The sequence below is a fragment of the Hevea brasiliensis genome, chromosome 17, assembly GCF_030052815.1.
Source record: "Hevea brasiliensis isolate MT/VB/25A 57/8 chromosome 17, ASM3005281v1, whole genome shotgun sequence".
Lineage (NCBI taxonomy): Eukaryota > Viridiplantae > Streptophyta > Magnoliopsida > Malpighiales > Euphorbiaceae > Hevea > Hevea brasiliensis.
The window spans coordinates 2082794-2201781 of record NC_079509.1 but is presented as its reverse complement, the minus strand read 5'-3'; the positions used below and the strand labels follow the sequence as shown (position 1 = coordinate 2201781).

The 118988-nt window shown below is 34.4% G+C and overlaps 10 protein-coding genes, 1 non-coding gene and 2 pseudogenes across 14 annotated transcripts; 8 read left to right on the top strand and 5 right to left on the bottom strand.

Annotated features, from left to right (window-relative positions):
- Positions 1-7937: 7937 nt before the first annotated feature.
- On the top strand, positions 7938-9979 carry LOC110639794 (uncharacterized). Its single transcript, XM_021790880.2, has one exon. It carries the CDS (start codon positions 8064-8066, stop codon positions 9879-9881), a length of 1818 nt encoding a protein of 605 aa, XP_021646572.2. The 5' UTR covers positions 7938-8063; the 3' UTR covers positions 9882-9979.
- A 2632-nt stretch (positions 9980-12611) lies between these two features.
- Positions 12612-15681, top strand: LOC110639329 (ETHYLENE INSENSITIVE 3-like 3 protein). 4 transcript variants are annotated; one of them, XR_009145475.1, is made up of 4 exons: positions 12618-12953; positions 13329-15260; positions 15356-15432; positions 15551-15681. XR_009145475.1 is itself a non-coding variant. In XM_021790243.2 (3 exons), exons 1-2 carry the CDS (start codon positions 12919-12921, stop codon positions 15228-15230), a joined length of 1770 nt encoding a protein of 589 aa, XP_021645935.2. In that variant the 5' UTR covers positions 12612-12918; the 3' UTR covers positions 15231-15260; positions 15356-15449. The 4 variants fall into 4 exon arrangements, 3 of the variants coding, with proteins under 3 accessions (XP_021645935.2, XP_021645930.2, XP_021645925.2); XM_021790243.2 differs by lacking the exon at positions 15551-15681 and having other exon boundaries at positions 12612-12953; positions 13496-15260; positions 15356-15449; XM_021790238.2 differs by lacking the exon at positions 15551-15681 and having other exon boundaries at positions 15356-15449.
- Positions 15682-21284: 5603 nt separating this feature from the next.
- LOC110639322 (lysine-specific demethylase JMJ30) lies at positions 21285-25460 on the top strand. The gene is made up of 6 exons (XM_021790220.2): positions 21285-22119; positions 22405-22614; positions 23253-23387; positions 23503-23646; positions 24590-24682; positions 24930-25460. The coding sequence occupies exons 1-6, from the start codon at positions 21643-21645 to the stop codon at positions 25104-25106; spliced, it is 1236 nt and encodes a 411-aa protein (XP_021645912.2). The 5' UTR covers positions 21285-21642; the 3' UTR covers positions 25107-25460.
- Positions 25461-44710: 19250 nt separating this feature from the next.
- Positions 44711-46604, bottom strand: LOC110639316 (UDP-glycosyltransferase 92A1-like; annotated as a pseudogene).
- Positions 46605-48439: 1835 nt separating this feature from the next.
- Positions 48440-51366, bottom strand: LOC110639306 (IRK-interacting protein). Its single transcript, XM_021790200.2, has 2 exons — positions 50781-51366; positions 48440-50082 (listed from the first exon to the last, which is right to left on the bottom strand). Exons 1-2 carry the CDS (start codon positions 51021-51023, stop codon positions 48550-48552), a joined length of 1776 nt encoding a protein of 591 aa, XP_021645892.2. The 5' UTR covers positions 51024-51366; the 3' UTR covers positions 48440-48549.
- Positions 51367-55960: 4594 nt separating this feature from the next.
- On the top strand, positions 55961-56548 carry LOC110639296 (histone H3.2). The gene has a single exon (XM_021790189.2). The coding sequence runs from the start codon at positions 56045-56047 to the stop codon at positions 56453-56455; it is 411 nt and encodes a 136-aa protein (XP_021645881.2). The 5' UTR covers positions 55961-56044; the 3' UTR covers positions 56456-56548.
- A 1168-nt stretch (positions 56549-57716) lies between these two features.
- LOC110639289 (histone H3.2) lies at positions 57717-58610 on the bottom strand. The gene has a single exon (XM_021790177.2). The coding sequence runs from the start codon at positions 58283-58285 to the stop codon at positions 57875-57877; it is 411 nt and encodes a 136-aa protein (XP_021645869.2). The 5' UTR covers positions 58286-58610; the 3' UTR covers positions 57717-57874.
- A 286-nt stretch (positions 58611-58896) lies between these two features.
- Positions 58897-62600, bottom strand: LOC110639279 (uncharacterized). Its single transcript, XM_021790159.2, has 4 exons — positions 61934-62600; positions 60439-60722; positions 59800-60027; positions 58897-59698 (listed from the first exon to the last, which is right to left on the bottom strand). Exons 1-4 carry the CDS (start codon positions 62370-62372, stop codon positions 59183-59185), a joined length of 1467 nt encoding a protein of 488 aa, XP_021645851.2. The 5' UTR covers positions 62373-62600; the 3' UTR covers positions 58897-59182.
- A 9200-nt stretch (positions 62601-71800) lies between these two features.
- On the bottom strand, positions 71801-74973 carry LOC110639272 (transcription factor bHLH122). The gene is made up of 6 exons (XM_021790149.2): positions 73761-74973; positions 73031-73347; positions 72780-72950; positions 72522-72587; positions 72350-72418; positions 71801-72210 (listed from the first exon to the last, which is right to left on the bottom strand). The coding sequence occupies exons 1-6, from the start codon at positions 74350-74352 to the stop codon at positions 72154-72156; spliced, it is 1272 nt and encodes a 423-aa protein (XP_021645841.1). The 5' UTR covers positions 74353-74973; the 3' UTR covers positions 71801-72153.
- A 10771-nt stretch (positions 74974-85744) lies between these two features.
- On the top strand, positions 85745-87302 carry LOC110639263 (DNA damage-repair/toleration protein DRT100-like). The gene has a single exon (XM_058139980.1). The coding sequence runs from the start codon at positions 86029-86031 to the stop codon at positions 87121-87123; it is 1095 nt and encodes a 364-aa protein (XP_057995963.1). The 5' UTR covers positions 85745-86028; the 3' UTR covers positions 87124-87302.
- A 2594-nt stretch (positions 87303-89896) lies between these two features.
- Positions 89897-91339, top strand: LOC110639755 (UPF0481 protein At3g47200-like; annotated as a pseudogene).
- A 2739-nt stretch (positions 91340-94078) lies between these two features.
- LOC110639748 (putative UPF0481 protein At3g02645) lies at positions 94079-95155 on the top strand. The gene is made up of 2 exons (XM_058139881.1): positions 94079-94342; positions 94430-95155. The coding sequence occupies exons 1-2, from the start codon at positions 94079-94081 to the stop codon at positions 95153-95155; spliced, it is 990 nt and encodes a 329-aa protein (XP_057995864.1).
- Positions 95156-106003: 10848 nt separating this feature from the next.
- LOC131175641 (small nucleolar RNA R71) lies at positions 106004-106110 on the top strand. The gene has a single exon (XR_009145834.1). It is a non-coding gene; the product is annotated as a small nucleolar RNA R71 (small nucleolar RNA).
- The last annotated feature ends 12878 nt before the right edge of the window (positions 106111-118988 follow it).

Here is a 118988-nt window from a genome sequence, read left to right as displayed (position 1 = left end):
ATTCGTGGCTTGAAATTAACCGGTTACATCATTTAAGTAAATGTAATTAGTAAAATATGCTAAAATGTGCCCAAAAGATTACACTTTCTCTTAGTTTGTGTCACCAAACAATAGAGTGATTCCAATATTTCTGATATGTTCTAGACAATTACTACTCCTTTCACTCATCTAATTATTATTATTATTATTATTATTATTATTATTATTATTATTATTATTATTATTATTATTCTGTGTTTTGTCAAATTTGTGGCTAATTTTTGTTCACGAATTGCTAAAATATCATCCAATTAACCTACCGGAAGGTTAGATTTCTAGACAGTAGTAGATAATTCCTTAGATATTGGATATTCCATCTTCCAAATTAATGTAGCTTTTTGGCTGCTAATCTCTAGGTTGCACCTTTTTACACTGATTGGGACTCGTGATATTTTAATATTCTTTTCGTCATTTTCCTGGTAACCAACCAAACAATGTGCCACTGTGAAGCACATTGTATCAGTGCTTCTCTAGTTTGTAAAATCATCAATTTCCATTTCCCTTACTAATGGCTTTAACCGGTGATCATCTATTTTCATAACTCAATTATCTTTAGTAAAATGTTTTCAATTTTTACCTTTTTCTTATGCCAATAAAATTATCATTACTCTGGGATTTAAGAAAAAAATATTTAATGGACATTGTGATTAGACTCTGCCATGTCTAGATTAGTTCTGAAATCAAATTGAAATCGATCTAATCAAATTTTAACCAGGACATAATCGTATTGATTACCGGATAATTATGTTATGTACCCCAATATCCAACTTAATATTCATTGGCGACGTCGCGGCTTCAAATCCTAAATCCTGAGATTCCAACATATCCTTCAGCTTCAAAGCATCAAAGATTGTTTATTTATTTTATTTATTATGCCTTTTATTGACTTGATGTGCCTTCCATATTTTTTATAATTATATGCACTGTTCCTACCGGGCGCGTAAGCTTTGATGACGGAGTTACCAGCAGGAAATCCCGGCATAATCCTGGAATATTTCACAATCTTTAATTGAAAATTCTCGGAGAAACCGAGAGAACTCAACAGTGGAATTTTGTCTTCTACTTACTAATGTTTTAAGAATCTCCTGTTATAAATTCGGACATGAGATCAGCACTTTTTCTAATGTGGTGAATCGGCTTCTTTCTTGTGACACATGTTCCTTGCCATTTGGCATTCAATTAACTTCATACTTTATACCCCTTTTGCTCTTTTCATTTCCAAGGTTTGTTACTGTGTTTTAACTTCTTACTTTCGCTCTCTTTTTTAATTTCCCCGTGTTCAGTGACTGTCTATTTGTCCTGCTAAGTTCAATTATTTCATCAGAAAGAGAAGAGAATGTGTGAGAAATGTTGGTATTCTGTTATGGCTATGTTTGTTTTCTTAACTTATGGAGACAATGCCATCACAGGGTGTGCATCGTATTTCTCGAGCTGCCTTAGGACGTAGGAGAGGTTTTCTGCATTGATTTTCTCTAAGGTTTGTCTTTTTTAGCATTTGTTTAATTTGTCTAAGCCCAAATGAAAACAAACTTGCATTAGAAATTGGCTAAATTGCTGTGAAAAGAAATTCTCTTCTATGTAGCCTCTAGCATTATTTGAATCGTCCTTAATATTCTCTCTCTCTCTCCCTCTCTCTGTTTTGTTCTTCTTTCTTCTTAAGTGGATAGTTGCTGAGGCTTGAGCTTTTACAGTTCACCAGAGCATAAAAGAAGATACGAAGTAGTTCTATATTCTGCTCTAGGAACTCATTCTGCTTTGGCCTTCTGAATTCAGAATTTAGATTATTCAAATATACCATTGTTTGGCGTCTTGTGTGGTATATTCTTATATTTCAGAATTAAAAAGTAACTCAATTTGTTGCCTGTTTTCAATAGTTAGGGTCAATCAAAGGCCTTTCTGCAAAAGATGGATCCAACAGTCCCAATTGAAGATCAATTTTCCAAGCTACATCCAAGTCTGCCTGTGAACACTAGAATTGGGATAGTAGGAGCTGGTCCAAGTGGCATATCAGCTGCTTATGCACTGGCTAGGCTTGGTTACGATGATGTGACAATATTAGAGAAGCATCACACTGTAGGTGGCATGTGTGAATCAGTCGAAATCGAAGGTACAAAGTGAAAAATAATGTTCTCTATGTCAACTCAAAGACATCGGATGTTTGACTATATGTTTCTTCTATCTGCACTCTGCAGGAAAGATTTATGATCTGGGTGGTCAAGTTCTTGCTAAAAATAGTGCACCAGTCATCTTTCATCTTGCAAAAGAGTCCGACTCAGAATTAGAAGAAATGGATTCTCACAAACTTGCTCTAATTGATAGCTCTACAGGAAAATGTGAGGACAACAAAGTTGCGGATGATTATGTATCTGTGATCTCACTAACCTTAGAACTCCAGGTCAGTTTCAGTTGTCCTGTCCTGAGCAGTCATGGGTATTTGTTTTCTTTTTTGCTTGATGTTAGTGCCTTGGCTGTCAATTTTACTTCACATTTTGTTATTTTCAGGATAAGGCAAAAGGTTCAGGTCGAATTGGAGTCCATGCTGTGAGTGAATTTGCATCAGATTTAACTCCTGAATATCTCGAGTGTCGTGGACTGAAATCTATTCCTAAATCTGTAGCTTATGGATACACTGCTTCTGGTTACGGATATCCTCAAGACATGCCTTACGCCTACATTCATGAGTTCACTCGGACTTCCATGGCTGGAAAGATAAGACGTTTCAGAGGTGGATACACTAGTCTCTGGCAGAAGGTCATTAAATCACTTCCAATTGAAGTTCATTGCAACACTGAAGTACTGGCAATCAAACGGAATTCTGATGGTGTTAGTGTTGATATAAAAAATAGCAATGGAGAATTCAAAGTGATGGAGTTTGATAAGATTATCATTTCCGGTGCATTTCCTTTTAAAAATGGAAAAACTTACAGATCACCTCCTTCCAATGTTACAGGTTTTTTAAGTGCTTTACCTCTTGATTTCTATTTTTTCCCCTTCTGTCAATTTCCAATAATTTTAGTGAGGGATTTTGTTGCAGAATCTGAGACTGAAGTGATGGATCTAAATGAGCTTGAAAGAGAGTTGTTCAGCAAAGTTCAGACAATCGACTACTACACCACTCTTTTAAAGATTAAAGGACTAGAAGATATGCCAGTCGGCTTTTATTACTTCGGTGAATATATGGATGATCCTGCGACAATTGGACATCCAGTTGCAATGCAGAAATTTTATTCTGACACTGACATTTTCCTGTTGTGGTCTTATGGAAACTCTGCCGATATAAAGGGACCAACCGTCACGGACCTTGCCATCAAAGTATTTAAAAACATGGGGAAAGAAGTTGAAAAGGTTGTTCTGCAGCGAAGATTTATGTACTTTCCTCATGTTAGTAGCCAAGGTATTGCTTGCCGAACTACTTCTATCACATTAAATTCTACCCGAGTCCTCACGAGGGATACTAACGTATTTTTCCTTTCTAAAATAATTTAACAGACATGAAGGATGGGTTCTATGAGAGACTGGAATCCGAACTTCAAGGTTTGAGGAACACTTACTATGTTGGTGGGCTCATGGCATTTGAACTTACTGAGAGAAATTCATCTTATGCCATGGCTTTAGTCTGCCAGCAGTTTGCAAATAACAATTCTTTGCCAATGTGTCCATATGTCAAGGTAATTGACCTTCTAAAATTTTGAAGCAATAAACGGATGTTTGAATATTGATGGTTTAGAACTCAACATAACTGTTGCATGTGATGTCGCAGACTTTGCTTCCATTAAAATCAGATTGCTGGGACGGAAAACCAAAGGAACTAGGAGAACTACCAGGAGTAGAGTTCCCTGATCTATCTACCCTTCCTGATTACTTGAAACACTGGGGAATGCACAGTACTACAAAAAATAAAACACTCTATACTTGGATTAAAGAAGAAGGGGCAGTGGTTTGCCAGAGGACTTATGGAGAACTGCTTGCTAATGCTTCTTGCATTGCTCATAACCTTTTGAGCAGCCGAAAACCAGTTATTAAGCCTGGCGATAGGGTCCTCCTAGTATATGTTCCAGGCCTCGACTTTGTTGACGCCTTCTTTGGGTGCTTAATAGCTAAAGTCTTGCCAGTCCCAGTTCTTCCACCGGATCCAATGCAAAGAGGTGGACAAGCACTTTTGAAGATTGAAAACATTGCTAAATCTTGTAATGCAGTGGCAATTCTGTCAACTCTTTTTTATCACTCAGCAGTACGAGCAGGTTTTGTGAAGAATCTGATCTCATTGACAGCAAAAAATGGGAAATCTTCTGCTCGCTGGCCTAATCTTCCATGGTTGCACACAGATTCCTGGATAAAGAACTCCAAAGACTTGCTTCCAGAAAATATGGATAATCAATCTGAATGTCAGCCAGATGATTTGTGTTTTCTGCAATTTACATCAGGGTCCACTGGTGATGCTAAAGGTGTCATGATAACTCATGGTGCTCTCGTTCACAATGTGAAGTTGATGCGAAGAAGGTATAGGAGCACCTCAAAGACGGTATTAGTAAGCTGGCTTCCACAATATCATGACATGGGGCTGATTGGTGGGCTTTTTACAGCTCTAGTTAGTGGTGGAACAGCAATTCTGTTTTCGCCGTTGACCTTTATCAAGAATCCACTCTTATGGCTTCAAACAATGAGCAAATACAAGGCTACTCATAGTGCAGGCCCCAACTTTGCTTTCGATCTAGTGATTCGAAGATTGGAGTCTGACAAGGAAAAGGTTCAGAACTATGAGCTCTCTTCCATGATTTTCCTCATGATTGCTGCTGAACCAGTGAGGCAGAAAACTCTAAAAAAATTCATTGAGCTTACTCGTCCTTTTGGCCTTTCTCAAGAAGTGATGGCTCCTGGTTATGGATTGGCTGAAAATTGTGTCTTTGTCAGTTGTGCATATGGGGAAGGTAAGCCCATCTTGATTGATTGGCAGGGAAGAGTCTGTTGTGGGTATGCTAATCCCAATGATGCAGATGTTGACATCAGAATAGTCGATCCAGAGAACGGTGAAGAGTTCGAAGAAGATGGAAAGGAAGGAGAGATATGGATCAGTAGTCCAAGTGCTGGAATTGGGTACTGGGGCAGGGAAGAACAAAGCCAAAACACTTTCAGAAATGTCCTTAAGAATCGTCCTGGAGAAAAATACACAAGAACTGGAGACTTAGGAAGAATAATTGACGGGAAATTATTCATCACAGGAAGAATCAAGGATCTAATCATCGTTGCAGGACGAAACATTTATTCAGCAGATGTAGAAAAGACAGTTGAGAGTGTATCCGAGATTTTACGCCCAGGTTGTTGTGCGGTGGTTGGTGCTCCAGAGGAAGTCTTATCAGCAAAAGGGATTTCGGTTCCAGATGGTTCTGACCAGGTTGGGTTGGTTGTAATTGCAGAGGTTAGAGATGGTAAGCCGGTTGCAAAGGATCTGGTTGAACGGATTAAAAACCGTGTTACAGAAGAACATGGTGTTCTTGTGGCTTGTGTGAAGCTGGTCAAGCCAAGAACCATTAGTAAAACAACATCAGGTAAAATCAAGAGGTTTGAATGCCTCAAGAATTTTACTGATGGAACTCTGAACGTTGTGCCAGACCCAATTTTGTCCAAAAAAACACTGTTTCGGTCATTCACCACAGGGACATGTAAGGAGGGAAGAACCCCACGACCCCAGCTGGCGAGCTCTCCCATACAAACTTCTAAATTTGGCAACAAAGAAATTGTAGAGTTTCTAAAAGGGCTTGTTTCTGAGCAGACAGGAATTTCTGTCAAGAATATTTCTGCAACAGAGAATCTTGCATCTTATGGAGTCGACTCAATTGGTGTAGTCAGAGCAGCTCAAAAGCTTTCAGATTTCCTTGGAGTGCCAGTTGGAGCAGTAGATATCTTCACTGCCACCTGCATTTCAGACTTGGCAAGCTTCTCAGAGAATCTTGTGATGAAGTCTCAACCTCATCTTGCGAACTCTCCATCCCATCTTCCAGAACCTGATATTGATTCTTCTGAGCTGATGACAGAAATTTCCAAGACTCACCAAATCTACATCGGGTTCTTACAACTTCTTGCTCTCATTTATGTTTCCATCATGCTAAGCTTTCCTGCTTATTTATCAATTTCTGCTTTTACAAGCTTCATCTCAGCCAGCCATGCATCGATAGATCAAATTCACTGGTCAGGTTATTTAATTTCTCTGGCCTCAGCTCCTTTTGCTTGGATCTTTTGCATGGTTTCTACCTGTATTTGTATTGCTTTCCTTGGAAATTCTTTCTTGAGACCAAACTATGCCCTCAACCCTGAAGTCTCCATCTGGTCAATAGATTTTGTTAAGTGGTGGGCACTATATAAAGTCCAAGAAATTTCTTCAAAAGTTTTTGCAGAGCATTTGAGAGGAACACTATTCCTAAACTATTGGTTTGAGATGCTCGGAGCCAGGATTGGATCATCAGTTTTGCTTGATACTACTGACATAACAGACCCATCTCTAGTTTCAATTGGAGATGGAGCTGTGATTGCAGAAGGGGCATTGATTCAAGCCCATGAAGTGAAGAATGGAACATTAAGCTTCCTTCCCATTAGAATCGGCTGCAATTCCTCTGTGGGTCCATATGCTGTAGTCCAGAAGGGAAGCGTATTGGAAGAAGAAACTCATGTACCGGCCCTGCAAAAGTGTGAAGGAGGCAAGGTGATGTTTAAATCTAGCAAGGTTCACAATATTCAAAAGGTATATTGTACATTCCCAACTACTAATTTTTTTATGAAGTTGAAAATCTATTTCGAAGTAAATCATTTGTTTAAGAAACTTTTTTGTATTGTAAACTTAGTATAATAATGAGATGTATGCTATATATAGATAATATTTACACTTTCTTAATATGATCATATGGTTGATAAGAATGAAATTATTAAATATTTCATCTTAAATTTTAAAAGATAATATAAAATATCTAATTAATATCATTTTAATTAATTATATATTTATACTAAAAAGATATAAACAAACTTACATCAAGTACTTTTCTAATAATATTACTAGAATCTCAAAATAAATGTCATCAAACTAAATTAATCAAAATGAAATACACTTGAGGAAAAGGAGAAAGAGGGGGAATTTTTTTTTTTAAATATTATAAGCAGAGTTAAAAATTGACATCAATTTTGGTGTGAAAAATCCCAACTAGAAAAAGTTTGGATTTTTTCACCGTCAAGCCTTTTTTTAATTGTAATATTTCATTCCACGTTTTCAGGTTGCAATGCAGCAAAATCCTAGCATGTCTGACTCCATTTACCACTTGATGGGCATCTATATGGTTGGTTTCCTGAGCACTCTCTCAGCAGCCATTATCTACCTCCTTTTCATCTGGCTATCTCAAAAGTCCGCATCCCTTCAACAATTCTCGTTTCTTTGCATCTGTGGAGCCTTTCACTGGGTTCCATTCACTGTTATTGCTTATGCCACAATGTTTGCTGGTGTCACAACAAACCCGGTTAACTTTGCAATCTCAATCGCTATTCCGTACTTCGCTCATGGCTTGATACTTGGCTTCTTTACATGCACTTTGACCCATTGTCTTTCTGGAAGGAAAGAGAAAGAGCAATCCCACCTCAAGACTTGGCTTCGCCATCGAATTACTATTGCCTACCACCTTAGATTCGCCAAGCTCCTGTCTGGAACAGAAGCCTTTTGCATGTACTTGCGCCTTCTTGGTGCTAAGGTTGGGAAACATTGTTCTATCAGAGCCATCAACCCTGTTTCAGACCCTGAACTGATTACAATTGGTTCTGGTGTCCATCTTGGTGACTTTAGTAGGATGATTGCCGGGTTCTATTCATCCGATGGGTTCACTAGAAGGAAAATTGAGGTTCAGGATAATTCTGTAGTTGGAAGTCAAAGTCTTGTGCTACCTGGTTCTGTTGTTCAGAAAGATGTAATTCTTGGTGCTCTTTCAGTTGCTCCAGTGAATTCAGTTCTTCAAAGGGGCGGTGTTTATATTGGGTCTCAAACTCCAGTTATGATCAAGAACACTATGCATTCTTTGGATGACAGGATAGAAGAGATGGACATTAAATATAAGAAGATAGTTGGTAATTTGGCTGCAAATTTGGCTGCTACAACTTTGAAGGTGAAATCAAGGTACTTCCATCGCATTGGTGTTAGTGGAAAGGGATACTTGCAGATTTATGACAGCATCAAAGGATTGCCTGAACACAAAATTTTCTGCCCTGGTAAGAGGTACCCTATTGTAATCCGCCACAGCAATAGCTTAAGTGCTGATGATGATGCAAGGATAGATGCACGTGGTGCAGCAATAAGAATACTCTCAGATGAAAATGAACTTGGTAGTAACTCTTCCCTTCTTGACCTGACACTAAAAACAGGCAAGGCATTTTATGCCCGGACAATTGCTGATTTTGCAACATGGCTAGTGTGTGGGCTTCCAGCCAGGGAGGAGTTTGTGAGGCGAGTTCCTCACGTCCGTGATGCAGTGTGGATGTCTCTTCGCAATGCTAATTCGTATGCTGAGCTACATTACTATTCCAATATTTGCAGGCTATTCAGGTTCACAGATGGACAGGAGATGTATGTGAAATTCAAACTGCGGCCTTTTGATGAAGGCATCAATGAGGATTCAGGTAAAGTGGAGCCTATTGGAATTCTTCCCCCAGAAACAGGCGCAATTCCAAGGGATGATAAAGATACCCGCCCCTTGCTTTTCCTTGCTGAAGATTTCCAGCGCCGTGTAGGTTCAGCAGGTGGGGTTCGCTACATTTTCCAGCTGCAAGTCCGGGCAGTTTCAAATGATGAAGCCAGCCGTGATATTGCACTTGATTGCACCAAACCATGGGATGAGACTGAATTCCCATATATTGATGTTGGAGAAATTATTATAGATCAAAATCTCACCAGTGAAGAGTCAGAAAGGCTGGAGTTTAATCCTTATCTTCGATGCCATGAGCTGGATGTTATTGGTGCTACATCATGCTCCCAGAGTGCTTCAATTGATCATGGTCGTTCATTGATCTATGAAATTTGTCAACATTTGCGAAACGGGGAACCACTTCCAGAAGCCTGGAGAATCTTTATAGAACAATCTGATGTTAAAGTAGACCTCTCAGGCTGTCCAATGGCTGCAATGTTGGAGAAAAAAGACTTGGGAAAAGTGACTCTAGCAAGGACTTGGTATCAGACCTCATGGGCCACTTTTGGTCAACCATTGCTACAAACAGTATTTCCATACTTCGTAATGGGGTTGGTAATCTTTGCTCCTCTGAATTGGGTCCTTTGCTTGAAGGAAAGCAAGAAGCTATCACTGCATTGGCTGCTTCCATTGGTTTGGGTTTCTTCAGGGATTGTAGCAGCATTAGCTTGTGTTGTGGGCAAATGGATTCTTGTGGGAAAGAAGAGAGAAGGTGAAACAGTGATGATTTGGAGTAAAGGAGTCTTCATGGACACTGTATGGCAGGCTATTAGAACAATAGTTGGGGACTATTTCATGGAAATGACAAGTGGATCTATCTTTTTTAATCTGTGGTTAAAGCTGATGGGTTCAAATATTGAATTGGAGCAGGGGGCATATGTAGATAGCATGGGAGCTGCATTGAATCCAGAAATGGTGGAGATAGAAAGAGGTGGATGTGTAGGAAAAGAAGCACTTTTGTTTGGACACGTATATGAAGGTGAAGGAGGGAAGGTTAAATTTGGTAAGATAAGAATTGGAGAAGGTGGGATTATTGGGAGCAGAGCTATTGCAATGCCTGGAGTAACAGTGGAAAGTGGAGGCAATCTTAGTGCTCTGTCCCTTGCCATGAAAGAAGAAATAGTTAGGTGAATTACTTTTTTGTATCCATCTGGCTGGTCTTCCCTGTAAATTACCATTATGTGCCCATCTCAGCGTTTTAAAAAACAAAAAGAAATTTTTTATTGAAACCGTCTCTGTCTGTGTCTGATGTACTGATATGCTAATTTGATACTTCTACTTCCCAATTGCCATCCACCACCTATACGCTACACGAGATATATTGTACGACGAGGATCAATCAAACGTCAATTTATTAAGAGGCTGGTTTCAATTTTGCTCTTTTTTTTTTTTTAATAATAATCTGTATTATATATTAACTTTGTTAAAAATTCTTTATTTTTTTATTTAATTATAATTATATTTTTATTATTTAAATTAATTTTAATATTTATATAAATTTAAATAATTTTAAAATTTATATAAATTTAAAATTTTTAAACTTTAAAATTATTTAATCTACTTATACTTAATTTTAATTAAATGTAAAATTTTATAATAAATAATTAACTACAATAAAAATTAATAATTAAAATAAAAAATATTTTTAATCTATAATAATAACATGGAAATTTAACACGGTAATGAATTATAGTTGAAATAGAATTGTAATGGAATAAACTAGTTTTTCTCTCTTATATTGGTAGATTTTTAATAAAATATCAATTAATAAATTAATTTGCTATATCAATAAATTAATAAAAAATCAACTAATAAATTAATTTGCATGAAGGGAGACATTTGCATTGTTCAAAATGAATGCGCTTTAAGATTTATATTATATATAATTATTTTATTTTTTATTATTTAAATTAATTTTAATTTTTATATAAATTTTAAATTTTTAGTCTTAATTGTGATTAACTTCTATTTAATTAAGATTTTTATTTGTATAAAAAAAATTATTGCAATCAAAATAAAATTTTCTAAAAAAATTAACTAAAATAAAAATCATGTTTTTAAAGCAAAATCCATGACTTTCTTTAAAAAAAAAAAAGGAATTGATAATTTTTGTAAAAAAAATTCCTATACAATCATTATTCTAAATTATTGAAAATTTAGAATTTAATATTATACATTGATAATTAAAAACTAAATAAATTATGCATATTTTATGAAATTAAATTGGCATAAAATTGTGTTAATATTAGAATTTTTATTTCAATTTGACAATTTCTCTATGGTGAGATTGCATTATTATTATTAATATTTTTATTTATTTATTGAAATTAAAATGTTGACATAGAAAGATAATTTGTATTTGGTTGTTTTTATTGTTGGTAGTGGTTATTCTTAATTAACTAAGTAGTTATTCTTAATTTTTTATTTAAAAATTTTATTTAAAATAATTAAATTTTTATATTTATTATAAAATTTAAGTAATAATAAAATTATATATTACTTAATTTTTAGTAAATTACAATGAATAAACTAATTTTTATAATTTAAATAAGTAAATAATTATATTATTATTGCAATAGAGGTTATTAATATTAAATTATTTAAATTAATTATATTAAAATTTTGTTTTAATAGATAACAATAATGGAAACTGCAAGAAGTATAATAAGATTCATGCAAATTATGGAAACTGAAGTACCAAATTAAAAATATATTAAAGTTCATGAACATATAGTTAATATATTTCCCTTTATATAATTTTTAATATATACGTAGACTATGCAATATGCATTTATTTTAAATTATATACATTATAATGACAATTTTTTTTTCATCTATGAATATTTTGAAAATTAATAAATTTATCAATTTGAATAAATAAATATATATATATATATATATATATATATATTATTTAATTTATTCAAAGATAAAAATATGCATTATATATATGTGTGTGTGGAGTTGAATGCGTGAATAAACAAAATTATTTTTAATTATTTATATTAATTATAATATTATAATTTATTGCTATAAAAATACAATTAAATTAAAAAAATTGAAAATTAAATAAATATTTCAACCGTTAAAATAAGAAATAGCTAAAATTATATTTTAACTCGATAAGATGAAAATATATTTTAAAAGAAAAATAATATTTTTACAATAATTAATAATTATTTAATATATATGTATAATTTATTTATAATCTATTTTTATATTTTTAATGATAAATTATTATGCCTTAAATAATTTATAATATTTTAATTTTTATTGTGTTTATTATATAAAATATACGTAATAGGTAAATAATTAATGCAGATTGATACAGCATATATATAGTTAAAATCTGAGGTGATTGCATTTATATATACTTTGGAGTCTTAATTTAAGATTGATAGTGTATATATGTATATATTTTATAACCTTCATTAATTTTAAAATATTTTAATTTTTTATATAATATATTAATTCTTAAAAAAGTAAAAAAAAATTTCAAAATATTTTAAAATATATTAATTAACTAACATTGAAATTTTTTTAAAATTATGCATATAAAAAATTAAAATACGACTATAAACAAACATGCAACGCATCTTAAAAATAAATAAAATATTAAAAAAGTATTTTTTTTATAATATTAAAAATAAATTTTACATAAATATAAAAGGTGGTGGAAATAAATTAAATTTATTTAATAATTTAATTTTTACGGGTCAAAACGGTGATGAGCAGCCGCGTGAATAGTGAAGAGAATGTCATCATGGCTGACGTGTATGGCAGTATACCTTTTATGTAGACGTGATCGCAGGTGATTTCTCCTTCTAAATTGGCAAGCTTTGAGGTGTTTTCGCCCACTTTGGACTCTTTTTGGCCGCCACCCTCATCCTCATCCGCCACTTTCCTCCCCTTCTCTCTCTCTCTCTCTCTCTCTCTCTCTCTCTCGACTCTTATTAAATTTTTGTTCATTGAATTTGGCAAAAGTGTTTGTTTTTTAATTTCTCTGGCACAAAATACATATTGGGTCCATTTCTTCTCTTATCTCTCTGTTGAAATTGAGGAGCATCGATACTTATGGTCGTCTTCTACCATAACGCAGCAATTTCATTTCCCAAATTGTAGGGTTTCGTATTTTTCACATTTAGTTTCCATTCTTTTGCAATATTTGATGGGTGAGTTGGAAGAGATTGGAGCTGATATCAGGTACCGATTTCTATTTTTCTTAAATCATTTCATTATTTGCCCAAAAAGATCTATTTTTTTATCTGTTCCATCAATAGCAATTTCATTCGCAAATGATTTATTTCTATGTAAATTTACAAATTTTGTGCTGCTTTTATTTATTTTGGACATTCTTTTAAGAAGCGGGTTGTTTTGCGATGGAAAATAGCAGTGGCTATTGTGTATAAGTTTTGTTTGCCTCGATGCAAACCCTTTGGAGGAAATTGTTGGTATTATTATTATTATCTAATTTGGGACTATGACTAAGATGGATTCTGATTTAGTATATTGATGGCTTTTATTCAGCAGAATGTTTGCAATTATTTGGTTTGCTGAGAAAATTTAGGAAATATACAGGAGTCCTAAATTTTCCGTGCTTGGTCAGTGAGAATATTAGATGAATACTGCCCTTCCCCATCTCCTTCTCATATAGAGACGGATTATACGTTCTTGGTAACAAGGTGGACTATTGTTTATTGAATGCTAGAGCCCTGTCTGATGTTTGCTGATTCATTGGTTGACAGTTCCGATATTGAAGTCGACGACATCAGGTGTGACAACATTGCAGAGAAAGATGTTAGTGATGAAGAAATTGAAGCTGAAGAGTTGGAGAAGAGAATGTGGAAGGATCGAATCAAGCTCCAAAGGATTAAGGAAAGACAGAAGTTTGCAGCCCAACAAGCTGCAGAGAAGCAAAAGCCCAAGCAGACCTCTGATCAGGCACGGAGGAAGAAAATGTCAAGAGCCCAAGATGGAATTCTCAAGTATATGTTGAAACTAATGGAAGTGTGCAAAGCACGTGGATTTGTGTATGGGATCATTCCTGAGAAGGGTAAGCCGGTAAGTGGTTCATCTGATAATATAAGAGCTTGGTGGAAAGAAAAGGTAAAGTTTGATAAGAATGGGCCAGCAGCCATAGCAAAATATGAAGCTGAGTGTTTGGCCATGGTTGAGGCAGATAAAAATCGAAATGGAAACTCCCAAAGTATTCTTCAAGACCTGCAAGATGCAACTTTGGGATCTCTCTTGTCTTCTTTAATGCAGCATTGTGATCCCCCTCAAAGGAAGTATCCTTTAGAGAAAGGAGTTCCACCACCTTGGTGGCCAACTGGGAACGAAGAATGGTGGTTAAAGTTAGGACTACCCCAAGGTCAGAGTCCTCCTTATAAGAAACCTCATGATTTAAAGAAGATGTGGAAAGTTGGGGTATTATCAGCTGTAATAAAGCACATGTCACCTGATATTGCAAAAATCCGGAGGCATGTCCGCCAGTCAAAATGCTTACAGGATAAAATGACCGCAAAGGAGAGTGCAATTTGGTTGAGTGTCTTGAGTCGAGAGGAATCCCTCATTCAACAGCCTAGCAGTGATAATGGCACTTCTGGTATAACTGAAACGCCTCAAGGTGGACATGGTGAAAAGAAGCGACCTGCCATTAGCAGTGACAGTGATTATGATGTTGATGCTACTGATGATGGTATTGGTTCTGTTTCATCAAAAGATAACAGGAGAAATACAGCAATGGAAGTGGAGCCACCAAGCAGTGTTCAAAATGACAATCTCCAAGCTGTCGAAGATAAGGATCAAGGGGAAAAGCAACCAAGGCGAAAGAGGCTTCGTGGGAAATCTAGCCATGCTGATCAACAGTCTGGACCATCTCTTAGTAAGCGTTCATTTGCTGAGGAGCCTATAAATACTGTGCCTGATATAAACACTACTGATTTATCAGCTGTGAAATATCAGATTAATGGCACTGAACAGGAAAATGATACAACTACTGGTTTGAGGCCTTGGAAGAAAGGCCTTGAAAGTGGATCCAGTCTACCACCATCTGAATTTAACTACTTTCCTGCCGTTCCCCCTGCCAATGTTGATTCTATGGGGAGCATGCATGCAGATGGAAGCTCCATGTTTTTCTCAGACTTACAAAATTCAGGGTTGCATCATGGATCTGCTTACGATATCTATAATCCATCTGTTGACTATGGGCCTACTCATGATGCACAGCGGTCTCATGTCACAATGGATGCACCACAGATCAGATCACAAGATTATGGAGGCCACGTATCAGCTTTACATAAGGATGGAAATGAGATCACTGTAGGAGAGTTGCATCATTTGATTAAGGATAGACCTTTTGGGTCTCCGCCTCCACTACATAGCTTGTCGTTAGAATTCGGAGGACTCCCCAGTCCATATAATTTTGAAATTGATGAATTCTTACTTGATGATGAGTTGATCCAATGCTTTGGTGCATAGTTTTCACTATTGATATTTCAGATTTATAGTGTAAGTGATACTTCACTCTAATCTCTGATCCAAATTTTATGTCCATTTTTAATTTTTGATCATCCAAGTCTGATATTTATCTTTTTATGGTTCAGGGACTGCTGAAAATGCAGCAACTGGATATGCTGACATTGTGGTTGTCAATATATAAGTACATGTGCATTTCTAGACTGAAAGTTCCTGTCTCTTCTTCTTCCCAAAAAAAAAAAAAAAACCTTTTTCTTTCCCATAACTCATTCACATTATCAGGGAAATGAAAAGATTTATAAATATTTTTATTTTTTTCGTAGTTGCCTGGAGTTATCCTCAGAGAAGGACAATTGAGGAATTGATGTAAATGAAATGATCTGTTGGACTGGATAAATGACAAAATTATGATATTTCTCATTAGCTTTGGTCAAGATGAGTTTTTTAGTTGGTATCCTGATTGTGTCTTGCCTTTTTGTTCCAATGTACATTTAATTTCTGCCATATATGTTTCTTCTTCATTTAACTGCATTGATTGATTGTTGAATGAGCAAAATTTTTATACTGGTTTTGTTCATAAGGCTGAACTGGGCTTGCTGCAGGAGAGTGAATAGTTTGTCAGCATAGGTTGATGCTATGCTTTTGCTGATATTGAGCAAAAGTATAATCATCAGAAATTCAGAATATTACAAATTTGTGGTATCCTTGAGTGTAAGGGTGCTCATGGTTCAGTTACCCAGTCCCAGACTGAGCAAGCTTTCAAACTGATGTTGTGTTAACTGAATTTGCTAGCTGGTTTAACTTTGTCTAACCAAAACATCTCATCCATCATCTCTCCGCTGATGACCAGTCCTTACTATGTCAATTTACAATACCAAACACACTTTAAGAGAAAAGAAGTGCTTGAAAAATCTGGTTTGCATTTAGTTTGATAGAAATGCGATGGGAAGGGGGATATGGAAACTGTTACTTTGTACTCGTGAGAAGGCCTTCTGAGCAGGACTACGTCAGGGAAGTTGATATTATGAGATTTATGCTGGTAGACTTTTTTTATCATTTAGATTTATGCTGATATTATGAGATTTAGTTTACACATTGTTGTTTCCTACTTTCACATGCAGATTTGGCACCTCTGTTCTTCATACTTGGTCTGCACTGCATTAGCTTAGTTGTTCATTTTGACAAACTATTTTAGCCTTTTTGTCTCCTTTTTTATCCATGCGATGTGCTTTGGTATGCTTAAGTTTTCTAAAGATCAATTAAAAATTTCCATTCCAGTATGGAGAAAACGTTGTTAACTTGTGATTGAAAGTTTTTGAAGCATGGAGTGACACTGCAGGCTTTAGGAGATGTGGGATCTCAAGTATTGAATTTTCTTGTAAAAGCAATCTGTTGTTGGGGAATACTGGAAGTGGAAACCAATTGTTAGTATTGTTGAAAGCCAACGCTTGGCCTAAGGCTTATACTTTTTGTCTGGGACTTTCACAATTCATCGAAAAAAATATAATAAAACTATTCTAGAATTTCCACTAAAAATGTACAAACTTCCATTTGGCGGTCTCATCGAACTTTAGGAGCTATTAATTATGTAAGTTTTATTAATATTTAATACACATAAAATTTATATGAATGCTAATTAAATAAGTCAACTATGTCAAAGGAAGGTCATGATAACCTAGTTGTCCCATAGCAGATAAAGATCAACGGAAATAATTTGTCAGTTAAAGAGAGTTTTTTAAAATTATAAGTTCGAAATTTAAAATTTCATTTGAATTAAATAAATTAAAAAAATTAGTTAAGGCAAATTTGGCACTCCAGATTAAAATTAACTTAATTAAAATTAGATTAAAATTAAATTAATTTGCATCAGTTTAATTTTAACTTAATTTGATTTGATTTGAGTTAAAATTAAATTTTTAATTTTTTAAAAAATTTTTAAAAAATTAACAATTAATTTTAAATAAATTAGATGAATTGAATTAAAATCAAACTAAAATTAAATTAAAAATAAAAGCGAGAGAAATTCCTCAATGTGGTCTCAGATTTCCAACCCTTCGAACAAAAACCATCGATCCTAATTTGATTCATCATATTTCATATCGAATGCCATATCAAATAATCAATTGTATTATATAAATTATCGGTTAGACGGCACTTCCTACGCCGCCACTGGCCGTACGAGGATGTCCGTCGCCGCATGTGCCAACTGTAAACAATGAAATGGTCCTTATTCTCCTCAAGACAACTATATCCCTGCTCAGCATCACTATTTTCCACGGTTCAACTGATAATATTATCAGTTTTAAAAGGTCATATATGTCTTTTTGGGAAGAAACCCAAAATATGAAGCTTGGAATTTACCTTCTTGAACAGGGGTGATATGTCGATATATTTAGGAAGAAAAAAGAAATCGTCCACTCGCCAGCCGCATTTGCGTCAGCATCACCGTGCTTATCAAAATAGCATATAGCATTCAAAAGGGGTTTCATTTCATGTTTGTATATTTTGCCTGTTCTCTCTCTTTTTCAAAACGATCTCTTTCTGTGTTGCTTGCAGCTTCCGGCGGCCAGTATCATAAAAATGGCGTCTGGAAAACCTCTATCAAGATTTTCAATCTCCGTGGTCATTTTCATGGTGGTTTTTATATCCTTTGTCCATTCTTCTCGTACCCGTAAGCTCCTTCTCTCTCTCTCTCTCTCTCTCTCTCTCTCTCTCTATATATATATATATATATATATCCATCGTTTGGAGTTTTGCTTAACTTGCCTTAACCACGGCGTGCTCAGGTTTACAGGGTGGTGTAGCAGAACATGATACAGTTACAGTTACAGCTACAGCCACAGCCACACAGGTATTGACGAAAGACTATAGCTTTTAAAACCTCATGCCATAAATAATGAAAATGAACAACAGAGAAAAGAAAAAGATAGACATTTTGCGCCTTTTTCTATTAGAGATTCATTATTGAAATGGATATACTTTTCTCTTTCTTTTGATCTCTCTTATTAACTTTTTAACTCTCTTTTCAAGCTTATTCCTTTAAATGGTTTCTTTGTTTCGTTTTCTTTGAATATAGGATATTGAAAGCCATCTAGTTAAGAGTTTGGGGAAGGGAGCTTCAACTATAGTTGCAAAGGACTCGGCGAGGGAAGTGCCAACTGGACCAGACCCTCTTCACCACAATGACAACCCCATAAGACCATAAGCTTTGTAAAAACCCTCTTTTGATGGATCTTCGCACTTATTAGTACTGGGTTTCTCATGAGTTTTATCTCTTTATCACCTCTACTGATACATTGGCACATTGTGTATAACTCATAGGTTGATTTAGGATAGCGTTCTCTGTGGTCTCTTTCTTTCCCTTTTTTTTTCTTTTTTTTTTTTTCCTTTTTATTTAAAAAAAAAATTATGGATACCAGAAAGGGCCAGGCTTAAATGAGTTAAGTTATTTTTTTTGTTGATTTCAGTTTATCATGTGAAGTTTTCTTCTTATACATGCATTCTTCGAGCCCACTTTTGCTTTTCTATTGAGTTTTTATTAGATGATTGTGGAGTTCATGCTGAGCCTAGAATAAAAGAGGAAGAACATTTTTTATCAAAATTTCCCCCTATGATTATTTTTTAGCAGGGGAATTGGGGAGTGGGATTCAGAAACTATGTTTTAGACCAGTCTATAATCTCTTTGATTAGTTCATTATTAAATATATTAAATTGGCCCAATTATAACCAAACTGTTCCAATGAAAATGAAAATGGATTACAAGTTCAATTTTTCCCTTACCACTTTTTTTCAAATGCAAAAAAATGGTACTATCTATGTGTTAGTTATTGTCTTTGGAGTCACTGATCGACTGCTGATATTCTGGTTTATATATATATATATAAGTTGTGATATATAAGGCTTTGCTTAATTTGATCGGGTGACTGAATATGTATAATTTATTTTACAGACTCAGGTTCAAATTCCTCCCCCTAAATTCCTACTAAAAAAATTAATCTACCCAAAAGTCAAAGTTAAATTTACATACTAAAATAATTGTACATGATGAATTAAACAGGCGGATGAACACGTTTGAACCAATTAGGCCACTGTCTTAGTGGTTATCTCGCCTCATTCCCACAAACACGACATATAGTGAGATTATGAATAATAAAAGCAGTCCCAAATTTCTAGGCATTTATCTGAATTTTGCTCATATATGCATATACGTAATTATAAGGCCATTTTGATTGTGTGAATATGCACAAGGAACACCAGCCATAAAATGAATTCGATTATATTAAAAAATAAAAATCATTCTATATAAATATATTTTTTTTCAAATATAATAAAGCTATGTTTGGTATAATGTAATCAAAGTTGTAATATAATCGTAATTATATTATATAATTGATTAGTTATACAAAAAAATTTTATGTAATAAAATTACGTAATATAATTAATTTTATTTAAAATAACGTAATGATCATTACATATAAAAATAGATGTAATCATTATTATTATTTTTTATTTATTGTTGATACATTATAATTAGAATAGGACTCTGGATGAAGAGCGCGTATACAACATCTACAGTGAAACGTATACATGGCTCTAAATACCAAAGTGTAAAGAGTGCTTGTCTAATGTGAGATAGAGAGAGAGCCCCTTGAACTCATATACAATAGCCTTGGATTCTTAACATTTTACCAAGATGCATAAGCAGTCGACTTCATTCATCTAGGCCTAACTGTATCGTTACCGAGTTGTCTTGGGGTAATTTAGTCTTAATACCCGGATCGAATAAGACACCTACTCCATCATGCCCCACTGAAACCAGTTGGATTGCCTAGCAGAATGTTGAAAGAGTCACCGGTGTGGTCATTAAGAGGTTAGTATTGCCATGATCCATCAATTAAGAAAGCCATGGAGACAGGTAGCCGAAAAAACCACTCAATCGATTGAATAACAAAATAACAATTAGAATAAACTAGGAAAATAGCTATTACAACTTAAGGAAACATGAGCATGGAGTCTAGGCAAGAGTCCGAGCACTTCATGCTCCCGCCGACTAGTTTGAGTGGGGACGTTTCTGTGAGAAGGAGTTGGAAGTTCCTTCCCCAAAGGAAAACCAGTTTTATGAACCACTCGTAAGTCTTAACCAACTAACTAACCCTTCCTATCATAGCCGAAGATTGTCAGAATAATCATGATTTATTAAACAACTTGATTCAACTATGACATAGTCGTCAGTGATTGGGACAACCCACTTGCGCACACTTTATACGTATCAAGTAAATATTGGTTCCCTAGTTCTATAAATACAAGTCTTCCTCTCACAGGGAGATCAGACCTTTCCTTAGCCCATATTATGTCTCAGCAAAACCATCCCCAAAGAAACTCCACTTAGATCAAACAACAGTAAGGTAGCCAAGTTAAGTCTAAGTTAATCTGACTATACTCATAGATCAAAACACGTTTCTGCATCTTGTAAGCCTACCTAACCTTGAGTTATTAATTATCAATACTATTACCATCACTATTCGGTCATTACTATTATTATCACCACTACTTGTATATTGTCATCACTGCGACTATCACCACAACCATCAATAAGCACAAATCAAGAACTTAACACTGCTTACACCCAAATCACTGGTGGGGAGGAAAACCCACTAATTGAGTTGGGGAGGAATAGCCTTCTTTTGTCTAGAGAATAGAAGAAGCTCTAGACAGAAGCTCACAATTTAACAATTGAAAATTAGAACTGAATATAGAGGAAAAGAAACCAGCAAAGAGAGAGTCTCTCTTTAAAGTACACCTCCGAAGAAAGATTTTTCATTTTATATTTTCTTCGAAACTTTACTCATTGAATACTTTTTCTAGAAAAATATCATTAAATGACCATAAACAAGTGGACAGAAATCCTGTCCCCAAACATTTTTTTTTTTGGCTGTCTATTCCAAACCTTCTAACTAATGATATGAAGAGATATTTAGGAAGCAATTTAAGAGATATTTAGGAAGCACTTAGTTTTAAGAGATATTTAGGAAGCACTTAGTTGCTTCCTAAATATCTCTTCATATCATTAGTTTCTAACATCACCATGGTGAGGCTAATGAGGGACAAAACGCAGCAAGCAGTTAGTGCCTTGTTTGGTCCCATTGCTTCATTTCATGTCTTTGTTTCTTCCATGAATTGAAAATCAAATTCGTGAAGTTGAAGATGGGACGACGCGGAGAACACTGAAACCAGAAAAACATGACATGAAAATTGAATAATACCAATAAACGAAATATCCCATATTAAATATCTCCTCTCTTACACTTTATTAATATCCCAACCTCCCAATCATTAAACACGCCCATCTAATCATTCGCCCAAAATATCCCTCACACTTGCTCTGTAACAACTGCCCTCACCGTCACCGGTACCCATGTCCGCTGCTGCTGCTGCTGCTGTCGTTGCCTTGGCGGATCAGCTCGCCACTCCTATCCTAGACGCCGAATCCCCCAATCTCCTCCAATCCATTTCTTCTCACGGAGGCTACGCTTACGTTAGCATGGCCACCCTCGCTGCCTCCGGTGACTTCCGAGCGGCGGAAGCCGCTCGTGAGATGGCTTGGGAGCAGCTTCATTCTGGTCCATGGCATTCTGTTCTCCCCGTCTGGCGGGACGCCTACGCAATGGCGTGTCTCTACGTGGCCAAGTTCCATTATCGAAACGGTGAGTTCAAGGATGCGCTTAGGGTTTTGGATATGGGGTTGATCATGGGAGGAATGTTGTTGAGGAAGGATTTGGATTCAGCTATTGAAATCATATCGGTAAAAGCGAGAGAAAATAATGGTCAAAGCGAGGGTTGTGAGAAATCGGAGCTTATATTGATTCGGGAAGCCGAGCTTGAGAAGTCGGAGGTGAGGTTTGTCTCCAATACTTTCTGTATAGAATGCCGTTTTTCTTTTCTTTTTTTTTTTTTAATTTCTTTGGAATGTTAATGGTTTATAAATGATGATTATGGAATATCTAATATTCGTGAAAATGATCTTAGAATTCTGAAATTCGAACATTTATAACTCTTATGATTATTTTAATTGGTAACCTATTGAATAACTTCAATTGTTTTTTCAAATAGATAAAGAGTACTTTGAATTCCATTTCTATCTGAATGTAATGTATTTGTATTCTATTTCTATCTGCAGGTGCTTCATTTTTTACCTGCCAAGTCCTTATCTAGCAAGATTGTGGGGAAGAGATCTGCTCTATCTTTGGAGGCTTTTCTACGTGAACATTTCTTATGTGGTTGTCCTGTTATAATTAGTGATTGTATGGCTCATTGGCCTGCCAGGACAAAGTGGAATGACATGGATTACCTCAAAAAGGTTGCTGGTGAACGCACGGTTCCAGTTGAGGTGATTTTTCTTCCATTTCTTGGAATGAATTTTTTTAAGAGTTTACATTTTAGTTTACTCTTTTTTACATTTGGATAGATACTCACTTGAATGAAGGGTTTGAATTTGATATACAAGTTTTGGCATTTATAATATATAAATTATATTTGGTTGTTTAGATTCATTGAATTTAAACAAGATTTATGAATACAAATTATTGCTTTGTTTGATCGTGAATTTAAAGTACATTCTATAAAGATGTAATTTCAAATGCCCTTTTTTATTTTTCAAAATTTTTTTAAGCAAGATTTTCCCTTTTTCTTTTACAAGTTCAAATTGTACAATTCGAGCTAAAAACTCAAAACTTAAATATGACAAACCATGCACCCATACACTCATGAGTGTTCTGGATATAACACGATCAACCTATAAGTTACCACAAAGCTAAACAGCAGAACATTAATATCAATAGATTTACCTTGATTCCTCTGGCAAGCCATGCATTTGCATATTGAGATGTTGATTATATGATGCTTGATTATGCATATATAAATTTATTTGTGAGTGCATATAAGAGGGATGGTGGTGGTGGTGGTGGTGGTGGTGGTGGCTGTGTTATTCTACAAGAAGTGATTTGGGGAATTTATAATTATTTGCAGGTTGGGAAAAACTATTTATGCCAAGAGTGGAAACAAGAACTTATAACGTTTTCCCAGTTTCTTGAGAGGATTCAGTCCAGTGGTTCTTCTTCTGATGTGCCCACCTATCTTGCACAGCATCCATTGTTTGATCAGGTGTGTTTTTGTTTCTTTTATTGATATCTAGAATGTTTTTAAAGAGTTCAGTATTGTAGATTAATGCATGAAAATCTGTCCGGTATTAATGTTGTATGTTATGTTTAAATGGCAGATAAATGAGCTGAGGAATGACATTTGCATTCCTGACTACTGTTTTGTTGGTGGTGGGGAGCTTAGATCTCTTAATGCTTGGTTTGGTCCAGCTGGGACAGTTACACCATTGCACCATGATCCACACCATAATATACTTGCGCAGGTATTTAATATGTGAATAATGATAGTGCATTTCAGGATCTGTATTTGACCATGGATCTTTGGCTTTGATTTTGTTTCTACTCTTTTGTTAGTAATTCTGCTCATGGAATTTTATTTTTTTCCTCTCCAAGCTCTTGGGGCACTGTTTTGTCTCCTTGTTTGTACATATGTGGTGTTGTGCTTTTTATAATACTTTCTTCTGCGTATCTTTTTACTATATTATTTGTTGCAGAAATGTGTAATTTGGATCATTGAAGTACCAACTGTTTAGGAGTTCCTTAATGATGAATTTATGCAAGAGCGGTTATTAGTAGTCCTATCAGACAGACGCCCTAATTTATGTAGTAGTTCCAAAGAATATTACTAAGCTTGCCCCTCCTTTTAGTTGCAATTATATTCTCCTTTGAAATATTCTTGCTGGAAGCGAGATCATCTTCACCAAAAAGTTTGTGCCCTTCTCAAGCAACCATGCCAGGCTTGCTCTTAGTCGCACAAATTTGCATTAGAGCAATCATCATTTCAATATTTTCACAGGGAAGGATGAATTAAGATAGCTATGGTGACACTTGTATTTTTGGAATGCGGTTGTAGACAATGCCTCTAGAAAATCTGAAATCTCAATCCATGATGGAGACAGTTGATACTTGATAGAGACAGTTAATCTGCTTGTTTGACAGATGCTGATGATGGTTTTTACCCCCTGTTCTCCCAATCCCTTTCTCACTTTTCAGTTTGAAGAGTATTGTTATGAATAGCTTATCTATCTCCGTAATCATTTTTGGGGTTTGAATATTTCACTATACCATGTTTCTTTCTGTTTTGCTACTTTAGTACGTTGGCGTTTGCATGCGTAGATAATAGATAGTATCAACATAATTAATAGTATACTATAGATTTATGAGCATATTGTTTGCTTAGACAATTATCACTTTTGTTATTTTCAGGTTGTTGGCAGAAAGTATATTAGGCTTTACCCTGCTTCGTTGTCTGCAGAACTTTATCCATATAGTGAAACCATGCTTTGCAATTCCAGCCGGGTAACTGCTTTTTTGAGATGTTCTTTCATTTTCTAGAACTATCAGCATGAATTTGCATTTTTCTTATCCTTGTCATGAATTTCATGCTATAGATGCATGGTGGAATAAATCTCTAGCAATTTATGCATGTGAAATCTTTTGCTACTCTATCTAAATAGAGATGACCATTATATAAATGATTTTTCTCTTCAATGTTTTAGAATGTTTTTCCATATTCACATTCCATATTCACAAATTCTTTTTGAAGGTTGATCTGGACAATGTAGACGAGAGAGAATTTCCAAATATGCGTGACTTAGAATTTCTGGACTGCATTTTAGAAGAAGGGGAAATGATTTACGTCCCACCAAAATGGTGGCACTATGTCCGATCTCTGACAACGAGTTTCTCGGTTAGCTTTTGGTGGAGCGACTCAGGAAGTTGAGGCGTGTCATGATGTTAGTGTTTTCATGCTATGATTTTACCTAGCATAGTGCTAAGATATCAACTGGGTGTACTGCAAAAATATCGGAGGTACATTTTTGTACTGAGAGACCAAAAGCGGGTTAATCGACAATTATAGAAAATGCATATGACTGTTGTTAAGCCAAGGGATTGGTGATGATTTAATCATAGGAAGTTTGGTGATAGAAACTATTAACATAGTCTGCAATATTTTAAGTTAGCAAAAGTGGGAGTCCACCTTTCTATTGTGATCTCGTACTCATGTCTCCTATGGAAGAGATTCTGTTTCCATTGTGATACTGGAGTAATGGAGGTTGATCTGATTTTATTATTAGTTCTGAGCGTCTTGTCTTTATTGTTATTTTTTTCCCCCTTTTTTTTAACTGCTTTTTTGTGCTATTTAGACCAGGAGGAATGAAGCAATCGACGCATATAACAATTAATGGGTAATAAAGAGAATTTACCTTGCACCAAAAAATTAATTAGTAATTGTGGCGTTTCTTTTGGTGGGCTCTGGGATGTACGCCATGTAAAATGTGTATGCAATGAACATAATTATGGTGGGGAAGGAGGTTCCTCACCATAAGGCCTTGGATGATCAAGTTAGTTGTCTGAAGTCGGAGAATTCCCCTCTTAACTCGTTGGTTTGAACCTTGGTGGATGGTGGTATTTGTAGCTGAAAATCTCAATTGTAATTGGTTCAGCTGTCGTTTTCTCAAGAGGTGGAGCGAATATTAAAAATTATCTTAAATATTGTTAAATATTATTAAAATTAATTTTATTAAATTTTAATTATAAGAATTTTAAAATAATTAAATAATTTTATCAAGCTGTAAAAGGTGGGTAGAATCGCAATCTCAAATACCTCTAAAGAAGGCATTTATAAAATTTGAAATAATTAATAAAAAATTTAAAACATTATATTATTTTTATATATTAAAATTAAAAAATTTAAAATTATTAATAATCACGTGTATTAGCACGAATAATTTCTTAATTCAATACTATGTGAAACATCTTTCCCCTGTTACCCTAGGCATTAAAAATTGATTGCATTAACTTATATAAGTTTACCAAGAGAGATTAATGAGGAAAGTCTCTCCCTTATCCATTCACTTGCCCTTTTACACTATATTTTGGGTGGAGATAGGAGAGATAAATAACTTATATACTTTTGTATAAAAAGAAGTGAATGAGTTGATAGATGGTAAGAGTAAATAAGAGTAAATTTTATTCTCTTTTACCTCTTAAATCTCAATTTGTTATACACCTCAATTTAAGGTGTAAGAAAGAAAGATGAGAGTGGTAAATTATTTTATTTTTTACACACTTAAAGCTATCATTCTTGCACATTTTTGAAACTTTACATTTAATAATTTTTAGAGGTTAGGAAAGTGTTTTTATTAGAGTTGAAAAATGATATCACTATTTTTACATCTAACTGCTAATCCAACAACTATTTTTACTAAACAGTTCTGCTTTAAATTATCATATAAAACAACTATTATAACATTTAATATTGATAAATAAGCCCAAAGAATACTCATTCTATTTGCTTTTATGAGTACTTTTCAAAAGTTGATTTCTCCGATATTATCTATTATCTTGAAAAGATTAAGCAGTATTAATCAATTTTTTCAATTTTACCATTATCTTTACTAAACACAATAATTATTTTCATAATTTTCTAAAACTCATGTTATTACCTTCATTTCTCTCTTAATTAGATGAGATAAAGGGTATTTTAATTAAATTAAGAAGTATTTTTTATATATAATTTAAATAATTTAATTGATTTTTTCATTATTATACAAAAATTTTAAATCACTAATAAAAATAAATAGATGAAATATATATTAATTTCTTTGCTTTATCCTCCCTTGCCCTTTCTTTCACCCATCTAAACAAGTGTTTATGCTGCCATTTTTTTTAACATGCAGTGACATTTCCCTTTTTTTCATTCTATTAAAGAGCACGAAGAAATAAAAAATTTTAGATTACAAAATCACTAGAGACAGAAGATTCATGAGTCTTCATCAAAATTAAATCTTTGAAGAAGGACGATCTACAAGGATGTCGTATAGAGGGAGTCCATCCCATCCTAAGGGAGCACTAAATAATTGTGTCTTTAATCTTTCTTTGTTGGGCAAAATCGACCACTCAATTTTATGTTTTAGCCGTCCAACATACTCCACCTAAACCTCTTCCATCACGGCGTATTCAACACTAACTATTCTAATAATTGATTTTACTAATTATCAATATTAACTGTTTATGTCACGATTCAACCTATGGGTCGGATCGGCACTAGAACTTAGCTAACATAAAGCCCTCGAGGCCCGTAGTAAGCCTAACTATTCATTAACCAAATCCTAAGGTCCATTTTAGGCCCAATTTCAAGAATTCAACCAGACAGAATTTGGCCATAACATGGACCATACAACGAGAAGTTTTTTACTCGCCCGACCTATAAACACAATATATAATCATTTGGGGAGCTCAGCTCACCCTCCACATACTCATCATGTCATAAATCAAATGGGAGTTCAGCTCCCTCATCCAATCTAATTACACGCACACATACATGCATTTAATATTCTTACAATTTCAACATAATATTCTATTACAATATCAAATTGATTAAAATACTCCTAACACATGCGAGTCTAAAATTTGGCTAAATTGTACAAAATACATTAGATATTACTAATTGACCTGCGAAGAAGAGGAGCTGGTTAATCACAATAAGTAAACTTCCTGTAACCTGAAAAAATAAGTTGAACAGGAGTGAGCGTTCGACTCAGAGAGTAAAATACCAATTTTAACTACAATTCCTATAGCTACCTAAAACTAATGCACCCTAAAGAGTAGAATGCAACACCATCAAAATTTTCATACACATCACATCATAACAGCAAAGAAGCAATTTGGAGCACTCACATACCCAATAATGTTAAAACAGTAAATATATGGGAGCTAATCCCCTGTACAGCTCTCTTAATCCAATCTCTGCCAGCAAGTGTCTCTCAAGCCGGACTTTCACTTGATAAACCAAATACGAGGGCTAGGGAATCATCTCGAGCCCTGCCTACCTCAACTTATCCAAAAAAGATCGGGTCCCGGCGAGTGTCTCTCAAGCCGTGTCTACTCATCCTAACCATATCCAATATCACACACCACACCCAGGCCAACGCACGCACACCGGTCCAAATTACCATAAATAACATATATGGCACTTCATCAATTAAGAATGTAATATAAAATGTGCCTAGTATTTAACTAAATAGATACATATTTACAAGTGATGCATAGGTATGCTTGAACATATAATAATATTAAAATTATAATTAAAATTAATATTTTATTCACAGACTTGAACCGAGGTCACTTCGGCGGCTGGATGGAGGAAGAAGGCTGTCCCGACTCACCTGAAAATTTTATTATAATTATTTAATACTATTAACTCAATACAAGCTTAAAAAGGATCAAAGACACCCTAAGTCGTGCCAAAAATCCGGCAAATGCTCCCTTATACTTAGGACCTATCCAACTTGAAAAAGGATTCAAAGTACACTTCTATATCTACAAGCTACACAACCACAACTCAATCACATTACATGGCCCCTACTGGGCCCATCCAAACAGTAAACCACTAATATTTGAAAAATTACTATTTAGTCCCTACAACTAACCCTTTTGCAAAAACTACTCAATTGACCTCTAAAAATTCTAAAATTTTGCCGCGCGATCCTTAGCAATATTATTAAGCTAATGCAAAAGGAATTATAATTTTCTAACCTACCACGAATATTTTATAGATTTTTAATCGTAATCAAGCACTAGATAATTAAGAAAAAGTAAGGTTCGGGTTTACCTATGCCAATTCCGACCTTGGAGACGCGTTCGAAACGTCTGAAAATGATGGGGTAGCCTATAATTTTGATCCCATTCTGAAACTTTTTTGGTAGCCTGTCTGTCCGGCCCTAAATTGCACACCTAAGCAACTATTGAATTTCCACGAATTGAAGGCACCTATGCGAAGCCCACAACATGGGGATTAGTACATAATTTTTATGGAATTTATTAAGCTCATTTAGTACTCGAAAAAATACTGCGAAGTTCAGTGGAACCCACCAAAAAACAGTATCGGAAAAATTCAAAATGGGTATTACCGCGAAGCTTTCGTCGAGGAGAGCACTCTGGTACTCTCGAATTTTTGGTAGGGTTCACGGTTTACAAGAAATCTAGCTCAAAATTCGAAATGGGCTAAAACTTCTAAAGCTTGATTCGCACAAACCAGAAAACGATACTATGCAAAATTAGTATCTACACGATGCCTATGAAGAAAGGAGCGTTTTGATATCAAGAATGTCAAAAATGATCATCGGAGAAGAAAGTTATGGCAAAGAAAATAAAGAAAAGAAAATAAAGAAAAGGAAAAGAAGAGAGAGAGAGAGAGAGAGAGAGAGAGAGAGAGAGAAAGTGAGGGGGGGGGAGATGCACGACACAGACAGCTTAAAGTTGTCCTTTTATTATTATTATTATTATTATTATTATTATTATTATTAAATTAAACTTTCAAAATACTTAATATTATACTTAATATTCATTTTCATTTTTGTTTATTTTAATTATCCTCATTTATTTTAAAACAAATTCAAATGAACCCCATAATATTAATAACATAATATTTTATTTTTATTTTATTTATAATTTAAAATTTTGGATTGTTACATTCTTCCCCCCTTACAGAAAATTCGTCCTCGAATTTTTTACACAAGGCAGAATAAAAGAACAGAATTACACATTGAACAAATAAGGATACTTGCTACGCATGTCCCGTTCTGACTCCCAGGTGCATTCTTCCACTGACTAGCTCCTCTACAAAACTTTAACCATAGGGATCTGTTTCGATCTTAGTTGCCTCACTTGGTAGTCCACTATGGCTACTGGTTGCTTCTCAAACGTCAAGTCTTCTTTTAGCTCTACTATATCCGGATGTAGCACATGAGAAGGATCAAGTATGTATTTTCTGAGCATGAAGATGTGAAATATAGGATGAACATAAGAAAGGTTGGGTGGTAACTCCAACCGATAGGCAACTGCTCCAACTCTGTCAGTAACCTCAAAAGGTCCAATATACCTAGGTGCCAACTTGCCATTCTTTCCAAATCTCATAACTCCCTTCATCGGAGAAACCTTCTAGAATACGTAATCGCCTACTGGAAACTCTACATCCCTCCATCTGGGATCTGCATTACTCTTTTGCCTACTGAAAGCCGTTTTCAATCATCCCTTGATTAAAGTAATCATCTCAGAAGTGTATTGCACTAAGTCTACATCATGCACCTTCGCTTCTCCCATTTCCATCCAGCACAATGGAGATCTACACTTTCTGCTATACAGTGCCTCATAGGGTGTCATCTCGATGCTGGAATGATAACTGTTGTTATAAGCAAACTCCACCAAGGGTAGCTGATCATCCCATTGACCTCCAAAATCTAGGACACACATACGAAGCATATCTTCCAATGTCTGAATTATCCTTTCAAACTGCCCATCTATCTGAGGGTGAAAGGCGGTATTGAAGTTTAACTGTGGGCCAAGTGCCTCCTGCAACTTCCTCCAAAACCGAGAAGTGAACTGGGGCCCTCTGTCAGATATAATGGAAGCAGGAACTCCATACAATCTGACTATTTCTCGAATATAGAGCCTGGCATATTGTGCAACATAATATGTGGTTCGCACAGACAAGAAATGAGCTGATTTAGTTAGATGATCTACAATTACCATATCGAATCATATCCCAGCGTGGTATGAGGCAACCCAGTTACAAAATCTATCGTGATCATTTTCCACTTCCATTCGGGGATAAGGAGCTCTTGCAGCTTCCCTGATGGCCTTTGGTTTTCAAACTTCACCTTCTGACAAGTCAAGCACTTGGACGCAAAGTCTGCTATATTTCTCTTCATGTCATTCCACTAGTAGCTATCCTTCACATCATGGTACATCTTAGTGGAGCCTGGGTGGACACTGTAGGGTGTATAGTGTGCCTCTTGCATGATCTCATTCCTGAGGTTGTCCACGTCGGGCACACATATCCTGGAACCTTGCATAAGAGCGTCATCACTAGCAAATCCAAATTCACAACCTTCACTCTGCTGTACTCTTTCTATAATCTTTGTCCTCTCTAATTCTTGTACTTTTTTCCTTTAAGGACGTTCATCCCATCATCAATTTTAATCTACTTTTTATTTCTTAGTCTTATCTTGATTACTAGTTTCATCACTTCTGAAATTCTAACCTTACGATTAGTTCTTACTAGCATATCCTTCACATTATGTAACACCTGTGATTGACCATAAAAAATTCTTTTTGTATCTTCTTTTCCAACTTGACCATCAGAAGTTATCATTCCCTATCACCCTTTGTAGGAAATCGCTCATCATGGTTAGATAGGAGCCCTTAAAACTATAAGTTCTATTTGAACTAACATGGCTATAGGAAAGGTGTGCTATGCCTTAATTCTAAACAAAATACTTCACGTGTCCAGTCTCCCTAATATTACCACATATACTGCCCACAGCTTTCCAAACTTCACCTCAAATTTAGCCATCAGCTATAATTTCATCCACTAAAACTCATCTACCCATAGTATTTCCTCCAGTTTATGGTTTAGAAGGGTTGCAAGCCCTGATAAACTAACTCAACTTAATTTCTATCACTACTCTATTCGTCCTTTCATACTTAACATCAGGTTCTTAAATACTAGGTCATCTTAACATTTTTTTCCCTTGCTTATGTAGACTTTCGGAGCTAAAAGTACGATCTAAACTTAAAGAGAAAGAGAAATCTTCTCCTACTGACCTCAGCACACTATTTATATCTCATGGTCCTCTCCCTGAAATTTCATCATCTCTTTCTATAAGATATCAATTACAACAATCCTTATGTTATACCATCAATTTGCCTGACATATCATCTTAAGATTTTCTATCTCTATTTGTACTCCATTTTTACCTTTTTATGCCTACCTTAACTCTTTTGCCGCCCTATATTTTACTGTATTCAATAAGATGCCTCTCACTAATAGACTCTTTCAAAATGGATTCCAATCATGCTTACTGTCATAACTCTCATCCTTGTACTTTTCAGTGACTTATGACTATCACTCATACATACTCTTCCCACTCTATCTCTTACTATCATTCTGTCACTTATTTTCATTCGACCCTATTAGTCATACTAAAAATGCTAATCTAACCCTTGATCAAAGACCCCATAACTGCTATCTCACAATCTCTACTCATGACCTAAGCCTATGTACCATTTTCCACCTTCGCTTTTGCTTGTCATGCCTAGTTATACTATTAGATTTACTTTTATCTAACTTATTACTTATTAATTTGCTCCTCTGCCTGATAGGACAATTCAAGACATCATTGAACATCCTATAACTTTTACTTGCTCTAGTTGCATTCCTTAACTAACTTTCCTTCTACTGTTAGAAGTTTAAATGGTTCTTATCCCATTGCTATCTACTCCACTTTAGGGATAGGGAATAGATAGAGTATGATCCAATCATGCAACTCCAAGCTCTATATTCTAGCCCCTGGCACTACCTCAACTACATCATGCTATGAGTATCACATTACTAGATTTCATACCTCTAATGTGGTCCCATTTTGGGTTATCCATCCTTGTCTTTCACCTTGCCAAGAATAACACTTAGCCTATCCTATATCTTAACTATGTTTCTTTTATTTTGCCCCCTTTAAGTTGTCCTTTCATTTATTTCTTTTATCTGACCCAAAATAGAACTTGACTATTCTATCCCTGGTTCCATTCCTCTTCCTAACATGACAATTGTACTTGCTAACTATATCTTTCAGAGTCTCTACTAGGTAATCACATATCTGTGCATCTGCAATCAATTATCCAAATTTTCATTCTGCACTTTTTCTATCCACTGGCCTTCTTTGATTTATCTTTGCTAATTTATTACTCTTAACACTATTATAATTAGATAATACTATTATTTTGAACAATATGAAGTTAGGAAGGAACTCAGGAAATTGCAGTCATACATTTATTGTGTGATCTCTATTCTTATCTTTTAGCTTCCATAATACCCTTACTACCTCGAGAACTGATTCTGCAGCAATTTTATTTTATTTTATTTTTATTTATTATTTATTATTTATTATTATTATTATTATTATTATTATTATTATTATTATTATTATTATTATTATTATTATTATTATTATTATTTTCCATGTTTACTTAATTAGCCAAATCTTAAGATACCAAGCACCCAAACCTATCATTCAATTCAAAGGCTTTACATCCATCATGATCTGATCATTTATGGTTCATATAATGGAACTTGTATCCTCTCCAGGATACCCGAGCTAACTACTCTCTACCACACTCTACAGTCCCATCTGGGGCACTATTTTGTTGGTCACCATCATTAGTAATAAACCCCTATCTCTCTTGAAAGAATAAGACCGCTTTACATCATAACTGATTGCGAAAAAGGTACTACATCTACCACCTTGCCACAATCACGTTTGGTTCCCGAAATGAATAAACTTTGAAATCGATCCCCATCACCAAGTCTCCATTCGCTTCCGATCTCTCTTCATAGGGATCTAAACCGACACCAAGTCTCATTGCCAGACGATCACATTTCCGATCTCTCTCCAAAGAAACCGAACCAATACCAAGTTTCCGTATCGCTCAAATCCCTACCGATCTCTTGAATCAATTATTAAGTCTCTTGGCCTGTTAATCACATTTCCGATCTCTCGTCAAACGAAATCAAACCAACATTAGGTCTTCGTGCCATCCAGTTTTATTTCCGATCTCCCTTTTAAAATTTTATGGATAATCGTTTAATAAAGTTAAGGTTTTAATCCGGTTTAATGATGCTTCCAATCTTAAGTGTTCAAATCAGGTTTCCAATTTTAATAATCTTAAGTTTCGTTCGGTGTTTGTTCTCAGCCGATCTCATGCTTACAATGTTTTTCCGACCTCTTATACTTGGATTAATAATTACTTTTAAGTTTGATGTTCTAATTGGTTCAGACAGTCAGACGCTTGTACAATTTAGATTCTTTCCGATCTCATCAAGTCATTAAACAAAAGAAAGAACTTCATTTCATTTTAAAATAAAAAATACAAGTCATTAGGCTGGAGGATCACCCCCAGCCTGTTCTACATTTTGTTCACCCTCTCTATCACCCTCAGCCTCCTCCTCGCTATCCTCTTCGTCTTGGGGAGCCCAGTCCACCATCCAGGAAAAGTCCTCCTCGGGATAACGCTTTTTGAGCTCGGCCAAAAGGTCCCCGTGGGCGTTCACATAAGCACCGGCCTCCCTCGTCACTGCCTCTTCTTCTTTCGCTCTAAGTTCTGCAATGAGGCGAGCGACATCAGTAGCTCGGAGCGCCCGAGCTTCTTTGAGAACATGAGTCTGCTCGGCTAATTTATCTTCATGGAATTTCATCCGCCCCTCAATTTCAGCTATATATTCTCGAGCGGATGAAAGTTGAGCTCGGGCGGAAGCCGCTTCCTAACCCACGTTTTGGATCTCCTGCTTTAAATGATGAGCCTTTTCCAGGACGATATGTTGGTTCACCAAACTCTCCACGCTCAGGCTCATAGTCTAGGTCAGGATATCGTCGAGACTGTTCGGGGTCAGCCTATTCCAAACCTCCTGAAGGCAGATGGAGGCCCCCAAAAACTTAGCCAAACCCGGATTCTCTCGAACAGTTCGGTTCTTCTCTAAGGAGTGAATCAAGACCTGAGCACCACGGGTGAGTGTCCTCGAAGTGGGTTGGGAAGGACCCCCTTCCGCACTCAAAGCAACTGGAGGAGGTGGTGGCGGCTCTTCTTGTCGAGGAGGAGACCAAACCACTTCTACTTCAGGGATCGGCGGTCCCGAGGGTCGGGATAAACCTCCCTGCATCTCCCCTGGATCGTGCCTTGGCGTCTGAGAGGCCTCGGTGTACTTCATCTCCCGCACTTTTCTGGAAACCTCTCTCTTCCGCTTTCTGCTCTCCTTGGAAGCCTCGCCGCTCGCTATGCCTGCACAAAGAAAAAGTCAGTGAGTTTGCTAAGGCCCAAAGATCAGAGATATAGAAAGTACCAAGGCTAAGGTCAGAGAGCTGAAGCTCACGTTCTTCGCCAGTAATCAGCTGCATTGTCCAATGATGCAGTTCGGCCGTCACCGCATCTAAACAGGAGAACTTCTGAGTGGCCGCCTGATCTTTCAGCTCCATCACCATTATGCCCTCTTCCCTATTCAGGGTGATGCGCTTCGGAAGTAAGGGGCCTAGATGCAGCCAGCTACGTGGGAAACCCTCAAAACCGTTCGGAATCTTGCTCCTCAGAATAAAGAAGCGATTCTTCTAATTCTTCAGTGAGGAAGGCAGATCGGTAAAAAGCCCGCAATGCGGCTTCGCCTGGAAAAACCAATACTCGTCATCCTTTTGACGAGTTAGCCTATGTAGCTCGGCGAACACCTTCGCTGTTGGACTGAGTCCCTTAGCTCGGCAGAGGCCTCTAAAGGCTACTAGGATCCGCCATGAGTTCAGATGTACTTGGGTTATACATACTTGGTGGAATTTCAGAACTTCCTTGAAGAAGTCATCAAGGGGAAAACGTAGCCCGGCTTTTAATTGCTCTTTGTATACCATGATCATATCATTTTCTTCGAAGAAGTGATCGGCTCGGAGGTCGCCATGACACCTGATAAGTTCGTATGAATCAGGCCAAAGGTTATATTCTTGGCTAAACGTTTGCAGATCGGTTTCTTGAAGGATTGACGGTAGCTCATCCATGGGAAGGTTTTCTCTCCCTGAGGGATGCGTTCGTCTTGAGGATCCCGTTTGACCACGAGCTGAAACGGAGGTCATGGGAGGATCAGATCGCCCGCTTGGCCCGACCACCTCAACTTCATCTGACGACCACGAGACGTGAATGGAAGGGGGACTCGCCACTCTCTGACCCTTGGTGCCTCTCATTTTCAAAAAAAAAGAGAAAATTTAACTAAAAGAAAGATCAAAACCCTTACCGGAATATGATCGGTGTCGGAAGAACTTGAAGAAGCAAGAGAATTTTGGAATCACTCGCGAGATGCTGAAAATGACATAAGGGAGCAACTGGCTGACCCATCCCCTATTTATACCCGTCTGAGCATTTAATGCTCACAGTGTCCCAAGCGGCACATCGTTTAGCGGGATTCGCTAGCTTTTCTGACACGTCGCAAGAACATTCCAGAAACTCCATAAATAAATAAGGGGAGATCGGCTAGTTAAAGATCGACCAATTAAGGTAGATGTTTAGAATTACAGATCGGCTAAGGGCTATTCAGTTAGGAATCAGATCGGATAAACACACTTAGAGATCGAAAATTAATCAATGCAATAATAATAAAATGATAATTGGCAAAATGAAATCTCATTTCCAAAAGGTCAGATTACATCATTTGAGCGATCTCAAGAGATCGGATTACATTAAAGGTCAGATTACATCATTTGGGCGATCTCTAGAGATCGAATTACATTAAAGGTCAGATTACATTATTTGGGCGATCTCTAGAGATCGACGGTACATCCTACCTAATAAATACCTATGTCAAAGCCTAGTCTCGTGGCTGAATCAAAAGATATATTTGATCAGGAAACCAGCCATCGACATCGGATAGATGTACAGTTCAGATGGGGTAACTATGACTCTCATGAAGATAAGAGAGGTCATCGTCAATGTTATCGCTCGGAACCGAGCCGCGGTCGGGACACCCGATGTGGTGAGGAGCCAAGTAAACTTTGAAGGGCAGTCACCAATGATAAGAGGGAAATTAGCAGTCTTCTCGCCCGAAATCGGTTCGCAGATTAGATCGGTCGACCGACTCGAGATCAACATGATCGACGTTCTCGATCTGGATCGGTAAATTAGTCTGGTTCTCTCACTGTCATCAGAGGTAGCCATCGTTATTTTCTGATCATCGGGCTCGTAAATTTTCAGTCGATAAACAAAGGAAACAGTCGGAAAAAGATCAAAAACAGCTACCATGGCCGGATTGTGGCCGGAGTGGCTAGAACAGGAAAAGTGAGAAAGAAAGAGGAGAAAATGAAATGCGGAAGGATTTCCCGTTAAAGGTATATATAGAGAAGGTCTGAGCATTTATTGCTAGCAGAAAACGAAGCGGATGCCTCGGAAACTGAAGGAATAAATGCTTTGACTGAATCGGCCCGGATAAAGGAGAAGACTCAGGAATGGGATAGATCGGGAGAGGGGCCCGACATGAGAGATCGGAAAAAGATCGTATTAGGAAGATCGGAAGGGATGGGAGATCGGAAAGCAAAGAGAGAATAACACAACTTCTAATAACTGTCATCATAATCAAAGCCGAGGTAGTTAAAGCATTGCAGACGAGATCAAATCTCCACCGCACGCCTCATTTGTAGAATTGCCCACATTACTGACAGGTGCCAAGATGTGTCATGGCAGTCTTGTACATCTCGATCTCCACTGTTGATCTTACTTGTAAGGACAAGTCCGGAGCCCTTGGATCAAAGAAGAAGATGACAAGACCGGCGCTTTTTATTCCCAGCCCTCGGATCGCTCTTGACAAGAAAATTTTGAGCCGTCAAATTAGAAAAGAGAAAGGACAAATATTCTAAAAAGGATCTCAGCCGTTCATTTTGATTCTCTTTAATTCCCAAGCATCAGATCATGTCCTTTAAAATCCAAACCTTCCATCTCCCTCAAAGAAAATCCTGACCCTTCATTGGGAGCACCCAGTCCCTATAAATACCTGCATGAAAACTGTTGAGGGGACGGAAGAAAAAGGGTGGTGATTATAGTGGAAAGACTCTGAAAATCGATTCAGTTTTGCTACTCTGCTATTTTTAATCTTTCAACATAGAAAAGAACTTCAAAAACCAGTTTTCAAAAGTATTTTCTCTGAAGGAGTATTGGACACTGGAACTCTTTATTTTCAGTTTGTTCATTGCTCTGCGATACCCCCCCTCTTAGTTTCAGTTCCGTTGTCATCACTTTTATATCCACTTTTATTTTCTAAGCTCAATCTCATTCGAACCTGGTTATTGTTATTCTGGCTCGACTACACTCTAACTTGGTATTCTTCATTTCAAAGCAAGCATTAGTCCCCAGACTATTAGCACGCAACTCTACAACATTCGTGACTCCATCGTTAGTTCAATAGGTTCAACTCCCTACAGGTGAGTGTCCGAACTGTTGTCCTATCCAGTGTTTGTTTTTATTTTCTTTATTTTCATGCTCGTAATTTTCGTCAAGTTTATCTTATGTTAAAAGGCCCCTACGTAGGTGTTTATTCTCTTGTGTTTATCTTTTGATACATCAGTTCATGTTATTTATTTGTTCTTAGTCTTTATTATCTCCTAATATAGGCGTTCTGGTTACGGGTAACGTGTAGGTAGTTTGATAAAACGTTGGTAGCTATATCTTAACATGAGAGTTTCCTTAAAATAATTAAAGTTTGGATAATAAATCGGAGGAAAAATTATGAAGTCGAACCACTAAACACGTTCTGGAGATAGCCTGGTATAGTGGGGGACCGAGATAAGATCGGATCCTAGACTAGTAAGCGGAAGAGATCGAATGTTGCCTGTCAAAAGGTATTGGTAAGGCGATCACATAGGAGATCGGTAAAAATTCAGTCCGCATCCCCTACCTAGTTATAAGGTACCAACGGGTTAAGAGAAGCCTTATTCGGGTTCTCAGCATCTGCGGATGCCAGAACCTTTAGTCTAAGGTCTTTACGATATACGATCACAATTAAATCTCAAGAGATCGGAGGAGAGTTCTTATCCGATGCTCAATCAAAATTATAACAAATTATTTAAAGAGATCGGAGGAGAGTTCTTATCCGATTCTCAATCAAAAATTTTAATAAACATTTAAAGAGATCGGAGGAGAGTTCTTATCCGATTCTCAATCAAAATTTTAATAAACATTTAAAGAAATCGGAGGATAGTTCTTATCCGATTCTCAATCAAAAATTTTAATAAACATTTAAAGAGATCGGAGGAGAGTTCTTATCCAATCTTCAATCAAAATTTTTAATAATTATTTAAAGAAATCGGAGGAGAGTTCTTATCCGACCTTCAATCAAAACTTTTAATAAATATTAAAAGAGATCGGAGGAGAGTTCTTATCCGATTCTCAACCAAAATTTTAATAAATATTAAAAGAGATCGAAGGAGAGTTCTTATCCGATTCTCAATCAAAATTTTAAGGAATATTAAAAAGAGATCGGAGGAGAGTTCTTATCCGATTCTCAACCAAAATTTTAATAAATATGTGGAGATCGGAGGAGAGTTATTATCCGAGATCCTTCATTCAAACTTTAAATAAATTATCCCCAGAGATCGGGAAAAGCCTTTACCCGGATTTTCTCAAATCCAAACTAAAATAGCACAATACGCAAAGTAACCCCCTAAACAAAAACTGATACGCAACACTAACTCACTAAGGGTAATCTCATTTATTTATGTATCTGGGTAACCCGAACCAGTGAAAAATTAAATATTCTCTTTTATCAAAGGGATTAACATCTTCATTCTAACTCCCCTAACTACCGATTTTAATTTATAAAGGGCATAATGTCAAATCTGTTTGCCCTCATAGAGGGACGAGGCGGGGTGCTTAACACCTTCCCCGCTCGTATACGGACCCCGAACCTAGAATCTTTATTTTCGAAGTGGTTTCATTTTAATTTATTTTCACAAATGGTTTTCTTTAATTTCCCTCAAAATTAAAGTGGCAACTCCTCACTCTTTCCCACTTCGGTGAGTGTTCGTCCAGGCGACCGCAAAATACCTTGCGACACTCTTATCATACTGCAAACCTCTTAAGGTGTCGTTTCACAGGCTATGGACATCATCCATAGCATCCTATCTCCTTTAGGGGAGAAAAATCGCACCTTGCGCCTTGCTGCTACACAACGAAGATATTATTTTTCACTAAACTTTAGGCAAAAGGCCCATTGCAGTGCCAAAACTATCTAAGACCCCATATCAAAGACCAAATGGCCTCACCCTATAGGTGTTACCTTTAGTTTATGACTATACTGAAACCTTTAGTCTTTCAGCAATTTCTGATGTAACTGTAGCTCATGCTAGGGTAACTAAGTCACTGACTCTAACTACCTTACAACTGTGACCCTTCGATATTCTAGCTCTAGTATTTTAAATCTCTATTTAGGATTTCCAAACTCTTTTACAGTAATAGAGCCCTATTCTGGCATAACTATACCAGAATAGAGACTATCTGCAAACATCCTCGTCCTGGTACACCACGGGGAAGTACGTAACTCGACACAATAATCCTATGTTAGTACTGTAATCTGCAACTTACAATACAAATATCAAGAACATTGCATAGTTATTACGGTACGTCCCAATAGACTAGATTTTCCACTTTTTTTTTTTTTTTATCTATCCTGACTCCACTGATATCATGAACTTACTTTGACTAGTTATTCACTGATGACTGCCTGCAACGATATCCTTACTCCCATTTAGGGTAGTTATACTGCTAAAAAAAATATCACTTTTAGGTCCTCGTGCCTTGTACTAGATAGGCACACCACTTGGACCCATACTGATAGAAATATAGTGTTTCTTGGAGTATGTATTTCCATGGCAGACCTTAATACATCTGCTAAATCTATTTCACAGTACCATGTACTTCACAAAACTGAGGTGCTAAACTGAAGCACTCTTATACTACCTGAGGAATAACGCAGAATTTAGATGCAAGGAATTACAGAAGAAGACGAAACAGAATTCTATACTCCGCATGTGACAACTCTAGGTACAAACTTTCCCATTAACCTAAAGCCTAAGCTCTGATACCACATTTGTCATGACTCAACCTATGGGCTGGACCGACACTAGGACCTGGGCCAGCCTAAAGCCCTGAGGCCCGTAGTAAGCCTAACTATTTATTAACCTAATCCTAAGGCCCATTTTAAGCCCAATTTCAAGAATTAAAGCGGATAGAGTCCGGCCATAACATGGACCATATAATAGAGAGTTTTTGACTCGTTCGACCTGTAAGCACAATATATAATCATTTGGTGAGCTCAGCTCACCCTCCACATACTCATCATGTCATAAATCAAATAAGAGCTCAGCTCCCTCATCCAATCCAATCACACGCACACATACATGCATTTAATGTTCTTACAATTTCAATATAATATTATATTACAGTCTCAAATTGATTAAAATACTCCTAACATATGCGGAGTCTAAAATTTGGCTAAATTGTACAAAATACATTAGGTATTACTAATTGACCTGCGAAGAAGAGGAGTAGGTTAATCACAATAAGTAATCCTCCTGTAGCCTGGAAAAATAAGTTGAACAGGAGTGAGTGTTCGACTCAGAGAGTAAAATACCAATTTTAACTATAATTCCTATAGGTACCTAAAGCTAATGCACCATAAAAAGTGGAATGCAACACCATCAAAATTTTCATACACATCACATCATAACAGCAAAGAGGCGATTTGGAGCACTCACACACCTAATAATATTCAAACAGTACATATATGAGAGTTGATTCCCTATACAGCTCTCTTAATCCAATCTCTGCCAGCGAGTGTCTCTCAAGCTGGACTTTCGCTTGATAAACCAAATGCGGAGGCCAGCGAGATCATCTCGAGCTGTGCCTACCCCGACTTATCCAAAAAGGATCGGGTCCCAATGAGTGTCTCTCAAGCCTCGTCTACTTGTCCTAATCATATCCAATACCACACACCACACGCTTGCCAACGCACGCACATTGCTCCAAATTACCATAAATAACATCCATGGCACTTCATCAATTAAGAATGCAATATAAAACGTGCTTATTATTTAACTACATAGATACATATTTATAAGTGATGCATGGGTATGCTTGAACATATAATAATATTGAAATAATTAAAATTAATATTTTATTCATAGACTAGAACCGAGGTCACTGCGGCGGCTGGGTGAAGGAGGAAGGCTGTTTTGGCTCACTTAAAAATTTCATTACAATTATTTAATACCATTGACTCAATACAAGCTTAAAAAGGATCAAAGACACCCTAAGTCATACTGAAAATCCAGTAGAGTCTCTCCTATACCTAAGACCTACCCAACCTAAAAAAGGGTTCAAAATACACTTATATATCCACAAGTCATACAACCACAAGTCAATCACATCACATGGCCCCTCCTGGGCCCATCCAAATAGTCAACCACCAATATTTGAAAAATTACTATTTAGTCTCTACAACTAACCCTTTTGCAAAAACTACCCAATTGCGCTCTAAAAATTCTAAAATTTTACCGCGTGGTCCTTAGCAATATTATTAAGCTAATGCAAAATGAATTATAATTTTCTAACCTACTACGAATATTTTATAGATTTTTAATCGTAATCAAGCACTAGATAATTAAGAAAAAGTAATGTTCGGGTTTACCTATGCCAATTCCGACCTTGGGGACGCAAAACGGTGGGATAGCCTATAATTTCGACTCCATTCTAAAACTTTTTCGTTAGTCTATCTGCCTGGCCCGAAATTGCAGATCTAAGCAACTGTTGAATTTTCATGAATTGAAGGTACCTACGCGAAACCCACAACACGAGGGTTAGTACATAATTTTTATGGAATTTATTAAGCTAATTTAGTGCTCGAAAAAATATTATAAAATTCAGTAGGATCCACCGAAAAATGGTGTCAGAAAAATTCGAAATGGGTATTGCCGTAAAGCTCTAGTCAAGAGGGGCACTCCGGTACTCCCGGAGTTTTCGTGGGGTTCACGGTTTATGAGAAATCTAGCCCAAAAGTCGAAATGGACTAAAACTTTTGAAGCTTGATTCGCACAAATCGGAAAACGATACCACGCAAAATTGGTATCTACACGATGCCCATGAAGAAATGAGCGTTTTGATGCCAAGAATGTCAAAAATGACAATCGGAGAAGAAAGTTATGGCAAAGAAAAGGAAAGGAAAGAAAATAAAGAAAAGGAAAAGAAGAGAGAGAGAGAGAGAAAAAAAAAGTGAGAGGAGAGATGCACGACGCAAACAGCTTAAAGTTGTCCTTTTATTATTATTATTATTATTATTATTGTTATTAAATTAAACTTTCATTTTCATTTTTGTTTATTTTAATTATCCTCATTTATTTTAAAATAAATTCAAATGAATCCCATAATATTAATAACATAATATTTTCTTTTTATTTTATTTATAATTTAAAAATTTAGGTTGTTACAGTTTATAAAGTAATTTAAAATAAAAATATTCGATAAAAATAACAGTTGAATTAACCGTTAAATATAAAAATGATAATATTATCTTATTTAGTTTAATCAAAATGCTCTTTTAAGAATAACTTTTCATAAATTACTCTCTTAACTTTTAAATATTAATATAAATACTATACCATTCAATAGTATAAATAAAAAAATAATATTTTAATTATAATTAAAACACTAAATGTTATTTTAAAATTTATTATCAAATAAAGACCTAGTCTCTACATATATCAAGTAGCTTGTCCACTTCATTTAATGTTCACTTATTAATTTTATCATAAATTAAATAAATAAAGATAAATTACTATAACATCCATCAATTTTTAGAAAAAAAATAGATACACTGATTACAGTAACAAGTAATTTTTTTTCATTTAATTTTTTTATAATTTTAAAAATAACTCATAATACCACTTAAATTAAAGCTAAATAGCGACCAACCATTATAGAAAAGGAAGTGGACTAATTTAAAAGAAATAAGCAGAAGAAAAATGAAAATAAGGCAAATGGCAGAGCAAGGATTAAAATATAGGAAGTTAACCATGACAATCAATCGTGCGGTGGGTGGATCTGTGGTGGCGGCACCAGCCACCACCAGCAGCAGGCCACGCACCTTCAATGCATGCACAGTCCTACTGATGGTACCTCGTAAAATTGTGCATCTACCGCTTGGACTAAAATATTTAATCCTAGGTCTATTTTTTAAAAAAAAAAAGAAAATTATTATTACTATTATACTATATTATTTTATTTTCATGTTTAGATTTCCATAAAGTTAACTGTATTAAAAAAATTTGTTATTTAATTTCTTTATTTTAATAAAATTAAAGCGTGAGGGTTCTCGCATTAAGTGTAGCAATTTTAGCCTATAATATTATTGAACTGAGAGAATTAAAAATATTTTTCTTGATATGTTTTAGTCTATTATTTCAAAGTGTAGCAATTTTAGTCTATAATATATTATTAATAAAGAATAAAAAATCTTATAAAAATTAAAGTGTTATATAAATGTCTAATTATATATTAAAAAACACAAAAAGTAAGATTATTAATTGTCAAATAATGAAAAAGATTTTGTGAATTTTATTTGAATGTAAGAACAGAAAATCTTTCAAATGATTTTTGAAAAAGAGTGATTGAAAGGTGATTGGGTTAAATGGCCCAACCCAACCACGACTACTCTTATTAGAACATGGGCAATAAGTCACTCTCAGTTTGAATGTAATACAATTTTTCACTAATAGGATTTTATTATTAAAGTCTCTAATTTTCTTTATTTCGAGGTGGAGGTTAATTCTAGATCCACATTTCTCAGTTTTCATACAATATGATTTAAAAATACCCGTTTAATTTCCAGATAGCAATATGATCCATGATCTCATATTTTGTTATTGTCAAAACAAAATGAAAAAAAAAAAGCTGAAAATATTAGAATAGGAAAAACCTCCACAGCCTTATTGTTGGGTATTTCTCTCATTGACAATGCAGCTTGGAAAAAATTATCCAAAGCTTTCAGAGAGGAACCACCCATCAAGAAATCCTTATCTTTCATGGCATTTTTTTATCATTTCCATGACCTCACAAGCTTTCCGCTTTATTTCCTTGCCCTTCTTCTGTGTCTCATTCATCGCCAACTCAATTTTTGCCTTTATGTCTTGGTACCTAACCTCACAAGTCTTACCGCTAGCCACTGCCACACACACACCCAACTCTTCTTCCAAGAATTTTACATTGAAAAATTGCTCAGCTGCCATAGCCCATCCAATCAATGTTACCCTGCGGTTTAGAGCTTCAAGCGTAGAATTCCATCCACAATGACTCAAAAATGCACATGTAGATTTATGTGACAAGATTTCCACTTGGGGTGCCCATTTATGCACTAATAACCCTCTTCCTGATTCTTTTATTCTTTCTTCAAACTTCTTTGGTAACCATTCATCGCCTCTGAATTCTGATTTTATGTCAAACCCAATTGGTGGCCTAACAACCCAGATAAAATTCTTGCCGCTGGCTTCCAGAGCCATAGCTAATTGCATCATCTGTGATGGGGCAATTGTATTATGCGATCCAAATGACACGTATAGAACTGAATTTACTGGCTTTCTCTCTGGACATTTCTTGCAAAGATCTGTCGAAACTATTCTGGCTTCTTTGCCAGAACGAGCTCGGTTTTTCGTTGGTAGTAGAACTGGCCCTATTGCCCAAGCGGCTGGCGTAGTTTTCGCCGGAAGTAGGACAAACCAATCTGATCAAACTCCTTCACCGTGTTAAACAAAATCCCATTAGAATCTACCCATGCTGGTAGATTCTTTCTTTGGAAAACAGACCAAGAATCACTCCCATCTGCCTCTGAAATGCTCAGCGGCAACTTCGTTACATGAAGCTTCGAAACTTCCTTGAAATCTTGCAGCTTAAACTCGTCCGATTTCGCATTCCTGTGAGGAAGAGTTAACCAAACAGAATAATAGCAGGCCAAGCCATATCCACCAGCACCACTAAAGACGGCATGAAAGACTCCAAGCTCTTTAGCAACAGTAGCAGTCCATCCAAAGAAGATGTCAGCAATAATACAAGGTGGAGGTTGACGTCCTTGCTCATGTGCAATATCTTGAATGAGTTTCCTGAAGGCAGGCTCCAGAGAAGTGGAGGCATGGAGGAGGCGAATGATGAGAGGGTAAGAGAGGACATCGGTGTTTTCAGTGTCGGGTGGGAGGCCATGACCAGAGCTATCGAATGGGATTTCAAGAAGATGGATGGAAGAGCTAGGAGGGAGAGAAGACTTGAGTTTCTTAACGTTAAGAGAAGTGTTAACAAAGGTTATGTCGTAGCCTTTTGTTCGCTCTATGTGGAGGGCTAAAGCTAGGAAAGAGATGATATGGCATTGGGCCATGAATGGAAACATCACAATATTCTCCTTTTTTAGTGCCATTTTTGATGGATTGCTGCCAGAGAATGGAAGAAAGACAGAGAGAGATTTCTTTCTTTCCGTAATCCCGTTCACCTTTAATTTTGTTCTTGACTTCTTGTGCAGCGTAACAGTTGGACAATGACGCCATTCACGTTTTTCATCTGATCTGACGTGCAATTAATTTCTGGATGTTTTCATGTCAAAAAAGGGGGTGGTGGTGGGGTGTTTGGTGTTTGGGTTGCCCTCATCTATCGATTAGGATGTGTTTCTGTCCCTTTGAAATCTCAATCCGTGGAGAAATTCTAAAGTGAACCGTAACCTCTGACGTGAAATCATAAATTAATTATAGATTAATACATATATAAATATATAGTTATTAATTTTTTAAAAAGAAAGCAATCATTTAGTAATTATAGTTTTTGGGGACCCACTCTATTTATCTTTGATTTTTAATTTCATTTGAGATTGTTTAGCCTAGAATTTGGAAGGAAATTTATCAAGTTAAGATGGTTTTACACTTTTACTGACTTAAAGAGCCCTTAGCCTGCGTTCCTGTAAAAGTGTTATCTCTTTAAAAGGGAAATCAACTTTTCTAACATTGCTTAATACTTCACCAATTAGTAATCAGTAATTACTAAGCGATTTGCCATTTCTTTGGTCCAGCGTCAATAATGCAGCATTCAAGAACTCATCCATGGCTCTCACAGAAGACCCCCTCAAATCTTCCTCGCATTTATTTAACTGCATCCTTGATCATTTCTCTCACCTCACAAGCCTTCTTTCCCAATTCCATCCCTTTATCCGTCCCAATCTTCACCAACTCTCTTATCTTTTTCACTCTATCTTCATGTCTAACTTAACGAATCTTTCCTCTAGCCCCACCTCCACACATATTCCTATCTTTTCTTCCAAAAGTTTTAACAGTGTAGAATTGTTCTGCTGCCATTGGCCAGCCAATTAATGTCGCACCATTGCTTAGAGATCAAGCACTGAATTCCACCCACAATGACTTAGAAATGCTGACACTGACTTATGAGCCAAAATTTCCAGCTGTGGCAACAATTTGCGCACCAGTAATTAAACCCTGTATTTGACTCTTTGATTCTTTTTTCGAATCCTTCAAGGAGCCACTCTTTTGATCTAAAGTCCAAGTTTATATCAAATCCCATAGGTGGCCTGACAACCCAGATAAAATTTTTGCCACCAAATGATATATGTAGGACTGAATTCTCAGGTTTTGAGTCGAGCCTGTTTTTGCATTGCTCGCGCCTAATTCCACCTTCACCTTGGCTTCTTTTGGATAGAAGAACTGGCCCAAGCAGCAGGTCAAATTTTGGTCGTTACAGATTTACAGTTATTACTCCATGCCATGAACCAGCCGGGGAATCATTTTCCTGTTAATATAAAAATATATTCTTATATTATAATATTATTTTTTCTTAATTACAATTTAATAATATATAAATATATATTTTTCTCTCCATTGATTTTGATTGCTGTGACAATCGGTGAAAGAAAAATTTCTTGGTATGGAACCCTTACTCCTTTATGTTTGAGTTAAAACAATTAATTTTAACAGGAGGTTTGAGAGGATGATAGGAAGTTGTGGGACAAGAAGTCGTCTAAAACTGGGAAAGGAATCGCATTTCTTCCTTACAAGTTGGGCCTGTTAGAAAATTGCAATCAACACAGGAGCCCCAAAAAAATTCTGATCCTGGTTCAAGGATAAGGCTAATCAATTATTTAAATTTTTCTTTCGAAATGAAAAAAAAAATTATCCAAACTGGAATGATTAGTTCTTATCTATTTCAAAATTAATTTTGATTAATTTAAATTGACCAATTTCTATTCAGTTTGAATTTCAAATTAAACCAGTTCAATTTTAATTTTGAATCAAACCGTTGCCGCAGATTTTGTCTATATTTTGAATGGCAATTGCGAATTGCCTTCACAGGAGATATATCTATAAAAGATTGTCTAATTGATCTACACACTTGACAATAGAAGAATATTATGACTTGATATGGTATAATAATTATGCTTTGTTAGTATTAAAGAAACCCATTTAACCTTTTTATTAAGTACACATAAATTTAGCCTTACAGACTTCCCCTTCAAAAACCCACCAAGTAAGAAAGAAAAATGGTAAATTACTTATAAATTAAGCTACAGACTTGTACCTGCAAAGAACCTTACACCTTAAGACCTTGTCCTGAACATAAAACCCTGGCATCACCATCATCTTAACTCGGCTTGGACCATGTGATCTTTGCCTATCCATGAACATGTCCTCCATGTAATGTGGATCGAAGCTCCTATTCTCTTCGACCCTTAAAATTCCCAGGGGTGGACTGAATGAAAATGCAAGCAAATGAAGCAACCATATGCATTTAGCAGCAACAAAGAAAGCTTGAAGAAGCTGTTCAGGCCATGGTCTTGTCCAATTCATTGTTGTAATAATGCAACTCATCTTCTGATCACAAAATTTGCTGAACTCTTCACTGTAATATTTAGTTCCCTTCCTTAAAACTTCATTCCAGCTTAGGTTCCTCAGTGCAACAAATGATGCAAATTGTGCCTGGCGATCTTGTTGAGGATCTAAATGCATCGGTGAACCATTCTTTTGGAATACAGAATTCTCAAAATCTTGGTAGAGGGATTGGTTAATTATAGCTTCCAAATGGCATAGTACTGCCTTGGAGTACCTTGAATTGAGAGACAATTTATATGGCTGAAGAAGCAAGTTCAAGTTGTCCGTAAGAGTACCATCTGTTTCCTCAATCTGCCCTACTAGGGTCTTGCAGAATTGCTTCACTGACAATCTTGTTTCTGATACAATCTGCAAAAACCCCTCCACCATTACCTCTTCGCTTACAGGCATCAGGTTTTCTCCATTTCCATCGTTGTGTTTTCCTCTCTTGGGGAAGTTTCCCATCTTTTCAATTACTTGTGAACCTTTTGCTAGTGTAGCTTGGCCTAAGGCTCTCTTTAACTCTTCACAATAACTCTCCAAGTACTCAAGCTTCTGCCTTAGTTCCCCTAGTGAAGATTTCATCTCAGCAACCTCCATTAAGGCTGCATCTCGATTCTCATTTGCTTCTGTCAACTCTCTCTTCAGTGTTTCTATTGACAATATACCCAAGTCCTTGAAAATTTGAGAAACTTCCTCAGATTCTGTTCGATTGGGTGAATTCTCACTCTTCTGCTTCTTCTTTAACTTAGGGAACAACCATGAAATCATTCCACGATTTCTCGGTTGTGGTTGAGCTGGTGAAGGAGAATCTGTCCATGGCATGACAGTGTTAGAATTCCTGCTGTTCCTGGTTACATTTTCAGAGTCAGAGGTAATAGTGGCTGGCTTGCACCTATTGCAAGAAGATACAGATTTGAAGTCTGCCAAGTTATTTCTCCCGCTAGACTTGTAGAATTCTGTTCCGGGTGATGTGTGAAGCATAGTAATATTGTTTGCGGAAGAACCAGTGACAGATTTTTGATCTTCTGCAGGACAAATGTGAGATTCCAAACTGGCCAAACCAGAAGAATTTCCTTTCCTTGACGAAGAATTCTCCTTCTTATAATCTGATAAAACAGTTTCATAGCCATTCCCTCCTTCTAGCCCATACTCATCCCAACTTTCTGATAATGTTGATTTTGGCAGCGCCTGTTGCCGTGGCAAAGGTTCGTCTTCATAACTCTGCCGGAAAAAACAAATATATTCATTAATGGTTGCTATAATTTACAATTAGCATTCTACTTATTTAATCTTGCAACTTCAATTAGGACAAGAAAATGCATTTACTAATTAAGAAGTTATTATATTATTAGTAAAGATGAAAGGAATAGTCCAATGAAAATTTCAATTAAAGGTTGAAAGCAGCAACTGTGTGGTGTCAATTAGGCATATTCAAAGAAATTCTTGCTGATAATCAGAACAAATTTAGAAAGGAATAAAAATATTGTTCATAATCAGTTAACAAACCAAGATCTTCAATTGAAAATCAAAGACAACATTAAAGTCTGAAGGACATAAAAGCTCTAATGCTAGTGAAACGCAAGACTGAGTTTTTGGATTTGTTCCAAGCATGATAATGAACACATATCCTGTGACAGCAACTAGACATATTATTAAGAAATTTATTAAATACAAAAATAATTAATGCAAATAATAACTTCTAAGTACACGTCATAATCACATCAACAAGAACAATAGGGGGAAATTAAATTCCATCATGAACCTGAAAACTTCTTTTTTTTTTTTTCATGTAGAGACAAAATATAGGCAATGGAGCAAAAAACTAGAATTTGTTCAAGAAAATCAAAGAGTGCAGACAATATACGGATAAAAAGGAAGATTTACATCTGAAACAAATGAAAATAGACTCTGAAACTTACTGGAGTGAAAACAGGGTAATCCTGAGCAGAGAGCTGAGAAGCAGGGCGTGAAACAGGGGAAGAAGATGGGAATTTGAGATTGGCAGGACTGTTTCCATGCATCAGAGCAGCATGAAGAGCTCTAAGCTCGACTGCTTTGGCAATGGCAGTTTGTATCTCTTGTCTGCTAACTTCATGGTTGTCGTTCTCATTGTTATTCTCAAGGCTTTGAAAGATTTGGGTAGCAGTAGTAGCAGCAGCCATGAAAAACAGAGGAAAATACGGAGTAAAGCATATATACCCAAAGAAAAGAACAAGAAACAAAAAAAAAATGTGTATATGGTTGAGGATTTTCCTCAAGATAAATAAAAGAACAAATTGGCTTCACAACTGGGTATCTAATGGTTGGATTTGATTTACAGATGTGAAGATGATATCTTGGGTAAAATATAGAGAGAGAGAGAGAGAGAAAGAGAGAAGATATGGTGAGGTAAGGTATCTAAAATCCAATAAGCTTTTGTCTTTGTTCAGCATGGATTAATGGAATGTGAGCTTGTGAAGCAGAAAGAGACAGAGAGAGAGGGAGGGGAGGATTGTAGTAGTTTTTACTCTACTTGGTTAGATTTCCAAGTTTACTAAAATGCCCATAGTTGCCAAAATAACCCCAGGAAAAAAAAGGTGAAAAACCAACATGAAAATGATGGTACCAATATCAACATGATTGCTTTAGTACTATCATTAATGGCTCTGTATATACCAATTCTTTCAGAGTGATGATCTTAATTCCTCCTTAATATTGCTTTAAATACTGCTATAAACACTAGTGCAATCATTACAATTAATCATCCAAGTCAGTTGTCTTCTAAGGTTGGTCTCAAACAGACTTTGATTAGATGTAATTCTTAATTGCATTGATTTTTTGTTGTTCTAAGTACATTTATAACTCTTAGGAAAAAAAAAAAATACATTTATAACTCATACCTTACCCCACTTATTTTCAAGTGTTTTTATTTATAGTGAAAAATAAATAACTATTAAACAATAATAAATTTTGATTTATTAATATTATAATTATTTTTAAAATTATAAAAATTTATCCAATGAAAAAAAAAATTGAAGAGCACTACTTGTATCAATTGTGGTTTAAATCATTGATGTTTGCTCTTTTATTGAGTGCTACTAAAGAAAGTCGAGGAAATCATTTGGGTTTGGAATATTCCACACCCTTAACCTCTCCATAAAACATAACCCATTGTTTCTGTTTTTTAATTAAACAAAATGAAGACGAAACCAGCTGATCAAAAATTCAAATCCACTCGCCATTATTATACAAGACTTGTTCTAAAAGAAAACTAGAAAAAAGTGTCATATAGTGCAGAGCACAGTGGAAAGTTGACCTGAAAATGTTCAGGACTTGTACAAGGCCATCCCTTTTAAGTCACTATTAAACCATCAAATCTTGAAATTCTTGAAACAAGAAAAGATAATAGCTTAATTGGAGAGAATGGAATTCCATGTAGGATTAATGTAGATTTCAATATAGGGAGAGTTCGTTGTTTCCCATGACTAAAGTGATTAGAAAAATAATTAGTAGAATATAATTAAAATTTAAAAGCTAACTACTCCTTCAGAAAAGCAAAAAAGGGTTGTCATCTCCACATGCAAAAAGTGATATTCTTGTGTAATTAACACAAAATTAACAAAGCTGAACTGATAATTAACCTCAAGAACTAAGTGGGTTCTTAAGCTTTTGGTGTATAGCTGAAACTGGGATGTGAAATTAAGGTGAAAAGAAAGATCTCTAGCACAACCTAATACAAGAATTAGGTTTCATCTAAGTGGGTCATGTTCTTAGGCAAGGAGACAAGCAATTATGAATGGAACATTGGAAAGTAAACTTTTCAAAAGTCTTTGCAGTATACCCTTTAAAATCAAATCTTTAACTATTGCTTTCTTAATTTACACTCAATTAATTTTTATCCCATGTCCTCTGCTTCAGGGAGATTCTTGGCTTGGAGTTGAAGGCCTCACCCATTAGGGCAATTAATTTATATATATATTTTTTTTGTTATAAAAAAAAATTAATTGGAGGGTTTTGTGCTTATCCCATGATTTTAGGAAACATAAAAGAAGGAATAACTTTTCTCCTCAATTTTTCATAATTTTTCGTTTGTTATGTGGCCAAAGAATTAAGCTATTTTTAAAGAATTAAATTTTAATAATCTTATTAAAACGTTAAAATATTTATACATATATTAGGAAAATAAATATTATTAATTTAATATTACAATCAAACAGTAAAAAATTTTTTTTAAATTAATTTTTATAAAAAATATTTTTTATATATAAATTAAATGGAAGTTAGATAAATTTTTTAAAAATTTTATTGAAAAAATAGTTTAAAAAATAATTTAACTATTTCGAAATTTAAATCATTAAAATATATTAAATTTAATTTAAAATTAAATTTTAATATTTTGATTATTTTTCTAATAATGCTATACATACACATCCATAGCAATTGCATACCAAAAAGTTGAAACAGAAAAAATCGGTGGCACTAAATTGAGTGTATGTGAGAACCACATATATATGGTCCCATCATATGCGTATCATACAATGATCTTTGACACTTCCTTTATTGCTTCTCTTATGCTGTGGATAACACGTCTGCCATATGTATATATATATATATACACATACATACATGCACATGGGGATCACTGCCAGAGCCTGGTTGTAAAGCTCAAGGTATTGTAAAATGGAATTTAATAACAAACATTTATATTCATAGATGCAAAAATATTTTCATATAAAAGATCTGATGGAAGTACTAGTAATGATCAAAACCCACCTCATTCTTCTCTATTTTTCTTCTGTACTCATGATCACTTCCATACACACAGCAACTTCTAAGCAATGATTTCTATTCAATTGGACCCCCCAACTTGATTATCATTTTTACCCTGAAAAAATTGTGGTTGATCATAATCATAGGAAATTAAATCATCATCTTCAACCAATAATCTCTAAAATACTTTTTTGATTTAATTTTAATTACAATTATTCCATCTTCAGCTCTATATAAAGAATAAAGAATTCATTTTCAGTCACAGTTAGCTAGCCTTGTCTGAAAGGAACAAGAGAGTGAGAAGGCAGTGGGTGTGTCTCTTTCATTGGACTGAAAAGATGAAGAACAAGTTGTAAAGAATACAAAAGCAAGAACGAGAAGGAGCATGGCTTTCTTTTTCATTATGGGATGACCACAACATGTACACTCTCCATAAAATTCTCACACTTTATTCTGCCATTTTGAGTAATTAAAAGTAGAAAGATAAGTGTATTCCTGCTGGCTTCTTCTCGTATGATGTTTGGGTTTTGTCCTGTTTTCTTGGTTCCATCTCGGTGAAAACTGAAAAGCGGATTCCACTAATTTAACCTTAGAAACCACCCAGCTTGCTAAGTGTAGAATTTTACATATGGTAAAAAGTAGACAAAATTATGAGAGCAATTATAGGAAAGGACATGCTGGGGAAGACAAGACATGCTGATGCCTCATTTGGTAATTGTGGGTTCCTCTCATTAATTATTTTGATACTCTTCACCTTTGATATTGACTTTATGACATTATCTGCTATCTCTGATTGTTGTCTTTTGATTATTTTACATTTTTTTAACATAAGTTAGCCTAATTAATGTTTATCATTATCTTGATTGCAAGAAAAGTCTTATTTATGAAAATTTTGAAAATTATCATTTTTATTTTTTAATATTAAAAATTAAAATCTTAAAGCGCTCGATCACAACTATAAATAATAGGGTTATGCATGATTCTTAGGAGAATCGAATCGAACCGAAAAATCGTACTAAATATACAGAAATTGAACTGAACCGAATTTATTTTGATATTTTAATTCAATTCTCATTCTTCACTAAAAATAGAATCAGTACCGTACCGAACCAGAACTGAATTTATATATATGCTTTTCTATATTTTTTTAAAATGTATTATATACTTTTAATATAATTATATATACTTATGTATATATATATAATTATGAACTAAATATAACTTAATATTACATTTCATTTTTTTTATATTTTCTTAATAATTTTAATTATAAATACATTAAATTATCTTATCATTCTTAATTATAAATATACTATTATCTTATATTAATATATATATATATTAATTATTAAATATATTTATATATTATAATTAAATATTATATGATTAATAAATAATTAAAATATATATTATATGATATACTATTATATTATATAATATATTTAATTATAAGTTATATATGCACATTATAATTAAATATTATATAATTTAGCTATAGCTAAAAGATATATTATATGATATATTATGCATTAATAACTCAATTCAAAACTTAAATGCTAATTCAAGTATAATTTTTTAATAAAATAATTATATAAAATTATTTGAAGAACCGAGAACCGAACTGAAATTATACTGAATCAAACTAGAACCGAAAAACCGAGAACTGTACCGAATTGAAACCGAAATAATGAAGAACCGAACCAGAATCATACTGAAATTTCAAAATTTTGATTCGGTTACAGTTTCTAGATAAATTCTAAACTGAATTGAAACCCAAAAACCCCTAATAAGCAATGCAGACACAAGGAAATTTCACTTTCACCTGTGTTGTAACAGAGGCAACCATCATTATTCTAAATTGGCCACTTCCCTAGGAAACATTCGCCACAGTAAGAAAAATGAACTAGGCCGAGATAATGGAGCCCAACAATGGAGTGAATGGGCCTTAGAGTCGAATTGGCACTAAGTGAAGCTGACTATTAAATTCAAAATGGGTTCTGAGCCCAATATTAAAGAAAATGGGCCTAGAAGGCCCAATTAGTGGATCAAACTTTCCCCCTCGAAGAGACTCTACACTGTTGAACTTCAAATTAGCACCGGGCGAACGCGCCGCATTGGGCAAAGGAAAGAGAGTCGTAATCCGCGTTTCTCATCTCGAATGAATTTCAACCTTCGATTACCATTACATTGACGGTTCAGGATTGTTATTGGCGCTTAAGAAACGAACTCCTATTGGTCGATTCAGGGAGCACACGGATAGGCATGCTAACCGTCGATTATCATACCATTCAACGCTCCAAAATCCATTTCCCACCAAATGATTCGAATCAGATGCTATAAGTAGGCTCGAAACAACCAATTTTCTCAAAAATAAAAATCAACCCTTTTTCTCTCTACACAAGCATTCGCTCAGTCGCTTTCCCAATCATCAGAAATGGCTCGTACCAAGCAAACAGCAAGGAAATCAACCGGAGGGAAGGCTCCGCGTAAGCAGCTGGCTACGAAGGCAGCTAGGAAGTCAGCTCCTGCGACCGGAGGAGTGAAGAAGCCGCACCGTTTTAGACCTGGGACGGTGGCATTGCGAGAGATAAGGAAGTACCAAAAGAGCACTGAGCTCCTGATCCGTAAGCTTCCATTCCAGAGGCTGGTGAGAGAAATAGCACAGGATTTCAAGACAGATCTACGGTTCCAAAGCAGTGCCGTTGCGGCTCTTCAAGAAGCTGCAGAGGCATATCTAGTTGGTCTATTTGAGGACACAAATCTCTGTGCTATTCATGCCAAGAGGGTTACTATTATGCCAAAAGATATCCAGCTAGCAAGGAGGATTAGGGGTGAGAGGGCGTAGAAATGTCGATTTCGATGTTCATGTTTTGTTTTCCTGTTAGCTGGTGCTTGTAAATTGTTTCAAATCTAATAGCTAATTGGATTGGATGTTTTAGACTGTGTGTTAGTTCAAAATGTTCAATTATTTCAATGCCTCCTAAGCAGTAAACGAACCTATTGCTGCAACTGGGAATATGTGACGCCCTCACCCAGTACTAGTATATGTGGAGTTGTGGACCCTTTAATACTAAACATAAAAAGAAGGGAACTAAGAAACGGGTAATTTTGTTTCTCCAATACTCACTTCCATCTGATATCCGTTAGCAACGTCTTGCCAAGCAAGAGTTGCAGGCATTGTACACAACTATTATCCCACGAAAACAATAGCAAGATCTGTGCTTTTGCGAGTTGCAACTCTGGCCTTTGAAATTGATTTGTTGTCGTGTCTTGATTTCCATTGTTCAATGTAAACGAACCTATTGCAGGACCCATTAATTAAAATTCTGTTCTAATTATAGCAGGGCTGATTTTGCAATAAAATGTAACAAAAATTTTTGAACATGTTCTATCAATGGACTGAACTAGAGTTGAATTGAAACTGAAATAGGTCTCTACTAATTATGTAGCATGTTGAATTGCAATATATGCTCTCCAATTTATAGAAAGACATGGTTGGCAAACATAGGCAATCACACCCAGCACACGAGGAGCAAAAAAGGCCATTTAGATATCAATAACTGAAATGAGGGTAGAGGGAAGCAACGCTATTGACCCGATTCAGCTGTGCAACATTGTATCAAATGATCATGACCACAATTAAACTAATAAAAGCTTCAATAATACCGATCAATGAGCTGAACTAAAGCTTATTGGCTCAGGAGAGATCTCGAGCCAAAAGAAACCAAAAAAAAAAAGTTTAACAGAAGAGAGAACTAAGTAGTGACATTGCATACGTTTGATATGGAACTCCACATGGTAAAATTGCAGAAATGCTCCAATCTAATCATTAAACAAATCAAAATTAGAATATCGAAATCACCTCTCAAAAGAATTAACACTGTACTAGACGAGAAAGCAAAATTGAAAATGAAAACCGAAGAATCTCGGAGTGGGATTGAACAAGCAAAGCAGAAGGATGGAGGTACTTGGGCTTAAACCTCTCATTCAATTCAATTAGACTCCTCTTCCATCCATGGCTCCACCACAACGAAGATCTCCAACTCTCGATAAGTATAGCAAACATAATGCATTGAAAAAAGATCATATTAGTGAAAGGCGTGAAATTTGAAAGCCATTTTTGAATTACTCGATAAAATCTCCAGAGAATTTTACATGGTAGACTAAACGCATCCAAAACCCAAAATACATAAAATTACAGCCCAGAGGTAGTATAGATGGAAAGTTAGATACAATCATACGAAGGCATACACTTGAAGAGAATTTATGCCCTTTCACCCCTAATCCTACGAGCCAACTGGATATCCTTAGGCATAATAGTGACTCTCTTAGCATGAATAGCACAGAGATTGGTGTCCTCAAAAAGCCCCACTAAATACGCCTCCGCAGCTTCTTGAAGGGCCGCAACAGCGCTGCTTTGGAATCTAAGGTCGGTTTTAAAATCTTGAGCAATTTCTCTCACCAGCCTCTGGAAAGGAAGCTTGCGAATCAAAAGCTCAGTGCTCTTCTGATACTTCCTGATCTCTCTCAATGCCACAGTCCCTGGCCTGAAACGGTGAGGCTTCTTTACTCCTCCAGTCGCCGGAGCTGATTTCCGGGCAGCTTTGGTCGCCAGCTGCTTACGTGGAGCCTTCCCTCCTGTTGATTTCCTTGCAGTTTGCTTGGTGCGAGCCATTGAAGAGACAAAGAAACTAAAGAGTGATTGTTTCCCGAGAAAATATGGAGCCGCAAGAAAGAAGCTTGTCAAGAGAGCGAGCACTCGGATGGGTATTTATAGTGGGTAACATTGGAGAAGAAGGGGAAAGTGCTTTGCTTTTAGCAGTTTTGGTTGGGAAAATGTGGGTCGTGGATTATTGGATTATCGACGGTCAAGAATCTGTATGAAAGAGTTAAACGGATTGCGATCCGCGTGCGATGTGAAGTAGCCAATGGGATTGGTTTCTTGACCGGGAAAATTGACATTTTTGTTTATGTTAAAAGGTTTTGGGGTTCTTTTGGGGTAGTTGAATTCCAGCCGTCGATAGACTGTGGAATCGACGGTTCTGCCATCAAGGCAACAAATGGCATTATTTTCCCCTCAGAGCGACGTCGTTAACATGGATCATATGCTTGCTCTCGAGGCTGGTAGATTATTGCCAAAAGATATATGACCATACATTTTTTTTTTTTTAAGACGTCTTTTAACTTCTATAAATATAAATTTTTTTAAAAAAATTTATTCTATTCTTTTCATTATTTGATAAAATCATTTAATGATAATTATTAATAAAATAAATGTGCAAAAAATTTTATTTTTTAATATTTCTTTTTTCTTTTTAATAAAATGTTTCTTTATCTTAGATCAACAGGTACAAGAAAAGTCGCTTGACATTTACATACCCACATAAGAAGGAGATGACTGACATCAAGCTATTGGTTTTGCACTCAACGGTATGAATAATTATTGGATCTTATTCCTAATTTTCTAGATTAATTAAGCTATCCGTGAACGACATTCGATTGAAGCTAGCATGATCCTGAAATTTTCCTATGTACAACGATCAACTGACAAAGAAGCATAATGAATAAATGGTCATACCCAGTTGTTTGGAAGTGAAAAATCATGGAATCTGAAGGAGACTTCCCCGGCTGTGTCACGCTCAAGCCTAATCTCTGGCACATCCCTAACGACTCCACCCTCATCCAGAACTTCAGGTGGTAGAGGTAGAGGTAGTATTTGATTTTCATTAGGATGGCGTGCCAATTGAATTTCTGGTGGCAATGACATGACCGGAGGAGAGACAGACCTAAGCCTAGCACTTCCTGTACTTGGAGAAGCCAATGCTCGGTCCCATAAGAAAACATGAATCAGGATAGGTGTCTTGGCATGCCGATGGAGTGAAAGTTTTTGGCTAAGTGAAACAGTGTCAAAGCATCGTATTGCTCCTGTTGAAGAAACCATCCAAGGAAGGACCTTCTGGTTTGATACTCTGGAGACTACCAGCAATCTTGATGCACTCATAGCCTCCTTATAGAGACTGCTGAGCCCTGACCTCGTTGAGGGTACGTTTTCATCACTATCAATAACTGATGAAATGTAGATAAATCCCTGTTGAACCAAAGTAACACTTACCAAACACTTTCCAAATTGGCATAATATAAACCTAGTAATGGATTAAAAGTAAAGGCCTGGACAGTTAAGCAGGATACCTCTTCTGTTCGACTAATGGCAAACCCAAGCTTTGAATCATCTTCTTTTATTTTCATCTCTATTGCAAACTCTCCGCATAGAGGCGCATACCAGAGACGGACTGCTCTTACGACACCAATGTCAACCCCATGGTAATCCTCAAAACCGTACAAGCTTGCATGTGCTAGATTAGACAAATCAGATAATGACCCAGCATTCACAGTAGAAGAGGCTGTCTCTCCAGATATCTGTTCCCAATTAGAAAAGAAATACATTTCAATAAATCATGAAAATTGGAGAGCACCCACACAGCTGTAAAACAGAATTTAATCCTGTTGTCATATACTAATATGACATATATGTATATATATTTTACAGTTATCAATCTAACAATTTTGTGGAAGTATTCCGCTTTGCTTGCCAATACAATTAAGTAAGTTTATGCATCTCTTCATAACTAATAGAATAGATTCAACTCTTTGAATAGAATCCAACTAGAAAGGTAAAGGGGTAGAAATGTCAATAATTAATTTCTTGTTGATTCATTGATGAGCTGCACAATGGAGCAGTTGTCCAATGTTCCCTAAATCCTCCCTTGTCCCACACCCCAAATTTGAAGTACCCAAACCAATCTAATTTAATTGAGGCCAGGTGGCTACCTTTGTGAGCAGGGACTCGGTCTGAATATTCATGAAAACAATAGGGACCCCAGAGGCCTGAGATGCATACAGCCATGTATTCGCCCTTGCAAGAGTGTCATCCAAGTCATTGTACCGAGAAGCAACTCGATCCGAAACTTTAGGAAGGAGTAGTATAGAAAGAAAGCAGCTAGAATTCGGAACTGGTAGCACCTCCTGCATCCTCATCATCCATGGATATGACACATATCCGTCTTGAAGTGTAGCCCTGGATAGTGCACTAGCAATTCTGGAGCTTCTTGAACCTGCAAAAAACAATTACTGAGTTAATGTTGACTATAGGCAAGAACCATGAACCCACATTATACTAAAAGCAATCTGATGCAGTATTTTTTGGAATTCATGCCACATTAGCTTCTACTCACTGTGATGTAGACCCTATAGCTCTATGTTAATAATGTGTGCCGACAAAAAGTGTGTGTTTATACTCTCAAAAAGTGTTAACAAAATTAACATAAGTTAAACATTATTGTTGAATTCTTTTATTTCAAGGGAATACATAGCATAACATTACAAACAAAAGACCCACCATGGTCATCTACAAAGAGTAAAAACTAAAGCAAGCCAATTAAATTCCAACTAAAAGTCACCAGGTTTCAATGATTTAAAAAAAAATATATTTTAATATAAAAATCCAGGAAAATTTTAACATGACAAACCACAATTAAAATCCAGTCATTAGGCTCTCGATACAATCATCCTAGAAGTGAAATGTTTCAAATGATGTTGTCCAAAGGCAAAATGCTAATAAGACAAGGGAAAAGTGAATAAAACTTAGAAGTTATTTCAGCAGAGTATGAAACCTGGAGTGGAAACGCAGAATCCGATTTTGAAGTGTTGTAATGTGGTGTGAAAGAAAATAAGTGAACTGCCACAAAAATCAATTGAAAATATCGACTTAGCTAGGCCAGCTTCGTCCAAAAGCAGGTCATGATAATCACGCACGCACTTAAGATTGAAAATGACAATTCTTTTCAAAAGGAGACAGGTAATTAGGCAATATACCAACTATAAATATCAACTCATTAAACATGCCAAGTGGACCAACTGGAGAAATTCCACTGTGCTTCTTATGACCTTTCCACAAATTGATTTATGAGAAATTGATTTCATTCATCGAAATTTTCTTTATAATTATGATACTGTAAATCTCGAATTCAAATTATAGCTACCCAAATTAACCAAACCAAAAAAATCTCATCTCTTAAAGAAAAATTTGTTATAAAACAATTATATTTTTGTTGTAATAATTTAATTGCTGCTTAAATAAGCTTAATGGCAGCATTGAAATAATTAAAATTAAATTAGTCGCACATGTGTTGTAACACTACACGTGCAATCAACAAAATGAGAATCCAGCGGAGAATCAACACAAAAAAAATTTCAAATTTACATAAAAGAATAAGCAAAAAGATAAGAAAATGAAATGAAAAGTTGAAAAGCCATCTAGTCTGACCTTGCAACTCGAAGCAATCCGCCTCGGACCGATCTGAGAACCCGACAGTATAATTGGGATCAGCAATAGACCTCAAAATGTACTGCTTTTTAGATCCGGACTCCGGCACGATACACGCTTGCAACTCTGCGAACTCGTCCCGGCCTCGCCTGACTCGAACGAGAATTGAAGTCTCTTTATTCTTAAACGAGACATGAAGAATCTTCTGGACCCCACTCTTTCCATTCTTGAACGGAGCCTTAAACGATTGATAAGACCCGGATCCTGAAGACGAACCTGACCCGATCCTGATTTCTTCAACTATATCGCCGGTCTGGAGCATGTCGCCAGTCCATTCGTCGGCTTTGGAACTACCTTTGAGACACTCGATAGAAAGGACTATGATGGGTTTGGGGTCTCTGGATGGGGTTTCGGGTGGTGAAGTTCGGTCCATGGTCATTTTGGTCCTGTTTTCGATGATTAGTCTCTTGATAGTACGCTCATGGTCTGTTGATTCTGCTTAATCCACAACCGAACAGGAACACTGAGAGAGAGAATCAATTCGAATCAGTTGGAATCTGTTTAAAAGTAATTCGAGAATCTGGGGATATGAATCAGAAATGGTTTTGCGAGAGAGGGTTTAAGCTATAAGGAAGTTGTGTTGGTTATGTGTAAAGGGAGATGAGCTAAAGTCAAAATTTTCTGAGGGATATTAAATTTCGAGGAAATTTACTGTATATGAAATAAATTTCTATTTTGGCATGCACTTGGAATAAATTTCTACATGAATTTAGGGAAGGTACAATATGTCAATTATGTGAACTTGGTGTTTGAATCAGTCTCTCAAATCAGCAGTAAGAATAAACAATATCAAGTGTGCATATATGTGCGCTTCTTAGAATCGCCATTTGACGCGCTATTCTTTCAATTCAATTGAAAATGATAGGTGATTATGGTGATCTTTTTGCATTAAATACCATGTTGTGTGTTATACAATGTCTGAAAAAAAAATCAGAGAGGAATCTGAAACTGAATGGGAATGGGCTATTAGACATTAGTACTTGTGCTAAAAATACAAAAGCTTATTTAATTTTTTTTTTCAGTTTTTAATAATTGAAAATTTTTAAAGAGGCTATTGAGTGGACTTAGTTTGCCATAAACCAAAAAGCATTTGGTTTATCATCTAGGTAGCGAAAATGATCAATATTTTCACTCAAATCTTAAGTGAGGGTCAGTTTTGTTTGTAAAACTTTGAAATTTAATAAATCAAATGTATTAAGAATTTAAATTCATCAAACTCATTAAAAATAAATAAATAAATATCAATTCGTTAGTTTTAGATTAATTTTGAGATTTCTTTTTAATTTATTTTGAACTTATTTTTGCAAATTGAAATGAGTCATATTTAATTATTATAATTTTCAAATTATTAAACGTATAATTTTTATAATTTTATTTTTATTTTTTTAATAAACTAAATTAAATAAATATAATCTTTACATTTTTCAAATCAAATAAATTACATTAATTATATAAACCAAATTAAACTTTTTATATTGAACGATTCGATTTATAATTTTAATTTAAATTAATAATGTTCGTGCTTATTCGCTGGGGATGTAGCTGGGGTTGTTTCTTGGCCAGGCTTGGGTCGATTTTCATAGGACTTCAAGGTGGTGTGCTTGCTTTGGATTTAATTGGTCTATGATGGAGGGTTTTTTTTTTTTTTTTTTAATCTATGATGGAGTTTGACACTAATATATTTTTTTTTTTTCATAGTACGGCCCATGAGCTATTTCAGCTACGCCTAGACACAGTTTCTCCACCTATAATGCCAATTAATACATTTAGGCTAATGAGGCGTTGCACAATTCATTATTTTAAATATATTATATCCGTGATGTATTTAGTTATGTATAAATATATAATTAATTATATTAAATTTATATAATGTATCTAAAAAATTATGAAATAAACATTTATCAAATTAACTTTAGTTTTAGTTATTTTATTCTATAGGATTTAATACGGTTCGATATAATATGATTCCAAATTTTTTATTAATAAACAACCATGATTTTATCAAAATAATAAAATAAATTTAATTTAGTGTATTTTGACTTTATAATATCAAATTTTTAAATTTAATTCTTTTTTATTTTATTTTTTTTATTTATTTTAGAATGATAACTACCATGTACACCTCTATTCTCAAGACCAAAAAAAAATCTAATAATTATAATAACATATTATATTTTTAAAAAAATTTGTGCAAAATGTAAAGCAAAATTTGAAATTTGTAATCATTTATAAATTAAATATTTTAATAAATTAATTTTAATTTAGTTGTTAGAATTAGATTTTTGTATAATGTATAAGAACATTAGGAAAATAAAATATAAAAAAGAATAAAAGTTGTGAAAAATACTATCCTACTTTTCTTTTAATTCCATTAGAATTTTATTTTTTATTATTTAATTTATGCTAATTAATATCTTTCATAAATAATATAAATTTATAAAGTTATTTTAATAGGTTTACATTATTTAACTGGTAAAAAAATTTTAAGACTTATAAAAAATTTTAATATACATAAAACACAATTTTATTAGATTTCTATTTTAATATTTAATTTATATTAATTAATATTTATTATAAATAATATAAAATTATGAGAAAATTTTAGTTTGTTCACAATTGTAATAATATAAGATATTTTTAAAAAAAATTTAATAAAATATAAAATAATACTTGAAAATTATAATTATTTATATATTAAATATTTAATAAATGTAATTTTGATTTAGGCGCAGGAGTTGTCACGACCCAACCTATGGGCCGGATCGGTACTAGGACCTGGGCCAGCCTAAAGCTCCCGAGGCCCATAGTAAGCCTAACTATTCCTCAACCCAACTCTAAGGCCCCTTTGGGCTCAATTTCATGAATTCAACCGGACAGAGTCCGGCCATAAAATAGACCATTCAACAGGGAGTTTTTGACTTGTCCGACCTGTAAACACAATATATAATAAATTGGGGAGCTCAACTCATACTCCACATAATCAAAATGTCATAACTCAAATAGGAGTTCAGCTCCCTCATCCAATCCCATCATGCATATAGTTAATAATTTTACAGGTCCAACATAACTTCTATAATACATGCCCAAAATAAAAATAAGTGCTTCTAACACATGCGGAGTCTAAAATTTAACTCAATTGTACAAGATAGATTAAATACTATTAATGGACCTGCGAAGAAGAAGAGCAAGTTAGCCATAACAAATAATCCTTCTGTAGCCTGAAAAAATAAATGAACAGAGTAAGCGTTCGATTCAGAGAGCAAAATACCAATTTTAATCATAATATTTATAACTATCTAAAACTAATGCACCCTGTGGAGTGAAATGCAACATCGTTATAATTTTCATATTATAACAGCAAAATGGCAATTTGGAGCACTCACACACCTAATACTGTCAAGCAATACATAAATGGGAACTAATCCCCTATACAGCACTCTTAATCCAACCTCTGCCAGCGAGCATCTCTCAAGCTGGACCTTCGTTTAATAAACCAAATGCGGGGTCCCAGCGAGTGTCTCTCAAGCCGTGTCTACTCCGAAAGACTGGGTACTAATGAGTGTCTCTCAAGCCGTGTCTATCCTGAAGGACCGGGTCCCAGCGTGTGTCTCTCAAACTGTGTCTACCCATCATTTCCATGTCTAATACCATACCACACGCACGCCACGCATACACACTGCTCTAAATTATCACAAACAACATCCATGGCACTTCATCCATTTAAAATGCAACATAAATCATGCCTAATATTTAACTACATAGATATATATTCATAAATGATGCATGAGCATGCTTAAATATATAATAATATCGAAATTACAATTAAAATTAATATTTTACTCACAGACTTAAATTGAGGTCACTGTGGTGGCTAGGCCGAGGAGGAAGGTTGTCCCAGCTCACCTGACAATTTTATTATAATTATTTAATACATTTGACTCAATACAAACTAAGAAAAAGCCAAAGATGTCATAAGTCGTGTCAAAAATCGGACAGAGTCTCCCCTATACCTAGGACCTACCCAACCTGTAAAAGGGCTCAAAATCTACTTCTATATCCACAAATCACACATCCACAACTCAATCACATCACATAGCCCCTCATGGGCCCATCCAAATAGTCAACAATCCTTATAATTAACCTTTTTTGCAAAAACTACCCAAATGAACTATAAAAATTCTAAAACTTTGCCCCGCAGTCCTTAGCATTATTACTAAGCTAATGCAAAAGGAATTATAATTTTCTAAGTTACCACAAATATTTTATAGATTTTTAATCAAATTCAAGCGCTAGATAATTAAGAAAAAGTAAGGTTTGGGTTTACCTATGCCGATTCCAACCCTGGGAACGCGCTCGGGACGTCTGACAATAGTGGGGTAGCTAAAATCTCGACCCAATTCTAAGAATTTTTTGATAGCCTGTCTACTTGGCCCGAAATTTACAGACCTAGGCAACCGTTGAATTTTCACGAATTGAAGGTACCTACATGAAGCCCATAATACAAGGGTTAGTACATAATTTTTACGAAATTTTTTAAGTTCATTTAGTGGTTGAAAAAATACTACTAAGTTTCGCAGGACCCATCGAAAAACGGTGTTGGAAAATTTTGAAATTGGTATTGTCGCTAAGCTCTCGATAAGTGGAGCACTCCGGTACTCTCGGTTTTCTCGTGGGATTCACGGTTTGCGAGAAATTTAGTGTTCTTAGTGTCTATAAAAAGCTCTCTAGGTGTATATGGGTTTTGACACAAGACCCAGTCCGATTGGTGGTCGGATCGGCCGAATTTTGGCTGGGAAGGCGAAACAGCACGCGCGCGCTGGGTGGGCTACGCGTGACGTTTCCGAAGGCCTGGAGGCTTGCCAGCGGCGGGGGAGGTGCGCCGGAGTGTGGGGGAGGGCTGGGTGGCGATTGGCCGGCGAGGGCCAGAGGGAGGAGAGAGAAAACAGGAGAGAGAGAGAGAGAGAGAGAGAGAGAGAGAGAGAGAGAGAGAGAAGAGGAAAGAAAAAGAGGAAGAGGGCCGATCCGATTAGATCAGTCCTGTAACAACCAAGAAAAAAAAAAAAAAGAAATGATGAGACTTTGGCATGTGACAGTGGATTTCCACTGTCACTGCCAAAGTTTTTATTAAAAAAAAAAAAGTTCAAAAACGGGAGGAGGACCCCCCCCCCCCAAATTTTGCCTTCTCTCATCTCCTCCCCTCTCTTCTTCTTCTTCCTTCTCCGGTGACCGGCCGGCGACCTCCCGAGCAGCCCCCACCTGGCCGGCTCCGGCAACGGCCAGAACCACCAGAAACGGCGACAAGAGAGGGAGAAGAGAGAGAAAACGCGCGCACAATGGGCAGCGGCTTTCCGGCGCAATTTCGGCTTCATCCAACGTCCGATCGAGGCGATTCAGGTGGCGTTGGAAAGCTTGTTCCGTGACCTTTCTTTTGATACTAATTTTGCAGCAAATGGAGGTCGGATGAGTGAGATATGGAGGAGAGAAATTTCAGGTTTTTCAAGCTTTTTCGTCAGATCTAGGACGATCCGACCGTTGGATCGATGATCCGAGACCACATATGGACTGAGGAAGAGGGGAGGAATATGATGGTATGATCAGATCCGGCAAATGTAGCCGGCGACTGGCGGCCAGCCACCGTGCGCGGTGGTTCCGGCGGTGGCTCCGGTGGGTTATGGAGATGATTCAACTCCCAGAGGCTTTCTCATAAATTTTTGGAATTTTTGAGACACAAATAAACTTTGGATAAGACAATTTTTATTATTTCTCTGTCTGTAGAGCATAAATACAGTGTTTCTTAAACAGGAAAATTAGAGAAAAATTCTAAGAAAAATATATGATGAAAGTAAAATTATTTGGAGATATTCTATGGTGTTTGTTGAATTTTTGAGTGATTGTAGAATATTTTTGAAAAATATAGATGGATTTTAGTTAGATTTTTAGCTTATGGGCATATAAGATTATTTGAAATTAAGATAATTAAATTTTATATAATTGGTTGAAGCTTGACGATGGAGGTTTAAATATGTGAATATTGAATTGGGTTGAATTAAGAATATATTAGATGTTGGAAACTTATGGAATCGAGTAAAATTCTTGAATAAAATATTCATGGGTGATTAGAAAATTTCAATTCATTTTGCAATAGTCTTATAATATTATTAGGGACCGCGGGGCGAAATCTTAGAATTTTTAGAGCTTGTCTGAGTGGATTTTTGCAAAATGTCAATTATAGGGACTAAAACTTAATTTTTAAAATTTTGAGTATTATCTGATTTGGAGGGCCCAGGAGGGGCCATGTGATATTGATGAGATGTGATTGTGGAAAATTGAGAATCTAGAAGTGTTATTTGAGCCTTTTTGCAGGTTGGGTAGGTCCCAGGTATAGGGGAAACTCTGCCAGATTTTCGGCATAAATTAGACTGTCTATTGCCTCTTTAGAGTTTTATTCTAACTTAGTACTAATAAATTTATAATTTAATTATTAGGTGATCGATGTCAGCTATTTTCCTGCATCTAGCAGCCACAATAATCATCGGTGTACAGTGAGTAAAATATTAATTTTAATTGTAATTTCACTATTATTATATGTTCAAGCATGCCCATGCATCACTTATATGCATATATCTATGTAGGTAAACTTTAGGCACGATTTATGTTGCATTCATAACTGTGAAAGTGCCATGTATGTTGTTGTGGTAATTTGGAGCAGTGTGCGTGCATTGGCGTGGGTGTGATGTGGTGTGGACTATGGATAGGACGGGTAGACACGGCTTGAGATCTTCGCTGGGACCCGGTCCTTCGGGGTAGACACGGCTTGAGTTCTTCGCTGGGACCTCGATTTGGTTATTAAGTGGAAGTCCGAGCTGAGTTCTTCACTGGCACAGTTGGAATTAAAAGAGCTGTATAGGGGATCAGCTCCCATATATTATGATTGATATTATTGGGTGTGTGAGTGCTCCAAATTACCTTTTTGATGTTATGATGTGAAATTATTGCTGGTGTTGCATTTACTCTACATGGTGCATTAGTTTTAGATAGTTATAGAGATTATGGTTAAAATTGATATTTTACTCTCTGAGTCGAACGCTCACTCGTGTTCAATATTTTTTCAGGCTATAGGAGTATTTTATTGTGATTAACCTGCTTTTCTCCTTCGCAGGTTGTTTATCGATATTTGTGTAATTTTATTTACTCCTAGAATTTCCACATGTGTTAGAAATATTTAAATAATTCGGGTCTGTAATATAAATTGTTATGTGGACCTGTAAAATTATTATATGCATGTTTGATGGACTGGATGAGGGAGCTGAGCTCCCATTTTATCTTTATGTTGATTTGAGTATGTGGAGGGTGAGCTGGGCTCCCCAATTGATGATATATTTTGTTTACAGGTCGGGTGAGTCAAAAACTCCCTGTTGAAATGTCCACTTTATGGCCGGACTCTGTCCGGTTGATTTCTTAAAATTGGGCCCAAATGGGCCTTAGAGTTAAATAAATGAATAGTTAGGCTTACTACGGGTCTCGGGGGCTTTAGGCTGGCCCAGGTCCTAGTGCCGGTCCGGCCCATAGGTTGGGTCGTGACAGGTCCGACCCGATCAGGTTCGATTCGGTCGGTTCGATTCAAGATACAAAAATTTAAATTTTTACTCTACCTTAGGACCGAAAACGAGGCCCAAAAATTTTGAAAAAATTCTAGAAAAGTCAAAAAAATTCTTAGAGTCAAAATATATTTTTAGTTTTGCCACGTGGTCTTTAAATTAATTTTTAAAAATCATCAAAGTTTTATATTCTTGGAAAATCGAACCAGATTTCTAAAATCCAAAAAAATTTCAAATAATTTTCCAAAATTTAAATAAAACAAAATATAAATAATTACCCATAAAATAATAAATTTAAAAATTAGGGGTGTTACAGGAGTTATACTTAGATATTAGAAAAATAAAATTATAAAAAAATAAAAATTGTGAAGAAAATACTATTCCTACTATTTTTTAGCATTTCATTAGAATTTTATTTTTTAATATGTAATCTATATGAATTATTATATCTTATAAATAATATAAATTTATAAAGGTATTTTAATGGATTCACAATCGTTGGCAAGAAAATTTTAAGATCTATAAAATGTCTTGAATATATATAAAAATATAATTTTATTAAAATTCTATTTTTAATATTTAGTTTATATTACATTCTAAAAAATTGTTAAATGAAACCGATTGATATATATATATATATACGGTTTCGCAATTTACACTTTGTTTGAAAAATCTTTTAGGAGGAAAGGAAAATAAAGAGTGGAAAATAAAGAATATGTTCATTTTGTTATTTTTTTTCCGTTTTTTAGGATAAAAGGGGAGGAAAATAATGAGAAGAAAGAAAAATATGATAAATTTACAATTTTATCCCATATATTTAAAAAAAACCTTTAGAAAAGGGTAATTTTATAATTTTAATTTATATCTTATACTTTTATTATTTTCTCTCTAAATTAGAGGGAAAAAAATAAGGAAAAAAATAAGAGTTATTTTTTCTCCTCCCCTTATTTTTTCTTCATTTTCAAACAAGGGAAAGTGTCAATCTCAATTTATTTTTTCTTGTTTATTTTTTTTTTCTTTTTCCTTTTTTTTTAATCCAAACAAGGTGTTAATGGGAAAGTAAGGAAAAAAGAAAAAAAATTTAATTTTAATAACTTATCAAAATCAAAAAAGACGATTGCGTAGCAAGGGCCGCAGCCTCCCCCTACTGCCGCTATTTGAAATCCTCCCCTCCCCTATTTGTTTTATCTTCAAAATTTAGAATGGACCATTCGAACGTTTATACAATTCATAGACAATAGACTTTATAAAAAGTTACAATTCATACGTGTTAGCGATTGTGGTTTGGTGTTGAGTATAAATTTTGAAATTTAAAAATTTTTGTTTTAATTATATAATTATAATTTTAAATTATTAATTATAAAATAAATATGAAAAATATTTATAAAATGAATTTATAAATTTTTTGTTTTCTAAATCTAATCTAGCTAATTTAATATAAATACAAAATAATTTTAAAACAAAAACATGTATATAAATATTAAATGAAAAGATTTTTTTTTAATCTTTATTTTTAATGATGTGGTGCACTGAAATTATGGAAAAGAAAATGCCCTCTGGAGTGCAAGAAAGGGCAGGGCATTTAGGTATACTGAGGTCAGCAATGACATGGCCCTCACTTTCTTCATAGATTTTGGGCCCAACTCGGATAGTGACTCATCCATTGGATCCAGCTGTGACCACTCGCTCGCTACCTATCAACCAAACCCTTAGCCACCTGTTTCATTACCACGTTATAAATTATCTCATTCGGATCTTTATTTCTGTTGACTTGCAAGGAAATCTTTCCAGAATCACAAGTGCCACTTCAATCTCTCCATTTTATAGCCATCCAAAACCAATAGTAGTATATATTTCACAGTCCTGAAGACGAGTGGTATGATCAGAAGACACTTGAAAAAAATTAGACTAAATAGGGAAACAAAACACAATGGCTTGTGATATTGACCCAAGTACAAGACATGAGATGAAACGAGTGGAGCTCATTTAATCATATTAGATCTATAACTGATAATTAACTTTACTAATTTTTCCATCCACCCATTAAAGTAGCAAGCTACCTAGCCCCCCACGTGTTGGCTACATCCAAAAGCGAAAACCATTGAAAGCACCTTTCTTTACTTCAAGATAGAAGCAGGTAAAAGTGCAAAACTTTTCCTATACAGAGGAAAGAAAAGAAAAGAAACGTGTGAAATGCAAGCCATCCAAATCAAACCAAAGCACAATTCTCAGTTTTCTTAAAACACAAACTTACCTTAATATTGTTAAGCTCCAGAACTAGATGGAAACACATGTTATAACATACAATCAAAGCTACCACTACACAGCTATTCTTTTCTATTTTCGCAACAGGTTTCAGTTGGATCTTACAGTCAGCATTTAGTTTCCTTCATCTCCATATCAGATTGGGTAGGTGTTTATTAGCTAGCTACTATAGATATCTCTCTGTGTTTTTAGTGCAAAACATAACCCAGCTTCCCTTTTATATCGCCTACTTCTGCAAATTCTTATTAAATAATCTGTACATATAACCAAGACCAAGTCATACTTGGGAATTTTCTGCTAGGGCTGCTGCTGATTGCTTGCGCACGTACACTTGGCACGAGTCTCTGATAGTGTCTGAAAGAACCCGAAAACAAAATGAATAATAAAGAAGAAATGAAGCAGAAATTATGCAAGTGAAAGTGCCTGATTAAGACTCTTATTAATATTTTATAGGGCCTTTTGTTTCAAAGATTTCTTGGTATATAACATATACCTTAACTTGTCTTTCGAGGTCATTAATGTAGTCGACAGCCAAATCCAGCATGTCTGCTGTGTTTGTTTGCTGAAAATATGGAAAGATTTCAGTTTACACATCACCATAAGACGTATATAGAAATATATATATATATATATGAAAGTTTAGTTTCACAACTGGAACATTCTACCTTATCCATGTTAGGTACAAGATCTTGTAGTTTCCTCATGCGTTCGCTAATTCGAGTTCTTCTCACCTATGCATAATCCGCATGAATATGACATATAATCAATCTATAAGGAATCTTAAAGAAATAATATCTAGACGTAAACTACTAAGTTTTAACTTAATGGTGAGGAAGTCATCTACAAAGCTGTAAAGTGTTAAGTTCAAAACTCCGGTTGAATCCTAATAAAAGCAAATGTGCTAATGGCGAAGAGAAGATTACCCGCTCAGCAATGCTCCTTGGATGAGTGGCGCATCCACGCTTAGCCCGAATCTTGCAAGGCACAGAATCTTGCAACTGCAGAAACTTTTCAATGGCTGAGATTTCAGCTGAGGTTTTTGGCAAACTCAAATGATGAGCCAACATAGGAGGGTGATTTCCAGCATCTCCGTCCTGTTCACTAACAAGAATTACAAGAAGATCCTGTTTTCTATATCAAGAAACAAATAACACCCGAATCAAGGATGTGCTACCAGAGTTTCAGATGCATTTAGGCCAGAAAGTGTCCTATCATCATCTGTTAGTCTTTTTGCACTTGCACCAGCACCAGCAGAGATGACACTTGTATCATCCCAAGAACCCATTGGGAAACCTGTGACATAATTGTTGCTACGAGTTTCACCAAAACCACTATTCTCTGGGCTATTTTCTCCCATGTTTTTGTTCCCAATTTCAGCAATTGGACTCATTCGTCCTGAAGGAAGAGAAGGAGGAGGCCTACTAGCTGCAGAATAAGATGTTTCTCTATTACCTGCTCCAAAATCTCCCATGCCTCTCAATACAGCATAGCCTACCAATTGCCAAAACTTAAGATTCTCAACAAGCAATAACTATAGAAAGTTCACTCTCATATTATTGGCATGTACAAATCATAAATCAAACAACTTGGCCTATTATAAACACTATAATAATTTTTTAAGCTCCACTTGCTTGTTCTAATGATTGGTTACCACAAAAACACAAAGAATTTAATCAAAATTTAATTATTCAAGTATCAATTTGCAGCAAAAGTTGTTAGGAAACACAATCTTGGCTCACTTTACCCTTTTTGTTTTTCCTCTTGTTTTCTCCCTTTCTCTTTCACGTTTTAAACGAAAGCACTCATTGATTGGTTAATTCAAATAAGTTATTATGAAAAGCATAAGAGGAAACCCAAAAGAAAAACTTAAAACTTTATCAAACTGAAAACGAATAACAGTATACCGTTTTCCACTTCAATATTTAGATTGGAGAAAAGCCCTGCAGGTGAGCTACTGTGCCGAACCAGATTCGAACTAGAACTCTTCATTTGTGGTAATCGCTCCATTCCCATTGAAGTCACCATCCTATAATCCATACCAGAACCTGAATTGTGATCTGGTAATGGTGGCCTTGATTGGTTTTGATAAACACTCTGTGAAGCGGCGTAGGAAAAATTGCTCTGTTGCTGCTGCTGTTGATGCAACATTGTATCATTATTATTCATTGAACCCATAATCTGTGCTTGCTGATTAACTTGTGCCCCTGCTTCTCTCACTGGGGAATCTTGCTTAATTACTCCGAAGTTTTGTTTTGACATGTTCTCTGTGTTGCCACCAGAACTGTCCAGAAATCTTGCGAAAATTCTTTCTGTTTCAGGGCTCGTTGGCCTATCAAGGAACTCTTCGCAGGATCCCCTGTCTAGGAAACCAGTGAAATACGAGCTTGGCGCAGATTGGTACCTCATCAAGCCAGAGTTCATTTGTTTCTGGTGATGTTGCTGGTGTTGGTGGTGATCGTGAAGGAAATGATGGTGATGTTGAAGATCGGATTCCATTTTCTTACACTTGGAAAATAATAAAGCACCCTTATGTTGCTGTTTCGATCAGATCAAGAACAGATGTCGATAAATGAAGAATCTATCTCCAGAAAAGCACCAAGAGTAAACCATACCAAATCCAAGTAAGTGAAACAGAGCGAACAAAGAGACCCAGAGGGCCAATCTTGCTGGAAAACAAGAATTAACTATCAAATCCAACAACAACCCACTTAACTATTCTTGAATTTGAAACCACTCAACTGAAGAAGATAATATTAACCCAAAAAAAAAAAAAAACACTCGTAAAAGCATAATATATCAGAATATGACACAGAACAAGATCAGAACAAGCACAAAAAGTGAGAAAACCAATTTCTCTCTGTCTCTCTCTAAATCTTTTATCTTCTCAAAGATGCTGCAAAGAGAGGTGTTGTTTGATGCCAGTGAACAAGGCAATAGAGGATACTAAAATTCCAAAAAAAGGAATTAAAAAACGAAAGTCGAAACTTAAATAGTAAAAACCATTTTGCCTTCTTCTTCGTCTTATCCAAGTTAAGGAAGAAGCTAGAAATGAAAGCACCATGGTTGGTATATCCATCCACCGTCGACCAAATTTGTTGACCTTAATGCCCTTAGCATGGGCGAGTTTATTACATAAGTGGCAGAAATCAGAAATGGCCAAATGGGTTGTGCATGTGAGGTAACATGTGTCTCTGTGGGTGTTCATTACATCAGGAAAATAACTCCATCCACACAACTAGTAAACTTTAATTGTGTGGTGTGAAAGTCATTTTAAAATTATTATTATTATTTAAATATAAGCTCAACAATTAATTTGTTAATTTTTATTTTTGGAATTTGATGAATGGGGCAGCTATGTATCAAAATGACCGTACTGTCCCCATGGTACCATCACTAAGAGACAATTTTTACTTTTTATGGCCTCCATTAAGGTGAGAGAAGCTGTGGTGCTTTTTTCTTGGGAATGCACCCTTAATAGTCCTTTCATGTAATTTCAAGTACATTTGTTAGGGTTCTTCTATTTCATCTTTTTCCTCTATTTTCTTAGCATTTTCTTTTTACTTTTTAAGAAAACAACAAGTCATACACCTCGTCACCTTTACTGTTTTTTAAATAATAAATTATAATAATTTCTCTTCTTTTTTATTTCAACAAATATAATATTTTTATATATGTTGAGTTTTAGTTTTAAAAATGGAGCACGTGGCAAACGAGGATTCACATATCGCGATCCCCAGTTGTGGTTACAAAGAAGAGACTTGATTTTTTTTTCGATTTTACCAATCAAGTTTAAATAAAAGAAACAAATAAAAAAGATTCTTTGCATAATCACGAGTATGTAATATAAATTTTTAAATAATAATATTATATTACCAATAATTACATTTATTTTTTATTAAAGAAACAAATTTTTATTTTTTAAAATTAATGAAGGTATAATAATTAATAAATTATATATGAAAAATACTTTTTTTTACTATAAAACAACAAAATTTAAAAATAAACATATAAAAATTTTATAAATAAACTGACCTTACATTCGCAAAAAAAAAAAATTATATTTTTTTACTCTTTTATGTATTTAAAAATATTTTTATAATGTTTATATGGGACTTAAAGTTTTGAATTAGTTAAAAATTGATATCACATCGCACTCAAAAGCAAATGACAAAGTTAGAACCTAAAACCTTTCAAACTATGAGTTGACTGCCAATTACACTTTTAAAAGCTAACCATATATTTAGCTTAATCTGTAATTATTTTTTACAACTATTTTCAGCAGTATATATATATATATATATATATATTCATAAGTATGAATGTATTCTCATAGTGTTGTCATCTAATATTTTTTTCATTGTATTATTATGTGACATTTATTAATTTAATTCTCTTTTTTTTAACTATATAATAAAATTGTAATATTTAAAATAATAAAAATAATCATGTAATTAAATCAACTTTAAAAGATTGTCTATCTTTAAATAATATTCCTATGATATTACTATTTTTATTATTTTTATTATAAAATTTTCATTAAATAATTTGAAAAATAAAAATCAATAAAAAAATATGAAACAATTTTAAATTAATAAAAATATAAAAAAATACTATATCATTAAATAATGTTATTATTATTATTATTATTATGAAATATGTGCTAAAAAATTTGAGAAATAAAAAATTGATAAAAAATATAAAATAATATTTAATTAATAAAAAATAAAATATATAAAAAATAAAATATGAAATAATTAATAAAAAATAATATATTATATAACTTTTATATATTAAATTAAAAAAATATAAATTAAAATTATTTGTATATTAATATTATTAATAATTATGTACAATAATGTAATAATTTTCTAATAATATAATAAGTAAATGCTATGCTACGGATGTGAATTATATATATATATATATATATATATATATATATATATATATATATATATATATATATATATATATATATATATATATATATTTATTTATTTATTTATTATATTAATATAATTAATAAAAAAATATTTTTCTTGAAAATACATGTAATTTTGTTTTAAAATTTTATAAAAAATTATATTACATATTATTTATGTGTAGATCATAATTCAAGTGAAATAAAATTTTAATAATTCATTATATTATATATTAGTTACGTGTATGTAGTTTAATTTAAAATAAATTAATATTAATAATATTATATTTATTATTTATTTATTATAATACATAGAATAAACATATAATTTAAAAAAAAAATTAATTGTAGAGTATAGTTATAAAAGAAAATAATAGTAATGATTATTTAAAAAAGCAATAAAAAAATATGTCTAATATTTTTCTTAAGGTAATAGGTTTAGTATATAAAAATAATGTGTATGCATATTGTTTTAAAATATTTTTAATTATTAAAAAATAAATTAAATATAAGTAAAGCAAATTTAATTATTTATTATTTATAATTATACATTTAGTGGGGGTAACAACTCTAAATAGATATTATAAAAAAGTTTATAAATATTATTTTTAGATATTTTAAAAGATTATTATTATTATTATTATTATTATTATAAAAAAATAATAATTTTAATCAAAATTTTACCATTTTAAAGTAGTGTTTATAAGAAAAAAAAAATAAAGCTCAAATAGATTAATAAAGTAAAATTTATGTTATCATAAAATAATATAATCTTAAAATTGATTTAAGAAAAATAATCATAATGAATGCAAATTAAACAACTAGATAATTAAAAACAATTAAATTGAAAATAAAAAAGTAAAAATTATACAAAAATCAAATTATTTATGAACACATAAATGGTTTAAATATTAAAATAAATAAATAAAAATTTAAAAATTAAATTAATAGAATATAATATCTATATACAAATTTAAAATGGATTCAAGCATTCATTTTAATTCAAAAAATTCAATTAATTAAAAAAAATATTGTAACAGGTTAGAGATTCAAGATTTCTCATGTAAAAATTAAAAAGAAAATATTAAATTTTAATAATTAAAAAAAAAGACACTAAAAATAAAGAAATGTAATAGAGAAAATTATCACAACATTGTTATTAATCAATAAATTTCAAAATTATTTCAATAATAATAATAATAACTAAATAATTTGAAAGCAACTAAAATTAAAATATAAATTGAAAGGAGAAAAATTAATTTTAATTGATATATATATATTAAAATTATTTGTTATTATATTGTTGGACTGTTAAAAAAGTAAAAATTATTAAGATTTAAAAATTATTTTTTTCATAAATTTTATTTGAAAGAGGATTATTTGATTAATGAACATTGATTGTTATCTGACAATTATAATAAAAAATTATAAAAATAATAACACTCTTAACTCCTCATCTCTCCGCAATTAATATGTGCTATATATAATAGGCAAAAAAAAAAAAAAAAGCAGGGGTGGATTGGTAGATAAGATTTTTCAGTTTACTTTCTTTTAATAATAATAATAATAATAAAAAGGATAAATAATTTTTAATTTAAAAATAATTATTATTTTTAATAATAATTAAATAATTTAAAAACAATTAAAATTAAAATCAAAATTTGAAAAGGTAAATAATTTGAATATATATATTAAATTTCTTTAAAACAGAAATGAAAATGAATAAAAATAAAAGGGTAAAATTATCATTTTACTGTTCTTTAGCTTATATTTTACTGTTTCTTATAAACAGCAAAAGAGTTATTTACACTGTTTCTTATAAACAGTAAAAAAGTTATTTGTTTTAGTATAATATAATAATAAGCCTCCAATCTTTACAGTGTAATTATTTTATATTCAAATTTCAATAATGAATTGTGGAATTCTGCTTTTTTATGTATAAATAATAAATTAAAAAAAAATTATAGGCTCTGTTGTGGAGAGAGGTGAGGGACCATTCTCCAATCTCTATCAGTGCAACATATAATGTTTTATCCAATAAATTAATTGGCTTACCCCCGACAACATCTTTCACATTTCGTTGTGTATCCACTAATAAAATATTTTTTAAGTCTTTTATATTGAAAAAAATCATAAAAGATACGAAATACAAAGATATTAGTAATTTACTATAAATTCTTTAACAATTTTATTAGATATGATAAATTTTTATTATTCAAAATTGATATCCTTTTTACCTAACTTTATAAAATTCACATATTTTGTAAGTTTAATTTAAAAGTTGGATTCTAGCAACTTGATATCTACCTTTCATGTAAGCCTAAAATTATTTTTTGTATCCTTACAGTCCAATATCAATGGACTATAATGTTTTCAGACTCATATTGATATCAAAGTCTGAGTTACATTAAATAGTATATATTTCAAAGAATAGTAGGAAGTTAATCATCATGTATTGTCAAATACCTACTCCTTTTATAAAAACTATTCTAAATACACCTATCCCTTCAGATATTGTCAATATTTTCTCTTCTCTTTCCTTCTCTTCATCTCTTTGCATAACTCTTTCTTCCATAATTGATAATCTTGTTGAGATATCCACTTTACCAGAAAAATAAATAAATTTAATTTAATTAATAATTTTTTAATTAAGTAATATTCAACTTTGCTATGGAATATTATAAAATTAGATTTAAATTTAATAAATTTGTAAATTTTAAATAAATCATAAATTTATAATAAGTCTATAATTTTTCATACTATGATTATCTCTCCTATCACATAAAAAAAGAGACAATTTTTGTGCATGTGTTTATGACTAATAAAATATTTATTTTATAACGATAAAATTAATAAATATTTCATTTGGGATGTTCTTGAATTGAAAATATGTCATCAAAATTTAATCAAAGCAGTAAAAATAATTTAATAAATCCATTAGAGCACTCATATGGATCTAGAAAACACAAATATTAAATCCCTATTCTTATAATAAGATGAAGCTGTGTTCAGATATACTTTCTTCTTGTAAAAAATGTTAAAAAAATAAGCTCCTCCTTATTATTTTTTAAAAGATGATAAATTTTTTTTTGCCCAACATTGATCTATCAAGCCTTATATATAGAAAAAATATAAAAAAAAAAATAAGAGAGAAAAAAAAAGCTTGTGCCCATCGATCAGTATTAACAAAAAAACATAACGAAGTAATCATTTGTCAACCTACAAAATAACATTGAAAATTAAAAGAAAAAAAAAAAACAGAAAATTACTTCACTTCCTACACTTTCTTTAATTTTTCTTGCATGATATTCTCTAAAAAAAAGACTTTGAAAATTTTTTTTCCTTTTATGCCTTTGAGTGTGAATTTAATATATTATTTTATTACAGTTTAAAAGAATTAATTAATACATAAAATAATATTATTTAAAATTTATAATTTGTTAACAATTGTTTTTAATATTTGAAAGTTATAAATTTAAATTAAATAAAAAAATGGCTAAACGACAAATCGTAATTCGGCGGAGCATAAGCACGACTGGCCACGTTCAGTTTTTTTATTTAATTCGCAGAGTGTGTCCCACTTTGATCCAAATTTTATTAAAACGCTTGCATTTCGTGAAAAGTGACAAATATAGGCCCACTAAAAAGCAAAAGTCAGTGCTCAACGATGTGAACGATGCCGTTTTCTTTAGTCGTTCTGTTGTAACATCATTGGCTGCCCTCCATCATTTTGGGAGTCATTGCAATATATTGTTAAATATAATTTGTCAAATTTCAGCCGTCCACGTTACTCTTTTAGCTACCAGTGATAACGTGGACCTTACAAGCAAATTTTTTTTTTCTTTTTATAAAAATCAAAATATTAAATTTTAAAAATTTTAAAAAATAAACTAATTAAAATTTTTTAATTTAGATCCAAAAGTTCAGTTAAATTTCTTTAGTTATGTGGGAAATTTAATGAACTTCAATGAATGTAAAATGAAATAATGAGTATGATTTTGAATTTATGTGAAAATGATGTAAAAGATTCTGAAAGAAGGAATGAAATGAAATGGAGAAACAACAATGGAAAGGAAAAGAGAAAAGGTGGTGGGTAATGCAGAGGGCCAAAAAGAGTGAAAAATGGGTAGTTCCATCCCGCACAAATGGGGCCAATACAGAAGGAATAGATTCTCTCCTAACATGCTAAACCCAACAAATTCAGAATATTTTCTTCTTCAGGTATCAAATGATTCACATCTGAGTGAGTTCCACTTTGAGATTGCCACACCATAGCTTTCCTCTCTCCATCAATCATCATGACGTCCATTTCCATCTTTCTTGCTGCAAACAATGCTAAGCTAGTCCCCACTTACTCCACTGGAATGTGTAAGGTTCTGTTCCCATAAACTATTGGCTCATTTGAATCTTGTGGGTTTCCTTCCTAGACCAGGAGATGGGTTATGATACTGTTAATTATCCTTAGGACTTTCCTCTTTTGAGAACTAGTTGTGGGTGCCCTTGCTTCAATAGCTGTTTTTTTTTTCGCCAAAGTTAGAATTATATTAAGATTGACAACTGCTGCAAGGCCCATGGCTCAAAAGCATGAAAAGTCTAGCTCTAGTAAAATAACTAAGCCTCATAGAAAACCAAGCCCAATTATAATGCGTAATCCGTTAGCTAGAGCTGGGAAGGTGCAGTGGCAAGAACGTCGCCTTCATCGTCCCTGCAACTCTGGCCGAAAGTCATCAGCAACCACCAGTTAAAAAAGATGGGAGACTCCGCAACAGGGATGGAGTTACGTCGTGGCCAAGGGGGTCTAATGACAATTTTCCAAGAAAAAGAATTATTTCTACTCTTATATTAAATTTTGATGGTTGTGGATCCTTAGGCTTTTAAAAAATTTAAGAGATTTAATAGTAATTTTATAAAAAAAATCTTAAAAAAAAAAACTCAAAATTTTTTATTAAAAGAATAATATTAACATTGAAATATAAATTCTTTTATTAAAAAAAATTCAAATCATTATTATTCCTTTCTTCGTTAATTTTTATTTTTCTTATTCAATAAATCCATAATCATTAATTTTTATTTTTTAAAAATTAAATTATTAAACAATATCATTAAAGGAAGGTCTAAAATAATTCTTTCATTATTTTTCATCAATTTAAAATATAATATTTTTCTTTTTGTAATCTCATTACTATTTTAGATTTTTTTTTCTTGCTGAAATATTTTCATACTCAAGTTAAAAAAAAAAATTCTTTGAATTTGCTTTTTATAATATTTTTTAAATAGATTTGAAATAAATTGGATAAATTTTTAATATTAGATCATCAATACATTTTAGGTTTAGCAATTAATGATATTAATCATTCATTATTTTTTGAACTAACAGCAATTCTATTTAATTTTTAGTAAATTAATTTTTTTAAATTAAAGTTTTTATTTTTTTATTATATTTATTAAATATTTTTATTTATAATTATAAAATGGTTCTTTCAGTTAATTATACAATTAATTAATAAATCTCATCTATTAATATCTAAGTAAGTGATTTAGTAAAAAATTAACATTTTAATTGTCCCCCAAAGCTAAATTTTTGACTCTAGCCATTCATGGCTCAAGGGTAGTCACCTTTACCAGCCAACAGTGGATACGCCCAGATGGTCACGAAGAACAGGGATCTATGCATGAAAACTCTGGGAGAGAAGAAGGCAGAGCTCCGGCGTCTTAATCTCTTATTACCTTAAGAGAGGTCAGCAACCAGAGGCCGGCGTCAAGTTCCTTGAGTTTCCCTTCTTCACCCGCTGCCCATCTTGCACACAAGCACACACTAAGCTTAAACAGATCACACGAAACATCCTTCACTCAGCAACTCCAGACCTGTAAGAACCAATCAAAAGGAATATTTACACCCCAGCTTGAGGCGGGAAGGGAAGAAACCCACTCTCCCCCGAACGTTGCATGCGTGGACGAGATACTTAAGATTAGAAGGAAATACATGCATTGCATTTGGAATTTCACTCACATTGATATGAGTTCGAAATTTAACGATTTATTTATTTTTTAATAAGTATTTGAGATATTATATTTTAGTGCATTGAATATATTAGATACATAGTTTGTTGATTACAAGAGGAGAGGGTGAAAAAGTCTGATGAGTTGGCTGTTTTTTTTCATATCAGGTCTGAATTTATGTTGGCCATGGATCAAGATTTCATCATACTAATTACAAAAACATCAAAGGAATGGTTTTTGGGCTCAACGGATCTTAATGTTTCAACCCATTCATGAAAAGAGGCAAAAGAACGAGGATGAAGAACCCAAGTTCGCCCTTGGGCCTAACAGAGAACAAGAATCTGTTTGGGCTTAAACAAGATGCAGTTCATCTGTATTAATTCTACTCTTCTAGCGTTTCTATTCTAATGGACAAGGGAAAGAGGTGTATTCCATTTGATTTATTTATCCAAGAAAAGAAGACGATCAAGTGGTTAATGTCATCCCGAAATCATATGAGGATTTGGGATCCCTTCCTTGTCATCAAAGCCACATGCACTGATTGCGAAGTTCCTGGTAGTTCTGCAATAACTTTGGGGATAAATTAATAAATTATAAGAATAAAAAAAAGAATCCATGACCAAAACCAAATCATATGTGCCAGAGCCATTGCCATATGGAGATGTTCCTATAGTTGGTCCCCTAGAAAGGGGGGATCTCAAGAATTTGCTCCACAAATTTCTCAATCAGGTAAGCATGCGTCTGTTTTAAACTTTCTGCATTTGTAATATATATATATATATATATATATATATATATCCTTAACCTTGTTGGGAATTTATATATGGTTTGTTACATGTAGCTGTTGATTAATTTGCATGAACACTGAAGAGGAAAAGAGGGCAGAGGGGCAGTGGCTTCCTTAATCAAGGCCATGTATCAAGCAAAGTGCATGTGCATAATCCCAATTATATCTGCCTCGACATGGGACTTTTTCTTGTTCACTCCAGAATTCATGCTGTTGACTCCCCCAGACACTGCCTACCAAAAAACTAATTAACTGCAACATCCGCGTCTGCCCTATTGCATAACCGAAGAGGTGGCCCTAAGTTTGATTTAAGATTTAGGGGACGGAAACTGAATTATAAGTTTCTATTTGATTTCAATTAGATTTCAATTTTAATAAAATGAAACGATTGAATTTTCTTTAATTTTTTTTAAATTAATTTGAAATAAAATCAGACTAAACCAATTAATTATAATCCGATCCAAAATTGATTTTTATTTATTTTAATTTAATTTTTATGCCCGATATTGTAATTGGGTGATGATGAGATACTTGTTTTTTTTATTCCAGATCTACTCCTTTGAAGTTGGATTGATATCCTCACATATAACATAGACAAGGGACTGATTGTCCTCTATTATTGATTCACTTTATATTTCAAAATCTAATTGCGCCACTTACATATGATCTTCGTCTTTGGTGGGACCGGTTTCAGCAGTGTAAAGATAAGGCAAATGAATGAATGAATGAATGATACAGATCTCTGATTTGGTGTTTAGGCACATTAAAGTTTGTTTTCCAGATGACTTCATTAAAGATGTAATATCTTATCTTGAATGATGCTGATCACTCGTCTTGACACTTAGGTATATTAAAATTAATTTTTTTTTTCTTTAAACAATTGAGATTTAACGCTATAAAATTTAATTTTGTGAAAAATTCTAGTGTGAAGTGGTTATCCTTTATTTAGAAATTAGAATTTTATAATAATTTCATTTATTTAATTTTTTTTATTAATTTTAATTCTTGAAAAATATAAAAAAATTCATTTTGTTAACTTTAAAAATTTATTTTAAAAAAATAAAAATTATGTCAAAAATAATTTTTCTTTTTAAAAATTAAAAATTTATTATGAGAATTCAATTTAATTGATTTATTTTTTTATTAATTTTTATATTTAAAATGAAATTATTTAACTTTTTAATTTAAAAAATTATTTAAATAAATTAAATATAATTATGCAAAAATTTAATTAAATTATTTAAATATGTATATATATATATATATATATATATATATATATTTTTTTTTTCTAAACGAAGTTTACTTGAATATAAATTTTAGAAAAGCGTCGGCGTCCAATTCTCATTGACCAAATTGATATGATATTATCATTGCATTAATTATAATAGACTATTTCCTAAATTACCAAACCGGTGACTTCGACTGGGGGGACAAAGATCCATTTTTCAGTAAAAGGACATTTCTCGGACCCAAAATTGTTGACAGGACTTCCTCCTAACCTGGTTAAGAATACTTTCTTACTGCTTCAAGAGAAGCTGTTAATTAATTAATAATTGATGAATGGCTTCCCTCAAACCAAATAATTGGCGTATGGTTATATGAAAATTTAAGGCTACGGAAAATATTTTATTGGATAATATTTTTTGATATCCAAAATGACAATTAACAATGGGCTAGAAAATGCCACGTCGTCATATATATTGCCCATGATGCATGTCTGTCTCACCTCACCCGTGCTACTTCACAGCTAGCCGACCTTATCCTTTCCCTAGTTCATTTGTTGATCATTTTACTTATATAACTATAAATTCTATATTTACTATGAATATATTTAAAATAATTTCTCTATAAATCCAGATTAACAATTTCTAGATGCCCATGAATTAATGTTCATGCCCTTTACACTTACCACCTAGCTACTTGTAAATGAGAAGCAAGTTTTGAAGAACTACACTATCATCTTAATATATTCTTTTAAATCATCAACCCTGATTTTACAAATGATTTTTTTTAATGATATTAATGATTTAGTTGTTATGTAACATAGACAATCCATCGTCCCATCAGGACTAAGAGATTGGTGAATGATTGATAAGTTGATATTTGATTAACATGATTGTTGTGGTAAACTTTAATATTTTCTGCATAAATAGATCTACGCGGCAGTTTATCAAAATTTTCAAAATGACCAGCTAGCGGATGTTCGAGGGACCATGAGCCTTAACAATAACAAAGATTAGCCAGCAAGCCTGTGATAATCCAACTCAGGGGCAAATCGGTCACCAACAAATCCCAACGAAAGTTATATATACCACGACGGCGTTGTCAGGTCCTGCCCATGCTTCTTCAGAGTAAACCTGACAAACCGTTAGTCAACTATATTACATCACTCACTGTTAGAGAGAAAACTTCGAACCTATGCTAAACGCACAGAAAGAGAGATAAAACCATCACAAAAACCATGGCCACCTTCTTATACATTACGTTGATAACGTTTTTAGCCACCGCTTCCGCCGTTAATAGCTGCCCTCCTTCTGACCGTGCCGCCTTGCTGGCCTTCAAAGCAGATCTACACGAGCCTTACTTGGGCATCTTCAATTCTTGGACCGGCACCGATTGCTGCCATGATTGGTACGGCGTCAGCTGCGACCCAGAGACCCACCGGGTTGCGGATATAAACCTCCGAGGTGAGTCCGAAGACCCCATCTTTGGAAAAGCTGGCAGATCCGGTTACATGACCGGTACAATCTCCCCTTCCATCTGTAAGCTAGAGCGCCTTTCGAGTCTCACAATAGCAGATTGGAAAGGGATCTCCGGGGAGATCCCCCGCTGCATCACTTCACTTCCTTTTCTACGGATTCTTGATTTAATCGGGAATCGGCTTTCCGGTGATCTTCCTGCTGACATAGGACGGTTACAGAGATTAACCGTGCTGAATGTCGCCGATAATCTTATATCCGGTGAGATCCCTCGTTCTTTGACGAATCTTTCTAGATTGATGCACCTGGATTTGCGTGGCAACCGAATCTCAGGTCCACTTCCTCGAAATTTCGGACGTCTGAGGATGTTGAGCCGCGCTTTGCTCAGCCACAATTATATTAGCGGGTCAATACCGAGTTCTATTTCGAAAATTTACCGTCTTGCTGATCTGGATCTTTCATTGAATAGACTATCGGGTGCTATACCTCCTTCTCTAGGTAGAATGGCGGTATTAGCAACACTAAATTTGGACGCTAACAAACTTTCAGGGCTTATACCGGCAAGCTTGTTTAATTCCGGTATTAGCAATTTAAATTTGAGCAAGAACGCATTCGAGGGATATTTGCCGGATGTTTTTAGTGCGGGCTCCTACTTTACGGTTCTTGATTTATCGTATAATAATTTTCGAGGGTCAATACCGAAATCTTTATCGACGGCATCGTATATCGGACACTTGGATCTCAGTCACAACCACCTATGTGGGAAAATTCCACTAGGCTCTCCGTTCGATCATCTTGAAGCGTCATCGTTTGCTTATAATGATTGCCTCTGCGGAAAACCACTTAAAGCTTGCTAGACATCGCCATGGACTGATGTTGAAATTTGGTAATATGTTTGTAGTAATATATGTAACAGACGTGGAATATGTGTGCGTGTTTTTATTATTTTTTTATTTTTTACTTTTTAGAGTTTGATTATATTTGTGTTTGGTTACGTTATTACGGGAATGAAAGATACCATGCAGGTAATTTTGCATGAGTTTCAATTTATATATATATATATATTATTAGACACAATAATATTCACTTTTTTTAAAAAATGAGCTAATTGTATACTAATTTTTGGTTGGCGTATGTCAAAGTAAATCATTTTTCTCAACATGAACTTGATGCATCAGGACTTCTAGAAAATTTTGAAGTTTTACTTAATGGAATTAAATTCGAGTTGATTAGAAATGGGACTCCGCCTTAATGAGTATATGAAACATTAATTAATTTCTCATTATATAAATAGCAAATCTTAATTAATTTCTCATTATGTAAATAGCAAATCTTAACAGTCAAGAAGGCGAAAAACCATGCAAGTAATGCAATTTAAAATATATTTGATTAAACACCGGATTTAATGATATAAACTAGTAATTTTGCATGTTTTAGAACTGAAATCGATTTTAAACCAGATTGAAATTGGTCAAACTCATCTTTGATTCAAACTAAAATTGAACCTAAATCGAGATTGAAACCAACAATTTTAGGTCGAATTATTTTTCTTTTTCATTTAGAAAACTAAAAAAAAAGACTATTAGATTAGAATTAGATCGAGCTGAAATTAGAATCGCGATCTGAACCGGATCAAAATCTTGAAGGGTTCACAATTCCGATTTTAAACCAGTTTGAAGCAAAATCGAACCAATGGGGGAGAGGAATTTTGCAGCTGGTTAATTAGTGCGCTTGGGTAACCCTCTTCCCCTGGTTATTGTGCATTATTCTAATCATCTCCTTCTGGCTTGGGTAGCATTTTGCTCCAGGATCTCTATGGTGTGGCGTTCCCTCGTTGCTGTCTTGTTTAGCTTTGTTTTGTCTTTTTGTTCTGTTGTTTCCCTTTTCCCAAAAAAAAAAAAGGTAATTTGTAGTATAAATGAGTGAAAAAGCATGAATATATTTGGTAAAAGAGAATTACAAATGGTATAGTATTTCATAATAACCTAAAGAATCCTGGGCTTCATGTCGCGAATTAATGGCAGAGGGAATTAAAAAAAAAAAAAAAAAAAAAGAGACAGTGCACGTGAAGCTTAGTGAGATAAGGACTGGACCTTGTTTTGCATTAAAGGAGAGTGCCCAACCCAAGGAACGGTGCCGTAACAAAATTTTGCTTTATGTGCTTCCTCGGCAATCAGCAAGGCATTGCCTTTAAGGACGTCACACACACACACCCACACGCGTATAATCAAATTAAAATATATTTTATAAATACAAAATAAATAATAAAATATAATTCAAACTGAAAATTATAATCTAGATTTTTATTCGTGATCTCAATCTTATTTAATTTTACTACTAAGATTTCATTTGTTTTACGAAATATTTTATTTTTTTAATTTTTTCTTAATTAAATAAAAATTTATTCTAAGAAAAATATTTTTTCTTTGAAAAAGAATTTTTTTAAAAATTTTGATAACCTTATTATAATATAAAAAAATTTACACATGATATAAATATATATTATTAATTTAATATTATAATTAAATAATAAAAAATATTTTTATAAAATAATTTTTATACAAAACATTTTTTATATATAAACAATATATATATTTTTTTAAACATACGGAGTTTAAATCAAAATTTCATCACCGTCGAAGTCACATGTTGGGACTCAAAAGTGAAGGGTGGAAGAACAAATTAAAGAGATGTACTAAAGGACAATTCCTTCCTTGCCATTGCGTAAAGAAGGATCCCTTCCTTGCCATCGCCCAAAGGAGGGGTTGGGGAGTATATAGCAATTAGCTCTTAAACCTAGCATTAGAGGCCGACGCGATTAATGGGCTCTTTTGGTTGTAATTAATGCCTGTTCTTTAGCTGATGGGCTTTGTGGTTTTAGTTAATGGGTTTTGTTTCCATCTTGAGACTCTCTTCAACACTTCTTCCCTGTTTCTTGCCAGCCGAGGGTTAAAAGCTGGCCTTTATCTTTTAAGCTATGCTTTATTATTATTATTTTTTAAGATTTTTTTTGACCAATTCCTTTATATTAAAGTTCAAACATAATTGATTAAATTAATTTATAGCAAATCCTCTTGTTGAACGTTGACCAACCTTCATCATCAACCTTCCATTCCTTATGTTCCACGCGGCATTTTTAGGTCAAATATTGCAGCGTTTAGTTTGAAAGACAAGACATGCCTCGTTAAGTATATTTTTTTTTGTTTGAGTATTTTTAATTTTGATTTTTAGTTTTGTCCGAAAATTAATTTCTGGTCAAAATAAGACGCGTTTATGTTGACTAAAACATTATAAAATTAATTTATGCTAATTTTTTAATAACCACTTGACATTTTTAGAGGGAGAAAACATCCCATACCCATTGGTGGTATATAAAATGACCATAATTGACTTTTATGTTTCCCTTCCTGTATAAAGGTCTCTCATCTCCTTTAATAGTCTCATGTAGTAGTTCTATACACAGAATATCGATTAAAGCTTCTCCTCAATACACCTGCAAAGTCTTCTCTGCCAAATTATAACAGGTTAATTTTATATATATATATATATATATATATATATATATTTATTTATTTATTTAATTTCATTTTTAATAAAATTTTACAAAATTCATCTAAATTCAGTGACTGGATGGAATCGTTGAACGAGCACATAATCGATATTGAACAGATATCAACTTCGATTGGAAAAAGAGTTGGAAATCTTGCATCCATTATCCGATGAGTGTTGCATCTACAGAGTTTCTAAGGTACTACGTCGTTTAAATGAAGAAGCTTACACACCTCAAGTAGTCTCCATCGGCCCGCTTCACCATGGTAGAGCAGAACTAAAACAAATGGAGGAGCTTAAGAGAAGGTATCTACAAGAATTTCTTTTATTGAGCAGTAGCACTGTGAGTTTGAAGGAATATGTAAAGGTTATCAAGGAGAGGCAAACAAGGTTACGTAATTGCTATGCAGAAACTATTGAAATGAACAGCGAAGACTTTGTGAAGATGATATTAGTAGATTCTTCCTTCGTTATTATGGTCTTACTGAAATTTAGTTGCAAGGAGCTCCAAACGATCGTTTATTCTCTAAACCATGGATGGAGGTTGATGTTCGGTATGACATGATTTTGCTTGAGAATCAGCTTCCTTTCTTCATTCTCGAGGACCTATATGATGTGTCTAATATACGTAATAAGCTTCATCATAAAGGCCTTTCATTGCTTAAGCTTACGCATGCATTCTTGAAAAAAAAAATGGAATTCTTGGATCGCAGATGAAGTTTTGGAGGAGCAGAATTTTTCTCAAGTAGATCATATCCTTGACTTCCTTAGGATTTGCCAGCGGCCATCAAATTTGCATACCGAAAGCAAACATAAACTTAGAAAGCAAAGCGCTTGGCATGCTCCCAGTGCAACACAGCTACACCAAGCTGGAGTCAAGTTTGAGTTGGGGTCAACCAAAAACAAATTTGACATACAATTCAAAAATGGGATTCTGAAAATCCCACGATCGAGAGTAACTAAGCGCAAAGAATATTTTTTAAGAAATCTGCAGGCTTTTGAGCAATGCCATTGTTATGACAATAAGTACATAAGTGACTACATTGCCTTTATCACAATGCTTGTTCGAACTCCAAAAGATGTGGAAGTACTTGCTCAAAGTGGAGTAATGCAAAATCGGCTACAGAATAACGATACCTTGTCAACTATTTATAACTACCTTGGCACAGGAAATTTTGTCTCTCGTAATCGTTTCCACTTTTCTGATGTTGTTGAAGAGTTGAATGCATATTGAGAAAACTCTTGGCACAAGTGAAAGGCAACCCTGAAACAAGATTATTTCAATACTCCATGGGCTGGCATTTCCATTATTACAGCTGCTATTCGCCTTCTACTCACTCTCATACAAACGGTGTATTCCATAATTCAAACTTACCGATAGCCTTGTTAAAAAAAATGTTTTTTATTTGCATGAAACATAGAACCAAATAGCTATAAATAAATTTGTTGTATCTCATGGCCAAGCAAATTTCATGTAACAAATAATTGAGGAAATTATAAAAAAGTAACCTGTAATTATACTTATTTTTACTTTAGGGTCTATGATATTTTGAAATTTTGCGTTGCTAATAAATCACGATTTTTCTTTTTTTCTTTTTTTTTGTCAAAAGGTGTTAATGTAAAATAAAAAACTGCTAATGTGAAAGAAAAATCTAACTTCAAACATGTTGAATAATTATTTTAATAGTTAAAACTATTCACATTTTCCTTAGTACACAAAATTAAAGAACTCAATTCTTATTAAAAATGCACATGGCACAAGTAGAATACAAACTTGAGACAAATTTATTTCAACACTCAAATTGTTTTTGTTGTTATCCTCCTCGTACTTTAGCACAAGCATTGTGTTCCATCCTCCAGGTAGCCAAGACTTAAGGCTTTAATTAGCTACCATTTCAATTATTTTGAGTTAGTTTTGAATTGCTATTCTATTCGTAGGGCGCATCAAAGAGATGGAATTTAGAATTTCATATTGAAAGAATGCACATACATTGAGGATGTACTAGTCATCTACTTTTGCATGTGAATGCGGAATTTAAAATCCAAGATTTGCTTGATAAAATTTTAACTTTTTTTCAATTAATCAGAGTCTTGAATTTATAATAAATTTATAAATATAGAGAGCATTTTTTTTTTTAATTTCATTACATGATTTCAACTGTATATTTACATTAAAAAATTACCGTCTGCAATAAGCATCGCGCATTACAAAATATTTACTTTTTTTTTTTCATTATTGGGTGATGTGTATTACCGTATAAAAAATTAAATTACTATAAATAAATTTGTTGTATTTCATGGTCCAATAAACTTCATGTAATAAATATATATTAAATTATTTTGTATTATATATTTTATTTGTTTATACTTATTAAATAAAATATGATGTTATGATTTATTGTAACAACACTAGTATTTATTTTAAATTACTGAATTTTCTCATTTTAAATCATGTCAAATTAATAAAAAAAGAAAATTTCACAATATGATAAAATAGAGTTAAAAAAACAAATTGAAAGGAAATATTATACCTTTAGTATATTGACTTCTAGGAGTATTAATATATTAACATGAGGATGATAAATCTTAACATATGAGTATTTTTGTTAAGTATAAAAATAAGATCTTTGTTTTTTTTTTTAATATAGCCTTTAATTTTTTTAAATATTTAAATATAATATATATAAATAAATATAACTAAAATATATATTTGATATTTAAACATATAAAATATACATATTTCAAATATAATAAATATTTTAAATAAAATATATAAATTAAGTAAAAATAAATATTTATTATATTAAAAATATATTTACCATATATGATAAAATGTAAAATATATTAACCATTTAAATATAAAGTTTAAATCCAAAGAAATATTTTGTAAGTTTCACTAAACCCTTGGGACTAAATCATTTCATATTAAAAATAGAGTTTAAATATATTTTGATATTTTTATTGTAATTAATAATAAATTAAACAAAAAATTAGATAGAATGATCAATTTGCATATAAAATTAAGTTTGAGACACTAAATTGCTAGTTTTTAAAAATACATGGACTAAATTATAAATTTTACCAAATCTCAAAAACCAAATTATAATTTATCCACAAATCTTTATATGAAGGGAATAAAGTAAAACTTACTATTTAAACAACCACCATTAAATGAATTAATAAGTAGTAAGATAATGATATAAAGAACAAAATAGAAACAAAGTAGATTGAAAACAGAGTAACTAAAGAAAGCACCATATATATATATATATATATATATATAGCTTTTGCTTCACCAGCAAAGTTTCTTTCTCCAAAACACATTTTCTTCTTGTTGAAGTAGTTATATCTCCAAGATTTTGGGCTGATTTGTCTTCTTGGAGCAACCATTGTCTCCAAAAACTCTAATAAAGTCACTTAAGATCAATAATACTTTGATGCCACTATTGGTTTAGGAAGGAAAAACTAAAAAATTTAAGAGAGATTTATGTTAGAACAAATAGAAGAGAAAAAATATAAATTTATTAAAACTGAGAATTTACATATACATATTCAAAAATTTTTTTCTCTCTCATTTTCTTAACTCTCTTAAACCCTCCTTCCAACCCTCTCAAATTCTTTCCGCTCTATATTTTTCAGCAGCAGCAATCTCTTCCTTCTATAAGGAAATATTGTCTTTTTTTTTTTTTTGTCAACATAGTCCATGCCTACACCATACTTAAATATGCCTATTTTCGTTTCTTTCTTGTGTACAGAGTTATTCATCTACTAAAATCTCATTAACTTCAATAACTTCACTGTACTGTCAACTGTAATAACTTCTATCTCAATTCTTGTTCGAAAAGCACTTGGCAGGAGTGGATCACAAACTTGAGACAAAACTATTTCCAACACTCCATAGGTTGGAATCTCTGTTATTCTCCTCTTACTCACTATAACACAGTGTTCCATCCTTCAATTAACCTAGGTTTCATTAAGGCTCTTATTAGATACCATTTCAATTGTTTTGCGTGGTAATTTTGGTTTGCTTTGAACTGTGCGCATCGATGTTTGTTTATAATTTGGTAGTTTCTTTTCTTTCTATGTAAACCAAAAATAAAACACTCGTATCCTATGGATACGGCATCCTATAGAATATGCACAGAGGAATTCTTGTGTTTTTCAACTCCACCTAAGCGACTACGCCAGTTAAATGAAAAAGCCTACACACCTCGAGCAGTTTCCATCAGATCACTTCACTATGGCAAACAAGAACTATGAGCGATGGAAGAGCATAAAACAAGGCATTTGAATGATTTTCTTGAATGGAGTGACATAGGTTTGGAGGATTATATTGAACTTGTTAAAGATTGCGAGATCAGATTGCGTAATTTTTATTCAGAAATAATTGGACTTACCTGCAATGACTTTGTGAAAATGATATTAATAGATTCTGCCTTCATTATTATGGTCTTAATGAAACACAGTCTGAAAGAATTTCGAGGTGAGAAGAATCCTATATTAGTTAAACGAAGGATGATAGGAGATGTACGTTTCGAAATTTTTGTTGCTTGAAAATCAACTTCCTTTCTTCATTCTTGATGATTTAAGCTATCTAATAAATCTCTTCATGAGGGTCATGAACAACTTTCCATGATTTTGCTTACCCACAAGTTCTTTTCTGATACATTTGGCTCATGGGTTGCAAAGCACATCTTGGAAAAACATGATTTCTCCAAAATAGAGCATATGGTAGATTTTCTAAGACTTTGTCAACAACCTCCAAAGTTGAAGAACAGAAAGAAACTCAAGAAGCTAACAATGCCTAGTGTGGCAGAGCTCCATCGAGCTGGTGTTCTATTTGAGTTAGGTTCAGGCAAAAAATTGCTCAATATAAAATTCCAACAGGCCATTTTGGAAATTCCATCGCTGCAAATTGATAACAATACAGGGATATTACTGAGAAATATGCAGGCATTTGAGCAATGCCTTTGGAACCATCATATCTGTGTAAGCGACAACATTGCCCTGGTCTCTATGCTTGCCAAGGGACCCAAGGATGTGGAAATACTGGCTAGAAATGGAATCATAGATAATTGGCTAGTGAAGAGCGAAGGAGTGTCGACCCTTTTTCAAAAACTTGCACAGGAGAATCTTCTATTTCATGATGATTTCTACTTTTCTGCTCTTGTTGAAGATTTGAACGCATATTGCAAAAACCCTTGGAACAAATGGAAGGCAACCTTGAAACAGGATTATTTCAATACTCCATGGACCATTATCTCTGTGATTGCAGCTGGTATTCTCTTGATGCTTACAATCGTGCAATCTGTGTGTTCTACCCTTCAACTAGTACTATAGGTTCTAGTGTCATCTCATTTTTTTTCCCTTGTGTGATATTTACATCAACATTGGTTACTACAAGCCTTGTTAATGATTCTTTATGTACACTTGATTGTTATTAAGTATTAAAACTTGTCAATTTCTTCTTTGATTTATGAGCCAGATTTTTAATTATGATGTTTATGGTTATTGTGTTAATGTCATCATTTTTGCCTTGATTTTAATTATAGAAACACATGAATTTTGAGCAAAAATTTTTAATTAAATTTTTGAAAAAATAAATAAATAAGATACATTATTAGACTTTTTTCTAATTTAAAATTAATTAATTTCATTGCGAGGCTACTGTGGCAATAAAAAACAAAAGCACATCAGAAAGGCCACAAAGAACAGGCAGACTTTGCTAACCGAGAACAACAGAAGAAGAACAAACTTGAAAAACTTCCAAACTCAGGCGTATGGTTTGAGAATAATATTAATGACATTTGCATTTGTCCTTGAGATATAATGCCATCAAGTTTATCTGATATTTTCATTGACATTGAAGTTTCACTATATTTTAATTTTTGTTACACCTTACCCTCTGTAAGGCATAACATGATCCCTGTAGTATACTTAATGAATTACCGACTCTGTCTACTGATAACCCACTAAATACACTACAAGAGATTTTAAAACAATTTTCTTACTTTTTGAAAGTGGTGAGCATTTCTAGCAGGCATTAAAAACATTTAATTGAAGTTTAAAAGTTATGTAAAATTTTTGTCCATTTTTATTTTTCTGTAAATTTTGAAAAAATTTTGGCAGAATGCCAGTTGTAATTGAGAAAAACAAAAAATTTTCACCGATAGAAAACACTTCCAATTTATGCACTTCACTAAAATCAACCAACATCATAGCTCAATTCATCACAGTTTTTCCCAAACTCCATAATTCAAGTCAATTTTCAACTCAAATATCTTCAAAAATAATACTAAATAATTTCATTTACATTCCATTAAAGAAAAATTAATTTACATTTATCAGTATAAATTTACAGCAGAAAATTCAAAAATAATATTATTACAGTTTTTGTACAAATTGTTCAAGATCAATTTATAATGTACATACAGTCATTTACATCAAAATAAATATATACAATAAGGGTATAATGTAATACTCGATAAAAGATCCAAAGGTAGTACTATGATCCTCAGCAGCTCACTCGGCTGTTTTACTAATCTCTCTACTTGCGATAGCAATAAAAAGCCATCGCTGAGTACAATGATTCAGTGGTGCACAACATACTAAAAATACTCCTTTATGTATAATTAAATCACAAATATCCAATTATAATGATGAAGTCGGTAAATAGATACAAAACACAATTTTAAATTTTCATCAAAACATTTTCGTTTTAGAAATCACAAAACAAACTTTATAAAAACACACAGTCATATCATGCCATCAATATAGTGTTCATCTCAGTAGTCAGAGGCTTATGAGGCATACCAAGGCTAGCTAGCTCAAACTATGGGTACTCATTCAAATTTTTTCCTCTACTGGCACACACCTCAACACTTCAGTCAGAGAGGAAATTCAAAACTATTTCTTCCCACTAGTCATGCTAGTGAGGCATTCATATATATGGTCATGACACTGTGATTTTAAAACTATCTTAACAATTTTCTAAACATTTATTTGCAATTCATCACATACCACTAAATTTTTCCAACAATTTAGGTCAAAAGTATATTGTTCCATTAAATCAAAATTTTCTAATACAAATAAGTCACAATTTATTCATTCAAACAATTTGCCAAAAAAAATTTACAGAAAAATTTTATGTTGTGCACAAACTTCGTGCGAGTCGTCTCTAAGCCTTGACTCGATGTTTCCTTTCCTTTCTCCGTATTCTTCTCAACTGAAACACACAATTTGCAGTGTTTCAGTATCACAACTTATAATAAATCCAATAAATAAATTCATGTCTACTTAATTCTAATCTTAATATGCTTAAAATCATGTTCTAACAAATTTGTATTTTGTTACTATTCATGGCACTATTCAAGTCAAAATGTTGACTTTCTCATGCTTAATAGGTATGTGAATTCTAATTACACCCACATATCACATTTTGGGTGCCTAATTTGTTGGTTTTGGTTGCCCCTTCAATTTTTAGGTCTCTTAATGACAAAGTTCAAATTTTTAGTTTTTGTGCCATATATTGCACTGTTCCATTGGCCTATTTACTGTAAGAATTTGGCTAAGTGTCCTTCATCAAAGTTGTTCCTTATTGTTTTATCTTTAATTCCCTTTTTGAATCACTCCATTTGGAGTTTTGTAGCCCAAGATATGGCTATTTGAATAAGGCTAGCCGGATTGGTTTAACCTAGATGTTCTGGGCACCTAATTGGTTTTGGCAGTTTTGGACCATTAAATTTGGGTGGCAAAATGACTTAGTTATGGGCAGAATTTGGATTGGTCTTCTTCATGAAAGTTGTAGTGCTATGTCATATCTTTCCAATGCCATAAAAATCAGGTCATTTGGACCTGTCTAGCCCAAGTTATGGCTAAATGAACAAATACTATTTATTTAGTCATTTTGGTACAGTGGCAGTGCACAAAGTCCGGATTTGACCTAATTGTTCACTATGTTAATGTCATTTTCTGGGCATGGTTTCTGAATAAAAAATGTGTCATTATGTGTCTATTTTTATTCACAATTGGCCTCACACCAATTGGGTTTGTAAAATTTTAGTTTTGGTCCCTTAAAGGGACCTAGGTCAAGCTGCCAGAATAGGAACCCTAACCAATCCGAATTGCAATTTGTTTCTACCAATTCAAACACATCACAAATGGTCCCAATTGACTATTTTTAACCTCAATTAGGGTCAATTGCATCAATTGACCATTTTCTCTAATTTTTCTCCCAATTTCTAAAGCTCAAGAACCCTAATTTATGTATTTCATTCAATTAGTGAAATTAAAGAGTAAAATCAACATCTACACACTTAATTACACTTTTATATCACTTTAATTCCATCAAATTCTTGCAATTCTAGTCCCCCTTAATGCTTGGCCAAAATTCTCAATTTGCTCCCCATAATTGTTTTTGTTTGAATTTAAGTTAAATTCTAAGTTAACTTAACTAAAAACATAGGAATTAAACAATAAAATTCAAGTTTACTCACTAACCTCAATCTTTGGAATCAATTTCTTTCACTTTTTCTTCTTTCTTTCTTGCTCAATCTTCTTCTCAAGTTATCAAAGTAAGGTTTAAGGAGCTAATTTGGGGAAATTGATAGAAATTTGGGGGTTTAAAAGCTTAGACTTAAGTTTTAATGGAGGTAAAAGAACAATTTGAGAGAGAGTGGAAGAGGAGGTGACAGCAAGGGTGAGGAAGATGACCAATTTGTTTTTTTTTTCTTTTATTTTTAAGTCATTTTATGTCTTATTTGACTTAGTCAAAATTTCCATAAATTAAACTTGAATTATGATGTCATGGTGAGGTAATCTTGATGATGTAATAAAGACTTTTTTTTTTCCATTTTCCTTAATCTTTCCATAGTTCTTAATTTAATTCACTATTCTGAAATTTTTATTTCTCCAATTTTATTAGACAATTAGGTCAGGAGTCACCTCTAGGTGTGAATTGACCAAATTGCCCCTCGCCGGTTTGACCCGGTTTGTAAGTAATTCAATATTTCTTATGGATCCCTGACCTACTCATCAACTCTTTTATGTGATTTTCTCTTTTTCACTAGGTTCACAATAGTCCTTAGGACAACGGTGTCACATTTTTTGGTTCAAAAGTAGGGTTAGGACTGATCTCGCATTCACTTCCCTGTAAGGTCACTCATCGCTGCGACCCTCGGCTCATTTAACTTTTTATGCTTTTTTTTTCTTACTTATATTTAACTATCAAGCAATCACTATTTATTTTCATCTCGGGCTGTCGTAAGGTATTTTGCGGTCGCCTGGACGAAAGCTCTTCACTGAAGTGAGAAAGAGTGAGGAGTCGCCACTTTAATTTTAAGGGAAATTAAAAAAAACCATTTGTGAAAATAAATTAAAAGAAACCACTTCGAAAACAGAGATTCTAGGTTCGGGGTCCATATACGGGCGGGGAAGTTGTTAGGCACCCCGCCTCGTCCCTCAATGAGGGTAAACAGATTTAATGTTGTGCTTTTCTATAAATTAAAAGGGTAATTAGGGGATTAGGATAGTGATGATGTTAATCCTTTGTGCAAAAATAAGGAATATTTAATTTTTCACTTATCTTGGGTTGCCCAGGAACACAAGTTCGTGAGATGGCCTTTTAGTGAATGAAGTTATCTTGCATATTGGAGTTGTGTTATTTTAATTTTGATTTCGTTAAGAGAGCTAGGATAAGAAGTTTCTACTGATCTCTAGATATGTTTTATTAAGAGTTTTAAGCAGGAGATTTTGGATAAGAACTCTCCTCCGATCTCCACATATTTTATAGATGTTTTAATTGAGAAATGGGTAAGAACTCTCCCCCGATCTCTTAGAGTGTTCGGTTTGAAAATTTAAATGAAGGATCTCAGATAAGAACTCTCCTCCGATCTCCGTGTTTTATTTGAATGAGAATCGGGTAAGAACTCTCCCCCGATCTCTTAGAGTGTACGGTTCAAAATTTAAATGAAGGATCTCGGATAAGAACTCTCCTCCGATCTCCGTGTTTTATTTGAATGAGAATCGGGTAAGAACTCTCCCCCGATCTCTTAGAGTGTTCGGTTCAAAATTTAAATGAAGGATCTCAGATAAGAACTCTCCTTCGATCTCCGCATTTTAATTAAATGAGAATCAGGTAAGAACTCTCCCCCGATCTCTTAAAACGTTTGTGATATAAGATCGAACTTTTCACCGATCTCCTAGGTGATTACCTTGTCCGAACTCTTTGGCCAGCTATATCCGATCTCTTTCGGTTACTAGTCTGGGATCCGATCTTATCTCGATTCCTGCTCTATTATGCTATCTCCTGGACTCGTTTAGTAGCCTGACCTCATAACTTTTCCTCTGAGCTACTATTCGACCTTTGGTTATTTTTATTTGTTTGAAAAGAAACTTTCACGTTAAGATACTTCTACCAATATTGTATTAAGTTACCTACAAGTTGCTCACAACCGGAACACCTATTTTCGAAGGAAATGAAAACTAAGGAGAAATAAATAGAGTTTACGGACAAATATAAGAAGTAAACATCAGAAAATAACTATCGGTCTGAATAATCTACATTGGGATTTTAGTGTAACTGAACTTGATGGAAATTTGAAAAATAAAAATAGATAAACTGAAACACGAGCATCCAGCGAAATAATAGTCTAGACACTTACCTGTGGGAGATTGAGGATCTTGAGCTAACTCTAGTGTCCACTAATTTTGTAGAGGTGGAAGCTAATGGTCCAGGAACTAATGCTTACTTCGAAATAACGAGAACCAGGTCAGAATGCAGTTAAGCCGAAGCGACGGTAACCGGGTTGGAATGAGATCAAGCTCGGAGATTAATATGCTGGTATTGGAGTGATGAAGATGAAACTGAACAAAAAAATGGTATCGTAGAGTAATGAACAGACTGAGAATGAAGAATTTCAGGGTCCAAAACTCCTTCAATGGAGATACTTAAGAAAACTAGTTTCTGAAGTTTCTCGAAAGCTCAGAATGGCAAAGTAGCAAGACTGAATTAGATTTCAGAGCCCACTTACCACCATATTAACATTAAAAGCACAAATACTTAAAAGTTACACACCCAACCTCACCAAGAACATAAGTCATCTGCTGCAGACTCTTCCTTGCTGCAGAATGTCATTTTTTCTCTGCATAAACCAGATAGCAACCTTTCTCCATTGAAATACATCTACAAGGGACAAGATTCAACAATGTCAAAAATTGAATTTGGGGAGATTTAAGATAAAAACAAAAGCAATGAAAATAAAAGTAAATCAACAAAAAGGAAAATAAAAGAACTTGGGATGCCTCCCAAGAGGGCTAATTTATAGTCCTTAGCTGGACTCTTTATGCACTTCACTGAAAAGAGGTGAGGGATTGGAGAGCTTGTAACAGCTTGCTCCTTTTATTGGGTCTCTAGTTATATAATGTTTCAATTTATGCCCATTAACCTTAAAATTCCCAGATTTTTCACTCCAAATTTCAATTGCTCCATAAGGGAAAACCTTAGAAACTCTATATGGACCAGTCCACCTTGATTTAAGTTTTCCAGGGAACAATTTCATTCTTGAGTTGAACAATAAAACTGAATCACCCTCTTTAAATTCCTTTTTTTTAAGATGCTTATCATGCCAAACCTTGGTTCTTTCTTTGTAAATACGGGCACTTTCATAAGCATCCATCCTTAATTCCTCAAGTTCATTAAGTTGCAATAGCCTCTTTTCACCAGCTTGCTTAAGATCAAAATTCAAGGTCTGAATGGCCCAATATGCTCCATGTTCTAGCTCCACAGGTAAATGACAAGACTTACCATACACCAACCTAAAGGGAGTAGTTCCTATAGGGGTTTTGTAAGCAGTCCTATATGCCCATAAAGCATCATCTAGTTTGATAGACCAATCTTTCCGAGAATTGCTCACTGTTTTTTCCAAGATATGCTTGAGTTCTTTGTTAGAAATTTCAACTTGTCCTGAAGTTTGAGGATGGTATGGGGTAGCTATCTTGTGCACTACACCATACTTCCTCATTAAGCTCTCAAATTGCTTATTACAAAAATGTGAACCCCCATCACTAATTACAGCCCTTGGAGCTCCAAATCTACTCAAGACAAATTTCTTCAAGAATTTCACTACCACTCTAGCATCATTAGTTGGAGTTGCAATAGCTTCCACCCACTTTGACACATAGTCAACTCCAACTAGAATGTATTTATTACCAAATGAAGGAGGAAATGGCCCCATAAAATCTATTCCCCAGACATCAAATAATTCCACTTCAAGAATATCATTTAGGGGCATTTGATCTCTTTTTGACAGATTTCCACTCCTTTGACATTTATCACATTCTGACACAAATTTCCTCACATCCTTAAAAAGATTTGGCCAAAAGAAACCAGCCTGTAAAATTTTACTAGCTGTTTTAGAGATTCCAAAATGACCTCCATAATCAGAAGCATGGCAATGATGCATAATACTCTGTGTCTCCTCATCAGGAATACATCTCCTTATTAAACCATCACAATACCTCCTAAAGAGTAAAGGATCATCCCATCTATAAAATTTTACCTCATGCAAAAACTTTTTCTTTTGTTGCCATGTCATTCCTAGAGGTAAAACTCTTCAAGATAGATAATTCACAAAGTCTGCATACTAAGGTAGTTTAGCAACAAGAGAGAAAAGTTGTTCATCCAAGAAAAACTCATCAATAGGGATTTCATCCATGTCTTCATCATAAAATTTCAGCCTACTAAGATTATCTGCAACTACATTTTCAGCTCCCTTCTTATCTCTAATCTCCAAATCAAACTCTTGTAGCATCAGAATCCACCTAATGAGCCTAGGTTTAGCCTCCTTTTTACGGAGTAAATACCTGATGGCTGCATGATCTGAAAATATAACCACCTTTTAGTCAATAATGTAAGGTCTGAACTTTTCCAATGCAAAGACAATTGCTAAAAATTCATTTTTAGTTGTTGCATAATTTGTTTGGGCTTCATCCAATGTTCTACTAGCATAATAAATAGCATAAGCCTTTTTGTCCTTTCTTTGACCAAGAACAACTCCAATTGCATAGTTGCTAGCATCACACATGATTTCAAAAGGTAGGCTCCAATCGGGTGGTTGCATGATTGGTGCAGTGATAAGAGCTTGCTTCAACCTACAAAAGGCATCCAAACACTCTTGGTCAAATACAAATAGTGTGTCATTACTTAACAAATTAGACAAAGGTTTGGCTATTTTAGAAAAATCCTTGATAAAGCGTCTGTAGAACCCGGCATGTCCTAGAAAACTTCGAATTCCCTTGACATTGGTAGGAGGAGCCATCTTCTCTATCACTTTAACCTTGGCTTTATCAACCTCTATTCCTCTGTTAGACACCAAATGTCCAAGCACTATCCCTTCCTGAACCATGAAATGACACTTTTCCCAGTTTAACACAAGGTCAGTATCCGCACATCGCTGCAAAACTTTAGAAAGGTTAGCCAAGCATATGTCAAATGAAGATCCATAAACAGAAAAATCATCCATAAAAACCTCCATTATATCTTCAATGAAATCTGAGAAGATTGCCATCATGTACCTTTGAAAAGTGGTTGGTGCATTACACAACCCAAATGGCATCCTCCTATAAGCAAAGATTCCATATGGACAGGAAAAAGTGGTTTTCTCTTGATCATTTGGATGGATAGGGATTTGAAAAAAACCTGAGTATCCATCTAAATAGCAAAAATAAGAATGCCTAGCTAGTCTTTCTAACATTTGATCAATGAAGGGAAGTGGAAAATGATCTTTTCTAGTGGCAATATTTAATTTTCTGTAATCTATGCACATTCGCCAACTAGTCACTGTTCTTGTGGGAATTAATTCATTATTTTCATTTTTGACCACTGTCATTCCACCCTTTTTTGGGATAACATATACTGGGCTTACCCAAGTACTGTCTGAGATAGGGTATATGATCCCTGCATCAAGCAACTTCAAAATTTCTTTTTTAACAACTTCTTTCATATTTGGGTTCAACCTCCTCTGATGTTCAATAGATGGCTTACAATTTTCTTCCAAAATAATTCTGTGCATGCAAAAGTGCGGGTTTATTCCCTTAATGTCATCTATGGTATACCCTAAAACTTTCCTAAATTGCCTCAACACTCTTAACAACTTATCAGCCTCTAAGGTACTTAAATTTGCATTTACAATTACTGGATAAGTGTTATTAGTGCCAAGAAATTCATACCTGAGCTGAGAAGGAAGTTGCTTAAGTTTTACCTTAGGTGCATCTTCTTCCTTGAATAATGGTTGCTTAGATTCGACTTTTTCCTTTTGTGTGAGTTGAAAAACTGGAGCAGAAATGAATGGTGGACTACCCTCTAAATGTTGAGCATATGCAGCCACATGAGGGTTGTCATAGTCTATGCCTCCTCCATGAACCAAGCAATTTTCAAGTGGATCTTCTGGATATTTCTTTCTGAAGTGTTCTTCAACCAGCTCATCAATGATATCAATTCTCAAGCAAGTATCAGCTTCAGAATGATGCTTCTTCATAGTGTTATTAATATTGAAAACCAATTGATCTTCACCAACTCTAAGAGTCAATTTTTCTCCCTTAACATCAATCAATGCTCCTGCTGTAGCTAGAAAGGGTCTTCCCAAGATGATTGGGATATTAGAATCCTCTTCCATGTCCAAGATGACAAAATCAACAGGTATATAGAATTTCCCAACCTTCAGAGGCACATTCTCCAAAATCCCTTCAGGATACTTAATTGATCTGTCAGCTAACTGAAGAGAAATGTGGGTCGGCTTAAGATCTCCCATATTGAGCTTCTCATAAATGGAGAGGGGCATAAGGCTAACACTAGCCCCTAAATCACATAAAGCTTTTGTAGAACATGATTCCCCAATGTGGCATGGAATTGAAAAACTCCCTGGATCCTTGAGCTTTGGAGGAAGTTTCCTTTGGAAGATAGCACTACATTCTTCTGTCAAAGCTACAGTTTCATGATCTTCAAGTTTCCTCTTGTTTGAGAGAATTTCTTTTAAGAATTTTGCATAAGAGGGCATTTGTGAAAGAGCATCAATAAAAGGCACATTTATATAAAGCTTCTTCAAGACCTCTAAGAACTTCCCAAATTGCTTATCAAGCTTAGCTTTTTGAAATCTTTGTGGAAAGGGAAGCTGTGGCTTATGAGGCTCTGGAGGTATGTATTTCTCTTCTTTCTCTTCAACCTCCTCTTTACCTTTTTCTGCACTCTCTTGTTTTTCACTCTCATCAGTTTCTTTCTCATTTTCTCTCTTCTCACTATTTTCACTTTTCTCATTTTTTTCACTCTTCTCATTATTTACAACTTTCCCACTTCTTAAAGTAATAGCTTGACACTGCTCTCTTGGGTTTTCTGGTTGACTTGGAAGTTTTCCAAAAGACTTTGTACTTGAGGAAGATGCTTGTTGTGCAATCTGATTTTCCAGCATTCTGTTGTGTGTTTGCATCTGTTCTAGCCTTGCTTTCATCTCTCTCATCTCCTCATCATGCTTATTTTGGTTAGCAAGAATCTGTTGTAATAAGGCTTCTGTGGTGGGATTTTGTTCTTGCTGTTTTGGTGGAGGATTCATAGTTTTCTGCTGAAAATTAGGCAACGGTTGCCTATTTTGCTGAAATGGAATTCCTTGTTGCTGTTGTGGTTGAAAATTCTGATTTGGAACTTGACTTTGCTGATTTCCCCATGAAAAGTTGGGATGATTCCTCCAAGTTGGATTATAAGTTTGAGAGTAAGGATTCTCCATTTGTTTGTTTCCATAATTACCAACATATGCAGCTTGCTCTCCATAGTCTACTCCACAGCTGGTAGTTCCTTCTGCATAAGCCACTTGTTGTGAACTTCCAGATGATGATGATGAACTAACCAACATACTCAAATCTTCCATCTTCTTAGCCAAGACATTTGTAAGTGCATCAAACTTTGCATTAATCATGTTGAATGGATCAAGGTCATACATTCCAGCAGCTTGCCTCTTTTGAGATGGAGCTGGTCCTCTTGGACTACTCCAAAGATGAGTATTCTTTGCAATTTTCTCCAATAGCTCATAAGCTTCATCTTCATGCTTCATAATAAATTCTCCTCCTGTTTGAGCATCAATAATCCCTCTGATTGCAGGAGTGACATTTGTGTAAAAATTCTGGTTTATCATCCATTTTGGAATGGCATGATGTGGGCATTGTCTCTCTAATTCCTTCCATCTCATCCATGACTCATAAAGAGTTTCATCTTCTCTTGGTCTAAAAGCTGTCATTTGGTTCCTCAATTCTTGAGTTTTTCCAGGTGGAAAATATTTTGCAAGAAATGCATCAGTGAGTTGCTCCCAATTTGTAATGGAGTTGTGAGGTAAAGAATCAAGCCAATCCAATGCTCTATCTTTCAAAGAGAATGGGAATAGCTTCAATCTTGCTGCATCATCAGACACTCTAGGTTGTTTTTGCATGTCACAAATCATAGCAAACTTCTTTAGATGAGTGTGTGTCTTTTCAGAAGGATGTCCCCCAAATTGAGTATTTTGAATCATTTGAAGAACTCCAAAATCCATCTTGTAACTATTTGCATCAATTCTTGGTCTTGCTATGCTCTCTCTCAAGTCATCAAAACGAGGAAAAGCATGATCCATCATACTTCCCCTAGGCACATTAGCATTTATAATCTCTTCACCTTGGGCTGCATTTTCGTTGTTTCGATCATTTTCAGCATTACCGCCACCAATTCTGATTCTTTCATCAGCCATGTCTGCTTCTAATTCTGTTTCTCTTAAAGCTTCTTTTCTTTTTCTGGTTTCTTTCTTGTTGGCTTTACAAAATTTCTCAATTTCAGGATTGAACAATAAGGATGTGTCACTTGTGCTTCTAGCTCTTTTCATAAAAGATTAAGAGTACCTGAAAAAGAACAAACAAACACAAAATGAAAAGATAACAAAAATAAAACTATAAACAACTAAAATAATCAAGAATTCAATCTTAAACAAACAACTCCCCGGCAACGGCGCCAAAAACTTGATGTGGCCCAACCGCAAGTGCACGGGTCGTACAAGTAGTATAGAAAAAGATATCGTTCCCACGAGGAGTTGTGTTAATGATTGAATTTTTGATATAAAAAGTTGACTAAATTGAACTATCTTTGAAATTAAAGAAACAAATTGATGGGTATTTGAGTATGAAATCTATATGTGCAAAATTAATAATCTATCCATCAATGTATTAATTAAACTAAAATTGCATCAATTTGAAATAAGCAAGTTCAAATATGGCAATATTTAAAATGGCAATCAATTAAATTTGATTAGAAATTAACAATTATAAAAAGGCGATTCCGGAGTTCGGGATTTCATATTCGAGCTATTTTGGGATTTTAAATTGGTTATCCAATCTTGTAGAACTTACGGGTTTTAAGGAGATTAATTCTTAAATCCTTTGAATACCCTTTCGAGTGAGACAAAGCGTGCCTTAATCAATCTAATCCTACTTTCGTGGAGTTAGAGTTAATCAAGACCCATTAAGTTCCTTAATTAATCTGTAAATCCTCTTAATCCTTAGTCTATTTCTAGATCTAAGTTAATTAAGTCCAATTTTCTAATTATCTATCACAAGGCCTTCTCCTTTCGGTGTCTCAACCATGGATTAAGAACATCACTTAATGGGATCCTACATTAAGCATGTCATTAAGTACACAAGAAATGAATAAAACTCATTAAGACCACAAAATATGGATTACCCAATCAAAATCCACAAAATATCTCAAATATTACAACCCTTACTCCAGAATCTAAATTAAAACTACTCATTACCCATAATGTTTACAAGAAATTCTTAGTTTATATGGAAATAAAGCTTTAATCTAAGCTAGGAAACAAGAAACTAAACACTAGAAATGTAGGAAAAATGTAAGAAAGGAAAGAAATCTCTAAATCTGGTTGGAAATGGTGTGGGAGAGATTTGTGGCTCTTCAGCTGCTCCTGCTCCCTTCTTCCCTTCTCCTTCCCTTTTCTGCTCGTCTCTCTTTAGTCTTCTTCCTCCCTTTTCTGCCCCCTTCTAAAATGGGAAATGAGGCTATTTATAGCATTTTCTGACATGGAGCCCTAAAATGGTGTATTTTAGGAGGAATTTTCTAAGGGAATCTTCTGCCAGCTCATTAATGAAACCTTTGTGGATCAGATGGTGCATAAGTGATGCGATCCCTTATGCGATTCAGCTGGTTCTGGTTCACTTATGCGAAACTGCATGACTTGGCGCATAGGTTATGCACAATTCCGTGAGATTGCATAAGGGAGGCGTGAATCTGCATAAGCCATGCACTCTCCTTATGCACCATTCGGCAGGTATTGGAAGAGTGATTTTTCTCCTTATGCAGATCTGCATAGCTTATGCGGCAAGTTATGCACAATTTGGTCAATGCATATTTCAGCTTGAAAACTTGTTTTTGACATTTTTGGCTGTAGAAGTCACTCCTCAATGGCAAAATTTCTCTTCAATCCTTCAAAAACACTATTTTTCCTACAAAACAAAGTAAAAATTACAAATTAATCAAAAATTGACAATTATGAAAAACTAACTAAATAACTAATGAAATTAGCTAAAAATAACTAATAATAAAATAAAATGGCTATGAAATTAGACCTAAATGACTATGTAAAATGTATGCATCACTCACAATTATTGAATTTCTTGCTTAGGTAATAAATGGCCCTCTCCTTTCATCCTGTATCATCATGCTGCCCCAAAACACACCCCATCGAACTCTATTGGACTGCCATGTACAGAATCAGCGGCCTTCCTGCCACTGGAGGAACCAATATCGGCCGGTTTGACAGGTACTGCTTAATTTTCTCGAAAGCTTCTTAACAAACTGAATTCCATTAAGTGGTGTTATTTTTTCTAAGTAACTTAAAGATGGGCTCAGCCTTAGCAGTGAGGTTGGAAATAAATCTCGAAATGTAGTTCAGCTTCCCCAGGAAACTACGCACCTCCCTTTCTGTTTTTGGGGGTGGCATTTCTTGAATGGCTCGAACTTTATCTGGATCCACTTCTATTCCCTTCTCACTCACTATAAATCCCAACAGCTTTTCAGATCTAGCTCCAAACACACATTTGGCTGGGTTCAACTTCAACTAATACTTTCTGAGCCTTTTGAATACTTTCCTCAGCACTTGTACATGACTTTCTCCCTCCCTGGATTTGATGATCATATCATCCATGTACACCTTCACTTCTTTGTGCATCATATCGTGGAATAACGTGACCATAGCGCGTTGGTAGGTAGCCCCAGTATTCTTTAACCCAAATGGCATGACCCGATAACATAATACCTCCTACTGAGTGATGAAAGTGGTTTTCTCTTTGTCTTTTCATCCATGGGGATTTGGTTGTATTCGGATGCCCCATTAATACACGAACATCTACCCAATCCTGCAGCATTGTCTACTAGCACGTTTATGTGCGGGAGAGAAAAATCATCCTTCAAACTTGCCTTATTTAGGTCCCTGTAATCAACACACACCCTGACTCTCCCGTCCTTTTTCATCACCGGGACAACATTGGCTATCCATTGAGGGTACTTGACCACTTCCAAAATGTAACACCCCAAAATTTCAAATTTTATTATTTTATGATCATTATTAGTATTTTAATTTTATTTAAATTTTAGGAATTTTTTTGAGATTATTCGGATTTTAAAAATCGGGTTCGATTTTCCGAAAATATAAACTTTGATGATTTTTAAAAATTTATTTAAAGACCACGTGGCAAAACTAAAAATATATTTGGAGTCTACGTATTTTTTTGAGTTTTCTGGAATTTTTTCGAAATTTTTGGACCTCGTTTTTGGTCCCGAGGCAGAGTAAAAATTTAAAATTTTGTATCCTGAATCGGACCGGCCGAATCGAACCAGACCGGATCAGACCGGTCGAATCGGACCGGCCTTTTCTTTTTCTTCCTTCTTCCTCCCGCGCGCGTCTGACCCCTCTCCCTTCTCTCTCTCTTTTCTCTCTCCTCCCTCCTCCCCTTGCCGCGCCGCCGCCTCCCCTGCCATCCCACCTCGCCGGCGCCCCACCTCAGTCCTCCTCCACGGCCGGCCGCCGCCTGGAACGCCGAAAAACGGCCTCAGAAAGGACGCGCAGCGCGCGCGCAACGCCTGGACTTCTGGGCCAAAATCCAGCCGATCCGGCCACCAATTGGACCGGGTCTTGTGTCAAAAATCATCTACTCGGCGAGAGCTTTCCATAGACACCAAGAACACCGAAATCCATCAAGCGGTTTGTCCAATTTTTGCCCGGGAAGTTTTAGCTCATTTTGACTTTCGGGCTAGATTTCTCACAAACCGTGAATCCCACGAGAAAACCGAGAGTACCAAAGCGCTCCACTCGTCAAGAGCTTCGCGGGATATAAATTTTAAAATTTTCCGACACCGTTTTTCGGTGGGTCCCACGGAACTTCGCAGTGTTTTTCCGAGCATTAAATGAGCTTAGAAAATTTTGAAAAATTTATGTACTAACCCCCGTGTTGTGGGCTTCGTGTAGGTATCCTCAATTCGCGGAAATTCGACAGTTGACCAGGTCTGCAAATTTCGGGCCAGACAGACCCATTACCGGAAAAGTCTCCGAATTGGACCGAGGTTTTGGCTATCCCCCCATTGTCAGATGTCCCGAGCGCGTTCCCGAAGTCAGAATCGGCAAAGGTAAACCCGAACCTTGCTTTTTTGTAATTTTCTAGTGCTTAAATAGGATTAAAAATTCATAAAATATTCGTGGTAGCTCAGAAAATTACGATTCTTTTTGCAATAGCCTAGTAATATTGCTAAGGACCGCGGGGCAAAGTTTTAGAATTTTTAGAGCTTATTTGGGCAGTTTTTGAAAAAATGATCAATTATGAGGACTAAATTGAAATGTTACATATTGTGATGGATGATTGATTTGATGGGCCCAAGAGGGGCTGTGTGATGTGATTGAGTTGTGGATATATGAATTGTGAATATAGAAGTGCGTTTTGAGCCCTTTTGCAGGTTGGGTAGGTCCTACGTATAGGGGAGACTCTGCCGGATTTTCGGCACGACTTAGGACGTACTTGGTCTTTTCTTGATTTGTATTGAGTCATTTGTATTAAATAATTGTAATATAATTGTCAGGTGAGCCGGGACAGCCTTCTTCCTCCGCCCAGCCGCCACAGTGACCGTTGTCAAGTCTGTGAGTAAAATATTAATTTTAATTGTAATTTCACTATTATTATATGTTCAAGCATGCCCATGCATCACTTATATGCATATATCTATGTAGATAAACTTTAGGCACGATTTATGTTGCATTCATAACTGTGAAAGTGCCATGTATGTTGTTGTGGTAATTTGGAGCAGTGTGCGTGCGTTGGCGTGCGTGTGATGTGGTGTGGACTATGGATAGGACGGGTAGACACGGCTTGAGATCTTCATTGGGACCGGTCCTTGGGGTAGACACGGCTTGAGTTCTTATCTTGGACCCCGATTTGTTTATTATGTGGAAGTCCGAAATGAGTTCTTCACGCAGTTAGAATAAAGAGAGCTGTATAGGGGATCAGCTCCCATATATATATGATTGATATTGCTGGGTGCGTGAGTGCTCCAAATTACCTTTTTGATGTTATGATGTGAATTTATTGCTGATGCTGCATTTCACTCTACAAGGTGTACTAGTTCTAGATAATTATAGAGATTATGGTTAAAATTGATATTTTACTCTCTGAGTCGAACGCTCACTCCTGTTCAATATTTTTCTAGGCCACAGGAGGATATTTTTGAGGCTAACCTGCTTTCTCCCTCGCAGGTCGATTATTAATGTTTGTATAAACTTGTTAAATCTTAGAATTTCCGCATGTGTTAGAAATGTTTATTTGATTTGGGTCTGTAAACTAAATTATTATTGTGGACCTATAAACTTAATATTCTATGCATGTTAATAAAATTAATAACATACATCTTTTTTTTTACCATTGAAATTTTGATGGCTAAGTTTTTTTTATCTTTTTCTACATTTTATAATATATCATTATCAACCATATGTATTTAATACACAGATATACAAAATAATTTTACTTTTATTTTATAGAAATTTACTTGAATAGACAGTGTATTAAGGTTATCAAAACTTTGAACCGACCATTTCCGTCTCTCGGCATCAAGGCACTAGAAGACCATCAATGCCAAAGATAGAGAAATAAAATAGCATAGAATGTCCATAAAAAAAATAGCCCCTTCATTATAAAAATCGACTTGCACAAAACCACAAAATCTTATATACAACTCAGTCTCGAAAAACTGAGAGGAGAGACCCATTATCTTGCCCAGATGAAATAGAAAAGACCAACATTGCAACATAGAATGGGCACTAGAAACCCAGAAATACCAAAAGAAAATCACAGAAAGGGAGGATACTTTTTTTAAATATAATTATACTTATTATTATTATATTTATTATGGAAAACAAATTAATATTATATATATATATGATATTTTTTAAATGTAATTATAATAAAAAGTATTATTATATAATTAACAGTTTTATAATATGGTTTTAAATAAAAAATATTAAAAATAAATGTTAAATTATATTATTAAAACATAAAAATAAGATGTGCAACCCACGTGTTAACTAGTCTGTACAGGATTGGTTTAAAAATCCAGACAATAATCTTTTAAAAAAGAGATGGGGCTGTCTTAAGTTGGAATGGCATAATAATCCATTAATATTAGACCCTAAAAATACAAAATACTATTTTGAGCCTTTCTGTTAAGTGAATTTCCTCCCACATATTTTCTATCACCTTTACTCTTTGAACCACAACCACAACCATCTCCTTTTAAACCAGAATCCAGTCTTTACTATTCTGATGAATCCTTACCAAGAGACCCTAGTATTCCATTTCTCTTTTTTTTTTTTTTTTTCTACCTTTTACTTTTTAATTTTTTTTAGTAATCATTGATGAGCATTCTCACTGTGCTAAACTATTCCTACCATTTCCCTCCATGTTATATATATATATATATATATATATATATACATTCTATTTTTTTAATAATTGTTAGTAGAGTTAAATAATAACAGTAAATCACCGATCAAAATATGCTTCTCGCATATTGACCAAGTTAAATGCTTGTCAATATAATTAGATATTTTAAATTAAAATAATTATTATTTTTTTGTATAAATAATTTATATAGAATTCATTTTATGTGGAAAAAAAAAGGTAATATAGTAATTTATATTTTTAATTTAATTTTATTTCCAATTAATGAAATATGCCTCCCTAAAAAAGTCATGTTCATTGAAAATTCATTTATCAAGAATCACATCAGAAATCCTCTCATTATCATTTATCAAATTTCTAAAAAAAAAATATTAATTTTGGCTAATATTCTCAAATCACTTATATTTTTTTTAGGAAATTAAAATTTTATAAGAATTAAATTTAATTAATTTCTTTTTATGTAAAATTTAGTTTAATTTTTTTCTATAAATAATTTATTTTAAATGAGGCGATTACGATACCATAATAAAGGCATTACCATTTTATCCTAGCAGGCTATCATAAGAGAAGAAAGAATTCAATTAATTACTATTTTGCCATGACTTTAAATAGTAAAATAATTAAGTCTTTATTATATTACTTAAAAAATTAATTAAATTAATTGTGATTTTAATAACCAGCGTAAAAATTTCGTCACACCTTATGATATGGATTCAAATGATATAAACGTTGGAGCGTCATCTACTTACGACGCGCTACATTGGAGCTCGGATGTAGTGAGAAATATGCAAGGGTGTAGAGCATTCACTGAAAGCGACGCGCCATGCCGTCGCACAAGTGTGGTGTTAAATGAGCAAAGGTTCCCACATCATGGACAGGTGTGGGTAAAAAAGTTAGTCTATAGGACTTATAGTAGAACAAATAGTGGAACAGAATACAAGATAGACATAGAAAATAATATAAGATATCATAGAAGGAGACCAATTAGGAAGGAACAGGATAAGAGGAGAATCATGGTTGGTACTTGGAATATTTGATCACTTACAGAAAAATTAATGGAGCTTGTGGATACCTTGGAAAGAAGAAGGGTGAATATTGCTTGTATTCAGGAGACTAAATGGGTAGGAGAGAAAGGTAAGGAAGTGGGTAATTCAGAGTACAAACTGTGGTTTGCCAGAAAGAAGAGAAATAAGAACGGAGTGGGCATAATCATAGACAAGACATTGAAAGACCCTGTAATAGCTGTGAAAAGAGTAGGAGATAGAATTATACTAGTAAAGCTAGTACTAGAAGGATAAATAATAAATATAGTTAGTACTTATGTCCTACAAATAGGACTAGATAGTGAGAATAAAACAAAAGTTTCGGGAAGATATGGATGATTTAATGCAAAGCATACCGAATGAAGAGAATGTTTTCATTGGTGGAGATTTTAATGGACATGTAGGAAGTGATGGGTAAGGTTATGAGAATGTTTATGGAGGTTTTGGTTTTGACTTTGACAGTCGAAATGAGGAGGAAAAAAGCATCCTGGATTTTGCTATGACATACGACCTAATACTAGCAAATACCTACTTTATAAAAAGAGAATTACATTTACTCACTTTCAAAAGTGGGCAACATAGAAGCCAAATCAACTTCCTCTTAACCAGGAAGACAAATAGAGCTCTATGCAAGGATTGCAAGGTCATTCTAGGAGAGGCATTAACAAGTCAACATCGGTTAGTGGTCTTGGATGTTAAGTTTAGGAACAATTCAAGTAAGATTAGAAGAAATAGTATAGCTCGAACAAAGTGGTGGGAGTTCAAAGGAGTAAAGCAAGTGAAGTTCAAAAATGAGCTTCTTGAGTCCGAAGTATGGATGCTGGATATGGAGGCTAATGATATGTGGATACAGATGGCATCAAAGATTAGAAAAGTAACTAGAAAAGTACTTGGAGAGTCTAAAGGACATGGACCACCCTCAAAAGAGAGATGGTGGTGGAATAAGGAAGTACAAAAGGCAGTGAAGAGAAAAAGAGAATGGTATAAGAAATTACCTAAATGTGATAATAATCAGGCATATGAACAGTACAAGATAGCAAAGAAAGAGGCAAAAAAGGCAGTTAGTCTAGCAAGAGCATAGGCCTTTGAAAAGTTATATGAGAAACTTGTAACTAAAGAAGGGGAGAAAGATATTTATAGATTAGCAAGGAACAGAGAAATGAAATGTCAAGATCTCAATCAAGTTAGGTGCACTAAGGATAAAGAAGGAAAAGTGTTGGTGAAAGATGAGGACATTAAAGAAAGATGAAGAAATTATTTTAATGATCTCTTTAATAATAGTCAAAATGATAATAGCGTGAATATAGACTATAAAATAATAGAAAAGAATGTGAATTATACTAGAAAGATTAGATCTTTAGAAGTAAAGGAAGCACTTAAGAGAATGGAAGTGGGTAAAGCCTGTGGACCCGATGGAATACCAATTGAAATGTAGAAGTGTTTGGGAGATATGAGAGTGGCATGGCTAACTAAATTATTTAATAAGATTCTAAACTCAAAGAAAATGCCTGATAAATATAGAATGAGTATTTTAGTACCCATTTTTAAAAATAAGAGAGACATATAGAATTGCTCAAACTATAGGAGAATTAAACTCATGAGCTATACTATGAAGTTGTAGGAGAGAGTTGTGGAGCATCAATGTCACGACCCAACCTATGGGCCGGACCGGCACTAGGACCTGGGCCAGCCTAAAGCCCCCGAGGCCCGTAGTAAGCCTAACTATTCACTTAACCCAACTCTAAGGCCCATTTGGGCCCAATTTCAAGAAATCAACCGGACAGAGTCCTGTCATAAAATGGACCTACCAACGGGGAGTTTTTGACTCACCCGACCTGTAAACACAGTAAATACTCAATTGGGGAGCTCAGCTCACCCTCCACATACTCATATCATCATAAAAACATATGGGAGCTCAGCTCCCTCATCCAGTCCATCAAACATGCATATCATTATACGTTTACAGGTCCAACATGGTAATAATATTATAGACCAAAATCAAATAAATACTTCTAGCACATGCGGAAATTCTAGGAGTAAATAAAATTACACAAATATTGATAAACAACCTGCGAAGGAGAAAAGCAGGTTAAGCACAATAAAATCCTCCTGTAGCCTGAAAAAATATTGAAAAGGAGTGAGCGTTCGACTCAGAGAGTAAAATATCAATTTTAACTATAATCTCTATAACTATCTAAAACTAATGCACCATGTAGAGTGAAATGCAACACCAGCAATAATTTCACATCATAACATCAAAAAGGTAATTTGGAGTACTCACACACCCAGCAATATCAATCATATATATATGGAAGCTGATCCCCTATACAGCTCTCTTAATTCCAACTGTGCCAGCGAAGAACTCAGCTCGGACTTCCACTTAATAACCAAATCGGGGTCCCAGCGAAGAACTCAAGCCGTGTCTACCCCGAAGGACCGGGTCCTAGCGAAGATCGCAAGCCGTGTCTACCCGTCCTATCCATAGTCCACACCACATCACACGCACGCCAACGCACGCACACTGCTCTAAATTACCACAACAACATACATGGCACTTTCACAGTTATGAATGCAACATAAATCATGCCTAAAGTTTATCTACATAGATATATGCATATAAGTGATGCATTGGCATGCTTGAACATATAATAATAGTGAAATTACAATTAAAATTAATATTTTACTCACAGACTTGACAACGGTCACTGTGGCGGCTGGGCGGAGGAAGAAGGCTGTCCCGGCTCACCTGACAATTATATTACAATTATTTAATACAAATGACTCAATACAATTCAAGAAAAGACCAAATACGTCCTAAGTCGTGCCGAAAATCCGGCAAAGTCTCCCCTATACCTAGGACCTACCCAACCTGCAAAATGGCTCAAAACACACTTCTATATTCACAATCCATATATCCACAGCTCAATCACTTCACACAGCCCCTCCTGGGCCCATCAAATCAGTCATCCATCACAATATGTAAAATTTCAATTTAGTCCTTATAATTGATCATTTTTACAAAAACTACCCAAACAAGCTCTAAAAATTCTAGAACTTTGCCCCGCGATCCTTAGCAATATTACTAGGCTATTGCAAAAAGAATCATAATTTTCTGAGCTACCACGAATATTTTATGGATTTTTAATCCTATTTAAGCACTAGAAAATTACGAAAAAGCAAGGTTCGGGTTTACCTTTGCCGATTCCGACTCCGAGGACGTTCTCGGGACATCTCACAATGGGGGGGTAGCCAAAACTTCGGTCCAATTCGGAGACTTTTCCGGTAACGGGTCTGTCTGGCCAGAAATTCACAGACCCGATCAACTGTCGAATTTCCACGAATTGAGGATACCTACACGAAGCCCACAACACGGGGGTTAGTACATAAATTTTTCAGAATTTTCTAAACTCATTTAATGCTCGGAAAAACACTGCGAAGTTCCATGGGACCCACCGAAAAACGGTGTCGAAAATTTTGAAATTTATATCCCCGCGAAGTTCTCGACGAGTGGAGCGCTCTGGTACTCTCGATTTTCTCTTGGGGTTCACGGTTTGCGAGAAATCTAGCCCTAAAGTCAAAATGGGCTAAAACTTCCCGGGCAAAAATTGGATAAACCGCTCGATGGATTTCGGTGTTCTTGGTGTCTATGGAAAGCTCTCGACGAGTATATGAGTTTAGACACAAGACCCGGTCCGATTGGTGGCTGGATTGGCCGGATTTTGGCCTGGAAGACGAAAGGTCGCGCGTGGCGTCGCTCGAGCCGTTTTGGCGTTCAGCGTGGTGGCCGTGGGGAGGCGAGCGGCGCCCCGGCGAAGTGGGGTGGCAGGGGAGGCGGCGGCACGGCAAGAGGAGGAGGGAGGAGAGAGAAAAAGGAGAGAGAAGGGGAGGAGGAGAAACGCGCGCGGGAGAGGAAGAAAAGGAAGAAGAAGGCCGGTCCAATCCGGTCCGGTTCGATTCGGCCGGTTTGATTCAGAATACAAAATTTTGAATTTTTACTCTGCCTCGGGACCGAAAACGAGGTCCAAAAATTTCGAAAAAATTTCAGAAAACTCAGAAAAATTCGTAGACTCCAAATATATTTTTAGTTTTGCCACGTGGTCTTTAAATTAATTTTTAAAAAGCATCAAAGTTTATATTTTCGGAAAATCGAATCCGATTTTTAAAATCTGAAAAATCTCAAATAATTTCTTAAAATTTAAATAAAATAAAAATATTAATAATACTCATAAAATAATAAAATTTAAAATTTTGGGGTGTTACAATCGACTACGTCATTATACTTCTATCTCTCTCAATCAATTTGGTTTCATGCCCGGTCGTTCAACTATGTAAGCGATCTTTCTCATTAGAAGTTTAATGGAGAAGTATAGAGATGTGAAGAAAGATCTACACATGGTTTTTATTGATTTGGAGAAAGCTTATGATAGTGTTCCAAGAGATGTCTTATGGAAGGTGTTAGAACAAAAGAGGGTATCTATTAGGTACATACAAGTGTTAAAAGATATGTATGAAGGAGCAACTATTATTGTGCACACAGTGGGAAGGGACACAAGAGATTTTCTGATTTCAGTTAGATTACACCAAGGATCAGCTATAAGCCCTTATCTTTTTACATTAGTTTTAGATGAATTGACGAAACATATACAAGAGAGTATTCCTTGGTGCATGATGTTTGCGGATGATATTATTCTAATAGATGAGATGCGAGAAGGAATCAATAGAAAGTTAGAGCTTTGGAGAAGTACTCTAGAGTCAAAGGGCTTTAAGTTAAGTAGAACGAAGACAGAATACATGCATTGCAAGTTCAGTGAAGACCAAACTGGTGATAGGGAAGGAGTTAGTTTGGATGGAGTGGTATTATCCCAAAGTAATCACTTTAAATATCTTGGCTCAGTCCTTCAAGTAGATGGGGGATGTGAGGAGGATGTTAGTCATAGGATTAAAGTCGGATAGTTAAAGTAGAGACATGCCACGGGAGTTTTATGTGATCGCAAGATTCTAATAAGTTGAAAGGAAAATTTTACTGTACAACCATACGACCAGCCATGTTATATGGTAGTGAGTGTTGGGTAGTGAAAGAGTCTTACGCGTCTAAGATAAAAGTTACA

Bases quoted from the DNA above. Each gene is read 5' to 3' on its own strand.
- LOC110639794 (XM_021790880.2), top strand. From the start codon at position 8,064: ATGATCAAGAACACTATGCATTCTTTGGATGACAGGATAGAAGAGATG.
- LOC110639329 (XM_021790238.2), top strand. From the start codon at position 13,452: ATGCTAGAGCCCTGTCTGATGTTTGCTGATTCATTGGTTGACAGTTCC.
- LOC110639322 (XM_021790220.2), top strand. From the start codon at position 21,643: ATGTCCGCTGCTGCTGCTGCTGCTGTCGTTGCCTTGGCGGATCAGCTC. The intron at 22,120-22,404 runs GTGAGGTTTGTC...TTCTATCTGCAG, and splicing joins CCGAGCTTGAGAAGTCGGAG to GTGCTTCATTTTTTACCTGC. The intron at 23,647-24,589 runs GTATTTAATATG...TGTTATTTTCAG, and splicing joins ACCATAATATACTTGCGCAG to GTTGTTGGCAGAAAGTATAT.
- LOC110639306 (XM_021790200.2), bottom strand. From the start codon at position 51,023: ATGGCTGCTGCTACTACTGCTACCCAAATCTTTCAAAGCCTTGAGAAT. The intron at 50,083-50,780 runs GTAAGTTTCAGA...TTTTTCCGGCAG, and splicing joins ATTACCCTGTTTTCACTCCA to AGTTATGAAGACGAACCTTT.
- LOC110639296 (XM_021790189.2), top strand. From the start codon at position 56,045: ATGGCTCGTACCAAGCAAACAGCAAGGAAATCAACCGGAGGGAAGGCT.
- LOC110639289 (XM_021790177.2), bottom strand. From the start codon at position 58,285: ATGGCTCGCACCAAGCAAACTGCAAGGAAATCAACAGGAGGGAAGGCT.
- LOC110639279 (XM_021790159.2), bottom strand. From the start codon at position 62,372: ATGACCATGGACCGAACTTCACCACCCGAAACCCCATCCAGAGACCCC. The intron at 60,723-61,933 runs GTCAGACTAGAT...TGTTTTTTGCAG, and splicing joins GGATTGCTTCGAGTTGCAAG to GTTCAAGAAGCTCCAGAATT. The intron at 60,028-60,438 runs GTAGCCACCTGG...AATTGGGAACAG, and splicing joins CCGAGTCCCTGCTCACAAAG to ATATCTGGAGAGACAGCCTC.
- LOC110639272 (XM_021790149.2), bottom strand. From the start codon at position 74,352: ATGGAATCCGATCTTCAACATCACCATCATTTCCTTCACGATCACCAC. The intron at 72,588-72,779 runs GTAATCTTCTCT...GATTATGCATAG, and splicing joins CAAGGAGCATTGCTGAGCGG to GTGAGAAGAACTCGAATTAG. The intron at 72,419-72,521 runs GTAGAATGTTCC...CCATATTTTCAG, and splicing joins TTGTACCTAACATGGATAAG to CAAACAAACACAGCAGACAT.
- LOC110639263 (XM_058139980.1), top strand. From the start codon at position 86,029: ATGGCCACCTTCTTATACATTACGTTGATAACGTTTTTAGCCACCGCT.
- LOC110639748 (XM_058139881.1), top strand. From the start codon at position 94,079: ATGGAAGAGCATAAAACAAGGCATTTGAATGATTTTCTTGAATGGAGT. The intron at 94,343-94,429 runs GTACGTTTCGAA...TCTCTTCATGAG, and splicing joins AACGAAGGATGATAGGAGAT to GGTCATGAACAACTTTCCAT.